We start from the raw sequence: 123,365 nt of genomic DNA on the forward strand, positions 1-123,365 counted from the left end.
ACCTACCTTCACCGTGTCTCTGTAGATTCAAGCCTCCTCTCTTACCAATATGTTTGATTTAACATTTATTTATGGAAAGAATTTTTTAAATGAAACAGAGCTACTGGGGATATGCTTATAATGATAACTCCCACATACACTAAATTTGTGCCTGGCACATATTTCATTTGATCATGATAACATCCTTATAAGGCTAACTTAATTTCCCCAAGGTCAAACAGTTGGGATTTCCAGTCTAGTCTGTGAACTCAAGCCCTCCACATAACCACATCTTGGTGTGCTCAAGCTCTTTTTGGTTTGATATGCATGAATGTATCAACTTGAGGAAGCTGGATGTGGTAGTGCATACCTATAATTCCAGCATGGGAGGCTGAGGCAGGAGGATCACTGCAACTTTGAGGCCAGCCTGGGCTACATGGTGCGTTCAAGCCCAGCCTGAACTACACAGTGAGACCTTGTCTCAAAAACCAACCAAGAAAACAACAATAAAACAAAGATAATGAGGAAGAGAATTCTCATTGCTTTTCATGATCTCCTGGGTTTTTTCCCACCTGCATTAAAAACTAATTTCTCATTCTTTTCTTTCTTTTTTTAAATTTTTTTTATTGGTACATTTTAGGTATACAACACATTTACATTTCTCATTTCTCTTGTACCTTTACCTGATGCATCTTGGTTCTCATTTTATCCCCATTCCTAGCTCTCCCTTCACCCCTTCCACCCTTCCCTATTTACAAAGACTTTGTTTCCATTTTTCCCATTTCTCATCATTTTTCCTCCCCCTTCTTTCCTTTTCCCTTCCCCTCCCACTACACCTACTCCTTTGGACCTTTTCTTCCTATTTTGCATTATCAATTATTCATTCTAATCATTGGTACATTTTATGTTTACAATATAATGACATTCATCATTGGAAAATGGCACCTTTACATAATCTTTCTTGGTTCTTTTTCCCCCTTTCCTTGCCCTCACTTCAACCCCTCCAACGCTCCCTATTTACAAAGACTTTGTTTCCATTTTTCCATTTTCTCATATTAACTCCATTCCCTTCTTTCCTTTCATCTACCCCTCCCACTTCCCTTTCCCCATTGCCCCTTTTCTTCCTATTTCACATTATCTACTATACATTTTAGTCCTTATTTACACTTTCAGTTTCTCACACCACAGAAACTATTCATTATTTATACATGTGTGTCCTATTTATTTCACTTAAGAGTATTGCCTCAATGTGCATCCACTTAGCTATAAAAGTCTCTAATTTCTCATTTTATATGGCTGAGTAGTACTCCATATTATTATTTTTTTTAAACCACATTTTCTTTATCCAGTCTCCAGTTGATGGGCATTTGAGCAGTTTCCAAGTTTTACCTATTACAAATTGTGATGCTATGAACATGGGTGCACATATATCACTGTGGTATGATTCTTTTAATTCTTTGGGGAAGATACCCAGTAGGGGAGTAGCTGAATCAAAGGGGACTTCCAGTCCTAGTTCTTTGAGGTATCCCCATACTGATTTCCACAATGGTTGCACCAGTCTACACTCCCACCAGCAGTGGAGCAGGGTTCCTCTTTCCCCACAGCTCCACCAGCATTTCTTATTGGTTGAGTTCATGATAGCAGCCATTCTTTCTGGAGAGAGGTGGAATCTCAGTGTTGTTTTCATTTGCATCTCTTGAATGAGCAGTGATGTTGAACATTTTTTCATGTATATATTTGCTGTTTCTAATTCTTTGACTGAGAAATGTCTGTTCATTTCAGATGCTCATTTTCAGATTGGGTCTTTAAATTTGGGAGGTCTGATCTTTTTAAGTTCTTTATAGATTTGAGATAGTAGACATTTGTCTGAGGAAGAGCAGGTGAAGATTTTTTCCCACATTGTGGGTTGTCTCTTCACACTGCTGGTGGTTTCTCTTGCTGTGCAGAAGCTTTTTAATAAGAAGAGATCCCACTTGTTGATTGTTTGTGCTAGTTCACAGGCAACTGAGGTTTTGTTCCTACACTTTTCCTACACTAATGTCTTCAAGGGTTCTACCTACCCTCTGTTCCAGTCGGTTCAATCTTTCTATTTTAATATTTAGATCTTTAATCCATTTCAATTTTAGTTTAGTGCATGGTGAGAAATACAGGTCTAGTTTTAATCTTTGGCAAGTTGAAACTCAATTTTTCAGCACCATTTATTAAGAGGCTATCTTTCCTCCAGTGAGGGTGTTTGGCTCCTTTATCGAAGATGAGATGGCTGAGTGTGTCTGGTGTTGTTTCTGCACCTTCTAATCTGTTCCACTGGTCCTTGGGTCTGTTTCTTTGCCAGTACCATGCTGTTTTTATCACAGTAGCTTTGTAGTAGAGTTGCAGGTTGGGGATTGTGATACCCCCTGCCATGTCTCTGTTACCTAGAATTGCTTTTGCTATTCTAGGTCTCTTCTTGTTTCAAATGAATTTTTGGATTGTTTTCTCGAGGTCTATGAAGTATCCTGCTGGGATCTCAATTGGAATTGTAATGAATCTATATAGCAGTTTTGGAATTATGACCATTTTCACTATATTAATCCTTCCTACCCAGGAACAGGAGATGTCTGTCCATTTTCTGATATCATCTTCAATCTCTCTTTTCAGAGTGCCATAGTTTTCAGAGAAGAGGTCTTTGATTTCTTTCATTAGGTTGATTCCTAGGTATTTCAGTTTTTTGAATGTGATTGTGAAAGGAATTATTTGCCCTATTTCTCTCTCAGTGAGTCTGTTGTTCATGTAGAGGAAAGCTATTTATTTTTGTGTGTTGACCTTGTAACCAGCTACTTGACTGAATTTGGTTATTAAGTCTAGAAGACTTTTGGTGGAGTTCTTGGGGTCTTCTATATAGAGTATCATGTCATCTCCAAATAATGACAATTTGACTTCTTCATTTCCTATCTTTATTCTTTTTATCTCTTTCTCTTGTCTAATTGCCATGGCTAATGTTTCCAAAACTATATTGAACAGGAGTGGTGATAGTGTACATCCTTGTCTTGTTCCTGATTTTAGTGTGAAGGATTTCAATTTTTGACGATTTAGTATGATACTGGCTGTTGGTTTTTCATAGATGGCTTTTATCAGTTTGAGATAGAGACTGTTATTACAATTTTTTGTAGGGTTTTTAATCACAAATACATGTTGGATTTTGTTAAATGCTTTTTCTGCATCTATGGAGATAATCATATGGTTTTTGTCCTTGGCTCTATTGATAAAGTGTATTACATTGATTGATTTGCATATGTTGAACCATCCCTGCATCCCTGGGATGAATCCCACTTGATCAGGGTGTATGATCTTCTTGATGATTTTCTACATACTATTTGCCAGTATCTTATTAAGGATTTTTGCATCTATGTTCATTAGTGAGATAGGCTTATAGTTCTCTTTTTCAGTTGGGCCTTTGTCTGCTTTGGGGATCAAGGTGATGCTTGCTTCCAGGAATGAATTTGGGAGTATTTCTTCCCTATCAATTTCATTGAAGAGTTTAAACAGGAGTGGCAGTAGTTCCTCTCTAAATGTCTTGTAAAATTCAGCAGTGAAGCCATCAGGACCTGGGCTTTTCTCAGTTGATAGGGTTTTAATTATGTTTTCAATTTCATTGGTTGATATTGGTTTGTTTAGAATTTTTAGGTCTTCTTCTTTCAACTTCGGTAATTCATATGTATCTAGGAATCTGTCCATTTCTTCTGTGTTTTCCATCTTATTGGCGTTTGGAAGTGGGTATTGATGATCCCCTGGATTTCTGCTGGGTCCATTGTGATTTCACTCTTTTCATTCCTAATTGCATGGATTTGGGCCTTTTCTTTCCTTTTTCTGATAAGGTTGGCTGAGGGTTTGTCAGTTTTGTTTATTCTTTCAAAGAACCAATTCTTGACTTCATTGATTTTTTGTATCATTCTCTTAGTCTCCATTGCATTGATTTCTCCTCTGATCTTTATAATTTCCTCCCTTGTATGAGCTTTGGGGTTGTCCTGCTCTTCTTTTTCTAGAAGCTTGAGGTTCAGCATCAGGTTGTTTAATTGGGCTCGCTCTGTTTCCCTATATGTGCATTCACTGCTATGAATTTCCCTCATAACACTGCTTTCATTGTGTCCCATAGATATTGATATGTTGTATTGTCATTGTCATTTAATTGAAGGAACTGTCTGATTTCTTCTTTAATTTCCTCCGTGACTCATTGGTTATTCAGAAATGTGTTGTTCAATTTCCACGTGTTTATGAAATTTTTCGAGTTTCTTTTGCTATGGATCTCCAATTTCATCGCACTATGGTCTGATAATATACAGGGGATAACTTCAATCCCTTTGCACTTACTTAAACATGTTCTATGCACGAGTATATGGTCTATTTTGGAGAACGACCCATGTGCAGCTGAGAAGAATATGTATTCTCATTTTGTGGGGTGGAACACTCTGTAAACATCTGTTAAGTTCATTTGTTCAAGAGTTTGATTGAGTTCTAGTATTTCATTACTTAGTTTTTGTCTAGTTGATCAATCTATTTGTGACAGTGGGGTGTTGAGGTCCCCCACTACAATTGTATTAGTGCATATATGACTTTTCATGTCCGTTAGTACTTGTTTTATATAGTTGGGTGCACTAAGTGTTTGGTGCATAGATATTTATGATTGTCATCTCTTCCTCTTGGATTTTTCCCTTTACAAAGATGTAGTGCCCTTCTTTGTCTCTCTTAAGCAGTGTTGTTTTGAAATCTACTTGATCTGCAAAGAGGATAGCTACTCTTGCTTTTGGGGGGGGGGGTTCCTGTCACATGGAGTATTGTTTTCCACCCTCTAACTTTCAGTCTATGAGTTTCCTTTTGAATTAAGTGTGGTTCTTGTATGCAGCATATTGTTGGATTTTGCTTCTTGACCCATTCTGCCAGTCTATTTCTTTTGACTGGTGAATTGAGACCATTAACATTGATGGTTATAACTGAAACATATTGACTTGTCATTGCCATGACTTTTTCTTTTTGTTGGGTTCTCCCCCTTTACATTTAATTTCTTGTCATGCCAGATGGGTTCATTCTGCTTTGCTTCCTGGGGTTGTGGTCCTCAAAGTCTGTTCCTAGAATATTGTCTAAAGTATTTTGGAGAGTTGTTTTGGTATTCATGAAATTCCTAAGGTGCTCTTTGTCATGAAAGTATCTTATTTCTCCATCAATTTTGAAAGATAGTTTTGCAGGGTACATCAATCTGGGTTGGAGGCTGTTTTCCTTTAGGGCTTGAAATATATCACTCCAAGCTCTTCTTGCCTTGATGGTTTGTGTTGAGAAGTCTGCTGTGATTCTGATGGGCTTTCCTTTGTATGTGATTTGTTTCTTTTCTCTGCTTGTAGAACATTGTTGTACTGTTGGTTTTAAACAATCATGTGCCTGTGTGTAGATTTTTTTTTAATCAAAGCTATTTGGAGACCTATATGCCTTTTCTGTATGTCAAGTTCTTTTCCCCTGCTCGGGAAGTTTTCTGCTATTCCTTCTGTGAAGAGTTCTTTTTATGTCATCTGCACTCTCTCCTGTTTCTTCTTTGACACCAATCAGTCTTATGTTATTCTTCTTTGCATCATCCAGGAGCTGCTGGATTGATTTCTCATGGTCCCTTACAATTTTAAAGCAATTTTTATTTTCCTGGTCACTAATTGCAGTCTTATCTTCTATAGCTGAAATTCTGTCCTCACACTGGCTCATTCTGCTGTGTAGACTTTCAATGGAGTTTTTGATCTCCTGGAAATCTATTTCCATCTGTTTTATGGATTCCATTTGTTTCCTATGTTGGAATTCCATCATGTTCCTCAGCTCCTCTCTAGATTCATTAATCATGTCTTGCACTATGAGCACAATCTCTGGTGTTATCTGAGAAATTATTTCTGATTTCATTTTTTCCAGATCCCCTTTTGTTGCCTGTTCAGGGGTTCCAGGTGGTTGAGTATCAGAGTGTTCCTTCTCATTTCCATTTTGGGATCCTGTAGGTGATCTGGAAGTCTGGTTTTGAGACTTGTTTACGTGTCTTCTCATTTCGACCCGGGGGGGGGGGTCTTGCTACTAGCACCTGCATGGCTCACCTCCTCTGAGCTGAGAGTGGTGCGACAAGGGCTCAGAAGGCCCTTCCTCTGGGCCTTGAGTGGCAGGATGGATGGTGGCCCGGAAGCCTCTTCCTCTGGGCCAGGAGCAGTGGGACAGCGGCTCAGACACCCCTTCCTCTGGGCCAGGTGTGGCAGGACAGACCTAATTTCTCATTCTTTATGGCTGAGCAGTACTCCATTTTAGAAAAAAAAACACATTTTTTTAATCTAGTCTTAGTTGATGGGCAACTAGGCTCCTTCCAAGTTTTAGCTATTACAAACTGGGCTGCTATGAACATGGGTGCACATATAGCACTGTGGTGTGATTCTTTTCATTCTTTTGGGAAGATACCAAGTAGAGGAATAGCTGGGTTAAATGGGACCTCTAATCCTAGTTCTTTGAGGTATCTCCATACTGATTTCCACAGTGGTTGCACCAGTCTACACTCCCACCAGCAGTGGAGCAGGGTTCCTCTTTCCCCACAGCCCCACCAGCATTTGTTATTGGTTGATTTCATGATAGCAGCCATTTTTTCTGGAAATTAGAGAATAGATGCACATTGAGGTGATATGCTTAAGTGAAAAAAACAGGACAGACATGTCTAAAAACCGAATAGTTTCTCTGGTATGAGAAACTGAAAGTGTAAATAAGGATCAAAATGTATAATAGATAATGTGAAATGAGAAGAAAAGGTCCAAAGGGAAAGGGGGAATAGGAGGGCTTGGGGAAAGGGAAAAAGGGAATGGAATTAATATGTGAAAATGAAAAAATGGAAACGAAGTCTTTATAAATAGGGAGGGGTGGAGAGGTTGGAGGGAGGGCAGGGAGAAGGGGGAAAAAATAAGAACCAAGAGAGATTATGTAAAGGTGCAAATTAAGTATACATTAAAAAAAACAAAACCTATGCTTCTGTCTGCCATCTAGTGGTGATATTCCCAATTTACAAAAAAAGTGATAATAGTTTGTAACATCTCCACAGCCGTTTCTTACCAGAGATTACTCTTTCTCTAGACAAAGACAATTTGTTTCTGCTTTTTAGTTGTGCCTGTTTCAGCCTGTGCCTGCTCCCTTCCTCACCTATGTCAAAACATAATCTTTCCAACACTTCTAAAGACCTTTTCATCTCACATCTGTGCCTCTGGCATCTCTCAATCTTTTAACACTCCAAGTTCTCTTACCACACTTAGAAAGTCTTTTTGTGGGGGAGGGATTGAGACAGACTCTCTCTATGTAGTTTAGGCTGGCCTCAAACTCACTATGTAGCCCAAGCTGGCCTCAAACTCACAGTGATCCTTCTGTCTCAGCCTTTTGAGTGCTGGGATTACAGGTGTGTGCCACCACACCTGACAATGAAGTCTTCTTTTCAGTGTCATATCAATATATAATTTTCCTGAGTCTCTTTCCTTGGCATAATATGAAATAATGCATGTATAAAGTACAGAGCAACCTGAGTTCTGTTAGATACATAATGTGAGTACTTCTCTTATCTCTCACTGTTTTTTGAAGTTTTGAAGGAGGCTACTTCATGAAATGTCACTCACTGTACTTAACAGTGGCTTCCATATAGTAGGTGCACAAAAAAATATATAACTGTATGGAAGGAGCCATGAAATTTACATTTCTACTTTCATTTTTTGCCTTTGACAACTTTTCCTCAATAGATTAGCAAGTGACAGAATCAACTATATATTTGGGGAGGGCAACAAGACTTTAAAGTCTTGTACTACGATCCACATATTTTGCCTATTTTGGTATAGTAAGGCGCTCCCATTAGCTTGCCTGCAGTTTAGCTTTCTCTGTTGCTGAGACTGGAAAACAGACACATTTTCAATGAGAATGAAAGGAAGAAGAAACAAAGTCTTGAGCAACTGATGATATTGGGAAGATCAGCGTGGAAACTTGCAAGATGAAAGACAGGGGCAGAATGTAAATAATGTCCTTCTTGAAATAAAGAGACAGCTAATTAACCTCTCACTATGTATTCAGTATTAGACTATGTTGATTCCAGGGTTTCCACATGTCAACTGACAGCTTTCCTTACCTCCTTCCTGAATTATGTAGCTTTTCCTGCTCTGCCCTGCCCTTGGCCTTCCCCAGGTCCTGACTGTAACCAGTCCTGTGACCAATCCTTGCTGTACTGTAGAAATGAGATGTGCCAGAGTATTCTCACCTCAGCTTCAGGATTGTTGGGCATTGTTATTGTGGGAGGCTGAGAGAATGCAAAATCCTACATCAAAACATCAAAAGGTATATTTCTATGGCCCTCCTATCAACATTGCTACCAAAGAGAAAGCTCCACATCCCTCCATGAACACTATACAATCAACATTCTCTCCCACACAGATTGAAGCACTGCTAGAAATTACTTAGGGACATCCTTCAGTTCATGAGTGTGATGATTGGGTGTTCAAGCTGTATGCATGAGATGTACCTCCCACAAACCTTGTTACAACATCAGCACATTACCCATCTGACATGGAAAAAAAGAAAAAAGCAGTTACTCTGGGAAATTCCAGCCATCTTCCAGAACAAATCAACTAATACATTACTAGGAAGGGGCATATTGGATGTCTAAGCTCTATTTTTCCAGTGAGATCATTAGGAACAGTCACTGTTGTTTCCTCTCTATGTCTACATTAGTAAAGTTAACTGTTATGTTTCTTCCTGAAACTTTTTACTGACCTGCCTTGAATAAGAACCCTAGAGAAGAAGTCTTTGTAAGCAATAATTGATTTTACCAGAAAATATCTTTTCAAGGCAAATGAGGGACATATAGACTCTATACTTATCCACATTCTACAAACCTAGACAGCCTACACTCCTTACTTACCCTGCAATACAAGCATACCTGCACAGAGCTAGGTCATGCTTTCATCCTGAGGAATGTGTAGGTGATTGATGAATAGTCACAGGTTTTTATTGTCATTCCTCTCATTTTAACTTTGAACCTTGCAAATTCCCAAATACAAAAAGATTTTTGAGAGGATGACAAAATAACAGCATTTCTATACTATGTACACATTTACATGTGTATGTACATAAATAGAAGCATAGACAGACCCTTTCCAAATATTCCTTTGAATGTTGTCCTCACATTTCTATTATAAGTGGTCCCAAGGCTCCAATTATTTCCTTTTTCTTTTAACAAGCTCTTTAAATGTCCCTCCGTGGGACCCACATCAGGGTCCTGGCACAGAGTGGAAGATGAGGGACAGGGAGAAGATGTCTGTTTAGTCCCACCTAGGTACAGATACAGGGGTCTTTCTGTTCTACTTGAGCACAGCTCTTTGAAATGAGTACCCTGAAATATTAAAAAGTGTGTTGACCATATGAGAAACATTAGACAAGAATTGGACCGAATATTGGGGCTCAAACAATAATCATTCTTATTTCAGGTAAACAGGCAAAATGCTATCTACTGTCTATATGTGATTCGAATGTAACCAGTATAGTTTCTCTACTCTACCAAACATATGGCATTCATGAAGAGAGGAAATCGCAATGGGTTTACTAGGCTCCTGTGTAGCTTCTTGGCGATGATGTAAGATGGTGGCAATGAAGTAGGGATATGGAAATGTGAGAAAAGGAAAAAGTAACACTTAATAAATTCCTTTCCAAACTCTTATCTCACTTCTGATCCTCAGCATCCCAAGATATGACTTCTATTCTACCCACACACACATACACACACACACACCCTGTCCACAACAGCCTTCCATAAATTCTTCCACTTTATCATTTCCCTCAGCTTAGAATCAGCCCCCTTGCCTTCCTTTTCTCTCTTCATAAATGTCACAGCTAAGAAGGAATGCAGTTGACAGCTATGAAGAGAACAGCAGTGCCTTAGAGGACTCAGACCCAAATTCTCAGTCAATGTTTCTCAGAGGTAAGTACCTCCTATATATTTTTAGAGAGAATAAATGGTCACATAACTAGCACTCTAGAAGCTTCTTTGTGCTCCCTTCTAGACATATACCTCAGTGATTTACAACTTTTGCTTGGTTTTTTTATTTGATTAAAAATATATATCATTCCTAATCTTTTACATTAGCCTCATATTTATTGATGTTATATTTATAAAATCCACCCAAATTGTAGCTGTTAATGATTTATTCTCTGCTATATAATATTTCACAATAGAAACTACTATAATATACTATAAGATATAATTTAAACTACAATGTAGTTTATTTTACCACTAAATATACTACAATTTTTTTATTCTACTATATATTGTCATTTGGAAAGTTTGAGATTTTTAAGTATTAAGAACAGTGTTGCTATGAACTCTGTAATATTGTGCTGTAGCCTATAAACCATGTAGGTATTTAAATCTACATTTAATTAATTAAAACAAAATTTACTTCCTTGGAGTTGCATTAGCCACATTTCAAGTGCTGAATAGCCACATATGATGACTGCATATTACTGGACAATGTAGTTTATAAACCCCTTGATCATTGCATCAATAATTCAATGCCTTGATCATTGCATCAATAATTCAATGCCTTGATCATGGCATTGAATAACACCATTCTCGTGTATGTCCTTTGTTGAATATATATAATTCAATTTTTTACAGATTTTAATTCTGTAGTGAAATTCTTCATTCATCTATCTTGTTATCTATTATTATCTTAGATAACAATCAGTCTTTTGTATAGAATACTGATTTCAATCACCTGTTTCTACTATATGCTTGATCTCATGATTATTAGTAATAACTTATTATTTCTTTGCATGAATCATTGTTTTTGAGTGGTTAATAAATGAACTAGATGATTGAGGTGATTTGATCTTATACTGGAAAGGGTTCTCTGTTCCTTGGTTTTGCACAAGGGTAAAAACCAGCTAATTCTGGGGCCAGGGATTTAGCTCAGTGGCACCACCCCTGCCTTGGAAGCACAAGGTCCTGAGTTCGATCTCCAGTACCAAAAAAAAAAAATGCCAGCTACTGTTAAGAGAAGCCCCGCCACCCCGGCCGCCAGTTTGGCCTTGCTGTCCCAATCTATTTAGGGATTGAGTTGGGTTGCAGCTTCTTGGAATATTCATCTACTTCTGATTTTCCCCTGCTCCTCTGATAAGGCTTCCTTGGCTTTTATTGGAGAACTGGTAGATATTCACCTCTTAAATTCTGCTAGATTCAAAAGAATTTGGCTCTCATCATCAGAAGTTCCCAATCCAACTCTCCTTCCTGCTTGTGCAGTTCAAATCTGGTAAATGTCCAGAAAGGAGGCACACATTTGAGGTAGGCTTCTTCCCATAATATGTCTTTGTTTTCTTATCACCATAAGATTATTGAGATTACACTACATTTTTGAAGGTTTTGGTGATATTTGCCACACTCCTGAATAATTTCTGAGCTTATAAATGCACTTTTGAAAATTAGCCATGTATTTGAAGTCTTTAACTTTTCTGCATGCCATTCTAATTCCACATGACCTTTAAATGTTTTGCTAACTTCTTTTCTTGGCAATGGTTTTTGCCCTTAGGCCTTTCACCATGTGATGACCTGAGTCACCTCAGAACTCTGAAAACAGAAAGGTTATCACCTTGGACCAGAAATATGAGCCATAACAAATGTCTTTATTGATATTTTGCCCATTCTAAGATATTATGTTATTAGCAACAGAAAATCTACTAATATATAACATGCGTGTCAAATGTGAAAGCCACTTTTTGTGGTAGAAGCTACTACAAGTAGAGAACCAGAATCCAGGCCTGTATTGTAGTAATTTATGAGGGCCATTCATACTCAGGAAGATGCTCCCCAGCCAAACTGAAATGTTTAATCTATAAGTATTTGTGTTTCTGCAGACCTGAGGACCTGTGGAAACGATTAGAAGATGCAGAAACAACTCCAGACACACTCAGCCACCTCATCTTCCACAAGGGAGCCAAACACCCTCACTGGAGGAAAGATAGCCTCTTTAATAAATGGTGCTGGAAAAATTGGGTTTCAACTTGCTGAAGATTAAAACTAGACCTATATCTCTCACCATGCACTAAACTGAAATCAAAATGGATTAAAGATCTAAATATTAAAACAGAAATGCTGAACCACCTGGAACAGAGGTTAGGGAGAACCCTTGAAGACACTGGTATAGGAAAAGATTTCTTGAACAAAACCTCAGTTGCCCGTGAACTAGCACAAGCAATCAACAAGTGGGATCTCTTCTTATTAAAAAGCTTTCTGCACAGCAAGAGAAACCACCAACAGTGTGAAGATACAACCCACAATGTGGGAAAAAATTTTCACCTACTGTTCCTTAGACAAAGGTCTACTATCTAGACTCTATAAAGAACTTAAAAAAAAATCAGACCTCCCACATTAAAAGACCCAAGCCAAAAATGGGCATCTGAAATGAACAGACATTTCTCACACAAAAGTAGAAATAGCAAAGAAACATAAAAAAATGTTCAGAAGACCACCCCAGACAGGCCCACTGGCCGCCAGTTTGGCCTTGTGGTCCGACCCAGGTGGCTGCGCCCTGCTCCATGTGGCTTGCCCTGCCCACTTCCATCCAGGAGACCATGAGGACCCCCCTCCCACCGCAGGCCCACCAGCTTCCAGCTAGGTACCTGTAACAACAGCCAACCCCCACCCCCCCACCCCGCACCTCAGTCCTCTTGGCTGTGCAGCTACCTGGTTCCACACTACGGAGGCATAAGGGGACATAAAGGCCATTGTCCTGAGTTGCAGAAGTGAACAACAGAGAAAGGGCCTCTCTGAGGCTCCCTGATGAAAACTGAAGCCCACTGGAAAAGTGAAGAGAATCTCTGCAATATAGGCACACCAGACCACCATACTTGATAAGTTGGAGAAATCATCACCTCCCATTTGAACCTGGACTATTTTCAGGGGAAAGACAGCTGGAACCTGTAATTGAACCTTGCAAAGTTCAACCCTGCAGGAGGACAGGGAGCTCAATTTGGGACTTGCAGCCAGAAATCTGCCTAAATCTCATGGGTCTGTGACTGGCTTGCTGAGACTCATTGACTTATAACTGCACTCTTCTGCCCACGTTGTCTATTGTGACAGCAGAGACATAGCCTGAAGGAGGCCCTTCATTTTTATTTTTTATTTGTTATTTTTAAAATTACCACTATTTTTTGCTCATATTTTTAATTTTTTTCCTTCTTTACCTACTCTTTTAAAATTTTTAATTTTTCTCTTTTTTCTTTTCTGTCTCTGTCTCTCTGTCTCTCTCTCTCTCTCTCTCTCTCTCTCTCTCTCTCTCTCCCTCCCTCACTCTCTTGCTGTCCCACATTTTTCTTCATCTTCCTTTGTGTTCCTATTCTGGCCCTAATTCATATTTCTTCTTTATTCTTCTTTTCTTCTCTTTCCTTCTCTCACCTGTGTACTCTAACCTCACTGGTAACCTTCCCCCCTTCCCCTATCCTTCTACATACCTATCCCTCCCTCCCCATCTCCTTCTAATTCCCCATTCTGAAGGGTAAAGTTGCTGTATTGAAGAGTTTATTCACTATAAACATGTGTTGGTTTGGTTCTTGATTTTGGTTTAATTCACACAGTTAAAGGGGATAGATTAGTAACTACCACAAATTGTCATTTTCTAAGAGGTGCTAGATGCTATTGTGTTCTAATTGTATCACTTGGGCTAAGGTATTGTAATTGATCTAATCAGTTGTCCTTCCTGGTATAATGAAAATGAGATAGCCTCAGCGCCATTAGAGACTCAAAACCTAAAGGCCAGCTATATCTGGAAGACACCTCTGAGAAGCAATCATTCCATAAGGGTTCTAAATAGGTCAACAAAGATACTTACAATAAGCTACTTCAAAGTATTAACCCAGGAACTAAACCAAGGACCGTAACAAAAATCAAAAATGAGAAGACATTTAAGTAAGGTAACTTCCACCCCTCAAAAGGCAAATTCTGGGGGAAATGAGGAGGAAAAGTCTGATAATCAACCACCTGGACACCCTGAATTGATAGCACAGGAAGTAACAAAACATAAATGAGGCTCTAGAAAAATTCAAAACAGAAATAACTTCCCAGATAACTACAGAGATGGGGAGCACAGTGAAAGACATGATTAGGGGCTCTAGAACAGAAACAGATAAAAAAAAATAGATGACCTCAGAAATATGCTGGAAGCCATGAATGCCCAGCATAAGAAAGAAATGGAATCCATGAAACAGATTCAAACACATATTCAGGAGATTAAAAACTATATTGAAAGCATACAGAACAGATTAAGAGAATCTGAAGATAGAATATCAGATATAGAAGACAGCATAGCAGTTAAGGACCACGAAAACAGAGATTTCTTCAAAATAGTAAGGGACCATGAGAAATCAATCAGCAGCTGCTAGATGATGCAAAGAAGAACAACATAAGACTGATAGAAGTCCATGAAAAAACAGGAGAAAGTACAATTGATATAAAAAAACTGTTCACAGAAGTAATAATAGAAAACTTCCCAGACAGAGGTGGAGAATTGGACATACAGATAAGTGAGGCATATAGAACGCCAACTAGCCATGATAAAAAAAAATCTACACCTAGACGTATAATAATCAAGATCCCAGAAACCCAACAGAAGAACAAAATCCTACAGGCAGTTAGAGAAAAGAAACAAATCACCTACAAAAGAAAGCCCATCAGAATCACAGCAGACTTCTCAACACAAACCCTCAAATCAACAAGAGCCTGGAGTGAAGTATTTCAAGCCCTAAAAGAAAATAACTTCCAACCTAGACTGTTGTATCCTGCAAAATTATGTTTCAAAATCAATGGGGAAATTAGATACTTCCATGACAAAGAACACCTGAGAAATTTCATGAACACCAAAGCAGCACTCCAAAAAATTCTAAACAATATCCTAGAAAAAAGACAATGAAGGTCACAACTCCATGAGACCCAACAGAGTGAAGCCACCAGGAAAGGTAAGACACTAAAGGAAAAGGAGGAAAAATACGAAATAAAAGAGCCAACAACAGTGAAACATCATGACAAGGATGAGTCAATATCTATCAAATATAACTATCAATATTAATGACCTCAATTTACCAATCAAAAGAAATTGACTGACAGACTGGATTAAGAAGCAAAATCCAGCAATATGCTGTATACAAGAAACACACATAACTTAAAAGGAAATTTATAGACTGAAAGTAAAAGGATGGAAAATAGTTCTCCACATGGCAGAAACCCAGAAAAAAGCAGGCATAGCAATCTTATTTGTAGACAACATAGATTTCAAATCAAAACTAATTAAGAGAGATAAAGATGGTCACTGCATCCTTGTGAAGGGAACAATCCAAGAGGAAGAGATGACAATCCTAAATATATATGCACCAAATACGAATGCCCCCAACTATACAAAACAAATATTAATGGACATGAAAAACCAAAGAAGCACTAATATAATTGTAGCGAGGGACCTCAATACCCCACTATCACAAATAGACAGATCATCTAGACAAAAAAATTAACAATGAAATTCTAGAACTGAACAAAGCTATTGAAAAAATGGACTTAATAGATGTTTACAGAGTCTTCCACCCCACAAAATCAGCATACACATCCTTTTCGGCTGCAAATGGGTCATTCTCCAAAATAAACCACATGCTAGCTCATAGGACATGTCTAAGTAAAAGTAAAAGAATCGAAGTTATCCCCTGGATATTATCAGACCATAGTGCAATAAAATTGGAGGTCAATAACATAAGAAACCACAAAACTCCCACAAACACATGGAAATTGAATAACACCCTCCTGAACAACCAATGGGTCACAGAGGAAATGAAAGAAGAAATTAGACATTTTCTACAAGTAAATGATAATGCCAGTACAACATACAGGAATCTATGGGACACAAGGAAAGCAGTTCTATGAGGGAAATTCATAGCAATCAATGCCCATATTAGGAAAAGAGAGAGAACTCAGTTAAATAACCTAATGCAGAAACTCAAGCTCCTAGAAAAAGAAGAGCATAACAAATCCAAAGCTCATACCAAGAGAGGAAATTATAAAGATCAGAGCAGAAATCAATGCCACTGAGACTAAGAGAATGATACAAAAAATTAATGAGTCAAAGGGTTATTTTTTGAAAGATTAAATAAAATCTATAAACTCTTAGCCAACCTTATAAAAAAAAGGAAAGAAAAGGCTCAAATCCATGCAATCAAGAATGAAAAAGGTGAAGTCACAACAGATCTAGCAGAAACCCAGAAGGTCATCAATACCTACTTCGATAACCTGTACTCTAATAAAATGGAAAACACAGAAGAAATGGACAGATTCCTAGATACATATGAATTACCAAAGTTAAATGAAGAAGATACAGAAATTCTAAACACACCAATTACAATGAATGAAACTGAAAATGTAATAAAAAATTTACCAACAAAGAAAAGCCCAGGTCCTGATGGCTTCACTGCTGAATTCTACAAGACATTTAAAGAACTATCGCCATTACTCTTTAAACTCATCAAGGAAATTGAAAGGGAAGCAAAGCTTCCAAATTCATTCCTGGAAGCAAGTATTACTTTGATTCCAAAACCAGGGAAAGACCCAACCAAAAAAGAGAACTACAGGCCAGTCTCCCTAATGAATATTGATGCAAAAATCTTCAACAAAATACTGCCAAACAGAATACAGAAGGTCATCAAGAAGATTATACACCCTGACCAAGTCAGATTTATCCCAGTGATGCAAGGATGGTTCAACATTCATAAATCAATAAACATAATACACTATATTAGCAGAGTCAAGGACAAAAAACATATGATCATCTCAATAGATGCAGAAAAGGCATTTGACGAAATCCAACACCCATACATGATAAAAACGCTGCAGAAAATTGTACTAGAGGGTCTTTATCTCAACCTGATTAGGGCTATCTATGAAAAACCAACAGCCAACATCATACTAAATGGTCAAAAACTGAAAACTTTCACTCTAAAATCAGGGATAAGACAAGGATGCCCACTATCATCACTCCTATTTAATATTGTTCTCAAAACATTAGCCACAGCAATTAGAAAAAAAGAAAGAAAGAAAAGGAATAAAAATAGGAAAGGAACAAGTTAAATTTTCATTATTTGCTGATGATATGATACTTTACATAGGAAACCCAAAATACTCTGCCAAAAGACTTCTAGACTTAATTGAGATTCAGTAGAGCAGATGGATACAAAGTCAACACTCCAAAACCAATAGCCTTTATATACACAAATAACAGACTCACTGAGAGAGAAATTAGGGGAACAATTCCTTTTACAGTAGCATCCAAAAAAATGAAATATCTAGGAATCAATCTAACAAACGAAGCAAAAGACGTTGACACTGAAAACTACAGCACTCTGAAAAAGGAGATTGAGGAGGATATAATAAAATGGAAAGATATCCCTTTTTCCCGGGTAGGAAGAACCAGTATAGTGAAAATGGCCATACTTCCAAAACTACTATATAGATTTAATGCAATGGAAATTGAAATTTCAACAATATATTTCACAGAACTAGAGAAAACAATACAAAAATTTATTTGGAACCAGAAGAAACATAGAATAGCAAAAGCAATTTTAGGCAACAGAGACATTGCTGGGGGTATTATAATCCCCGATTTGAAACTATACTACAAAGCTACTGTGATAAAAACAGCATGGTACTGGCAAAGAAACAAACTTGACAATCAGTGGAATAGATTAGAAGATGCAGAAACAACTACAGTTATGCTCAGCCACTTCATCTTTGACAAAGAAGCCAGTCATCTTCATGGGAGGAAAGATAGTCTATTTAATAAATGGTGTTGGAAAAACTGGATTTCAACCTGCCAAAGATTAAAACTAGACCCATACCTATCACCATGCACTAAACTAAGACCAAAGTGGATTAAACATTTAAATATCAAGAAAGAAACACTAAATTTTCTGGAAGATAAGTTAGGTAGAACTCCTGAAGACATTGGTATAGGAAAAGAATTTATGAACAAAACCTCTGTGGCACAAGAACTTGCACAAAAAATCAACAACTGGGATCTCATCTTATTAAAAAGTTTCTGCACTGCAAGAGAAACCACTAACAGAGCTAAGAGACAACCTACAATGTGGCAAAAAATTTTCTGCAACTGTACCTTAAGGACTACTATCTAGAGTATATAAAGAACTGAAAAAGGTCAGACCCCCCAAATTCAAAGACCCAATTCAGAAATGGGCATCTGAAATGAACAGACATTTCTCAAACAAAGAAATAAAAGCAGCAAATAAATATGTGAAAAAATGTTCAACATCACTGGTCATTCAAGAGATGCAGATGAAAACTACACTGAGATTCCACCTCACCCCAGAAAGAATGGCTGCTATCAAGAAATTGTCCAATAACAAATGTTGGCTGGGTTGTGGGGAGAAAGCAACCCTTCTCCATTGTTGGTGGGAGTGCAGACTGGTGCAATCACTGTGGAAATCTGTATGGAGATACCTCAAAGAACTAGGCTTAGAGGTCTCATTCGACCCAGCTATCCCCCTGCTGGGTATCTTCCCAAAAGAATTAAAAGAATCATACCACAGTGATATATGTGCACCCATGTTTATAGCGTCAGAGTTTGTAATAGCTGAAGCTTGGAAACAACCCAAGTGCCCATCAACTGGAAACTGGATAAAGAAGATGTGGTTTTTTTAATAAAATGGACTATTACTCAGCCATAAAGACCAGAAACTTGAGACATTTATAGCTAAATGGATGCATATTGAGGCCATCCTCTTAACTGAAATAAATAGGATACACATGTGTAAATACCGAATAGTTTCTCTAGTGTAAGAAACTGAAAGTGTAATTAAGGATACATATGGATGAAACGGCCTAATAACACATTTCTTGGATTGTGTTTCCATCATGTGTCATATGACTGTATCGAAATTTAAATTAGGGAGAAGCTTGGCTTATGTGGAGTATGCTAGCTAACTGGAGTTTTTTTCCAGACCACTATTTGTTCAGTGTTGGTTTTGGGGATCTTTCTGAAACAAATCACATCCTCTGGTGTCTTGTTGGTACTTGAGATTTTTTTTAAGTTATATGCAAAAATGTTTAAGTGCTTTTCAGTTTTGTTTTGGTTGAGTTCTACTGTATTTTATATTATTGTAGTGTTAATCCCTTGCATTGTTCTTCTCTGAATGGTGTTAATTTCTGTATGTGTGTGTGTGTTTGATAATAAAGTTATTTTTTTAAAAAAATGTTCAACATCACGGGTCATTCAAGAGATGCAAATGAAAACAACACTGATATTCCACCTCACCCCAGAAAGAATGGCTGCTATCATGAAATCAACCAATAACAAATGCTGGTGGAGCAGTGGGAAAAGAGGAACCCTGCTCCACTCCTGGTGGAAGTGTAGACTGGTGCAACCACTGTGGAAATCAGTATGGACATACCTCAAAGAAGTAGGACTGGAAGTCCCATTTGACCCAGCTATTCCCCTGCTGGGGATCTTCCCCAAAGAATTAAAAGAACCATACCACAGTGATATATGTGTGCCCATGTTCACAGCAGCACAATTTGTAATAGTTAAAACTTGGAAACAGCCCAATTGTCCATCAACTGGAGACTGGATAAAGAAAATGTGGTTTTCAAAAATAAAATGGAGTACCACTCAGCCATGAAAAATGAGAAATTAAAGACATTTATAGCTAAATGGATGCACATGGAGGTGATACTCTTAAGTGAAATAAACAGGACACACATGTGTAAATACTGAATAGTTTCTCTAGTGTGAGAACCTGGAAGTGTAAATAAGGACTAAAAGGTATAACAGATAAGGTGAAATAGGAAGAAAAGGGACAAAGGGGAAGGGGAAGTGGGAGGGTAGGGGAAGGGAAAGAAGGGAATGGAATTAATATGAGAAAATGAGAAAATGGAAACAAAATCTTTGTAAATAGGGAGGGATGGAGGGGTTGAAGGGAGGGCAGGGGGAGGGGGAAAAAATAAGAACCGAGAGAGATTATGTAAAGGTGCAAATTTCCAATGATGAATGTCATTATATTGTATACCTAAAATGTACCAATAAAATTAATTTTTGTTTTTGGTGTTTTTTTTTGGTACCAGGGATCAAACTTGGGTCCTTCTGCTTGCAAGCCAGGTAGTGGAACCCTTAAGCTAGAGCCCCAGCCCCAGTAAAATTAATTTAAAAAAAAAAAGAATTGGTGTTTCTGGAGAAGACCTAGAAGTGTCCCAGTAATAATCCAAACAGAGGTTTTAAAATACTGTTTTGCCTTCTCAACCACTTTTAGAGGAGAAGATAGGCATGTTATGCTTCTTCAGGTACAACTAAGATTTCACCAAGCAGAGAATATAATTGGAAGACTCAACTTCCTCATCCTTCCAGCTTTTCTTGAGGATCATGGAAACCTGCTCTAGAGGAGACGCTGGCTCCAACCAACAATGAAGCGAGATGTTTCTAATGGCAGAAAAGGAAGCCCATCGTCCACGGTGAAAAACATTATTGTAGACTTGACACAACTCCTTACCAAACATAGTAGTAGAGAAAATGACCCTGAGAGGAAGAAGTGGACAATTCAGTTGCCCAACTCATTTTAAGAAAAGAATCTCAGAGACTGCAGGTAGATCCTTACGTTTTTAATGTATTCAACAGAAAAGAGATTGACTCCTTGAAGGCTTTGGTACCTACTTTACCCCACTGAATGGTTTATCAATGGGTGGGATCACGTGGCTTCTGTCATATCATATAAAAGAAAAGACAAGAGCTTTCCCAGTTTCTGCTACCAACAGAGCTTAGGATTCTTTATCCACAGCAGAATTTTCTGGGTTGTCTTTTTTTTAAAGAGAAGACTTGTTGCAAGGGTCATTGAATCAATAGATAAATGATTTCCATCAGTGAGGATTAAGGGGTTGTCAAAAGCAAGGAGAATGCTACTTAGGAGACAGATAACAGAGCTGGAGGACACATCCTGTTTTCACCTCTCACCTAAAGATCACTTTCACCCATCCTGGGTAAAATTCTCCCCTCATAGAGTCATAGCTTTCCCAGCAGGGTTGACTGACAACTTTCTGTAGGGGACAGTGCCATTTTCAGGGGATATAGCATTCCTTCTAGGGGCCATTGTTTTCTGGCTAAAGGTCCTAGTCTGAAGATGCACAAGGGTCATAGTCATCCCTCCATGGGTCACAGATTGATGACCCACAGTGGTCACGGTCTTTTCTCCAAGGGTCTCTGTCTGAAGATGCACAAAAGCTACAGTTGTCTCTGCAGTGGTCACAGACCAACTGTCCACTGAGGTCATAGTCTTTGTCCCAAGGACCTCAGTCTTTACACCTAGAGCTACACTACTGAGCTTTCTAGGGGATACTGTTTCCCCTTCAGGGGTCACAATTCCACTTGCAGAAATTGTAGTTATGTTTTCACACTTTTCATGGGTCTCCATGGCCAGAGTTTCTCCTCCTGGGGGCAAAATCTTAATAGTATCCGTGGTCACTGCCTCTGTCACAGCCAGTCTTTCAGAGTCAGATCTTGAAGAATTCGTAGCAGATGAAGGCCAAAATTGTGGTAAAGGAGTTGAGCTGACCTCTAGAGAAAAATCATTAGAAAAGAATGAGAATCCTACCTCGTTCTTCCTGTCTTATTAATTACTGGCAGGACTAGGACCACTCCAGAGTTGAAGTAACTTCTCCAAAAATGCAGAAGTGGAGGATTGAATAATTTACCACTTGAAAGCACAGATAAAATTTCATCACGCCCTTCTCCCTGATGCCATTATGTGACATGTTCCCATGCAGGGGCACTTTGTGGATTTGCTACATTTCTGGTGAATGACTCCAGGGCATAACCTATGAGGTCCTTGTATGTAGGCCCTCTCTTTGACCCCTCTGCACTAACAGCAAAATTTTCCCCCAGCCCTAATTCCTCAGCTGTTGAATCTTCAGAGAGAAACCTCTCATGTCTCCACATTGCAGGAGGCACCAGGAACAAAGATGCAGGCAAAGAGGCTATAGACAGTATGATGTAAATGATTGGGCTGGAGCCCACCCAGACACTTGACAAAGGTGAGCACTGGTCTCGCTATCTCTAAAGTGAGAATTATGAAAAATCTCTAAGGATGTTTCTGCTCTTTCATTCCAGCTTCTACCTCCTAACTGCCTGGGCAACATTCACTATCATTGAGATCTTGAAAGAAATTAAATTTCCTTTCCTAACCCTTGTCCATAAAAGCAAAAGAAACAGAAATATTAACTAACATATATAGAGTATTAACTTTAAGCCAGCTCATTCCATATCTCACTTAGTTCTTACAATGCTAATATCCTGAGCATAAGGATTATTCTCATTTTATAGATAGGGAAAAGGAAGCTCAAAGAGATCAAGTGAGGTCCAAATATCCCAACCAAGATTAGAAAACATTGGCTAACATCAAAGTTTATTCTCTTCCCTCAATATCATGTTGCCTCATCAAAGCATTTAGACTTAGCAGAACAGACCTACCCATTGCCTTGTTCTACAAATGAAGACCCTAGCTCCCAAGTCACAGCTACTTACCAGCCTGCACCAAGAGCTCACTCAGTACATTTACAAGGGGAAAAGGGCCAGTGCCACAGAAAGTGCCCTTGACATCATCCATGTCCAGTGTCCACACCACAGCCCCTCCAAAATGTTCTCTCTTTACAAATGTTGCCTGTAACAGTAACAATCAGTTAACATGCTATACTAGCTACCCTCCAGACTATTACAATATCAAATACCAGAAGATGACCACTCAAGAAGCAATGTAGCAGTACTATGGATAGCCTGTATTTGAATCTAGCCTCTGCTACTTATAGTTATTGGGTCTTGAAATTTTTATATAAATATTATGTGCTTTGGTTGACTCATTTATGAAAAAAAGAATAACATTTTCAACATTTTTAGGATCAAAAGCATTCCTATATACTACAACATGGATGAAATTTGGAAGACATTATGCTAAGTGAAATAAGCCAAACCAAAAAATTACAAATACGTAAGATTCCCTTTATATGAAGTACTCAGAGGAGTCCAATTAATAGAGACAGAAAATGGAATAGTGACTCCCAGGAGAAATGTGACTGCTAAGAGAAATGGGGAGTTAGCATTTAATGAGTACAGAGTTTCATTTTGGAGGATGAAAAATTCTGAAGATGGATGGTGGTGATAGTTACAAAAAATGTGAATGTATTTAATGCCACTGAATGATAGAATCAAAAAGGTTAAAATGCATCTTATGCAGGAGCATAACTAACTTAAAAAGTTTCTACATAAAAAATATTTAGATCAATATCTGGCACAGAGTTAAAAGTTCAGTAAATGTTGGCTACCATCCCTCTGTGTTTCCCAGCCTCATAATTGCCATAATTATTCACTGAACTATAGATAATGCTTTATTATTATTGAAAAAAATCACTCCAACATGGTTATGTCATAGTGGTGCTAAAAAGTACAGGTAAAGCAGATAATACAGGGAAGAAGATAAAGGCTTTCATTCATAATTTTTAAACCTCAGCTACAACAAAAAGGCAGAGTTTACACTCAAATCCAGGTCCTATTGTTTTTGCCAGTGCTCTATAAATGTTGATAGAAAAAACGGACTCAATCATATTCAAATAGATGTGTGACTTAGCCAAGTCATTTTGCTCCTTTCTGGGGTTTGCTTTACCCAAATGTAGAAGAAGAGGAAATAGAATCCAGTTATTAAGTCTGAAATTATGGAAGTTTTGAGAGCTTATGCTTCTTACAAGCTAACACATTGGCCTGCCAACACACACACACACACACACACACACACACACACACACACACACACACACACCGGACCCAGATCAGAGAACAGATGTTAATTATTCATAGAAAAAGAGCAGGAGGAACAGCACCTCGAGTTGGTTCCCACACCCCAGCTTCCCATGGGCAATGTGATGAGGGGCTAACCTGCATGTGCAGCAGGGTTTGCATAGTGAACCTCAAAATCATAAGACTTAGGGCTCCTGTGGTGTGGCAGAATATCTGGCAGCAGGGGGAGGGAGTTTCACTAGAATGTCCCTTCTGCTCTGTTTATATGTGAACACTTTTTGGAGGGGACTTTTACAATTCTCGAATGTGAGCAAATGGTCCTGACAGAAGGGGAAAAGGCAGCTGCCCATCTTTGGTATAGTTTATCTGCTTCCTTTGTTCAGAGAGCCGACACAAACCAGGATCCTGGAGGCATTCAGGGGTAATTATCTACTAGCCATAATCTCCAAGGGTTTTTTAGCTCTAACATTTTGTGATGAAGTCCCTTAATCATCCCCACACTGGGCCCGTGTCCCCATCTAGCTCTGCAAGACACAATAATGATCCTCAAGCAAGTCTATGCTCTACTGCTGGTCCCAAGATCTTCTCTGATGTCTTACAGGTTATATTTTTAAGTCCATCCAATTTGCTATTTCCATGGGATCATCGATCTTTTCTGTCTGTGACTTTCATTCCCAAACCACAGGGCAAGGTCCTAGGGGCTGGAAGCCATGCTTTCCACTTCGTTTCTCCCCAGCAGGCTGCATTAGAGTTATACATAGAGGAGCTACATGTATAACTGCGAGGCAAACTTCATGAGTGCCTCCTTATCTCTTGTGTTTTCCACCTCAAATCTCTCCCTTCCCAAGAACACCCAACACTTGTCACTTCTATGTCACCTACAGTAGGAGAACTATGAATTCTCTCCACTTAAAACCCCTGATATTCAGGCAGTTGCCAAATATTGAGAACTTCTCACCCACAAACTGCCTCTCCTTCCTACTACCCTGGTCCAGACCTTCACTATCTCATACTTAGACCTCTAAGTCCAGTACAGCTTCCAAAATGACAAACTAGTCATAGCAAGATCACATGTGAAGACATACTAAAAAGAGTTTCCAAACTTTTTCTTAAGGTCTATTGAGTGTCCATGGGTGGAACCAAGAATTTCTACATTTATCAAATCTCTCAGATGATTTCAAAACAGAGACGGGCTCAGGATCCACTGGGATGTGAAGCTTCTGTTTTAATTCACTATAAAAACCTACCAGATTCAGCTTTGGAAAACACCACTTATATGGGGATTGGGACACGTGTGTTCTAAAGGCTTCAAACTTGCCAACCATAGACCTGCTCAGAAACCCTCTTTTAAAATCCCTGCAGAGTGAAAGCTAAAGTTCTTTACCAGCATTTATTCCTCTCCATAAAAAGGCTCTGATCCACCCAAATTCTTCTTTGAGATTGTGAGAAACTTTCTACCCCACTGAGCCTTCCTCCATGCCATTATCTTCTATTCCTACTCAGCTCCCTCAGGAAGGTCTCCCTAATTTTCCCACCCCTGCCACATATCAGTAATCTTCTTGGAGAATTTAGGATAATCTTGTATTGGTATTTGTCTGTTATAAAAATGTCTGTTCTAAATAGAAAAGAAAAAATATCTGGTCCAAAAAAGAAGGAAAGAGGGGAAGAGGGATGGAGGGAGAAAGAGAAAGAGGAGCAAACAGGGTTTCACCTTGTAACTGAAGCTGATGGCATCATCATAGCCAACCCACTCCTGCCCCTTGTAGGCATATGGGACATACTGATAATCAATCCAATGATTTCTTGCTCTCTGGACAAAGGAGCAAACCTGTCAGGAGAACCATAGGTGAGTTCTATATAGTGCTATAGAGAGAAACACCGGGAGGCATAGTTGCTCCTTGCCCCCTGATAAAAAATCCTAAAAGCCCTCACCAAGAATGAAAAAGAGGTAGACCAAAGAGGGAGCAGGAAATCACTCAAAAAAGACCTTCCCTCTATCCTGAATAAATTTCTGTGCTTCATTTTCCTTTCTACAGCATCCACGGTGAGAAAAATGAACTGGAGGGTACATGATATACTCAAAAAGCCAAGCCAAGGTTTGGCAAAAATGCCAGCACCATGTACTAGGAGGAAAAAACCTGACCCAAAACTGGACCTACATTTTTTAAGTGTTTTCATGAACAAATCTCTCCTCTGTTCATCAAATCTCAAAACAAACTGCCCCATATATGGGTCGTTACTGAACTAGTGCTAGAACTTCTACTAGATTTAAAGGTTTTGAAGGCAGGCTGTTACAATCTATCAAGCATCCAAATGTCCATTGGGTGCCTAGAATTGTGTTAGAAACTATATGCTGCAAAGAAATAGACGTACCCAAGTTATGCTGTAGAAATTAATCTACATCATTTCTATTTTCTTTGAGAGCTTTACAGTTTCTATTAAACTCTTTTTGACCCATAGTATCCTTCAAAAACGTTATTCCAACTATGCCATCACTCACAACCAGGCTTCATTGGATTAGCAGGAAAATGTCCACCTCAATCCAGCATAGAGCAGAGCCTATGAGACACTCAGCACCTCCACTACTGCCTAAGGTAAGGTTATACCTCTGGTGCCCCCTACACATCTGTGCTTTTTTACTTGCTGTGCTTGACCTGCCCATCGGGATTCTCCTGTGCTTCAGAGTCTACTCAGAGTCCACCTGCTCCATAAGACTTCATGTGCCTCTCACTGTCTCCTCTTATGTCATATAATCCCTTGGGGCCACATCTATTTCCTCTACACCATCCCCTAGTAAGCTTCGTTAAGATGGAGATTAAGGGGTGGAGGCGGAGGAGAGATGAAAGAACCTACAACAGAGAGTGTCTTAGAATTTCTCCAAAATAACCCAGTACTGGGGATACAGAAAGCAACAGAGCAGGACTGCAATAAGACATGGATTGATGATTCAATTTTCAAAATTACAAAACAGCAAACTTGATTTTTATTTAGGCTAAATAGTAAGTCAGGACTTGCCCATATAACATGTAAAGCCTTTTTAAGGAGTGAAACCTCTGTCTCCTTCCATTCCCCTGAGTCTCTCACCCCTCACAAAGGACTCGACTTCCTCCAAAGAAAAAGAAAATCTCCCCAATAGTGAAATTCCTTTGTCCCAGTAAATGACCTCTTTCCCCTGTCCCTAGCTTTCACTCTGCCAATGCCCCTTTCCTTGATCCTTTCCTGAGCTGGGGTAGGGGAGCCCTAGCTGCTAGACACAGGTCCCTAATCCCATCACCTCGTAAGAAGCCAAGAAGCCAGCTTGTTTGCTGTACTTCCCTGGAGATGCTGGTCCAATAGCTGCAGCCTGCAGCCCATTCTTAGAGGCTCTGAAAAGGTGAAAAGTACGTCCATAAGTGGGGAGCCCCATGATGAGCTTCTCTGAGGGTGCTCCCAGACTTCACCAGTAATTCATAGCATATGCTTGCAGAGAGGAAAAGAACACAACCTCTCCCTATTTTCCCTTTCCCTCTCCCTCTCCCCCTCCCCCTCCCCCTCTCCCTCCCCCTTCCCCCCCCCCTCTCCCTCCCCCTCTCCCTCCCCCTCTCCCTCTCTCTCTTCCTCTCCCTCACCCCCTCCCCCTCCCCCTCTCCCTCTCCCTCTCTCTTTCTCTGAGACAGGGACTTGCTATCTAGTTAAGGCTGGCCCTGAACTCATTATGTATCCCAGACTGGCCTCAAATTCATAGTGATCCTCCTGCCTCAGCCTCTGGAGTGCTGAGATTACAGGCATGTGCCACCATGCCCAGCTGCCTGCTGGCTGGCTGGTTTGCTTGCTTTCTCTCACCCCACCCCCACCCCATACTAGTGATTGGACTCACTGAGCTACATCCCCAGGCCTTTTTACTTTGAGTCAGGATCTCATTAAGTCACTAAATTGCCAACAATGGGCTTGAATTTGTGATCCTCCTGCCTAAGCTTCCCAAAGGACTGGGGTTACAGGCATGTGCCACCATGCCTGGTCTCCCTGTTTCCAATGGACAATGGCCTGGGCTCAAGGACCAATGTCTGGGGTGCCTGAGCTCTTTCCTTACTGAACATTTGGGGTCTTCTGGAAGAGAAAACAGGGGGCTATTATGTTCTGTGAACTTTTCCCAGCTTCCATGCAAATCATGAGACAAGATGCTGTTGAAATCCAAGAGTCTTAAGGAAGAGAGGAGGAGGTATGAGGTCAGAGTAGCCAGGTTTTCAAGGGAGAACATCATAGCACTAACTGGCTAAGCAGCCATGCATTGGTCACCTGAGCATCCCTGCTCTTTCTACCTGTGGAACCTGCCCAGGCTATACCACCCACGCTGAGATGGGACAAACTGCTGGCTAGGGATAACAGTGCACCAGTCTGTATGCATGCTGAGAGTTTCTGTGGAAGTGAGCAGGACTCAGATAAGTCTGCATAACTGTTATGAGTCAGAGCAGTGCTATCCTACAGTAATAAAAGAGCTGCTGCCTTTCTACCATTCAAAGAGGCCCTGAAACCCATCACTCCAGAGAGCTTTCATAATGACCAGGTATAATTGAGCATGTGACAGATCAGAGGTAGAAGTAGTTTACATTGATTATCTAATTTCATTTTAATCTGGCCAATACCTTAAGTACTATAACTTTCTCCATTTTGTAGCAGAAAAATTTGAAACTCCGACAAGTAAACTAATTTGCCTAAAGTCATCCAGCTGGATGAAGGCAGAACTCTCGCAATCCTCCCTGGCTACTGGACTAACACTAACAATCTCCATTCTCTACTAGGCTTCTCACGTTTCTTCCACATTGAAATGGCTCTCTTGTGCAATCACATACAGAAACACTACATCCTCCCTTTCCCTACACCTGCCTCAGTTTCCTCATCTGTAAGTACTTGATTGTTGAGGTTCCAGAAAATTAGCCCAGAGCCAGCATGTCCAAAAAGATTTATGTGCAATTCTTGTCCACCTTTTTAACCTTTGCAGTGGAGATCTGCTCTGAAAATTGGGTGTGAATGGGCATTCCTCTCTGGTTTTATAGCAGTGGTTAACTCATCTGTGCTCTCATGCCAACATCTTCTGCATAGTATCTATAGATGTCCTCTGAGTAAGAAGAGGCCAGGCCAGGCTCAGGGCATTCTGTCCTTCTGAGATCCAGCAATAGGCCATGCAGAAAACTCTACCCATGATAACATTTGCCACTACTACAGCATCTCCCTCTAATCTTCTGAAGAAAGGCCCAGGGTATAAAAATGTAGCTGACTCTTGTCCCCATCCACACTACTCAGCCCACTCCTAATCCCCACTGACACCAGGGCAGGCACAAGACAAGTACAGTGGCAGTGTATGGGCTGCTCTGGGGTTCTGTCTTCAAGATGCCTCCATCCCTCCAATATCCTGCCCACCAGGGCCACATCTACTCACCTTCCTAAAAAGGACACATCATAAGATATTTAGATGATGTGTGGGACACCAGAGAATGCAGCAGAGAGGAGAAGTCTTGGGCAATTAGTGAGCAGTGCTTTCTTCTGGAAGGCAGACAGGAGCTCCTAGGAAGAAAGACAGAACCAGAGAAAACAGCTGGGGACAGAAAGTGTCATCCAGGAAACTTTTACAATACCGAGCTCCCTAGGGCAAGTCTGGGGACACAAAGCTGAAGGACACACAGCCCCTTCCCACAGGTTTTGAGAAAAGCAGAAATAGACTAACAAAGTGTAGATTTAACAGAGGTGAGATGAACAGACAGGGAGCACAAAATCCAGACTGCACTGTCCAAGTGAGTTCAGGATGCTGCATAGAGAATGCACCACTTAGGCTGGAGGGCTGGAGCAAGGCCCAGATACAGACAGAAAAAGAGCAACCAAAGGTACCTGCTCAGCAGTTAGTAGGCCTAACACTTCTAGGGATAATGGCAGGAAAGAACATTCTGTTTCCTGTCTCTTGCTCCTGCCCCAGCCTATTCCCTGTTAGCCATGAGACCAGACATGATTAAAAAACAAACAAAAAAGTACAGCCATTGCCAGATTCCAGTGCTCCCAGAGTGGCCTTACTTCAATTAAGAAAAGAAATGTCCACCGGTCATGCGTGGGGCTGCCTCTCAGTCCAGGGTACAAGAAAAAAAGGTCGAGTCCATCGAAGTTATGCGTCCTCAGGAGAGTGATAACTGAATCAATAAACTTTTCACTGTTGGCAAATGTGGACAACATAGTGGTGAATCTGCAGAGAAACCAGGGTGAGGGGCAAAGAATGCTGTTCACAGAATCTAAACCTCTTTCAAGGTCCCTGGCCAGGTTTACTTGCTGGCAAGGCACTCTGCTGGCTCCTCACTGATAACTGTCAGTTCCCTCCACCTGTTCTAGCAGACATCCTTCCCCTGTCTGGAGTGAGGCTTTATGAGCTCATCTGGGCCTGGGCTGAATAAGTTTACATAGGAGGCCAGTGTTCTAAAGAGGAATTTCTGACTCTTTTGTTGATTTTCTTGTTTGATTTTTGTTTGTTTTCTCTTTCAGTGTGAAGGTACTTTTGGAAAAATTCTAACTTATTAGAGCTGAACTTTAAGCAATCCTGGGCTAGTCCTGTGGACAATACTTAGAAAATAACCAGACTCGTAGACAAACAGGCCTGGGTTCCATCGTCTTGCCTGCCACCTCCCAGCTGGGTGATATCTGAGGGATAGCTGGGAGAAATTAATATCTGTGACTCTTGCTTTCTTTTCCTACCAATTAGGAATACAAACAACCACTTTAAATTTTCCATGGCAGTTTCAAGATAACACATGTGCAGCCCCCAGCCTCTGGTTGTGGCAAGTGTTCGGAGTGGGAGAGGTGAAGGCTGGGTTCGGGAAGAAAGGGTTGTCACTTCACTTCCGGAATCTTTCTTCCATCATGTCTGAAGGTCCCTTACAAGAGTCATCCTCACTTATTTCAAGCCACCAAGTCTTCCTCAAAGGGTAGAAGGCAGGCAGGCCTCTGGCCCAGGCCTTGGCCATGATAGAGGGGTAGCATTTCTTCAGAGAATATGCAGGCAGGTTGTCTACTCCACATTGCCTCCTAGAGGGTGCAGTGCTGACAAGAGTATCCGTGAGACCCTGAGTGCATTCACTGTGCCCACGCACTAAGAGACTAGCTTTGTTGCTCCTTTTTCTCCAATACCGCTTTTGAGACTGATATCACTGGCCCCACTTAGGAAGTGAGGAAACCCAGGCCCTGTGTGGTTTGGGGCTCATTCTTGTTCCACACAAGACTCCTCTCTTCAGAGACAAAGCCCCTGACTTTTATGAAGTGTGGAGGGTTCATTGGAATATGTCTCCTTTTGTTTCTTATCCCCTCTTACTCCCTTTCTTGCCACCTGGTAGAACTTCCTTCTTTCCTGTGACCTTCCATGGTGGGGGAAAGGGAGGTTGAATCCAAGGTGAAATCAGGGCTGGGGGAAGCATCTGCCTAGCTTTGCTGCCGTCATGGCCAAGCTGGCTCTCTCACCCCCAACCCTCATTTCTAGCCCTCCTGCCCAACTCTCCTCCCAGAAAAAAGCTGGTGACAAGAGCTCACTTCAATGTGCCAAAGTTCCACCCCTCAATGGACAGCAGTGTTTTCAGCAGTTTGTTCCTAGTATGTGGGGCAGAGGGTGAGTAAGTTGGGTCTTCATACCAGGGCACAGCTGAATTTACCATTCATTTTGCTTTGCAAATTGGAAGAACAATGGGAAATGGGGGAATAGAACACAGAGGAAAGAAAGGAAGGCAAAAGTGGACAGGAGAAGAAAGAAGAACACAGGAAAGAGGAGGAAAGGAAAAGCAGGGAGAGCAATCAGCTCAAGCCTTATCACAGCCCCACAATTCAAAGGCTGAACAAAATCCACCAGGCTTCCCCTTTTCCCCATGTTTCCAGAGATAAAGGAGTAGTCTAACATGTTCCTCTTCACTCATTTGCTTATCCAGCAACACTTGTTGAACAATGACTACGTGCCTTGATTGCTTTAGGTGCTTGAGATACAATATTAAACAGTGGACAAGCTCCCCTCTCTCAGGGACCTTTGATCTGTGGGCAAAGGATTTTCATCCTGCCCACCTATGCAGCAACAAACCTTGCCTTGTGCAAGGAAAGAACCAAGGAGTTCTGGACAGGGGAAAACTTAAGCAAGTACTTACTGAGTGCCAACTGTATGCAAGTACTGACCTAGCTACTAAGTGTCCAAAGACATAGGAAACATTGGCTTGAGGAGCTCACGACTTGGGAGTCACAGGTGACAAAAGATAAAAAAGAACACCAGCATTTGTTGAGCATTTGTGATGTTCAGGACCTCTTTGAAGCACTTTCATGGCATTAATACCTTAAATTCTTTTTTTTTGGCACCGGGGATCGAACTCGGAACCTTGTGCTTTCAGAGGTAGGTGATGGAACCACTGAGCTAAATCCCCAGCCCAATACCTTAAATCCTAACACCTGGGCTCAAAAGGGGACCTGAGGTTTGCCAGGCCAAGAGGAAAGAGATAACATCCAGAGGAAGCAGCAACAACTACCAAGGCAAGGAGGCAAGAAGGAGCTCAAGCACTTTGTCAACAGGGAGTTCTTACATTAGGGATGCTCTGGAGCTGCATGTGAGAGGAGGCTAGGACAGGAGAGATCAGAGGAATATTTTAAAATAACAGGAGAAGTGGGTTTAATTCTCTTACATCAGTAAAATCTGAAAATTCAAGCTCACATCCAACACGAACACATCTCTCCTTGAGTCTGTTGAACTCTGAGTGGAGAATTTTCTCATCCTGAAGATCCTTGGCAACAATCTGATTGTTGCTCATTGAGGCAAAGGCAAATATCAGGTGGGTGCAGAGAAAGGGTTCCAAGTCACAGGGCAAAACAGAGGCAGGGGCTGGTAGACTATGTGCCCAGTTCGAGAAATAACACACCAGTTTGTAGGCAGCACCTGGTGAGGGAGGGCACACATGTCAAGAGATCAAAGGAAGATGTGGAGTTCAGCTTCCAGAGAGAAGTATGAACATCTGGCCCAACAAGATTCCACCATGCCACCACATACAGCCCAGAGACTCAGTGAGGCCCAGACCCTCCCCCTTACTGAGATCCCCAAATAGAGGGGAGAGAAGGTCTTATGAAATCCTGGTCAAAAATGAATCCTTAAATCTGGATCCTGCCACAGAATGACACAAAAAGCAGGTGACCAAGTATCCTCTGCTGCACTGCGTTGGATCAGTAATCCCTGGCAGGGGAGCCAGGGCAGGCAGGAGCTCCAGGGCTCAGGCTATGTGGAGAACTTCCTAGCCAGAGAATCTCCTTGGCTCTGCAGGAAAGAATACAATTTTCTTACCATCGTGGTGTTTCAGCACAAGAGCCAGCACTGCAAGAAACAGAGGAAAGAGTCACATAGACTCATCCACACACCTCGAGTGGCATCCTCCCCACACACCTGATTAGCAAGTGCCCTTACCAACTGGGCACTATATCCAGATACAGATACACAAATGGAGTCACACACTGTTCTCTCAGTTCTACTCCTCTAAAGTTGAACCAATGAAGCTAAATGTATGTAAGTTCCTTTTATCTCTAATAAGTACCACATGTATACACACATGCTTTGCACAGGAATGATGATGGTTAGAAGTTCCAGCAAGAGCTCCAGGCCAGTGGTTCTCAATCCTGGCTGCAAAATTTGAAAGTATTGGTATCCTAGCCCTTCCTTCAGAGATTCTCATTTAATTGGTCCAAGAGGAACCCAGGCAGGAAAATGTCTAATGTTCAATGGAGAACCATGGCTATGATCTTTCCTCCCTGAGTTCTGATGTTCACTATGCCCCAGCCCATCTCTACCTAATCCAGACCCCTGAGTCCTAGGCTACTCTCCTTGGGCTTAAAGAGATGACAAACTTGGAAAGCCTGGCACCTCCTGGACTGAGACACATTGCTAAGAACTTCTACACTTACCGACCCATAACAACAGCCTCCCCCATCTTAGTGGTCTGGCAGCTGTGAGGCCAGAGCTCGAACCCCTTTATAGGGACTGGCTCATATACAGCAGTAGGACAGCCTAGCTGTGTACCCACCACAACACACAACCCAGGCCACACACACAACCCAGGCCAAGATCAGTGATTTATAAGAGTCAGAGTGACTCCAGAACCACCTGTCCTCCCTCTTCAGCATAGCTATAGCTCTCAGAGCCAAAAAAGCCACAACCCTTGTCTGACACTGGCAGAGAGTGAGTGTCCATCATGGGCAGTGAGAAGGGAAGGAGAGCATTCCTGAGCCATGCCTGGTACTCAGTGCTGCTTCCTGGTGTTCAGCCCTATATGGGAGGAACACTGCATGATAGCTGTGAGTCTGCTGTTACAAGATGTTTGATTGTGGAAGAAGTCTAATGTAAAGTTTAAAAGTTTCAGCTTTGGACTTTGGACTCAGGCTTTGGGTCCAACCTTTAAATGCAAGGATTTTTTTTTTTTTTGAGATAAGCTCTCACTATGCAGTTCAGGCTGGCCTTGAACTCATTGTGTAGTCCAGGCTGGCCTCAAACTAACAGTGATCCTCCTACCTCAACCTCCTGAGTGCTGGGATCACAGGTGTGTGCCACCACACCCGGTTTAAATGCAATGCTTAAATCTTAATGTCACCACTTAGAAGTTTTATAATCTTGGACAGTCCCTCTAGCTTCTGTGAGCTTCCGTTTCCATACATAAATGGCTCATACTTCATAAGGCTTTATATGGACTAAAGAGATAAAGTATGGAAAATTGTTAGTTCAGTACTTCATTTGCTATCAGGGCTCAATGAATGGAGGTTGTCGAAAGGATTGCCCAACAGAGAACAGTTCTCAAACTCAAATACTGATACTCAACAGGAGGTCATGTAAAGCAGCGAAGTACACATAATAAAACTATGCATTCAATTATGAGGTGAGTAACAGTTCACGCCCAGTGATACAGATCAAGGGATATGATGCCTCTTGGTCAGGAGACAGCAGAGGTTGGCATGACCAGGAACAGCCCTCTGAGTAGCTGCTAATGGTTGCCCCACAGGAAAATAAGAGCCAGTGTTTGTAAATCCTTTGCTTTCTCAAGAGAAGACAAAAATCTGAATTTGTGTATGTCAGTGATATTTGAGCCAGTATATAAGCTAATAGTGAGAGTGTGTCATAAACCTCAGGTATAGGATAAATACAATTCTGGGCCTCTGACAGCCAATTTTAAAAAATTACAACAGCAGTATGAAAGATAAACAGAATGAGTCTCTAAGGCAGATGCTTTTATGATCTGCCAATTTTCTTTCTCTGCCACAGCAGGTCTCAGGCACATGCCCACCCTTTCAGAGACTCCCGCTGTTCAGCTAATCCATGTACAAATATGAGCTACTAACCAGATCTCAATGTAATATATGACCCAGGGAGTAGCAGAGACTAGTGGTCAAATCCAAATAACATCTATCCTTTGTCTATACTACAAAGTAACCAAGAAAATCATTGTTTTTAAATCAGTAGTTTGATTGGATATCATGGAATAAAAACAAATAGTATAGAATGCAAGGGTCAGGGATATCTCACTGAAGCTCTGGGAAATCCTGATGGAACACCCACCCAACAGAGATCCAGTGGAGACAGTGTCTCCTTTCTTCATCCTTCCTTATCTTCCCCATGTATTCAATAAATATTTCAACAAATATTCATTGAGTATGTGTCAGCCCCTGATGGACACTTACCAGTTTCTACTTTCAAGGACTTTGTGAACAGATCCATTCTATCCTCAGAGGTAGTGTGTGTGCGTGTGTGCGTGAGTGCATGCGTGTGTGTGACCCTTTCTTGGAGAAGTAGCATGATGGGTGCAGTGAGGAAAACATGAGTTTTGTTGTCAAACAGACTTGACATCCTACTCTTGCTGTACCATCATGAGGCCACTTGAGGCCCGTTTCTCCATGCACTCTCTGTTCCTTGGGCTAAGATTAACTGAAATCAGGAGATGATAAAGCCTCCTGAGGGCAATACTGGATCAGGCTTGCCAACAACTTGTACCATTGGTAGATGACTTCTGGTATATTTTCTAACTCTATGAGGGCACACTTACTTGTTTCCCAATTCCTACCTATGTGCCCTAATTCTTGTTACTGGGTCTGTGTTTTGACTTCTTTTTTTGTTTTGTAAACTACTGGCACCACAAATGGTTCCTGGGGCCTTGGGCTTGCCAGGCCCCTCTATGTTTCATCCTGAGGCCTTACTGGCGCTCTTGAGATGTCTTTAATGTGGAACAGGAGCTTGCCTCTCTCTGCTTCTGAGCTTCCCCCCCAGCAACGCCTGCCTTCCAATTTCCCACCTCACTGAAATTTCCCACCAGGTTTGTGCCCTTCCACTCACACTGCTGCCAGGGGCCCTAGTTGTGCATGCTGTATCCACTGCAGAAGCCAAATTTGCCTGTCAATCTGAACCTCACTAATCTGTACTTGCGTCCGTCCTTTGGGCTGTTATCCTGCTGCAGGCCTCATGGCTAGATTTCAGACTGGACCTCTTCAACTGAAAAAGTGACTGATGATGCTGAGAATGCCAAGATACAACAATGGACACCCAAGAACGACCTCTTCTTAATTCAGAACAACCATGCCAAAGAGTTGGCAGTATGACTCTCTATGCCTAGCAGATGATAAATAGTGAAATGCTGAGGAAAGCTATGTTGAAAATCAGTGTGCCATGTCACTTTCTTTGCTCACAACGCTTTTGAGTTCTCGCTGTCAAAACCAAAACAAAACAGGGCAGGCGCGTGCGTGGCGGGCGGTCGTTGGCTGGCGGCGGTTGCGCGGTTGCGGCTCTGTGAGGTCTTCGGGCGCTCAAATCGGGCCCAGGATGTAGAGCGGCTGTGCCGGACGGCGCGTCTGACGCGAGCTCAGGTGGGGTAGAGAGTAGGGGGCGGTAGTCGGGGGTGGTGGGAGAAGGAGGCGGCAAATCACTTATAAATGGCGCCCAAGCAGGACCCGAAGCCCAAGTTCCAGGAGGGTGAACGAGTACTGTGCTTTCATGGGCCTCTTCTTTATGAAGCAAAGTGTGTAAAGGTTGCCATAAAGGACAAACATGTAAAATACTTTATACATTACAGTAGTTGGAATAAAAATTGGGACGACTGGGTTCCAGAAAGCAGAGTACTCAAATATGTGGACACCAATCTACAGAAACAGCGAGAACTTCAAAAAGCCAATCAGGAGCAGTATGCAGAGGGAAAGATGAGAGGGGCTGCTCCAGGAAAGAAGACATCTGGTCTGCAACAGAAGAATGTTGAAGTGAAAACAAAAAAGAACAAACAAAAAAACCCCTGGTAATGGAGATGGTGGCAGTACCAGTGAGACACCTCAGCCTCCTTGGAAGAAGAGGGCCCGGGTAGATCCTACTGTTGAAAATGAAGAAACATTTATGAACAGAATTGAAGTTAAAGATCCCTGAAGAGCTAAAACCGTGGCTTGTTGATGACTGGGACTTAATTACCAGACAGAAACAGCTCTTTTACCTTCCTGCCAAGAAGAATGTGGATTCCATTCTAGAGGACTATGCAAATTATAAGAAATCTCGAGGAAATACGGGTAATAAGGAGTATGCTGTTAATGAGGTTGTAGTAGGGATAAAAGAATACTTCAATGTGATGCTGGGCACTCAGCTCCTCTACAAATTTGAGAGACCACAGTACGCTGAGATCCTTGCCGATCACCCTGATGCACCCATGTCGCAGGTGTACGGAGCACCACATCTACTGAGATTATTTGTACGAATTGGAGGTATGTTGGCCTACACACCTCTGGATGAGAAGAGCCTTGCTTTATTACTGAATTATCTTCATGATTTCCTCAAGTATCTGGCAAAGAATTCAGCAACTTTTAGTGCCAGTGATTATGAAGTGGCCCTTCCTGAGTACCATCGGAAAGCGATGTGAGGCGCTCTCACCCGTGTGTTTGGATGTCGGTCAACATGTTTTGTTCCTAGTCCTTCTCTTGTACAAATGATGTACTTTGAAGATGTTAGTGTACAACAGAGTTGATGTTTGTTTTGATTTTAAACAGAGAAAATAAAAGGGGTTGCAGCTCCTTTTTTCTTTTCATTTCAAAGTTGCTACCAGTGTATTCAATGATGGACAACAAAGAGACATGGTGTAGTGTTTTATTGCCTAGTTGACAAAGCTGCTTTTATGAATGCTGGTGGTTCTATTCCTTTGACACTACGCACTTTTATAATACGTGTTAATGCTATATGACAAAATGCTCTGATTCCTAGTGCCAAAGGTCCAATTCAGTGTATATAACTGAACACATTCATCCATTTGTGCTTTTTTTTTTTTTAAACGGTGCTTAAAGAGCCCATCTTTTGCAAGTCATTCATGTTGTTCCTTAGGCATTTTCTGTTTTGCTCAAATTGTTGAAGAATGGTGAATTGTTTCATGGTTTTTGTATTTGTGTTTAATGCACGTTTTAACATGATAGATGCAATGCATTGTGTAGCTACAGTTTTCTGGAAAAGTCAATCTTTTAGGAATTGTTTTTCAGATCTTCGATAAATTTTTTCTTTAAATTTAAAAAAAAAAAAAAAAAAAAAAAAACCTTATTTTTACACACCCACCTGGGTACTTAGAAAATATACATCCATAGGGCTTAGCCTGTTCTCACGAAGTGGAGCAGACATTTACAGATCTCTTTTACTTGTGTAAGGAATGAAATCCCTAAAGGAAAGTGAACCCTTTCAAATTTAACAAGACTCATCTAGATGAAAGCCATAGATGTGAAGTGCTTTGGTTTCAACAATGCATTTGTCCAAATCTTTCATAATGGTCACGCAGATAAACTGGAAAAGTACAATTGAACAAAATCAGCTGGTGGTTGAATAAGAATTTTAAAGTGTTCACCAAGAGCATGGTAAATTTGAAAGAGCATTTCCTAGTCAATTGTCTCATCTTTAAAGTGAAGGTGATCTCCCAATATTTAGTATAAAAGAGAATTTTTTTTGTTTGTGCATGATTTTATTTTTTTCCAGTTAATTTAAAAAAAGTATTATGTATGTTTGTGATACATAATTACATTCATTCTGGGGAGTGTACAAATACATCTTGATCATTTTTACTCCCCCACCCCCCGCCCTGCCCTTTCTCCCCTCCCTTTTCCTAGCCTGAGCTCATTACTTTGAGCTCATCACTTTAAATGTTTAAAGTGTACTAGAAAAAATATATCACATAAAACTATGTTTTCATATTTTTTTTCTTGTCCTTTATGTTCTAACATAGACTTCAGAGCATACTACTACTTGTCTTTTATAACACTAGATTTAAAAATTAAAGAAAACTTCACTTGTTACAAAGTGAGGTCTCTTGGTGAAGGACTCATGGCTGAACTATCCTTGCAGTCCCAGAACCAACGTTCAATGGCCAGCCGTTGGAATGAGCTGACAAAGGCAATCAAGAAAATGAGCACAGCCAGACTTAGAAACACTTTAAGGCCAGCCAGCATCAGAGGGCTTCTGTGACAGACAAGTTGCAAAGACTGCAGAACCTGAAGCTAAGTTAGCTTGTACATGTAAAATCCATTTTCTAAAACAGTCTTAACTATGTAGCTGAGACTAAATTGAAACTAAAATTCCTAATGCTTATAACCCAGTACCTCCCAATGTGAAATGCTTGACTGGAATTTGGAACTCCAACATCTTAGAGACAATTGAGATATATCTATATTCACTAAAGATACTCAAAACCAATGACACTGACTGGACTTCCACCAGAACATTAAAGAACGTTCTTTGGAGTCTAAACTCTTATTTGAATTTTGATAATCTGTTCCTTACACTGAAGCTGCAGAGCATCATTTGCAAGGAAGGTTTCCACAGTAAATGGAGGACCACACTAAATGTGTGAGACTGTAGGATCATGGCTTGTGCAATGCACCTCCACGACTTAAGAACTGACCCCTCCTTTTTATATGTTCATTCTCTCGGCTCCTCTGGATTGTACTATTCCTGTGATTGTAAATAAAATTGAAAAATTCTGTAACTGCTCCTTTTTTGATGGAGAATTCAACAAGGAAATGTGTTTGGGCCCAAGAGTGATCTACTTAATCTTGTTTACTTTTCCAAAAAAGTATTTCAAAGGCTGTAGGCCAAGTTCGAGAGAAATTTTAGACACTCTCTACAAATGGTGACTGGCTATGAATTCTCTCAGCTTCTTCTAGATTTGTTCTTAGATGCCCTAAAGCTTCTCAGAATGCACAAAAACATTTTGTCCTTACTGAAATGCTTATGATATAAGCAGTTTTGGAACAAGTCTTTTTTTTTTCCTATTGTCACTTAGTTGGTAGACTCAGTTATGCTAAACTGCTGAAATACAACATGTGTGTATGCATCCATATACACACATGTATTTGAAAGACATTACTCATGTCATCCAAAGGCAACAAGAATATCTTTTAAAAATCAGAGCCCTTTATTTTCAGGTCTATCTAGTGGCAAGTACCTTTTGGAGCCCTCTGATGTTGAATCTAATTTTTAAAGTAAAATATAAGGACCCATCTCTATCTCCTGTCCATGGCCCAAAGCAGTTAGAATGTTATTTTTGCTGCTGTGACTATGAACCAGTAATGCCTAGATAGCAATTTATTAATGATCCATATTCCCACTGTTCTCTGGGGCAGGGGAGATACATTGAAAATCACTTGGTGTCTGATTTCACCTCAATCTATGTAAAACTTTTTCAGTGTTCTTTGTGGGTCCAAGGACTACTGAAGACCTTGGTGGACCAGAGATCAGTACTGGAATACAGTGGATCAGGATACTGGACTTCAGAGTAAGAATAATGAAGTTAGGAAATAGATTTACTCCAGTGTTTCCAGACATTTGAACCAGTGAGATTAAATGCAGGATGTGGTTTTTTTAAACAAAATGCTCTCCATTGCTCTGTCATCAGCAAGTCCATGCTCACTGTCCTAGAACTATTCTCAAGTCAAGGACCCAGTGAATCAACCCACATGACACTGCATCCCTCATTACTTTGAACTCACCTTTTTTTAAACTTCTCACCATTACCTGCTCATCCAAAACTGTTCTACTCATTCCTGTGACTCTGATTAGGTTTACACGTCTTGAGGCGGTCATGAATAGATGTGAATCATGCCCTTCAGCATAAATCCATCTAAATCCAAATTTTTTGTTTTTTAATAAAAAATAATGTAGTTCTTCAAAAACTTTGATTTCCTTCTTTGGTATCATTGTAACCATCACAACACATACACACATTACCTTGATATCTTTTCTTTCAGGTTGTTCTCTACTCTTCTTAAACCCGAGAGGAAAAGAGCTACATAAATAAATTTAATACCTATGCATGTCATATCCCTCCTTATTCTAAGTGACCACAAAATTTAAGGTTTTACGTCTGAACAGAACTTAAGTGATTCTACTTACCAATCCTACTTCTTCCTCAGAAGTTAATAGTTAAGAACAATGGAAGACTTTATTCATATCCCACATTAACACCAGGAAATCATGACTTCTCATGTGTTTTTCTCAAGGGTAAGCAAGAGAACAGGGAGTTCATGATTATCAGGATGATGCACAGAAACTCTACTTAGAAATATTTTGTCCACATTCTTTTAAGATGCCCAGTTTCGTGTAATTTTACCTAAATTTGCAAAGTTCAAAAGTATATAACTGATTATATTTACTTTCAACACAATCAGTAACTCATTCATGACTTCTAACTGGCAGTGGCCATTGCAACTGAGAAAATAAAACATTCCAACTAGCTACTCTGGGAACTGGGGAAGCATAGAAAACACTATAGGCTATAAAACTCGATACCCTGGCCAGAAGTGGCGCGCACACCTGTACCCCAGCACTTGGGAGGCTGTGGCTTAAGGCTTGCTGTGAGTTCAAGGCCAATCTGAACTACACAGTGAGACACTATCTCAAAAAGCAAGACAAAACAGACTAAAACCCTGGCCCACATAAGTAAAATACACTATGTCTAACCACACATAACACAGACTTCAAAAAAGACAAACACATAAACTCTTTATTTCACCAACCAGTATTTCATTTTTTTCCTGATGCTGGATTTCAACATCTTAGGAGTCCACAAATACAGCATTCAGACTTCCTATGTCCAGATAAAGAGGGCCAGAAGCAGGTCAGATTCCAGGCTGGTTTTGGGTAGGAAAAGTGACAACGATTTCTCTGTAACAGTCCATGTCAGTTTCTAACTTCACTGAAAAGCCTTTAAGCTCTCCGTCATCCCTAACTTTCTGCTGTGGAATCTATGACAGAAAAGCACTCATCTCTCATATACACAATGCCATGGGGGGCAGAGAAGTAGGCATTACATAAGTACTAGCCAAACTGCAGCCAGAAAATAGATTTCTGATTCAGTTTAATGGCAAGTAGTTGTGCAAAACTTTGGTGAGTGTATCTTGCCTCTCCTTCAAAGTAGCTGGGTTGGGCTCTTGTGCATGGAATTAGTTCCCATAATGTTGAATTAAGCTTTATAAAACAGTAAGTTGCCCCTGTCTCTACAAATAGCAGAAGAGCTCTTTCCAAGAACTCAAGGATGTTCAGATCCCATACTCTGCCCAGACACAGCCAATTCCCCACAGCTACATGGGAAGCATAAAACTGTCAATTTGGAGGCAGGGGGTGTAGGGGGATGTTTGGGAAAACTGAGGATAATTTTCATCCTCCTCCCAAAAACCTATAGATCTACAAATACACTCAGATACATATATACAACTACCCATTTTCAAGAAAGTTTTTCCTTCCTTCAACTATAGGATCCCAGAATCCAGCTTCCTTCAGGCTGAAATACAATGCCTATGAACTTTACAGATCTAGTGTATCGACACACTACACAAATCTCCTGTGTTGTCTCACAAGCTGAGGCAGGAACAAAGGAGTGAATCGCATGGGGGTTTGCCTTTTTCTTAAATACAATCTACTCAGCAGCACTCTCACATCTGAGGTCTGGGAGAGGTTCTGTGGGCACAATATGGTGGATGACTTGATGGTCCCAGCCCACCGTGGTAAGGAGGGAGTTATTGAGTGGGGACCAAGTAGCATCTCTCACAAAGTCTCTGTGGGCTCGGCTTCTAAACCTAGAACAGAAGAAAAAATAAAATTCTAGGGCATGATAAAGACAAGAACAAAAAGATGTAAGAGGAAAGACACCCAACAAATCCACAGCACACTATTTTGATGTGTACACGTTTCATCATCTTATGCCCTCATCGCCAGAAGGGTAGTGTAGTCATTCACGTCATCAGTCATCCAATCCAGTCCTCCATTTTCACAGATGAAGAAATGCTGGCCAGAATAAGGTAGTGATGTGGGCCAGAGCTAGGCAGCAAATTATGGCACAGAAGAAAGTATAAGATCTTCTACTCCATGCCTTTTACCTTATAGCAGGTTGCATTTCATATACATGATTCTCTGTATGACAAATGTAGGCTGCCCTATTGTAGGAGAGGGCTGGAACACTAGACTCAGAAGTTCCACCCACCCCCCAACAGGCCTCCTCTACCAGGGATATAGCTGGTTGTAAATCAGCCCTGGGTACAGGGAGGAGCCTGCCTGCTTCTAGTCCCCAGTCCTCTCAGATACAGATGGAGAATTCTCCCTCTTCTCTCAGAGAAAAAAAAAGAATCTGTTCATCCGCTGCTCCCTCCCTGATTCCTGACCATAGGATTTCACTTCATACTTACACCTCAGAAAGGCTCGAGTCCAGCACAGCCAGGGAGCAGTCTTCACTGAGGGAGGCCAGGAAGGGAACACTAGGACAAGGCAGAGATGATATGAAGAGTAAAGTCCATGGATTCCAGGACAAAAACTGACTGGGGCCACCCCAACCCCACTGCAAACACACCCAGAGGAGACGGCAGTCTGATCCCCACTTTGAGTTACAAGTTCCAAGGAAATATGAAATGGAGCAAAGCCCGCTAGCAACTAATCACCTCATCTGGGCCCTCTCTATTGCTTTAGCAGTAACCCAGGGACACAGGCTCTCCCAACTACACACCCCTAAAGCCCACAATATTAATCATTTTGGGTGCTGAGCAGGAATGAATCATTTCCTCTATCTTCATACTGACCATACAACCCAACCAAAGACTAGTCTCAAGAGAACCCTGATGCTCAGAAACCTCAACTAGGGCAATGCCTGCCTGCCTTAAGGAACAAACTTGATCAACTAATCCTTTGCCAACATATGCATGCCCCTCACTGTGCCCACTCATATCTGCAGGGGCCTGCTGACAAAGAACTACCTGTGTGGGGAGAACACCAGCCTGTTGACACACTGGGTGTGCACAGCTGAACTGAGGGCACAGTTTGCATTCTTCATATCCACAAGGGACACAGCCCCATTCTCATTACCTGTAGAAAAGAAAAAGAGCATGGCCCAGTGGTTAAGATCATGGGCTTTGGTGTTAGCCAAACCTAGATTTGAATCCTAGTTTCCTCAGCTCGGACAAATTAATCACTGAGTAGTTTCCTCTTTTGCAAAGTAGGAACAATAAGTCACTGGGTAGCTATAAAAATGAATGAAGTTGGGCTGGGGATTTAGCTCAGTGGCATTGCGCCTGCCTCGCAAGTGCAAGGTCCTGAGTTTGATTCCCAGTGCCAAAAAAAAAAGGAAGAAAATTAATGAAGTAGTACTGATTTTAACCACAAACTGTTACTATGGGCAAAGCCTCTTTACCACTATGTACCACATCTACCCAAAGTAGACCAGAGTTCTACATGTAACAAACCACTCACTTTGTGGCTGACTTCTAGCTAAGCCATGCTCAGAACAGGGAAGCTGGAACAACCAGGAATCATATACACTGAGAAAAAAAACCATCAAGTTCACCAAAGCTAAACTAAAACTAGCATAATTCATCTAGTGCTCAATTGTGCTGACGAGATTGTGTAGCAAGAACATGTACACCATGGAGTTTGTTCTTTCTCATCCTCCCTCTTCCTAGAGTCAATATGCAACCTAACATATGCTGCCTTACCAAAGACAAAGACTTCACTTTGATGAGGATGCCAAGCCAGGGAGGTAGGAAGGTAGCCAGAGGCACTGCAGCCTACAAAGGAGAAAAGGGAGATTTGAAACAAAAACCAGGAGTAGTTTTTCAAATGATGTCAATCTAAACCCAGGGTACACCTTTACTCAGCTCCCCAAACTCTGTAAAGGCAGTCGTGTCCACATGCTTGAACCTCATAACTACATTTATCCATCAGCCTCTGCCCTTCTAGGCACAAATCATAGGCAAGTTTCAAGCACAGTGCATGAGAACAATTCCAACCCTTTTCCCTGCTTTACAAAACAAAGTGCCAACCCAGGAACCAGCCCTTCCTTTCAGTACTCACTGCACAGAACGGGGTTAGCAGAGCTTCAGGGGGAAAGATTATGTCACTATGTCAGTGACTGGGGATCTGGCCACTCTGCTTTGACTTTGGCCAAAGAAAGCCTCTGCCAGGGGATTCCTAGTACCACCCTCCCTGAAAGCCACTGGCTGTCAGACTCACTCATCTGTGATGCCGGCTTGGGACATCGGGTATCCCACAGCAAAATTCTATTGTCCTAAAAGGAAGAACAGAAAAAGGCAATCCAAAGGAGCCGCTGATGGCAGGTCTCCAAATCAGGAATTCTGGCCTATAGGTTCCAAGTGTGATTGAGGAAGAAGCTGTATCTCACCTCACTACATGAAAGAAATACAGAGTCCTTGTGGGGAGAGGCAGCAACACAGGTAACCTGTCCCGCATGAGCTGTAACGAGAAAGAAATACAATGGAGGGGAGGCTGAGGATATTACAAGGCCAACCTAGATAGAAAATCAAGGACCAGGAGAAAGGGGGTGAGAAGCAGGCCTGGTTCCATGATGCAATTTAATAAATTCTTTGAGGGGCTGTGAATTATGGAAATCTAAGAGGAAAGGTTGACAGAGCCATAAAATCTGAAAAAGCTTGGGAGAAAGGAATTAGTAAAGACAATGAAGGAGAAATTAGAAGGTTGGGAATAGTGAAGGAATTTGCAGTTAAGATATACTAGATGCAGGGCTGGGGATTTAGCTCAGTGGCACCGCACCTGCCTTGCAGGCGCAAAGTCCTGAGTTCAATCCCCAGTACCACACACACACACAAAAAAAAAGATATACTAGACACAAGGGTTACATAATATTCTAGAAGAATAGTTTTCATACTACAGTACACATATCTGCAAGTAGTACACAAAAACTTCTGAGGGACTTCTTGGCACTGAGAGTTTTAAGCAAGTAGATTTCTCTAACATTCTCTTTCCTAAAACTGCTCTGCCTCTCCTTTCATAACCACCCATCTTCTACTTCATACAATAGCCCAAATCTTCCCATGCCACAATGCTCAGGTATATAAGAATCTAAGGGTCCAAACTAAGGGACAAAAGGAGATCATCCCTAAAAGCCAAAGGACAAAGAAACGAGTACCTGGGTAAAATTCAGTGGAGGGGATTGATCTTGTTTGAGTTACATCAAAAACAAAAGCCTAGCTTTATGATTTATGTATTTTTAATAATGAGAAATAAAAATTGATAGAAAGTTGTCATAAGAACACATCTAACAAGTTGACCTGAATTTACAAGTGAATTCAAACTTTTTTCTGACAGAAAGTAAAGTTTAACTTAGCCAACTGCCTTAACAATGCAAATTGCTTTTTGCTATTTGGTAGACATTTTGAATAAATAACACTTATTTTGCTAATCCAAAATTTTGACAAACATATCCTTGTATTAAGTATACAATAAATGACATGCCAGAAATTACCTTTGGGACTATTTAAATTTAAAATCTTTTGGACAGCAATTTAAAAATGAGGGGCCTATAGCTTTCAAATTCTTTTAAAAGGCCTACATGTAAATAAGTTTGAAGATCACTGCTACACATTAAGTACAAGCTGTAAAAACCATCTCTAACCAGACTTTCCAAGATAATTTGAATGTGCTCCTGCCCTGCCCTGAGGACTGAATCACTTTCCATACTTCTTTCTTAGCCCTAGAATCTATGGAAAGCCCAAAGGTCAGTAAGTCAGAGAAGAAAACTTATTGCTCACTTGATATAATAAAGCTCTGAGACAAGCACCATGACAGTATATAAAAGATGAAGAACATACAGTTCCTCCATCCTTAAAGGATTTGGAATTCAGTATAGGGAAGAAGGCACAAACACAAAGAACTAATGAAGAAGGCTGAATGGGGAAATGCTGAAAAAGATAACTAATCTTTAGTTAGAATCGCTTCTCGGCCTTTTGGCTAAGATCAAGTATAGTAATCTTTAGTTAGGAAAGTCAATGTCTAACAAAGAAAAGGCAAGTATAATAGACCTTGGACACTGACATTTTAATATTATTGTTCGACAATTTGCAAGTACCCCTGAAGGTCCAGAATATGTGTATATTTTTATTTTGTTCTGGCACAAACTGAGTCATGCGCTTTGAAATTAGAAACAGTAGGGAAAAGCACTTAGCTATTAAGAAAACCATAATGATCACCCAACATATCAATTGCATAGCTACCCACTCATTAAAGCTCTAGCCAGCCAGGTTTGGTGGTGCATGCCTGTATTCCCAAAACTCTGGGAGGCTGAGGCAGGAGGATCAGGAGTTCCAGCTAGCTTGGACAACTTAGCAAGACCCTATCTCAAAATGAAAGAAATATAAAGGGCTAGGGATATAGCGCAGTGCAAAGGCCCTAGGTTCAACAACAAAACTCTAGTCATTATCCTCATGAAGAGTTGCTACCAAAATAAACTCTTAACACTGTTAATGGAGGCAAACACAAAGAACTTTGAAGAGAATGATGGTACACCGCAGAAAAACAGACCTTTTTCCTTTTTTGTTTTTTTGACACAAGGTTTCACTGTATATATACCACAAGCTGGCCTCTAACTCAAGATCCTCCTGCCTCAGCCTCCTACGCGCTGGGATTACAGGTATGCACCACATCAATCTTGAGAAATACTGTGGTACTTCAGTTCATAAACTTAATTCTTTCTATGATTCTGGTTACAAATCAAATTGGACGAGAACCAAACCAAATTCAAAGGTTAAATTCAATGTTGACCTTATAGGGAAATTTGATTCAGTTCTCATTCAATTCGGTTCACAAACAGAATTGTAGAATTAAATTCATGAACCGAGGTACCACTGTAGACATTTACTTAGTAGAGGTGAACACTCAAAACCTCAAAAGTTTATTGACCATCTCAGGACTTAACTTTGAGAAGGTCAAGGATATACTGAACCTGGGGAAAGCTATTACAGTACAAAATAACAGTAAAATGGCTTGAATGCTGTGACAAGAGAATAGAATTTCAATCTGCAGATCACAAGAAACCAATGAAGGACCAAAAGAGTCAGAAATTATAGGAGAGATGAGTGCCACATATGTGAGAGGTAAAGCCTGAAAAAGTGAGGCCTTAGAAATGGACAAGAAGGTGACTGACAAAATAGAAAACTCAAAAGAAGTTGGTGACCAACTTACAGTGAGGAAGCAGGGGTGGAAGAAGATGGAACGTATAAGTCTTATACAGCCAAGAAGGTAGGAGACCATCAAGAGAAATAAACTGAGACAAGGGGAAGGGGTGGATTTTGGAACCTGACTACAGTTCCCAGAAAAACAAAGACAAAAAACCTCCAGGCAGAACATGGAACTGCTGCTCCTAACCTCCTAAGTTTAAAGAGCCCAAAGAGAATTAAAACAAGATAGCTAAGGCCAGGACTAAAGAGAAAGGAATACTAACCTCGGTATGAGTTCAGTATCACCTGCTGAGCAAGGTCCCAAATCTTGATGCTAAGAAGCAAAAAGAAACAGGAAACAGACTTAATCTTGGCCTACACTAACAACAAAAATGTGTTCATATAAGAACATCCTTTAACCAGCATGTCCCATGTCACTGCCTCCTGGACTGCTGCTATGGTCTATTTACAAGGAATTGCCAAATCTCTAAGGCAATCCAACAGACATGCTATAATTGAGCACTGGGTGCTTATAATAAGCCTTAAATGCCACTTAATGAAGTTAACAGGATAGTAAGAACCAAAGGAAGTCTAGAGACAGAAGTGATGAGAAGAGGGTCCTACCAGAAGTCTTTGCTACCACTGATAGCTTGTGTGCCAGAGCTCAGGACACTGACTGTAGACACAATGTCATCATGCTCATACTTGCAGAACTTGCTGACAATAAGTGTCTCATTCTCATCCAGCTCCCACAATTCAACAGCACCTGTTGAGGATGAAGTGGGCAAGGTGAGGGAATAAGAGAAACATGAGCTTAGATTATACCAAGACAATAATTCACTTCTAAAACTCACGCAACCCTTGTCACTAAACTAACAAAGTAAGTTATTCCTATAAGAGGAAAACACACATCATTAGGGGATTTAGCTAACTTCTAGGCCATTTGGTTTTATGCAGCCTTACTGTATTCCTAATAATACAGCCTAGACAATTATGTGGGGGGAAGCTCCTTTAAGAAGGCAGGGAAAGATGAAACAACCTAGAAAATCAATTTTTCTGCTTCCAACAAGAAAATACTAGAAAATCAGTTCCCAGGCAACAAGGATGAAGTCTCCACAATCATCTGAGTCCACACAATCCAGTGACCCTTTCCAATTATTCAGGCACTAATAAACAATTGTGGAACTACTCGACAATACTCTCAGCTCCTCCAAGCACTGATTGTGAGATATTAAAGACTGAGTCCAGTCCGACCTGTAACCAAGTCTCCATTCTACGGAGGGGGGCGTGGAGGGGAGAGGAAAGTGACTCACCTGAATCAGAGGCCACTAGAATACCTCTGTCCCCCACCCAAGTGAGGTCAGCCACTCCGGCCTCCGTCTGGACTCCAGCGGAGCAGAAGCCTTCATTGGGAGCAGCACATGGGTCCTTGAAAAGCCAGAGGGAGCCGGCCCAGCAGCGGCCACTAAGGCTGGAGGCGCCGAGCAGAAGCGCCCCATCTACGAGAGGGTACAAGCTGTCAGCGCGGGAAGTGGAGGAGCTCGTCTCTATGGTGACCGCACCAAACAGCCCGCGGGCCGGGTCTGGATCTGAGCTCAGGGATAAGGGGCAGGGTTCTGGGAGCTCGGCGACGCGAGGCAGGGGTCAGAAAGGCACGTGGCTCAAGGTGGGCTAGAGGGTCACTCCTGGGGAGGGGCGCCCCGGGGTCAGGCCAGGGAACTACCAGGCAGGGGATCTCGGCTCACCAGACCGGTACCGCGCAGCCTCCAGCTGCCGTTCCATACAGGCGGGTGCATTAGGAGGAAGGTTCCATTCGCGGGCTGCTGGGGGCACTTGGGGAGGCGGAGTTTCCTTCCGCATCTCCACGGTTCCAAATCCCACCTAATCTCAAACTGGAGGCCGGCCCGATTCAGCTCCAGGGGCCGTTCCCACGAGGTACACCTCTGAGCCTCCGCCCCTCTCTGGAGGCAACGGTAACTATTTCTCGCGAGAATTTCTGCTACGCTTCCAACCTGTTTCCGGTCTGCAGGCCACCTTCGACAAGTTTTCGGCGCTCTGTACCTCTTCTCGCGAGAAGAAAAAAAAAAAACTCTCCAGTCTAAAACTGAAGGGAAGGGATAGGACGAAGTTCTCTTTTCGCGAGATTTGCCAACGGCCATCTTGCTCTTACCCCTGACCAGAGTCACCGGTCGGGGTCACAGGGACGCTAGAACTGCCTCCTGGACCTTTGTTGACTATGCTGTCCCGGGTGGTATTTTCTGCTGCCGCTACAGCGGGTGAGTGGTGTAAACCCTGCCCTGCAGGCCATGAAGGTGATTGGAAAGAAGCAAATCTAGGGGGTACGGGGGTTGGGGGGAAGCGGGTGCAGAAAGGCCCAGTGACAATTGACTCTGAGTGTGGGGAATGATCAGTACGTCTGGAGACGTCGTGGGATCTAGGGAGATGGGAAAGAGTGGAGTGTGGCATTAGGGGTCGGCCTCCGCGGCGACAGAGGAAGGGACAGACTAGATTTTACTTTGACTTTGCTGACCTGCCCGTTGTACATCTGCAGCCCCTTCTCTGAAGAACGTAGCCCTCCTAGGACCAGGGTAAGTGTAAGGAGTGCAATACTCCCTTTGGTTTTTCACCTTGTTTCATTCCTTCATTGGCTACTCTTAGCCTTAGGTTAGAAGTTACCTTTCTTCATAATTTTGGTACGTTTAAAGCCTCACTTATTCCTGTAACTGCCTTGAGCGTCCTCATAACCCCGAATGACAAAAATGTAAGGGGATAAGTGAAGTGCACTACTAAACTAGAAACTGTCTTTGATGTCTTCTAAGCCCCACCCCCGCCCCGTGACCTTCAGCTACACATAGCTGCAACAGCCAATTACTAGGTTGTATACTAAAGGTTTTGTTAAATTAAAACAGTAAAGCATGTTGTTCCAATGTCTCATGGATTCCTACTTTTTCCTGCTGAAATCATTTATTGTTTCTGGAAATATTTTTCTTACCACTCTCATAGCCAAGAATATAATGACTAGTAAGGCTGAGTGCCTGCTATCATGGAGCGCAAACTCGATCTAGGCATAGAATCAGCTGTAGAGTAGTGGTTTAGAGTGAGGTTTCCAAACGTGGGACAAGATATACCTGACTCCTTACTAGCTGTGTGACCTCATTTTTCTCATCTGCAAAATAGATGACAGTGATGTAGGAGAAAATACAACTCCCGATCTACTAGATGTCAGATGTGCTGAGTTCGTGTCCCTGAAATGGAAGAATGAGTTCCAAAAGACAAAGAAGGTTAAGAGTAGAAAGGGTTTATTGGGGAATAGGAGTAGTTCCAGAGAGACTGACAGGAAGGGTCCTGAATGGGTTGCCACATGACCTTGCAATCTAGAATTACTTACAGGCAAGTAGGGTACAGGAATTGCATAACTGTTTAGTGGTCACCTATCACAAGTGACTCTGTGGATTGAGAATGATCAATTGGGACTCAGGCTCTCTAGTCCAGCTCTTTCATTCAGCGTTTACTGTAAACTGGGATCTCAGAAGAAACGGGTTAATCTGCCTTATAACTTTCTCAAAATTCAGGATCTTAGTAGGGAATGGCTGCATTCCATGCTGCCTGAAAAAATTCATTCTTTGTCCAAAGTCCTAGTTCACTATCCTTTTTTTTTTGGTACAGGGGATCGAACTCAGGATGTTGTGCTTGCAAGGCAGGCACTGCTGGAACCACTGAGCTAAATCCCCAGCCCTCACTATCCTTAATTTTTATGAGTATGGCTGGTCACTGTCGGTCTATCTCAGGCCCTTCCACTAGCTAGCTGCCTCACTCATGAGCTAACTAAATAAACTATCTCCTACAATAGTATGTTATGGGTTATCAGAATTAAGAAATACAATTCCTGTAGGAAAAAAATAAAAAACAGCACTCGATACATAGTATATGCTTAGTACAGTGTTGGTGACTCTTAGAGACTGAGTGCCCAAACTGCAACCCAAAACTCACTCATTTATTGCAAAGTGCCAGTACTGCAATTAAACCTGAACAGTGAGGTTTTCGTTTAGAAAAAGCCACTCATACATTAACATCTTTCGTCTTAAAAGAAAAACAACATACATGTCATAGGTTCACCACCACTGACTTAGTACATATTAGCAGCTGATAAAATTATTTTATAAAACATGTCATTTTTCTTTGAGATTTCTTTTTTTAATTCCAAATTTAGCCCTAAAACTTAATTACCCTATACCTTGAAAAATAGCTATAATTTATATGTACTTGACTTGTGTATACAGTAAAATGACACTATAATTGGCAGCTTCCAACTTATCAGAGAAAAAAGACTCCATACAAACATTTAAAAATGAGTAAAAAGCCAGGGATGTAGCTCAGTGCGGCCATGCCTGCCTGGCTAGTGCAAGGTCCTGAGTTTGATACCCAATACCAGAAAAAAATGAGTAAGAATAATAAAGGGTCTAACGATATACAGTAGATATAAGGAATGTGCTTGATCTTCTTTATACTCCATCTCCAGGACATCAGGAAGGCTATTTCTACAGATTTTGATTCTAACCATTTCCACTACCACTACTACTGAAATATAAACCATCATCATCTTTCACCTAGGCTGTTTCAGTGGCTTCTTAACTAGTCTTGTATCCCTATTCTTATCACAGCAGAGCACATTTTCACAGTAACCAGAGGAATTAAGTCAGTCTCCACCTCCAACCTTCAGAGCCCCCATTCCTCTTGAAAAAATTCCGAACAGCATAACCCTGACAACCCAACATGAACTGATCCCATCCTACCTCTTGACCATTTCCTTCTATTCTCTTTTTAGCTCATTTTTCTGTTACACTGGCCTTGCTGTACCTCTGCAAACTGCCAAGTTCATTCTTGCCTAAGGATTTTTACACTTGTTCCAAGTCATTGACTCAAATGTCATCTAACCTACCAAGAGGCCTCCTTGTTCCCTTGCTCTTTTGTTATTCATAGCATTTACAGCATCTGAAATTTTGTGTGGACATACACTTCTCACAACCCTCATGAGGTTCCCAGTGCCTAGCATAAGTAAAAAGTCAAGTATTTTGTTCACTTAAGTGAATGCATGTTAGCCCAGAATTGAGGACACCTTTATAAAAGACATGCCTGAGATGTTCTAAAGCTTGATTTGATTTGGCAGTCATTAACTAAAAGGCATACTAGGCAGAACGACCAGCATAAGGCAAGTTTTTGTTTTTGAGAAACAAGCGGTTCTGTATGGGTGAAGGTAGAATGAAAGAAGAGGAGGTCATAAAATGTAATGGGTATTGAGCTAAGTATGCTATGTTAAGTAATTTGTTTTCTGTAGGCAGAAGAGAGCCTATTAAAGAATTATCAAGTCAAATTTACATTTTTAGAAAGATTGATAATAATGCAAAGAGGCTAGGTTTAAGGGGTATTTGACAAGAAGCAGAGAGATCAAGTTTTGGATTGATAGATGAGTAAGAAAGCCACAGTAAAAGTTTCAACCAAGCCAGATGAGGAGAGGATTTGCATCAGTGAATTCTCTAGTGCTATGATTTAAATCATGATTTTTCAACCTGGTCAGTTTTGTCCCTCGGTTAACATTTGTCAGTGTCTAGAAACACTTTTGGTTGTTATCACAGAGAAGCAGGGTGCTGTTGGTATCTACTGTATAAAGGTCACAGGGATACTGCTTAAATGCATAGAACAACCTTCTATAACAAAGAATTGCCAAGTCCAGAATGTCTAGTGCTGAGGCTGAGAAACCTGTAAGTGAAGAAATGTTGAGCATGACTTTCAAATTCTAAAGCTTCAGATAGCTGATATAGTAAAAAGCATTAATAATATTCAAAAGATAAACATGAGGTTGAGGATGTAGCTCACAGCAGTGACCAGAGAGGACATGATAAAGGCATGGGTGAAGATCAGCAGCACATAGCACATAAAAAGGCAGTTGTAGAAATATATTGGGATGTTCAGGCTAAGGACAATGGCCAGTGGTATAAATAGCACCTCAAGTGCAATGTCAATCAGGGCCAGGGAGACAATGAAATAGAAGGTGGTGTGGTCTACAGAGTAAGGTTCAGCTTGATCATCCAGATGATCAGCATGCTGTGCACTACAGCCCAATGAAAGCCTCTGTGCGAGGTGATTTGAACCCACAACAGGGTATTGGTGGTGTTGAGTATCGGGTTGTCCCAGAGGAGCCTCCTGATACCAGGTTAGACAGCAGGATTCCTAGGAGCCACCGGGCCCAGCTCTTGCCAGACATCGTAGTCTGAAACTCACAACTCATCATTGCTTCTCTTCTTTGCTGGGATGATCTCTTCCAGACCAGACCCTTCTCCTTCCCTAGAAAGGGCCCATCCCAGAGCAGTCACTTCCAGCCCCTTTGTGGGCTCCCTGAAACCTGGAAGGACAGTTCAGTGTGGACTGAGTCTGAATAGTGAAAAGAGCCTAAAAGTTCTTGACATAAAAACCTTACAACACAGCAGGCATGCGATAGCTAACTACTTAACATAGAATTTTATATGCCAAGCACTATTCTAAAAGCACTTCACATATATTAACTCAATCCTTACAGCAACCCTACAAAGTAATATGGTGTATTCCCATTTTACATAGAGAAATCTGAGATTATAAAAGTTTAAGTGGCAGGTCTAGGATTTTAACCCAGAGAATCTGGCTGCAAGGTCCATATATTTAAGTGCTATTAATAAACAAAATGCTAGATAGATCATCTATAAGATTTATAGACGAGAGTGGGTAGATTATATATGGCTTTGAGAGTGATTAAGTCATTGCCCTTGTCACATCTAACCTTCCACTTCCTAGTCCATTTTTTTCCCATTATGACATGGGAAACTGCCTGAATCCTCATCCCCATTCATTGCTTTTGCTATTTGTTCATACATTGTCTTTTATTTGAAAAAAAGGTCTTAAATTTCTACAATTGCTACCTGTAGGGTCTTGCAGGCAACAAGGATCTTTCACACAGGGCAGCCAAGACTTGCTCCTCTACCACCTCTTCCTGAATATGGCGGAAAAGTTCGCCTTGGGTTGATTCCTGAGGAATTCTTCCAGTTCCTTTATCCTAAAACTGGTGTAACAGGTGAGTGTTGCCTGGTCTCTATTTAATAGTACATTTGGATAGTGCCACTAAAATCAGGTCAGCTGTTTTGTAAAAGAAATTGTGGAAGTGATTCAATATAACAGTTGACTTGGTTGTTCTTGTCTTTTGGGATTTTAACTTAATTTTATAGCATTGTTTACATCTTCTGATATACCAAATTTTTGTATACCTGCTTAGTGCCACGTACTGTTTCAGGTATTATGTGGTGGGGTTATCTGTCTTAGGAAGTACAAAGGAAAATTCTAAAGAAATGTTTGTGTTCTAAATCCTAAATCATGCTTTGTGTCTTCAGGACTCATGACCTATTACAGAAAAAGAGTATATAAGTGTATTTGAAGCATTATAATTAAGGCCTATAGAAGTTGAGAATTCTGATATTTAATCCTTCCCTTTTACATATGTATTACTTTATAGTTGTTTCTTCATTGTTTCTTGCATCAGCTTGCTATTTAGTAAAAGTAGGTGAGGAGTAGAGAAATTTTGTCCCATCCAGTGTTTCCAATTAATAAGTAGTATATTTTGCAGGACAGGTTACTTCAGAAAGTTAACTGGCATCTTTGTAGAGTAGTTCTGTTTGTTGAGCTATTGTAAGTACTTTATAAACATTATTTCTCAGTTTCATCAACTATGTGAAGAAGATACTGTTACCATTTGAGAAAACTAATTTCAAAGATTATTTTGATTGCTATTTCTTACAAGTTGTAGAGTTAGGATCTAGTTTCCTTGAATATGGATGTTAGTTCTTTCAACTCTACCATATTGCTTATCAGTCTGATATTTTGTCTTTGAATCTGGTTATTTTAAATTATTATTTAACTTTGTCTTCAAATAGATGTACAAATGTCTTTATATATTCCACCTTTTAGGCATTGCAGATCCATTCATAAGATAACTCTTTCTTCTTTTAGGACCCTACATGCTTGGAACTGGGCTTATCTTATATTTTCTGTCCAAAGAAATTTATGTGATTACCCCAGAGACCATCTCTTCCATATCTGTAATAGGACTGATTGTCTATGCAATTAAAAAATATGGTGCCTCTTTTGCAGAATTTGTTGATAAACTCAATGAGGTAAGAATCATAAAGTTAGTTTCCCATTTTAGACGGTAGCAGAAATAGCAAAGCCATAGTGACAGTTTTGATATGAATGTTAGAGAATGAACATACAGGAATCTAATTACAAGTTTATAACTGAGTGTCTGTGTTAGTTACTAATTTGAGATAAGTCTTTGTAAGGCAACTAGACTTTAGTTTTTCCATAGTTTTATTGAAGATATTATGTATTTCTATGGACAGTTCTTTGTAAGTATTCATATAGTCCTTTCAAATGTGTGTGTTTCTTTGCAGGTATTTCACAAATAAGAAATATAACTTAGAGGAAGTATAAATGAATCTATTTTTGCTATTCTTGGTGTTTTCCCTGGCCTTTATTGTTAATATAATTACAGGAAAAAATTGCCCAACTAGAAGAGTCAAAGCAAGCTTCCATTAAACAAATCCAGGATGCAATTGATTTGGAGAAATCACAGCAGACACTTGCTCAGAAGCGCCACTACCTTTTTGATGTCCAGAGGGTAAGTTTTAGTAGTTTCTACTCATTTTGTGTTTTTTCAAAAGAAAAAATCAGGGGCTGAGGGTGTAGGTAAATGGTAGAGGTCCAAGGCCCTGGGCTCACTAGTTTCCTGCACTGCAAAAAGAAAAATAGAGAAGCAAAACAAAGAAATATCAGAATCTTTATGAGGAAGGATTAAATTTGGTTGGGTATATTTTATTCAGAAAAAAAGCAGATGTGAGAATAGACTGGCAATTAAAGCTATTTAGACATTTAAACATTTTAGACATTTTCAAGTAGAAAAAGAATATTCTCTTTTTTGGGGGGTACTGGCGATCAAACTCCGGACCTTTCACTTGCAAGGCAGGCAGCGGAACCACTGAGCTAAATCCCCGGCCCAGAAAAAGAATATTCTAAAATTCGAAATATTAGAAGTTGTAAAAAGTATTTTGGATCCATATAAAAGTAAGTCATTAAGTTATAACTGATTTTATAATGGCCTGTACTCAGAAAATCCAAAGGTGAAATATAAACTCTGTATTTTTTTGTTTTTTGAGGCAAGGTCTCACTATGTAGTCCAGGCTCCTTGAACTCATATAGCCCAGGCCTCCTACCTCAACCTCCCAAGTGCTGGGATTACAGGCGTGGGCCACCACACCCAGCTGTACTTTGTATTTCATACACACTTGGCATAAAAAAATCTTGCTTAGCATATTTATTTACAAAATGAGATATCTTACATTCACAAAGCAAATTCAGATAGCAGTAGAACTTCTTATGTTCAAAGCATAGATTCTAAAACAGGAATATGTACAAGTATTTCATTATTTCAGTCCAGTATTTTGTGCTTAATATTTAAAAGATGTTATCACGTTGAGATTTTATACTATAGAAGTGCCTATGAAATGAGAAATGTGATGCTTAGAGTTAAGTACTATTTGAAATATTAAGGATTCAGGCCAGGCCATTATTCTCAGTGTGATCTGAGAACCTCATGCATCAGCGTTGGTGTAGGTTTTTAGACTCATTCCATGATGTATGGAATCAGAAACTCTACTGGGGCTACCTAAAAATCTGCATTCTTTTAAACAGGATTCATAAAGAACATGTGTAAATGTTTAAAAATCTCAGAAAATGTTGAAAGTTTCTGTGTATATTCAGGTTACAGTTGGACAGTACTTCCTGCATACTGCACACGCATGCACCCAAGCATAGACAAGTATGTAAATTCTGGCTTTTTGAAAACTAAATTAAAACATGTAGCTTTTTTGTAAGTCAGATGATAAGTCACTTATGTTTTTATCATTTAATAGGTATTTGTTGAATTCTTCCTTTACGGATACTTGGTCAAGGCTGGGTGCTAAGAATACATAGCAGAGAAAGAAACAAAATTTCCGCCCTCATGGAGTTTACTTTCTAACCAGTCATTGGGCAAAGGACAGAAAATGAATAGTTGAGATGTGAATGTCAGTGGGTAGGCAGTAAGTGCTAGGAAAGACAAGTGGTTAAAGCAAAAGACTGTAGGATGAGGGAGTTGCTGTTTTATAGGGCAGTCAAAAAAGGCTGGTCATGTGATATCTGAGCAGAGCCTTGAAAGAAGTGATGATAGAAACTGGATTTCTGGGGAAATAATATTCCAGGCAGAAGAAAAAAATGTGTTTAATTGGTATAATTAAGGAAAAGTCAAGAGGCCAACAGCTAAAGTGTAATGTGTGAGGAAGAAAATAAAAGGAAGTACATAGTGAGACCTGGTCTCAAAAAAGAAAGAGAGGGAGGGAAGGAGAGAAGGAAGGAAAGAAGATAAGTAGGAAGGAAAGCCTTAGAGCAGTGATGGCGAGAACTGTAACATCTTTTGAGCTGGGCATGTTGACACATGCCTAAAATCTCAGCACTTGGGAGGCTGAAGCAAGAGGATCACCACGAGTTCAAGGCCAGCCTGAACTGCATAGAGTAACCTTATCTCAAAAAAACAAAAAAGAAAAATCTTTGTCTTAAAAAACACAATAGCCTGCATGCTGTAGTTCACTATCACTATCTTAGAGGTATCTGTAAACAGGAGTAATATAATCTCACTTAGGTTTTGAAGGTTCACTTGGAATACTTTGTTGCTGTAACCTTCAGTTTTGTCTGCATTGGTGTGAAATGCCTTTCAGTCAGCCAAGTGGAGATCCTTAAGAGCATGGCCTTTGTAGCTCAGCTCCCAGTATTCAGATCTTCACTTCATGGTTTATTATTAGCTGGGTAGACCTGAACAAGTTCCTTAACTTCTGCCTCAGTTTCCTCTCTGTAAAATGAATATAATAGTGTCTCGTGTATAAATACCAAATAGTTTCTCTGGTGTGAGAAACTGAAAGTGTAAATAAGGACTAAAATGTGTAATAGGTAATGTGAAATAGGAAGAAAAGGGGCAAAGGGGAAGGAAGTGGGAGGGCTAGGGGAAAGGATAGAAGGGAATGGGATTAATATGAGAAAATGGAAAAATAGGAACAAAATCTTTGTAAATAGGGAGGAATGGAGGGGTTGAAGGGAGGGCTGGGCAAGGGTGAGAAATAAGAACCAAGAGAGACTATGTAAAGGTGCAAATTTCCAATGATGAATGTCATTATATTGTATGCCTAAAATGTACCAATGATTAGAATGAATAATCGATAATGCAAAATAGGAAGAAAAGTCCAAAGGGGTAGGGGTAGTGGGAGGGGCAGGGGAAAGGAAAGAAGGGAAAGGAAAAATGATGAGAAAAAAAAAAAAAAGATTTAATTGAATTGATAACACATACAAGAATTTTTTTTTTTTTTTTGATACCTGGGATTGAACTCGGGTCCTTGTGCTTGCACAGCAGGCGGCCAAACCACTGAGCTAAATCCCTGGCAAGAATGTTATTATTTGAGCAAATATTTGCACACAAATGCAAAAATAAATATACAATATATAGACCATTGTTTGTAGTAGAAAAATTGGAAGCAACCAAATCTATTACTAGAACTTGGATAAATGAATTATAGAACACCAATTTAGTGAAATTCAATAGAACTTAAAATTGAGGTGGGCTTGCATATCATAATAGAGATATATGTATGCATGTACTTGTTATGTTTATTACACATCTCTGGCAGAGAATACAAGAAATCCAGGAAAATGATAGCCTATAGTGGTGCTAGGGAAGATATTTCTTAATACCTATACTTGTACATTTTTTTACCACATGGTGTTACAGTTTTTTATTATGTGCCTGTTATTTCTGAAATAAAAGAATTTCACATAAAATACAAGAGAAAAGTAGGACATTCTGAGAAAGTTCTCAGAACAAAAAGTATTCCTTTAAAAGTGCAAGCAGTATTCATCATTTCTTGTTTTGTCCCAGAATAATATTGCTATGGCCTTGGAGGTTACTTACCGGGAACGGCTACATAGAGTATACAAGGAGGTAAAGAATCGCCTGGACTATCATATCTCTGTGCAGAATGTGATGCATCGAAAGGAACAAGAGCACATGATAAACTGGGTGGAGAAGCAAGTGGTGCAGAGCATCTCTGCACAGCAGGTACACAATGTTTTATAGCTTTTAGAGTTGTACTGGTATGTCTGACAAGCATCTGTTAATGCTTTTAAAGGAGGAATAGCTAAGGGTCTTTAGCTTAGAAGTAGGGTGACCCTGGTTTGTTTATTTTTGGATGTTGGTAATCTTAGACACTACATAAATGCTCTGAAAGCTTTCCCTTTTCTTTTTTTCTTTTTTTTTGGTACCAGGGATCAAACTCTGGACCTTGCGCTTGCAAGGCAGGTGCTGGAACCACTGACCTAAATCCCCGGCTGCTTTCCCTTTTCTTTTCTTCAGAGTCCATTTAACAAAAAATTTCTCATCACATTTGTCAAAACAGTGGAAAAATCATTGGCCTGTGTTCATGTTTCATCATTTGGGTAGTGCTAACCCAGCTATTTCTATATAAAACATAAAGTAAGCCTCTTCATTTCCTAATCCCATGATCTGCATTCTGTGTCCTCTTTCCAACTTCTTTAATTTGTCTTAAACAGGAATGTTTTCTCTTATTTGCTTAAACTATCTTTCTGTTCTTCATTTATTTATGACTTAGTTTCTTCTGTCCCAGGTACATAGCCTATTCAGACATTTCTTAGCATTTTCTATATAATCTATTCAGAATTAGAAAAATAGGGTTTATCACAACTGGATGTATTGTTTTTATTTAATAAAATAAACTGTTTACATAAAAGTAATATATATGTATTTAGGTAACTTAGAAAATTCCACAAATTATGGAAAAGAAACTAACAATTATGTTCATTCTTAATATTTCTATATTACTAATCTTTGTTGGATTAATCTTTTTTCAAGGATCTATTAGCTAAATAAGCCAACAGCAAGAACAGATGGTTATAGAAGTACTGGCTTCAAATTCTTTATAGATTTCACCCACAAAAGCTATGAGCCAGGGAATTTTAACTCCCTGGATTTGCTTTTAAAGTAATTCCATCTCTCTCTATTAAACAATTAATTTTTCTTCCAAAGGTATCTAGTAGTCTTACATATTAAGCCATGTTAAGCCAGTAATCATCTTGAGGTTCTGGCCTGGTAGGAGGTAGCCTTTAGAATTATGGTGTATATATATCCTTCAGTATTATATAAAAGTCTAACCAGATTTCTTTCCTTATCGCAGGAAAAGGAGACAATTGCCAAGTGCATTGCAGATCTAAAGCTGCTTGCAAAGAAGGCTCAAGCACAGCCCATTATGTAAATGTATCTATCCCAATTGAGACAGGCAGAAACAGTTGACTAAATGGAAGCTAGTCTATGTGACAAAAACTTCCCATATTGCTGTCTACTGAAATTACAGTTTACTTTTACTAAAAAAGAAAAGCTTGGGGTTTCATTTAGTGAGAATTAAATCTATTGGCCAGTCCGATGTTTCTCATCATTACTCTGCATCTTGAGTTGTTCTGTGATCACTTTTGAATAAGCAATTTGTTTTTAATAAAACTTATTACCTGACTAAATACTACCAAGTTATAGGTTAAGTTTGTAATTAGTTCTATGATCTTGCAATAAAGGACAATTGAAACAAGGTTTTTCAAGTTCCATAATTCTCTGAAATAACATTTCAACATTTCTCCTGAGTAAAACTAAAAAATGTCATGTCATTGAGTTCTTATGTTTATGAGACCATTTTGTGGTGAGCTATTTCTACCTAACTGATAGGTTATGGAAAATTCAAAGCTTTTGAGTACCCATGGTTTAAAATAACCAGAGGAAATATTGTATATCAAATCATCATTGACTTATAATTTTAGTAGTATGCCTGTAGAAAATATTAGACTCAGTATGATATAAAAATCACTTGAGAATCCAATTTATAACGACTGAAAACACAGAAAAGGGCTGAATATGTAGCTTAGTGGAAGAGCACTTACAAGAGGCCCTGGATTTAGTCCAGCACCATAAAAATAAATTGGGGGAAACCCCACAGTTACACTTTTGGGGTTTATTTCAGACAAAACCAAAAAAATGTGTTAGGATATGGAAGAATTGAAATCCCTGTGTACTATTTGGAAATATAAAGTAATAAAGTCAATGTAAAAGTATGACCATTCCTCAAAAAGATAAACACAATTAACAGTATAATCCAGCAACTTCATTTCTGGGTATATACTCAAAAGAATTGAAAGCAAATCCAGATGTGGTAGTATACAACTTCAGTTCTAGATCTTGGAAGGCAGAGACTGGAAGATTCCTTGAGCCCAGTTTGAGGCCAACCTGGACAACACAGCAAGAATCTGTCTCAAAAAAAATTGAAAGTTGTGAAGAGATTCTTATACACCATGTTCATAGCAGCATTAGTCACACTACAGTTAAACCTTGGATTGCAAGTAACGTTTCATGAGTGTTCTACAAGATGAGCAAACATTTCTAATACATTTTAACTTGATAATCAAGTGATGTAACACAAGTAGGACATGGCACCAAACATCACATGATCACAACTAAGCCAGTGGTCTTCTCGCTGTGGAATTTGTGGGTGATTGTTTCCTAATAGCAAGAGGTTATGGAGATCTCGTCTGTGCAGGAGGAGAAGAAAAAGGCCAAGGAATCTCACTTCAAATGAGATTGGGGAGGTGTGTAAAATGTGGGAAACTGCAAAATTTTGTAGAAAAGTACCACCAAGTAAAGATAGCAGTGTGAGCAATGAATCTATTTAAGGACAATGCAATGTCACATTTCCACAAAATCCTCAAAAGGAGGCAAAATCAAGAGTCATCGGATAGGTTCCTTGTTAAAGTTGCACAAAAAGAAGATTCCATTGAACCAATAGATGGCAGTGATTCCATTAGTGATAGTGAAAATTACCCTACACAATAACCCTCCTCTCTTCTCCCTCACACCAGCCACAAAGGTTTTCAAACATGTCTGGGTTAATTTATTTTGTATTACAGTATTTTCTTTATTATTTTGTAATCAGTTTTTATTTTTGTAATTTTTATATGAATATTTTTGGGTTGTGGAACAAATCCATTATTTTTTATGGGGAAATTTGCTTTGATATACAAGTGCTTTGTATTACAAGCATGTTTTACTTCAAAACATGGGAACAGCCCAAGGGTCCAAGCAATATTGAATAAGCAAAAAGTATTAACCATACAATGGGGTATTTGGCCTTCTAAATGAAGTTTTGACAACACATCAATGAACCTTGACATTCTGCAGAGTAAACATTACAAAAAAGATAAATACTGTATGAAGTACTTACAGTAAAAATCAGAAAATGATATGGTAGTCACCAGGGAATAGGGAGTTGCTGTTTAAATGGGTCTAGAGTTTCAGTTTTACAAGATCAGTTATAGTGATGGTTACGTGTTATGAATGTATTCAAGAACCACTGAAATGAACAATTTAAAATGTTAAATGTTAGGTGTATTTTACCACAATAAAAATTGTAAAAAGAATCCAGCAAGTAAGTCAGGAATTCCCTACATAGACTTACCTACATTGAATTCTCTCATACTTAAGAAGGATTTACTTGTACTTTAATGGCTCCTTACTTAATGGAAAATATTTGAAAATATGCATTATGTGGACAATTGCTATTTTCATTGGCTTTTTTTTTCATTGGCTTTTTAAGATTTTAATGTATGTAAGAATCATTTGGGTCAATATTGATGGCTTACGTGAAACCCACATGGCTTACATGAAAATCAGTTTGATGTCTTTGTTACTTAAGAGATTTTGATTGGGTCAGAAGAGATGTTCCAAATTATTTGTTTAACAGATAATTATGAAGCACCTAGTTTGTGCTCAGCATCATACTGTATCCTGATCATACAGAGATAACAAAAATCCCTTCCTCAAAGAGTTAAAAATCTAAGAATACATAACAATATGTGATCCAGTATAGATTTTACTAAAGAGTGCTTTAAGGCTATGGTAAGCAAACATTTTAGGTAATCTCAACAGCCTCATCGTTTCCCTTGTATATAACTGTCAAGCCAGGGTGCAGAGAAGCAGAACTACTAGTACACATGATCACAATTATGTGTAGGAACTTTATTGTAGGAACTACTAAGTAGTCTCTCAATGCTGTTTATCTTTCTAATGCTGAAGTTTGAAGTCCACCAGAACAGCAATAAGGGAAGATGGATGTAAAGTGGGAGACAGTAGGAGCAAGTGGGGATAACAGCACAGATGAAACTCATTTTGGTTTCTTTTACTATCTCTGAACTTGATGGTGTGATTGTTCTGTACAACCCTGAGTCCTTCACAAACACCTGGTCCAGAGTTAGAGGTTGAAGCATGAGTGGGGAAGATCAGGAAGTTGCCCAGCTGGAACTTACAAGCCAAGGGACAACAGCATCTCAGCTACAGAAGAGCTACTGTTTCACATTTACTCTCCAGATCTCAGCTCAGGAATCTTGTGGTTCACCCTAATAACATTCAGGAAAGTGAGTTTTTAAAAATGTAGTTCAATATAAACAACTTGACCTATAACAAACCATCACAATAACTCTCCTACCTCTATAAATGTTATCCTGAATGAATAATATTTTAGAATTCCAGTCCCGATATCACCAGGAACCTGAGTCCTGATACTGCAAAGGACCAGCGACACTTCCTGCTCAGTTCTTTGTTTCTTTAATGAGAGATTTCAGACAAGATACATACGTAGTCATACAGAATACAGAGTTTATTGCAAAATAATTGCTTTTTCAGAGTAATAGGATACACTTTCAAGCATGAAGGTGGGCAAGCACCAAGAAAGCAGTTGTGCCAAATGAGGTCTCAGGTTACATGTATATGATTAAATGGATATTTCAAGAAATATCATTTCCTTCCTTTAAAGTCATTGTTCTTTTACAAGGAAAATGGGTTGTTTTGTCTACCCACTGGGAGACGTTTCTATTCTTTAGGTGGGATGTTTTCATTTAGTTTGTCTTGAGACCTTGAGGTTTTTCTAACCCTTCAACCTTAGGACTTTGTATAGCCGTGAACCATACCAGCATCCTCTGAGGAGGTCACATACTCTTGGCCAATGTTTGAAACCATAAGCTTGTTTGGGTCTTATTTATAGCTAATGATTAAGAAAATGAAGGAAAAAAAAAAACCCACACACGTGTCTTCTTTGCTTTTCATCTAGTCCCCAGCTGCCTGTTTTTAGGCCTACTAATGTGTAACTTTCGCCTAACATTAGGAAGTCAATGAAAATATCCAATTAAAACATGGAGCGGGTAGACAGGAGATGCTCAGAAAGGAAATGTACCTGAGCTGACATTTGGAGGAGGAAGTTAGCAGTGTCTTGGGGGTGGAGTAAGAGTTCAAGAAGATAGGGTGGCCTTTGTGATTATAGAGACATGAGAGATTGTAGGGGTTTTTTTTAAAACTCTCAAGAAGTTAAGAATGAAATAAATAGTAAGGAGTTATACTTAAATCCCATACTTAGAAGTTGGATTTTGTTCTAAGAATAGAGGGCAATCACCAAATGACTTTGAGCAGAGGGGGAATGATGACTAGATTATTTTCCTTTTTTCCCCCTTCCTCTCCACGTCCTCTCTTTTTGTTTTTTTGTTTTTTGGAGGTTTTTTTGGTACCGGGGATCGAACTCGGGTCCTTGCGCTTGTGAAGCAGGCGGCGAAACCACTGAGTTAAATCCCTGACCCCCTCTCTCTTTTTGCCACATCAGATTCATTTATTTATAAGTCCCTATAAAGTTAATTATAATTCATATAGATTAATGGCCAGACTAAGAGGCAAAGAAACCCCATAAAACACATGAGACAATTATACTAAATCAAAATACACTTTTAGATGCATCATCCATGCTGGATTACAATGACTAGATTTTTGTTTTTAAAAATCACTAGTGAATACAGAGGACAGTTTGGAAAGCAGCAAGACTTAGTTAACGCTGTACTGTCATCCTAGCTAAGTGATATTGAAGACCTTAACCAAAGACCTTGGGAGTATAAATGGAAAGGAAGGAATTGATGAGAAACACTAAAGGCAACATTAGTAGAAGAGGTGCCAGGAGACAATATGAAAGAGGTGAAGCATAAAGTTGAGTCAGGTTTCTTTCTTGAGAGAGCAGAAAAGGGAGGTACTATTCACTATGATTTGGACTACAAAAGGAATTATGTTTTGGAAAAAAGAATAAAGCTAAATATAGAACCATGAAAGAACATCAGTGTTTGAGAAGTGGCAGAGTAAAAAAATTCTGCAAAAGAGGGAATGGTCAGTCATTGGAAAACCAGGAGAATAAAACCACAATTCTGGAAGTGAAGAACTTCATGGAGGAAGAATCAACAGTATTCAATTTCTCAGGGAGATTTAAGAGAAGGATTGAAAGTGCTAATTCATATTAATAGCTTAGAGCTCTTTGCCCTTCTTCAAGTGGTTTTTTTGAATGGTATTGAGGGAAAATAGTGGGTTAATCTCTTGTAAAGGAAGCTTTTCAATGGCGGAACAGGAAGCTCATTGAACAGTCATTTAGAAAAGGTACACTATGGGTCAAGCATTGCCAGAAACTAGGGTAAAAGAATATGGTGTCCACAGAGCTTACATGACACGACCTTGAATATAAATCAATCATGACATTGAATATAAATTCCAGCAATTATGACATTGAATATAAATTCCTAATGTTAAGAGTGTGGAGTAATTGGCACATGTGAGAAGTGAACTCAGTCTAGTACAGGAGCTAATGAAAAGCCTTCTAGAACAAATTATATTTAAATTGGTATCTGAAAGATAGGTGATCTTCAAACAAAAAGAACAGCTTATGAAAAGACCCTGAGGTTCCTACCACTACCACACAACAAGAAGCTTTAGCAAAAAGGATTATATCTTAACTCCAAATCCAAATCCGGGCTGCTCTTTCTGTAAGCATTTGGCACTTTTGGCCACAGCTTCCTTTCCTCTCCTGGCTGCTAATGGAATATGTTCATGCTTTCTGCTGTCACTGTTTATTCTTAGTTTCCTTAGCTGACCTCACTTTCCCTGCCTCTTTCTTAAGTATTGATACTAGAGTTCTATCCTAGGAATTTTATTCTCATTCCATATGATGATCCTATCCGTGTCCAGGCCTTTTCCTATTATGTGTACACTGATGACTTCCTAATCTGTATCCTGAATAGGGAAGAATAGGGTAGATTGAATGAGATAAGAAACTATTTTCAAATCTCAGTAGTTTAATGTGGAAATGTTTATGTGTGTTTGTGTGTTGTGTGTGTGTGTGTGTGTGTGTGTGCAATGCTTTGTTTGCTCATAGTCTTGTTTTTTGTTTTGTTTTGTTTTGTTTTGGTACCAGGGATCAAACTCGGGACCTTGGACTTGTGAGGCAGGCAGCAGAACCACTGAGCTAAATTCCTGGTTGTAAAGAGTCTTCTGCAAGTCTAAGTGACTCTCCGGAGAAATTGTCCTCAGTATGGTGACTCAGTGACTCAGTGACTCAGTGACTCAATTTTAGAGCTTATCACAAATTCTCCACAATTGTCCTGTGAAAGGAGAGATCAGAGGAGGTCTTGTATCAGCAATTAAATGTTTCAACTGAAAGGGACATACATAGCTTTTGCTCACTGACCATCGTCAAGAATTTGTCACGTGGCATTACCCAACCACAAGGATGCTCAGTCCCAAAAGGAGAAAAGGAGGGGTTATGGGTGAGAGTTCTGTATGCCACACAAATCTAGATCTCTTTCATGAATTTCAGGTCTTGCATCTAACTGCCCTCCACATCTGTGCCTGAATGTTCCACATACACCTCAAATTCAACATGTCCAAAATTACTCATTATTTATATCCAATTCTACACCCTTATTCTATATCCTCAATATTAGTCAATGGATACAATATAGTAAAATTGGTAGTTATTCAAAGCTCGTCTCTCTCCCTTGCCTTCCTTTCAGTTGGGTACCTCTCATATCTGATAAATGACTGGATTCATCATCTGTCTGCCCTACTTCTTTCCTATGGCTATGGCCTCAGTCTGGATCATCCTTGTTTCTTACCTGGAAATCTGCAATACTCCATTGTCTGTCACCTTACTAGTCCCCCTGTGCCCTGTTTTTAAATCCAAATGTGATTTGGTTACTGCTCTCAGCAGTCTTTCCATTGCTTATAATGTAAAGTGGGTTTAGGGTCCACTATTTATAGGGATAGGGGTCTGTAGATGAAAAAATAAAATAGGAGTCTCCTTAGGTCTTCTAGCTAATCCTGACTAGAAGGGGTTAAAACAAACTTTACTAGAGAATTTCCCCCTGGGAAGTAAGTCAAAGACAGGGATTAAGAGAGAGAGAGAGAGAGAGAGAGAGAGAGGGAGAGAGAAACCAGATAAAGAAAGGCACCAGATGGTCTTGGGACTTGCTCCAAGAGACCAGAAAAAAGAGCTGACAGGTAGGACACAGAGAAAAAGCCAAGTCCACAAATGACAATCACCCCAACCTCCAATAAAATATATGGAAACAAAGGGAGGACTGACTAACTTTAAGGCAGTGTGTACTCACACCTATGCACTAATATACACACATATATACATGTATATTCACTCTAGAGTCACTATATTATTCATTCTAGGGTCATTATGGAGTATAATAGATATCCACACAGCCCCTTACTAACTCTAAGCTAACTAAGAATAAGGCATTCGCTTGTTAACTAGCCACCCACTCCAAAGATAAGGCCTTAAAAGATAGGTCAAAGACAACTAAACAAACAGACAGAAAAAAAGCTACACAGAGACCACTGGAAAAAATGACATTAGGCAGAGTTGCCCAGAAACCAATCCAGTTATGGCAAGTTCTGGGTGGAGGGGAAAGAGTTACCCCTCCCTCTAAAAGCAGCTGAGAACAGAGGGCTCATGAGTCCTCCTTCTTTCTGGAGCCCCGTACCCTGATTCTTTCTTCTCAGGGTAGCTATCTATCTTCTTTCTCACCCTTTCTTTCCGTCTTTGCAAATAAAGGGCCTTTGTTTTGTTAAACTTTGTCCCTCTAATTAATTATGGGGGCTGAGTTATGATCCCGGTGGGCTGCTTGGACAACAGAGCAGTGGTGCTCATCCCCCAGATACAACATCTTCATCTCGTTCCATACTTCCTCTCCACCCATCCCTCTTCCAGTCTCCACCTGCGCCCCACCCTCATTCTCCGTAGTTCTACCTACTGTGTAGGTAAATACTTGAATTTCCCTAAACATGACCCGCAGGACAAAGCAAGCATTTGCCCATGCTGCCCTTCTGTGTGGAGCATGTTTCCTTTTGTCTGCCTTAGAAAAATGTGATTTATCTTTCAAGACACAACTCAAACACTCTCTCCTCAAAGAAGTTTTTCTTGATACTCAGCCTCCTTCCTCATTGTGAAGGCTGACCCCTTTCTTCTTTGGGTCCCACTCCTCCAATACAGATTCTAACATAGGATCTATATCATTTCCTTATGCTTATATATGTATATAGTCTGGAACATGGTTTTATAGATGAATGGAGTTATCTGTCTCTATAAGATTATAAAATCCCTTAAGTCAAGGCTTATGTTTTACCATTATTTCTCCAGTCTTGCTCATAGTAGGTGCTCAATAAATGTCTGATTAACTCCTTAAGTTTTTTTTCTTTTTTGATTTTTTGAGACAGGGCCTTACTATACAGTTCAGGCTGGTTTTGAACTCACTATGTCGCCCAAGATGGCTTCAAATTCACAGAAATCCTCCTGACTCAGGCTCCTGAATGCTCAGATTACAGCTGTGTGCCATCACACCCAGCTCACCCTAAATCTTGGACTACCATTGTTTCCTTCTCTGGCTCCTCTTTCTTCTTTTTGTCCTTTGCCGATTTTTTGATAAAAATCTTTGACTTTTTATCTTCCCTATTTTTAATACCACTTTCCTAAAAATCTCTCAAATTCATGCACATCTGTCTACAACTACCATCCTAGTTCATGTTAATATTACTCCTCAACTGGATCATAGTAGTGGTCACTCAACTGGTCTACTGATATCTCTCCTGGCTGCCATGCAATCTGTTCTCACTACCCCGTTTTTCATGATTTTTCCAGAATCCAAATCCGATTATGACACACTTGTTTAAATATCTTCAGTACAAGGAAACCACTTCTCTTATAATGACAGAAGTTCTGAGGGACCGCCCTGCTCCTCCCTTTTCAGCCTCATTTTAACTATGTTCCGCATCTCCCCACCCTGATCCCAGGGTTTCCTCACATGCTTCCTTGCTTGTCACACTATGTTGGGGGGATTGTTTGTTTGTCTTTGGTCTTATTCTTTTCCTTTCTGGCACAGGGTCTTCATGGATCACAGCACAAGGGTCACTAATCTGTTGTTTACTTGTTTTTCTTTCCTCTTCTCAATTAGACGGTAGGCTCTGTGAGGCTAAGAACACTTCTGCCCTGGTCCCTGAAATACACTCAGTACCTAGCTCACTGTATGGCATATAGCATCCATCCAATGAGTATATTTATGTCTTTAGGTTTTATACGTTTTAAAATAAGTGAGGGCCGGAGATTTAGCCCAGTGGTTCTGCCACCTGCCTCACAAGTGCAAGGACCCGAGTTCGATCCCTGGTACCAAAAAAATAAAATAAAATAAAATGAGTCACCATCCTTGTGAAGGAATCTCAACACTAAACACACTTAGTGTCTGCACTGCTATTATAAGTAACCGGCAACACTACTGCTCTTCACTTTTCTTTATCAGCCTCTCTCAGTCTCCTTTTTTTCTTTTTTCTTTTTTGCTTTTTTTGTTGTTGTTGTGGTACCAGGGATCGAACTCAAGACCTTGCACTTGTGAGGCTTGGTGCCACTGAGCTAAATCCCCGGCCCTCTCTCAGTCTCCTTGGTGACACTGGTAATGTCATACTGTTGTGACCACTGTTGTGACCTTCACGACATCTGGCAAGGTGGTTAAAGAAAATAATAAACACTGAATTAGAAACAAACTTGTCCTGTCCCCTTTAACTGGTGTTCATATGTCAAAGATACAAAAGTTCTCATTCCTTGTAGGATTTTTTTTTTTAAATATAAGGTTGACCTCAAAGAGGAAGTCCACCCGCGAGTTTAAACAGCATCTTTGCAACACATGGCTTGATGGTGGCAGTGACTGTGCTAGTAACCTTTATTTCATCATTTCTAGAAAACAAGACTGGTAACGGAAGTGAACAATTCAGTCTTAGACAACTACAGCTTATGACCGGAGATACTCTTGAAAGGTAAATACATTTACACATACTTTTAATCTTTTTTTTTTTTCCATACCGGGGATCGAACTCAGGACCTTGAGCTTGTGAGGCAGGCGCCAGATCCATTGAGCTAAATCCCCAGCCCCATACTTTTAATCTTGATGTAATCACCCACTAAAAGACAAAAATCACTTAATTGTTAGTGTTTTCTATCATTTTCTTCTTTTTGTTTGGTGGGGGAAAGGAAAGGATTGTTTGAATGACTGCATTTAGTTGATTTTATGGTAATGAATTATGTTCTCCAGAGCTGGACAAAACAGTATATATAGCACTGTTTCTTTTCTAATTTTTCGCTCTGTCAAATATTTGGATTGTTGTTTTCACAGAAAAATACTGTATGCTTCCTGTTTTCTTGACCTGGATTTGTAAGTAGCTATTTCCCTGTGGTATTGTGTGATTGCTTTGTCCTTCAGGGTGGGATAGCCTAATATTTTTAGGTGACAGTATTTCTTTGGGGTGGTTGTACATTCAGAACCACAGAGGTGAAGGTAAGGATTTTACAAAATCCTACCTCTCCTTTTCCACCTCCCCAATGTTAAAGTCTAGTGTGAGTTTATACTCTCAATAGAAATGTGGATCTCTATATTTAAAAATTCTTATATTCTATATAATATATAAATATATAACATATAATATATTCTACATATATTATACCAATACTTTATGAATGTTCTCTGCAACTCATGACTCATGGCTCAGACTTTTCACCAAATTTTTCTGTTGTCACCTTTCTTATATATCGCAAGATCTAAGATGCTTGGTAAATTGTAAGATACTTGGTAATGTCACTGTTACAACTGTCATAAATGGTACATGGCAGTGAAGTATCCTTCTCCTAGCCCTCTACTCTGTTCAAAGACTTGAAAATAACTTTTGTGAGCTGGACAATTAAAACACAGCTGATGGTAGTTGTTGTCTAAATAAATTACATCAAAATCCAACAGAAATACTGAGTCAAAAATGTTTATCACAGACATCCAGGTGTGGTGGCACATGCCTGTAATCCCAGCACTAGGGAGGCCGGCTATGGTGGTAGGAAGATTGTCATGTGTTTGAGGCCAGCCTGGCCTACATAGTGAGTTCAAGGCCAGCCTGAACTATACTGTAAGACCCTGTCTCAAAAAACCAAAAAAAAAAAAAAAAGAAGTTTATCATGGGTTTACCTAAATATTAAGTAAAACTGTGGCCACCTAAAAAATAATCAAGGATATGTGCAGAGTTTTATGCACCAAAAAATCTGTTTCATTGTTACCTACTGAAAAGTAGAAAAATTTTATATCCAAAAGCAGGGAACTGGTTAAGCAAGTTAGAGTGCTCATATATACAGTCATCCTGCCTAATCTATGATTTCTCTTCCCAGTTTCAGTTACTTATGGTCAACTATGATCTGAAAATATTAAATGGAATATTCAAGCCATAAATAACCATATTTAATATAAGTTTTATTACAGCAAATTGATATAATTGTTCTAGTTCATTGTCAGTTGTTGTTAATCTCTTACTGTGCTTAATTTATAGTTGAATTTTATTGTAGACATGTATGTGTAGGAAAAACTTGTATGCTGCAGGGGGTATCCATCGTCTCAGGCATCTGCAGAACACCTTGGAACATATCCCCTGCAGCTGTGGAGGGACTATTCTTACAGAAAGGCCTATTTTCCTAAAAAGATTACATTAAGTTTTTAAAGGCATGGGAGAATACATATGGCAACGTACAAAGTAAAAAAAGAAGACATAACCCTTTATATGAAAAGGTAACTCAAGGGCCAGAGATTTAGCTCAGCGGTTTCTCCGCCTGCCTCCCAAGCGCAAGGACCCGAGTTCGATCCCCAGTACAAAAAAAAAAAAGAAAAGAAAAGGTAACTCAAGGAGCTTTAATAAAATGCATGCAGTATGACTAAAAGGAAAGATACTAAAATATTAACCATAAGTAGTAGGAGATGATTTTACTTTTCTATCTTATTAAATAAATTAAAATTAAAAATAATTTAAATTAAAAAAATAAAATAGGACCAATATAGAGCTTTAATATAACAAATAGAACCACAATTTAGACCAGGATGTTGGCATACTTGAAAAGATGATATGTGAACAGAGTGTCTGATGGAGACTAAAGAAAAGACCTCCAAGATCAAGCTTGTCAATGTTTACCCAACACTGCCAGGGAAAGGTAAGGTGGATGCATCAGACTTGGATGACACTCAATATTATAATTATCCATTCATCTTCTCTCATATTTACTTCAGTTCAGTGTTTACCAAGTAAAATTATACTTTTGATATTCTTGCATATATTGTTACTGCTCTTATATGACTACCAGTCTTAGAGTTGACCCCTCAACTGCCTCTCCCTTTCTGAGTTTTTTAAGAGGAACCTTTTTTTATTCTTAGGAGAAGACAGCATGGGAGACGTTTCCTCCACACATAAACCCAAAATTGGTGAGTTCAGAACATACCTGCCTTCCTGCTAAGTTAAAATAAGCTGCAAGAAAAATAAACTGGGCTGAAGGGCTATAATGGGGATGGTACCAGCCAAGGGCATTTCTGAAGTTGAAAGAATTGGATTTTGCCATAATACAGAGTCTAATGCCACAAGTAATGAAAAGAGGAACTGGAAAAGAACTGCCTGGCTCTCCGAATTTGAGTAGACCAGCTGAGGTGTTTAGGAGAAACCGTTTTGCTTCTCTTCTTGCTCCCCTTCAGGCAGTATAGGCATTAGGAGAAGCACCATGGCTGCTTTTTGTCAGTCACTGTTAGTAGTCACTCTGCAGACAAAACAAGCAAAAAGAAGAGGTGATTTTCAAAGTCAAAGTGCTGGTCTCACTGTGGGTTCTGACTTCCTGGCCTGGAGAGTTCCCATGGGTCAGAAGGAGCACATCTCTCAGAGCTTCATGCTAGAGTTTTTCAGAAGGAGACACAGGAGATGTTTTCTTTATCTATGAGATACACCAGTCTGTGGAACACTGGGTATTTGATTGTGTATCTGATTAAGATTCAGTACAAGCCGGGCATGGTGGCACATGCCTGTAATCCCAGCACTTGGGAGGCTGAGGCAGGAGGACTGCTGTGAGTTTAAGGCCAGCCTGAGCTACACAGTGAATTCAAAGCCAGCTTGAACTACATAGCAGAACCCTGTCTCAAAAAACAAAAAGATTCAGTAGGAATCCTCATTTTAAAGGACCCCTGTTGTCTCACCAGGTAGAGTTGCAGCCCTGTCACTGATCTTCATTGGTTACTTGGGTGGGGGAGGCGCCTAGGACCCTTTGCTGGAAGGGTAGCAGGAGAAGTGGCAGATTCACTGATCTCTTCCATGTTCTTTTGCAGATGCCTCCACAGCAGCCCCAGTGACCACAAGTTACCCCAAGTAAATGAGGATTTACTGTCTCTCATCCTGGGCCACATGGCATTAGATTTCGTGTTGACAGCTTTGACTTTGGAACTTGGGGAGGGAATTCTGCCGAGAAGGGCCCAGAAAGAGTAGAAAAACTAAACCAGTGTTTGCCCCTCGGAGGGTAGTTCTCATTCCCAAGCTTCAGGACATCTATGAATCCCCTAAGCTTGTAAAATGTATGTTGGGGATGGCAGAGAGTCCACAGCTTCCACTGAGGGTTCAAATGGATCTAGAACTCAAAAGCAAACAGTTGGCAACCAATTCGTGGGAATGAAAGTCCACTAACCAATGTGAGCACTATCTCAATGGCTTAGCCACAGATAGGAAATGCTATGCTACATTTGGCTTCTAGGAAAGGTCTTCAAAAGTCCCAGCAGCTCATCTGCTCCCTCTCTCTGCCCAACCAGCAAGGGACACTTGATCTTGGCTTTTTTTGCTGGGGTTTTACTGACATTGCTGCTGACAGCCCTTGTCTTCTTCATCATAAAGTGCTGCAGAAAATGTAAGTGGTTTCTGATGAATGGGACAGCCTTCCCTCTCTGCCATTGAGGTCAGAGATAACCAGGAGGGAGTAACAGGAGGAAAGGAGGAGAAGCCTTCTTGGCCCACATGCTGTGTAGACTGGAATCCAAATCCCTTCCCTTCCTTTACTCCCTGGCCCCCATCCCCATCCCACCACCCCCAAGCCCAACCCAAGGGGCCCTTCTCTCTTAGGACCCATTGGTGAGAGTTATTACTCTTCTCTCTGGCACTTGTTTCAGGTCATTCCAGTCCCCAGGCCCTGGATCCTCACTCAGATCCTCCTGCCAGGGTAAGATCATCATATTGTTTCCAAGTACTAGAGGGCCACTACCATGGGCATTTCCTTCTTTATTCTGCATTACTGACTGGAATAATAATATTGCTTTCTGCACTCTGGGCAAGCATTTTTTTTTTTTTTAAGATTTCTCCTGGTCTCTTTGGGTCAGTCTCCTCGTACCAAAGCTTTCAAGTTGCTTCTAGAAACATTTTTTCTCCAAATTGAATTCATTCATTCCTCCTTTCTCTCCCTTGGAAGCATTCACCCGTATTGAAGGAGTCACTTATCTATGCCAGCATGACTTTTGAACCCTCAGAAGAAAAGAGCAATCACTTGACTGCAAACCATTCTGCACACACAGACCCCGTTGTGTATGGACAGATAAAATGATGATCACACACCCAATCAGGTATGAGGCCAGTTTCTCTCATGTCCATCTACACATTATTCCTTTTAAAAAAAAAATCAGGGCTAAAGTCCATGTGAAACTATGGTCACACCTGGCAATGTTATCCAACAGTTTTGAAAACCTGTGATCAGTCATCATCCCAGGTGGAGAAGACAGCTTGCCCTCCCAACCCAAAATGACAGTTGACAGTGCCTGAGGGCTTCCTTGTACCCTTCCAAAATGTGTGAGACAGAGCTCCGTGTTTGAGATGTACACCCCAGCAGCACTGATCCACTAAGGAGGAGTCATCCAAAAGAACAATTTACCAAGAATTGTAAATAAAGGCAAACAAGTGTTGGATCCTTCTTCATCATTGGTAGTCTATCCCTGTCACTTTTTCCAGAAGTCAGGATAATTCTTTAACTCAAATACAAAATTCACATTTTATACAGCACTCCTCAAATATGGGTTTCTTTTTTTAAAAAATTTATTTTATTGGTTCAATTTAGGTATACAATAGAATGACATTCATCATTGGAAATTTGCACCTTCACATAATCTCTCTTTGTTCTTATTTTTCCCCCTTCCCCTGCCCTCCCTTCAACCCCTCCATCCCTCCCTATTTGCAAAGACTTTGTTTCCCTTTTCTCATATTAGTTCCATTCCCTTCTTTCCTTTCTCCTACCTCTCCCACTTCCCCTTCCCCTTTGCCCCTTTTCTTCCTATTTCACATTATCTATTATACCATTTAGTCCTTATTTACACTTTCAGTTTCTCACACTAGAGAAACTATGCACATGTGTGTCCTGTTTATTTCACTTACGAGTATTGCCTCAACGTGCATCCACTTAGCTATAAATGTCTCTAATTTCTCATTTTTATGGCTGAGTAGTACTCCATTTTATTAAAAAACTACATTTTCTTTATCCAGTCTCCAGTTGATGGGCATTTGGGCTATTTCCAAGTCTTAGCTATTACAAACTGTGCTGCTATGAACATGGGTGCACATATATCACTGTGGTATGATTCTTTTAATTCTTTGGGGAAGATCCCCAGCAGTGGAATAGCGGGGTCAAATGGGACTTCTGGTCCTAGTTCTTTGAGGTATCTCCATACTGATTTCCACAGTGGTTGCACCAGTCTACACTCCCACCAGTAGTGGAGAAGGGTTCCTCTTTCCCCACAGCCCCGCCAGCATTTGTTATTGGTTGATTTCATGATAGCAGCCATTCTTTCTGGAGTGAGGTGGAATCTCAGCGTTGTTTTCATTTGCATCTCTCAAATGACCAGTTATGTTGAACACTTTTTCATATGTTTATTTGCTATTTCTACTTCTTTGTCTGAGAAATGTCTGTTCATTTCAGATGCCCATTTTTAGATTGGGTCTTTAAATTTGGGAGGTCTGATTTTTTTAAGTTCTTTATAGATTTGAGATAGTAGACATTTGTCTGAGGAACAGCAGGTGAAGATTTTTTCCCACATTGTGAATTGTCTCTTCACACTGCTGGTGGTTTCCCTTGCTGTGCAGAAGCTTTTTAATAAGAAGAGATCCCACTTGTTGATTGTTTGTGTTACTTCATGGGCAACTGAGGTTTTGTTCATAAACTCTTTTCCTACACCAATGTCATCAAGAGTCCTACCTAACCTCTGTTCCAGGCAATTCAGTGTTTCTATTTTAATATTTAGATCCTTAATCCATTTCAAGTTTAGTTTAGTGCATGGTGAGAGATATAGGTCTAGTTTAAATCTTTGGCAAGTTGAAACCCAATTTTTCCAGCACCATTTATTAAAGAGGCTATCTTTCCTCCAGTGAGGGTGTTTGACTACTTTATCAAAGATGAGATGGCTGAATGTGTCTGGCGTTGTTTCTGCATCTTCTAATATGTTCCACTGGTCCTTGGGTCTGTTTCTTTGCTAGTACCATGCTGTTTTTATCACAGTAGCTTTGTAGTATAGTTTCAAGTTGGGGATTGTGATACCCCTGCCATGTCTCTGTTACCTAGAATTGTTTTTGCTATTCTGGGTCTCTTCTTGTTCCAAATGAATTTTTGGATTGTTTTCTCAAGGTCCATGAAGTATGCTACTGTGATTTCAGTTGGGATTGCATTGAATCTATATAGGAGTTTTGGAAATATGGCCATTTTCACTATGTTGATCCCTCCTACCCAGGAGCAGGGGATGTCTTTCCGTTTTCTGATATCACCTTCAATTTCTCTTTTCAGAGTGCTAAAGTTTTCAGAGAAGCAGTCTTTGATTTCTTTCATTAGGTTGATTCCTAGGTATTTCAGTTTTTTGGATGCTATTGTGAAAGGAATTCTTTGCCCTATTTCTGTCTCAGTGAGTCTATTGTTCATGTAGAGGAAAGCTATTGATTTTTGTGTGTTGACCTTGTATCCAGCTACTCTACTGAATTTGGTTATTAAGTCTAGAAGACTTTTGGTGGAGTTCTTGGGGTCTTCTAGATAGAGTATCATGTCATCTGCAAATAATGACAGTTTGACTTCTTCATTTCCTATCTTTATTCCTTTTATTTCTTTCTCTTGTCTAATTGCCATAGCTAATGTTTCCAAAACTATATTGAACAAGAGTGGTGATAGTGGATATCCTTCTCTTGTTCCTGATTTTAGTGTGAAGGATTTCAGTTTTTGACCATTTAGTATGATATTGGCTGTTGGTTTTCCAACTTTTTTTAGGGTTTTTAATCATAAATGTGTGTTGGATTTTGTCAAATGATTTTTCTGCATCTATGGAGATAATCATATGGTTTTTGTCCTTGGCTGTATTGATATAGTGCATTACATTGATTGATTTCCGTATGTTGAACGATCCCTGCATCCCTGGGATGAACTCCACTTGGTGAGGGTGTATGATCTTCTTGATGATCTTCTGCATTCTATTTGCCAATATCTAAGTAAGGATTTTTGCATCTATGTTCATTGGTGACATTGGCCTATAGTTCTCTTTTTCGGTTGGATCTTTCTCTGCTTTGGGGATCAAGGTGATGCTTGCTTCCAAGAATGAATTTGGGAGTATTGCTTCCCTTTCAATTTCACTGAAGAGTTTAAACAGCAGTGGCAGTAGTTCCTCTCTAAATGTCTTGTAGAATTCAGCAGTGAAGCCATCAGGACCTGGGCTTTTCTTAGTTGATAAGTTTTTAATTACATTTTCAATTTCATTGGTTGATATTGGGTTGTTCAGAATTTTTAGGTCTTCTTCATTCAACTTTGGTAATTCATATATATCTAGGAATCTGTCCATTTCTTCTGTGTTTTCCATCTTATTGGCATATAGGTTCTGGAAGTAGGTATTGATGATCCTCTGCATTTCTGCTGGGTCCATTGTAATTTCACCCTTTTCATTCCTAATTGCATGGATTTGGGCCTTTTCTTTCCTTTTTCTGATAAGTTTGGCTAACGGTTTGTGAATTTTGTTTATTCTTTCAAAGAACCGACTCTTGGCTTCATTAATTTTTTGTATCATTCTCTTAGTCTCCATTGAATTGATTTCTGCTCTGATCTTTATAATTTCCTCCATTGTATGAGCTTTGGGTTTGTCCTGCTCTTCTTTTTCTAGAAGCTTGAGGTTCAGCATCAGGCTGTTTAATTGGGCTTGCTCTGTTTTCCTAGTATGTGTATTCATTGCTATGAATTTCTCTTGTAAGACTGCTTTCACTGTGTCCCATAGATTCTGATTTTTTTGTGGGGGGGTACTGGGGATTGAACTCATAGATTCTGATATGTTGTGTTGTCACTGTCATTTAATTGTAGGAACTGTCAGATTTCTTCTTTAATTACCTCTGTGACCCATTGGTTATTCAGAAGTTCATTGTTCAATATCCATGTGTTTATGTAATTTTTGCAGTTTCTTTTGCTATTGATCTCCAATTTCATTGCACTATGGTCTGATACCATATAGGAGATAACTTCAATTCCTTTGCACTTACTTTAACACGTTTTATGAGTGAGTATGTGGTCTACTTTGGAGAACAACTTGTGTGCAGCTGAAAAGAATGTGTATTCTGACTTTGTGGGGTGTAACACTCTGTAAACATTTGTGAAGTTCATTTGTTCAAGAGTTTGATTGAGTTCTATTATTTCATTACTTTTTTTGCCTAGTTGATCTATCTAATTGTGACAGTGGGGTATTGAGTTCCCCCACTACTATTGTATTAGTGCATATATGACTTTTCATGTCCGTATTTGTTTTATATATTTAGGCGCACCAGTGTTTGGTGCATATATGTTTATGATTGTCATCTCTTCCTGTTGCATTGTTCCCTTTACAAGGATGTAGTGTCCTTCTTTGTCTCTATTAAACAGTGTTGGTTTGAAATCCACTTGATCTGCAAAGAGGATAGCTACTCCTGCTTTTTGGGGGATTCCTGGAGTATTGTTTATTTGGGAGGTTGCATGGAGTATTGCTTTCCACCCTTCTACAGTCAATCTATGAGTTTCTTTTTGAATTAAGTATGTTTCTTGTATGCAGCATATTGTTGGATCTTTCTTCTTGACCCATTCTGCCAGTCTATTTCTTTTGTTTGGTGAATTGAGACCATTAACATTGATGGTTATAACTGATACATATTGACTTATCATTGTCATGACTATTTCTTTTTGTTGGATTCTCCCCCTTTACATTTAATTTCTTGTTGCACCCAATGGATTCATTCTGCAGGGCTTCCTGGGGTTGTGATCCTCGTTGTCTGTTCCTAGGATATTATTTAAAATTTTTTGGAGTGCTTGTTTGGTATTCGTGAAGTTCCTAAGGTGCTCTTTGTCATGAAAGTATCTTATTTCACCATCAATTTTGAAAGATAGTTTTGCAGGGTACATCAATCTGGGTTGGAGGCTGTTTTCCTTTCGGGCTTGGAATATGTCACTCCTGTGATTCTGATGGGCTCTGCTTTGTATGTGATTTGTTTCTTTTCTCTAACTGCTTGTAGAACTTTGTTCTTCTGTTGGATTTCTGGAATCTTAACAATTATATGCCTATGTGTAGAGTATTTTTTTTTTGATCAAGGCTATTTGGAGTCCTATATGCCTCACTTATCTGTATGTCAAGTTCTTGTCCCCTGCTTGGGAAGTTTTCTGCCATCACTCCTGTGAACAGTTTTTTTATGTCACCTGCACTCTCTCCTGTTTCTTCGTTGACTTCAGTCAGTCTTATGTTATTCTTCTTTGCATTGTCTAGCAGCTGCTGGGTTGACTTCTCATGGTCCCTTACAATTTTGAAGCAGTTTTTCTTTTCCTGGTCACTAATTGCAATCTTATCTTCTATATCTGAAATTCTGCCCTCACATTGGCTCATTCTGCTGCATAGACTTTCAGTGGAGTTTTTAATCTCCTGGAAATCTGTTTGTATCTGTTTTATGGATTCCATTTGTTTCCTGTGTTGGGATTCCATCATGCTCCTTAGCTTCCCTATTTTTTTTAATCTATGTCCTGTCTAGATTTATTAATCATGTCTCACACTATGGGCACAATCTCTGCTGTTATCTGAGAAATTATTTCTGACTTCATTTTTTCCTGATCCTCTTTTGTTTTGCCAGTTCAGGGAGTCCAGGTGGTTGAGTATCAGAGTGTTCCATCTCGTTTCCCTTTGAGGTTGCTGTAGGTGATCTGGAAGTCTGGTTTTGAGACTTGTTTATGTGTCTTCTCATTTCAATGGTGGGGGGGTGCTGTTGGCACCCATACGGCTCACTTCCGCTGTGCTGGGAGTGGTGGAATGGCAGCCCAGAAGCTGCTTCCTCTGGGCTGGGAGTAATGGAATGGCAGCCCGGTAGCCCCTTCCTCTGGATGGGAGCGGTGGAACAGTGGCCCAAATATGGGTTTCTATCTCCTTCTTGTAGCACAATGCATAACAAACTTATATGAGAAGCAAGATTAATTTAAACATTAACTTAACCAAAATTCAATGGATAACCATACTGACAACAAGTTTAAAATATCAGTAAGATTACTTTTCTAGGCAAGCTTAGTATAAAGTTCTTATGTAAATAATAAAAAATCTAAGTAAAGTCATAAAAATAAATTCATAATAAATAAAATATGGAGAGACTAGTCCTAACAGCTAACTAAGAATACCTGTTTTAGGCCCGGGGATTTAGCTCAGTGGTTTCGCCACCTGCTGCACAAGCACAAGGACCCAAGTTTGATCCCCGGTACCAAAAAAAAGAATACCTGTTTTATAAAGTAAAGCAATATGCTAATGGAACATGAATAAATAATCAGTGAAAGGGAATAAAAGGACCAGTAATAGACCAAAATACTTAAGGAAATTTCGAATATAATGAAGATCATCTTAGTGATTGTTCTGGAGGAGAACTCAGAATCTGAGAGCTGCAGACCAGAGGTAGAAAGGAAGTACAGTAGTTTCCCTAAAAAAACTTTTTTGTAACTTTTGAAGTTCTTCATTTACAATCATGTTGTCGATCTTCAAGGGCCCCTACCTAATCCTCCCATTCCCAACCTAAATCCTGAACAATTTAAGAAATAAGAAAAAGGATTCAGTAGATGGAATGGAAAATAACACCTTTATTTTGAACATGGTTGATATTGGAGAACATGGCTTATACTGTAGCTGCAGAGAAGTGGGCTTCAGAACTGTGAGGTCCCTAATTGTTACAGCTAGACCTGGGCAAGTCCCCTTCCTTCCTCCCAGTCCAGTGGCTCACCCTGTCTCTAAGGACTTAGAGAGTAGATGATTTGCTCTCTGAGAGCTGCACCCAAGAAACTAAAAAAGGAAGAAGAAGGGAAAAGTATGTACATCCTGTTTCTACTCCCAGTCCCATATGTCAGACAGAACACTCCATTTCCCAGGGGGAGTCAATAAGGGAAAATTACCCTAATGGAGCTCTATCTATAAGGAAGGGAGCAGGAGAAAGGGAGAGAAACATCTACCACAAACTTCTACAAAAAAAACCAAAACAGTAAAGCTAGAGTATTGCTCAGTGGTAGAGCACATGCCTAGCATGAACAAGTTCTAGGGTTTAATCCTCAGCACCAGAAAAAAAAAACACCAAATATATTAAACATTTTTAAAAATCCACATAAGGAAATTAAAGTTCAAGGAAATTAAATAATTCACCAAATGTTACCTACTACTAAGAGGCAAAGCTAAAAATTTGGATCATGTTCTCTGGCTTCAAGTTCTTTGTATCTTGCCTCCATGCCAAGCTGCCCCTTGACATTAACAGTGGCAGGGAGACCAGAAAGGCAAAGTCAGGAGATGTTATAGACAAAACATATTCCTTCTTAAATAGAGTAGCAGCTTCTGGGCCTGAATTTGAAGGAGAAGTCATTGAAAAAGGGTTTGATAAAGGAGCAGGCTCTCTGTAGGAGTGAACAGGTCCAGGAGAAAGACCTGTTTAGAGAAATGGTCCTCTGAAGGCCATAGCACAAACTGAGCAACCAGCTCCAGGAGGGCAGCAGAGCCCCAGGAATGGTCCTTACCAATGGACTGACTATAGGAAGCACACACAGGGATGCCACTCGGCTGCTCCAGGCTCTGAGCCAACATCAAACAATTCTGACAACCTAGAAGCTAGAAGCTACATCATCTTTCCAGTTCAAAGTCAGCATCTTATAACCATAGCTACACAAGCAGAAGTGTACATTGTCCTAAGGCAATAAATATTTTATGTAATATTAATTGCTCTTCCCTCGGTTTCCTTGAAGCTTTCTTTTCTTAACAGTAGAGCTCTAAACAAAAGCTTGTATTTTGTTTCCCCATCATGAGAACTGGTGTGCAGTCAGTGTTAGTTAAGAGTAAAATAAGTAATTAAATAACTGACCACAGATTCAAAAGGTCTTTGCTGGGCAAGGGAAGAAAAAAATGCTCTTGAACCCTGGATCATGGAATCACAAAAAAACTGAATGCTTCTTAGGGGAAATAATTTTCCAGCATGTCAATCAATACATCTGAAGATATCTTCATCTGTCATGCAAGTCCTATGTCTGCCATCTCATCTTGTATAACAGGATATCTGAACGGAGCCCAAACTAGATTGCTATTTAATACATGTCCACATGGAAGGAGGTTGAGGTTGTTTTTTGGTAGAAAGGAAAAAGAGTACTTTTGATATTTGAGACTCTGGAAGGGAGGTAAGCCATATAGAAACATGCAGATATGCTATCCATACCTCAGGCTTTCCTATCAGTCTGCTTTGGGTTCCCTATCTATGGAGAAAGAACTCAGAGAGGAGGCTGAAGAAACTGTGTTCCTGTGAGAGTCTGGCTCTGGTCACACAAGGCATGTGGAGAAGCATATCAAAGGCAAATCTACCTCAACCCTGCTCAGACAAGAGGATGACTTGAGTATTCTGAGGACTGAGCTGGTTTATTACTGCATTAGAAGGGACCATGGCACCTTGAAGTGCAGAGTTCTGTGGAGGCAGTGATCCAGAAGCCCGAGAATTCCCAGGAATAGCAGGAAGAGCAGGATATGGGAAGAGAGGGTATGATGTGCAGGTGAGTTTAGAATACTGGTAATTCTGGCACTTATAACAAAATAACTTCACACACACCCATGGCTATGAAATCTTGGTCTTGATTTGTGTTTCTGACTTGAATCAGCATCTCATTTGTCACCCCTTGGTTTCTCATTGATCAGGAGCAGCATCTACTCACTCAGCAGTTTCCCATAAAGGATGTGATTAATAAATGACCTACAGTTTTATCACCAAGAGAATCTAAGAACTCCAGATTTACTCTCTCTTCTTTTGGGTAACATTAATACCAATTCCGAAATAAGTTGAGAAAAATTAAGGAACTTTCCAAGAAATACGTTTCCAATGATACTTGAGGAGAAGTTAGTCAGACTGGGAGTTCATTTGACACTGGTCAAGAATTTATTGGATGAGGACCTCAGCCATGTGAATCAGGGCTCCATCCAGCCCGTGCCCCGCCCAGCCCGTGCCCCGCCCCTCCCCCAGGTACCAGCAGCACCCCACCCCCCACTCCACCCTCACTGGCCTCCTGGCTGCGCCAGTACCTGGTTCCACACTACAGAGGCACAGGGGGTGGTAAAGGTCATTGTCCTGAGCTCCAGAAGATAGACCAGAAGTGAACAACCGAAAGAGGGCCTCTCTCAGGCTCCTTGATGAAAATTGAAGCCCACTGGAAAAGTGAAGAGAATCTCTGCAAAAAAAGGCACACTAGACCACCGTACTTGGTAAGTTGGAGAGATCATCACCTCCCATCAGAACCTGAACTATCTTCAGGGGAAGGGAAGCTGGAACCTGCAGTAGAACCTTGCAGAGTTCAACCCTGAAGGAGGACAGGGAGCTCAACTTGGGACTTGCAGTCAGAAATCTGCCTGAATCTCAGGGGTCTGCTACTGGCTTGCTGAGACTCATTGATATATTTCTGCACACTGCTGCCCACGTTGTCTGTTGTGACAGCAGAGACACACCCTGAAGGAGAGCCTTCATTTTTATTTTTTATTTTCAACATTTTTTTCTCTTATTTTAATTTTTTTTCTACTCTTTTCAAATTTTTATTCTTCTTTTTTTCTTTTTATCTTTTCTTTCTCTCTCTCACTCTCTCATTCTCTCACTGTCCCACATTGTACTTCATCTCCCTTTTTGTTCCTGTTCTGGCCCTAATTCAGATTTCTTCTTTATTTTTATTTTCTTCTCTTTTTCCTTCTCTTGATTGTCATTAGTTTGTTTGGGTTTTTTTTGTACAGGGGATCAAACTTGGATCCTTGTGCTTGTGAGGCAGGTGGCAGAACCACTGAGCTAAATTCCCGGCCCAATAGTCATTAGTTTTAATCTCCTGGAAATCTGTTTGCATCTGTTTTATGGATTCCATTTGTTTCTTATGTTGGGATTCCATCATGTTCCTCAGATCCTCTATTTTTTTGTCTGTGTCTCTCTAGATTTATTAATCATGTCTTGCACCATGAGCAAAATCTTTGCTGTTATCTGAGTAATTATTTCTGATTTCATTTTTCCCAAATCCTCTTTTGTTGCCAGTTCAGAGAGTCCAGGTGGTTGAGTATCAGATTGTTCTATCTCGTTTCCCTTTGGGGTTGCTGTAGGTGATGCAGAAGTTTGTTTTTGAGGCTTATTTATGTGTCTTCTCATTTCTACGAGGGGTGGGGGTGGGTGCTTCTGGCACCCGCTCGGCTCAGCTTCTCTGCCCTAGGAGCTTGGGGTGACGGTGGGGGAGCTCCTTTCGGCTGATTCAGTGTTTTCAGTGCGACTCTGTCATTAGTTTTAAAGGAAAGTAAATACAGTTTCTAGCCTCCCTATTGCTGTTAGGTTGTTTTATTTTCGTCTTTGTTCTTTCATTCTGTCTTTTCCTCTTCTCTTCAACAATTTCTTAGAGTTTGCGTGATCTTCATGTGTCCTCTGGCCTCACTGCTAACCTTTCCCTATCCTTCTACCTATCTATCCCTCACTCCCCAACTCCTTCTAACTCCCCATCCCAAAGGGTAAAGTTGCTATATTGAAGAGTTTATTCACTTTAAACATATGTTGGGCTGGTCCTTGATTTTGGTTTAATTCACACAGTTAAAGGTGATAGATTAATAACTACCATAAATTGTCATTTTCTAAGCTATGCTTTATGCTCTGGTGTTGCTGATGGTATCACTTGGGCCACAGTGTTGTGATTGATCTAATCAGTTGTACTTCTGGTATAATGAAAATGAGATAGCCTCAGAGTAATTAAAAACTCAAAACCTAAAGACCAGCTATATCTGGAAGACACCTCTGAGAAGCAATCATTCCATAAGGGTCCTAATTACAAGCAAAAAAAATACTTATAATAAGCAATTTCAAAGTATCAACCCAAGAATTAAACCAAGGACAGTACCAAAAACAAAAATGAGAAGACATTTAAGCAAGGCCCAAACTCAGACTTCCACCCCACCAAGGGTAAGCTCTGGGCGAAACGAGGTGGAAAAGTCTGATAATCAACCACCTAGATACCCTGAACTGATAGCACAGGAAGTAACCAAACAGATGAATGAGGGTCTAGAAAAATTCAGAGCAGAAATAATCTCCCAGATAACAACAGAGATGGTGAGCAGAGTGAAAGACATGATTAGAGGCTCTAGAACAGAAACAGACAAAAAAAAAATAGATAAGCTCAGAACCATGCTGGATGCCATAAATGCCCAGCATAAGAAAGAAATGGAAACCATAATCCCCCAACATAGGAAAGAAATGGAATCCATGAAACAGATTCGAACAGATATCCAGGAGATTAAAAACTCCATTGAAAGTATTCACAGCAGATTGAGAGAATGTGAAGATAGAATATCGGATATAGAAGGCAGGATTGTGGTTAGTGAGGATGAAAACAGATTTCTTCAAAATAGTGAAGGACCACGAGAAAGCAATCCAGCAGCTGCTAGATGATGCAAAGAAGAATAGCATAAGACTGATAGGAGTCCACAGATAAGTAGGAGAAAGTAAAAACGACATTTACAAAACTATTTACTGAAGTAATAATAGAAAACTTCTCAGACTGAGGTGGAGAATTGGACATACAGATAAGTGAGGCATATAGAACTCCAACTAACCACGATAAAAAAAAATCTACACCTAGACATATAATAGTCAAGATCCCAGAAACCCAACAGAAGAACAAAATCCTACAGGCAGTTAGAAAGAAGAAACAAATCACCTACAAAGGAAAGCGACTTCTTAACACAAACCTTAAAGTCAAGGAGAGCCTGGAGTAAAGTATTTCAACCATTAAAAGAAAATAATTTCTAACCTAGATTGTTGTATCCTGAAAAATTATCTTTCAAAATCAACGGGGAAATTAAATACTTCCACAAGAAAGAACACCTGAGAAATTTCATGAAAACCAAACCAGCACTCCAAACAATTCTAAACAATATCCTAGAAAAAGACGATGAAGGCCAGGGATTTAGCTCAGTGGTTTCCCCACCTGCTGCGCAAGTGCAAGGACCCGAGTTTGATCCCCGGTACCAAAAAAAGAAAAAGACAATGAAGATCACAACTCCTTGAGGCCCAACAGACTAAAGCCACCAGGCAAGGCAAAAAACTAAAGGGAAAGGGGGGAAAATAAAAAATAAAGGAGCCAACAACAGTAGAACATCATGACAAGGATGAGTCAATATCTATCAATTATAACCATCAATGTTAATGGCCTCAATTCGCCAATCAAAAGAAACAGACTGGCAGAATGGATTAAGAAACAAAATCCAACAATATGCTGTATACAAGAAACACACCTAACTCAAAAAGAAATTCATACTCTGAAAGTAAAAGGATGAAAAACAGTTCTCCATGCCACAGGAACCCAGAAAAAAGCAGGGGTAGCAATTTTATTTGCAGCCAAAGTAGATTTCAAACCAAAATGAATTAAGGGAGACAAAGATGGTCCCTACATCCTTGTCAAGGGAACAATCCCAGAGGAAGAGATGACAACCATAAATATATATGCACCAAATACGAATGCCCTCAGCTATACAAAACAAATATTGATGGACATGAAAAACCAAATAAGCACTAATACAATTGCAGTGGGGGACCTCAGTACCCCACTATCACAAATAGATCATCTAGACAAAAAATCAACAAGAAAATTCTAGAACCGAACCAAGCTTTTGAACAAATGGACTTAATAGATGTTTACAGAGTGTTCCACCCCACAAAATCAGAATACAAATCCTTTTGGCCACACACAGGTCATTCTCCAAAATAGACCACATACTAGCTCATAGGACATGTTTAAGTAAAAGTAAAAGAATTGAAGTTACCCCCTGGATATTATCAGACCATAGTGCAATAAAACTGGAGATCAATAACATAAGAACCTGCAAAACCCCCAAAAACACATGGAAATTGAATAACACCCTCCTGAACAACCAATGGGTCACAGAGGAAATTAAAGAAGAAATTAGTTTCTACAAGTAAATGATAATGCCAGTACAACATATAGGAATCTATGGGACAGAATGAAAGCAGTTAGAGCAGGGAAATTCATAGCAGTGAATGCCCATATTAGGAAAACAGAGAGAGCTCAAATAACCTAATGCTGAACCTCAAGCTCCTAGAAAAAGAAGAGCATGACAGACCCAAAGTTCTTACAAGAGAGGAAATTATAAAGATCAGAGTGGAAATCAATGCCATGGAGACTAAGAGAATGATACAAAAAATAAATTAAGCAAAGTGTTGATTTTTCAAAAGAATAAATAAAATTGATAAACCTTTAGCCAACCTTATCAAAAAAAGGAAGGAAAAGTCTCAAATCCATGCAATTAAGAATGAAAAAGGTGAAGTGACAACAGATCCAGCAGAAATCCGAGGATCATCAGTACCTACTTCAAGAACCTGTACTCTAATAAAATGGAAAACACAGAAGAAATGGACAGATTCCTAGATGCATATGAATTGCCAAAGTTAAATGAAGAAGATACAAAAATTCTAAACACACCAATTACAATGAGTGAAATTGAAAACGTAATTAAAAATTTACCAACAAAGAAAAGCCCAGGTCCTAATGGCTTCATTGAAGAATTCTACAAGACATTTAGAGAAGAACTATCAACATTACTCTTTAAACTCATCAAGGAAATTGAAAGGGAAAGAAGGCTTCCAAATTCTTCCTGGAAGCAAGTGTTACTTTGATTCCAAAACCAGGGAAAGACTCAATTCAAAAAGAGAACTACAGGCCAATCTGCTTAATGAACATAGATGCAAAAATCCTCAACAAGACACTGGCAAACAGAATACAGAGGGTCATCAAGAAGATCACACACACTGACCAAGTCGGATTTATCCTAAGGATGCAAGAATGGTTCAACATATGTAAATCAATAAATGTAATACACTATATTAGCAGAGCCAAGGACAAAAACCATATGATCAGCTCAATCAATGCAGAAAAAGCATTTTAAAAAATCCAGCACCCATTCATGATAAAACCCTACAGAAAACTGGAATAGAAAGTCTCTATCTCAACCTGATTAAGGCTATCTATGAAAAACCAACAGCCAACATCATACTAAATGGTCAAAAACTGAAATCTTTCATGCTAAAATCAGAAAACAAGACAAGAATGTCCACTATCTCCACTCCTGTTCAATATAGTTCTGGAAATATTAGCCACAGCAATTAGAAAAGAGAAAGAAATAAAAGGAATAAAGATAGGAAAGGAAGAAGTTAAACAGTCATTATTTGCTCATGATATGATACTTTACATAGAAGACCCAAAAAACTCCACCAAAAGACTTCTAGACTTAATTGACAGATTCGGTAGAGTAGCTGGAAACAAGGTCAACACTCAAAAAACAATAGCTTTCTTGTACACAAATAACAGACTCACTGAGAGAGAAATGAGGGAAACAATTCCTTTCACAATAGCATCCAAAAAAATGAAATATCTGGGAATTAATCTAACAAAGGAAGCAAAAGACCTCTATGCTGAAAACTACAGCACTCTGAAAAACAGAGATTGAAGAGGATATAAGAACATGGAAAGACATCCCTTGCTCCTGGGTAGGAAAAACCAATATAGTGAAAATGGCCATACTTCCAAAGCTGCTATATAGATTTAATGCAATGCCAATTGAAATTCCAACAATATATTCCACAGAACTAGAGAAAACAATCCAAAATTTCATTTGGAACCAGAAGAGACCTAGAATAGCAAAAGCAATTCTAGGCAACAGAGACATGGCAGGGGGTATCACAATCCGCAACTTGAAACTATACTACAAAGCCATTGTGATAAAAACAGCATGGTACTGGCAAAGAAACAGACCTGAGGGTCAGTGAAATAGATTAGAAGATACAAAAACAATTCCAGACATACTCAGCCACCTCATCTTTGACAAAGGAGCCAACCACCTTCACTGAAGGAAAGATAGCCTATTTAGTAAATGGTGTTGGAAAAACTGGATTTTAACCTGCCAAAGATTAAAACTAGGCCCATACCTATCACCATGCACTAAACTAAGATCAAAGTGGATTAAAGATTTAAATACTAAAACAGAAACACTAAACTTTCTGGAAGATAAGTGACGTAGAACTCTTGAAGACATTGGCAAAGGAAAAGACTTAATGAACAAAACCTCAGTAGCACAGGAACTAGCACAAAGAATCAACAACTGGGATCTCATCCTATTAAACAGCCTCAGTTTTGCATTTTAGCTTCAAGCTGTGAACCTTTGTGTTTCACTAATAGGTATTTCTAAGGTGTTCTCCCCGCCTCCAAAATTTTGTTTATCTACATTTCTATACCCAGAAGAGATTGGAATCTATTTTGTAATTATGCCTGCAGTCTCTTCATTGCCTAACATGATTCTGTGGTCTCTGAGCACAAAAAGAAAAGAAAAAAAACAACTAGTGACCAAACAGTGGCCCTTGTGTCTGATCTTGTTACTGCTGTGTGTACACTTCAGAGCTCAGCAGAGCTGCCACATGGTGGCATGGAGGATTTTCCAGATGGTAAGACTGGCCCTCACGTCTCTGATGCTGCCTCAAAAGGAAAGGTATACAAGCCTTTTTAGGAAGGGGGAGAGCTGAAGATCAAGTTGCTGTGGGGTACAGGGCTCAGGATGGAAGAATCAAGGAGGAAATGTACCAAGGCTATGGGGATCACAGGAAAAATGTGAATGGTTTGGAGTCTTCTCACTAGGCCTTTACCTATATCCGTTCAAGGGGAAAAGGAGGCACAAAGCTGAAGGGCCTCTTTCCTGCCTCAAGATTAGGGCAGAGACCCTTGGCTCTGTCTTCTCCCACTCTGCCCACCTCAAGGAGAGCTCAATATGCCTGCTTACCCAGGCATCACAGAAACTCTTTGGCCCCAGTCCCTCATAGTAAATAAAAGTTTCCATCAAGGACTAAGACTGCCTCCCAAAGTTTGCATGGAACCTGTCGTGTTGTTGGCTCTGGTCTCCCCTCCTCCCTGTCTGCACATACCTCTACTTCAGAAGGGGACAGTGCTCTCTGTCCCCTCATGATGCCTTTGTCACCATGAAGTGGGTATGATTTCTAGCCATGGGCTGGCTGCCTTCTCCACATTACCAGACAATAAGAGGAGAGTCAGATTTGCTTATTTTAAAGCTGTTCCTTGACCTCTTTCATATTCTCTAATTCCTGACTACCCCTCCCCACAAACAGCCACTTACCCCTTCTATTCCTTGACTTCGCCTTCTTCTGGACAAATGAATGTTTGTAAAGATGATCCCCAAACCAGTCATCAGTATGCAAATGATCAGAATGGACATCCTGGAAGGAGGGATAATTGATGTCATATTCCTTGAAAGGAACTGACTTGACTGCCTTTTGGTCCTCTACTCCAGATCTCCTGCTCTGAGATCTGCACACCACTACTCAAAAGCAGGTTGCATTAGCTCCTAACCACTGTATTCTTTTACAGTGACCCTGTCCTGAGTGTCAATGAACCTCCCATCAATGAGCCTTTTCCTCAGAGGATGGGAATAGGAAAGTACAGTCTGACTGGCCAGTCCTTTGAATAGAGAACAAATAAACTCAGGAAATATGAATGTTCTTTGGGGAGAGTGAGAAGAGAGAGAGAGAGAGAGAGAGAGAGGAATAGAAGAAAAAATAAAAAGAAAACTATAAAAGGGAAGGGCAGACAGAAGGAAACAAACACATATAATAGAGAAAGTAGAAGATTAGAAAAGATTTTTTTTTTAAAAAAAGAAAAGGATATAAAGTCCTAATAATGCTCCTGGTGATTTCTGAGATGGCAAGATCCCTACCTGTGTATTTGAGCATTTCTCTCTCCTTATAATAAATGCTCCCTTTTAATTAAAGTAGCTAAAGGCTATTTCTGCTACTTGGAAACAAAGTCCTAAACTGTATTCTTTTGAAAGATACCAGATAGTCACAATAAAGATATGTAGTTCCGGTGAAAAAATAACAGGCAGCTGACAACAGATGAAATTAATCATAGTGTTGTATTGTTGAGGCCCCACTCACCATTCTTCTAACCCTCCCCTCCCAGACTGATCTGTCTTCTATGATTATACTGACCTGGCACAATCCACCATTTGGAAGACTTTGGAAGCCCTGTAGCTTACGTTCTTGTTGACTGATGAATCTGCATCAGAAAGGATTTGTTGAGAGTAAGGCCCACATCTGCTCCCTCCTTTGCCTTCCTACTGCCTTGCCAAGCCATGCACCCTGGGAGCCTGAGGCCACTGGGTTCCATTCACCTGTAGGAAGGGCCCTCTTTTCCAAATTTGCACAAAGACCCATACAGACTAGAAGTAGGCCATAGTGAAGAGTCTCAGGCTGTGGGCCATTCCCATAGGAAGGAATGACTCATACACCAGATGGTTAGTCCTATGAATGTATCTATGAATGTATCATAGATGACAAGACTGCTACACTGTGCTTCTGACAACCATTTACACCCAATGGCTTCCTGTATTGTCTCCTTTGATAAGACTTGGGAAAGATGTGTGTTTCATTTAAACCAAGGAGCACAAGTTTCAGTCAAGGAGTTTAGGTGGGATTGCTCTTATCCTGAGCCAAAAATTCAGGCAGACTATAAAAAACAGAAACATACAAAGTGGAAACATCACAGTATGCATGATGTTACACACTGAATCAATTACCAGCTGGTCAGATGTGAATAAGACTCTCCCCCTAGCACAGGGAGTGGGGTAAGTGGGACAGAGGCTTCCCATAGCTCCCCCTTGAGTCCTTGTGGTTTGCTTTCCTATTGGCATTGTGCTCCAGATTGTGACAGTAAAACATATCCTTTCTAGAAATGGAAACAATGAAAAGCTGCAAGAGAAGAACAGAGAAAGGTGGTGCCTTCCATAAACTCTTGGCCTGAAAGACAGGCTTTCTGGCATAAAAGGAGGTTTCCAACATTCAGCAGAAGGAACTTATGAACATCTGGAGATGCATGTCTTATCTCTGGTAGGAAGTTGTAATTGACACATGTTGCCTTCATTCTATGGGTTCCAGTGCCCCAAAACCCACTGTGGTCTTCTGGTGTTGAGTGCATTCCTACAAGTAAAAGTTGATGCTGGCCAATTTGACCACAATATTTGTCCATGTAAATTATTAAATTATTTATGTTGATAAGTATCTTGAGTCATTTTTTGTAGCCTTGGTCAATTTCAAGAACCTAATCTTCAAGATTCTGGACCTGGAGGATTTAGCTCAGTGGTTTCGCTGCCTGCCTTGCAAGCACAGGGTCCTGAGTTCGATTCCTGGTACCAAAAAATTAAATTAAATTTAAAAATGGAGAATCATTAAAAAAAAAGATTCTAGACCTGCAGGTTTGAGATTTCATAATATAAAGCCTTTTCCAAAGTCAAATATCACTGGCATCTTCCAATGCCAATGAACAAATGGTGGTGAGGAAAGGAAAGTCCCAAGAGTGCCCCAAAGCCCAAACACCCCTCTTTACCTGCAAAGTCCCAGGTAATCCCCAGTCAGCATCATCAATATCCACTCCACCTTGGAGGGAGTATGAGACCAGTAGCCCCAAAGAACCTGGAGGAAGGCTGAGTTGGTGCTTGTGCTGTTTAAGCTTCATTGTGTCAACTTGATTAGCTTGGGAATAACATAGGGGATTTGTAAAGCACTTTTCTGAGTGTGTCTGGCTGGATCATTGAGGCAGGATCTTGGATACTATATCTGGTCCCTTGTCCCTTCTTCTCCACCACTATTTCCCTGCTCTGTTTCCAGGCCATCATGAATTGAGCAGTTTTTCTCTACCATGCCCTTCCACCCATGCCATTTCTGCCTTGGAGACAACCACCTGTGGACTAGATCCTCTGAAATGAGCCAACATAAGCCTATCTTCCTCTAAATGTAAGTGTTAGGTATTTTGTTCCAGCAACAGGAAAGTGACTAATACAGAAAACTGGTAGCAGAAATGGGGCTGTTTCTGTGGCTATGCTTGATAATGTGGTTCAGAAACCTTTGAAACTGGTTTGTAGGAAGAGTTTGAAAAGGTTTGAAGATTCAGCTAGAGAAGCCCCAGAATGCTATAAAAATAGCCTGACTGGTGATTCTGGTCAGAACTCAGAAGATCAGAATGCTGATAGGAATGTGGACAGTAAAGGCAGACTCTGGAAGTTTTTAGTTAGAAACAAGGACTTCACTGGCAATTAAAATAGCAGCCACCTGCATTATCCTCCAGCAAAAAAAGTTGACATTTTGCCCATGTCCTGAGACTCTGAGAGGCTGAGATTAGGGGGCATGAATTAATTAGTCTGGCAGAGGAAATTTCAATTTAGCTCAACATTCAAACTGTGGCATGGGTACTGCTGTACTTTTAGCCTGATTTTATTTAGCTGAGATTAAGAGCAGTGAATTAATTGTTCTGGCAGAGGAAATTTCAATACAGCTCAACGTTCAAGCTGTGGCATGGGTACTGCTGGCTACTTTTAGCCCAATTTATTTTGAGAACTGGGGACAAGGACTAGAAGAGAAAAATTTGAAAAATTTAAATGTTGGTCCAAAATGAAATGTGTAAAGTTGGGGCCAAAGGAAGTGTGGTTGCTGAAGAGATTAGTGCCATTAAAAAGAAAACAAGGACTTCGTATAGGAGCACAAATAAAAATACCTTGAGGGCATTTCAGAAATCAGAAATACCCCAATCATCACGGGCTTAAGGGTGCAAACATTACACCTTTCATTGAGAAAAGAGTCCCTGGACCCTCTGCTAAGAATGCCCTTGTAAGGAATTGTTTCTCAGGGATTCATTTCACCATGCTCAGCTGCACAGGCATTCAAAGGGTACTGCAGCCATGCTCAAAGAGCACCTGGCTAATGCTCCCATTGACAGTAGACTTTGGAATCATCCATATGATGCTTGTTTAACCATCATACAGAATAAGAGTTGTGTGGTGAAAAAGGCTTCCACCCAGATTTCAAAGGAAGGCCTTGGAGGCCAGGTAAGTACCCATGACAAGGGAGTGTATGAAGCTGTTAAATGAAGCCAAAGGTGCAATAGAGATCCAGGGAAGTCAGAGACACCAAGAATGTGGAACATCTGCTGAGGAAAGCCACGAGCAGAGAGTGGAACCAGCCCAAGAAAGGTGAGATGCAACTAGCAAGGCCATAGGAGTGGGGTCCCTTCCAGTCCTCTGGAACTCACATTTTGTCATTATATGCCCCAGATACCTGCTATGGAGCTAAAGAACTAGTGTTTGGCCTGCTAGGTTTTGGTCTTGCTTTGACCCAGTTCTCTTCTATAACCCTATTCTTACCATTTGAAATGGAAATGTTTATAAACATTCCCATTATAAACATATGTGCCACTGTACCTTGGGATTATGTAACTTGTTTTTGGTTTTCACAGAGATTCACAGCTAAGAATTTCCCTTGAGTCCCAGAAGAGACTTTGACCTGAAGGTTTGAAAAATGCTAGAACTGTTGAGACTTTAGAGAAGGGATTATTGTGTTCTCAGTTGTACACAGGACAGCTGTAACATTTTAGGCAGACTTTTAACTTGTTACATTTATTTGAGGTTTGAGTATGGTTTAATGAGATAGGTTTGGGCATCAAGTTGACAAAATGGGTAGAATGTGTGGTTAAGGTTAATTGTGTCAATTTGATTGGTTTGGGATTAGTAAATCTCAAAGGGATTAGTAAAGTGCATTCTGAATATGTCTGGCTGAATCATGGAGGCATGCTTTCAGGTACTATATCTGGTCCTTTGCCCCTTCCTCTCTGAAGCTGTTCTTCTGCTGTTTCCTAACCACTATGAACTGAGCAGATTTACTCCATCATGCTTTTCCACCATGTTATTTCTGCCATGGAGCTAGCCAACTGTGGACTGTGTCCTCTGAAACCATGAGCCAAAATAAAGCTATCCTTCCTTAAGTGTGAGTGTCAGATATTTTTGTCTGTATTATGGAAAAGTTACTAATATAGTGCTCATTTGGCTTCAGTGAATTTTTATGACCCTGACAAGCACCCACTACCATGGGTTACCCAAATGGATCCCTGACAATCTCTTTACCTTTCTCAGGCCAAAAACCATTGGCCAGGGCTTCTCTGTGGTCAGTAACAATCAACTCTGTAAAATCCATGTCATCTCTGGCAAAGTTCCACTGAATGCCACACCAGTACCAGCCTGAATCTTCCTTGGTCAGGCAGGAAACAATGACAAGGAGTCGGTGTCCTGTGTCCCTCAAGACTACACGGTCAGTGCCGTTGGGAGTGAAGGCAGTGATGTTGCAGTAGTTCCGGAAATAACCCCGGCACCAATACTTGGTATGATTCTTATAATGGGCATCATAGCTGCAGGTGGCAGAAGCTGTATCCAGCACAAAGCTTTCCTTGACCTTTTTGTCCATGACCATGGCATCTGTGAAAACATACACACACAATTATTCTTTCAAACAAACTATAGTTCCTGTCCTCCTGACAGAATTGGAGGTTGTTTTTTGCTGTTTTGGAGTTAGCAGCTGTTATGAGCTGAACTGTGTCCTCCAAAAAATTCATGTTAAATTCTTAACCCCAAATACCTCAGAATGTAACTATATTTGGACACAAATCTCTTAAAGAGGTAATAAAATTAGACCACTGGAGTGGTCCTTAATCCAATATGACTGGTGACCTTATTTTTTTTAAAAAAAAGATTAAAATATAGGCAACATGGACAGAAGGATGATTGTGTGAGGACACAGCAAGAAGGCAGCCATCTGCAAGCCAAAAAAAGATCTCAGAATGAGCCAAACTTGCAAACACTTTGATGTTGGTCTTTTAACCTCTACAACTACGGAAGAAGTAAATTTCCATTATTTAAGCTACTCAGACTGATATTTTGTTGTAGCAGCATTAGAAAACCACAGCATCTCTGGGGAAGTCTTTCTCCCTGGCTTGAGGGTGTGTGAAATATAGGAGACTCTCATCAGTGCTTGACATGGAGGCTTGAAAAGCCTGAGGCTTACTGCTTTAGAAACGCTTTTCCCTTCTCCCAGTCCACAGCTCAAAAAGAAAGTGAAAAAGAAAGAGAAAGGTTTGGATGTTTCTGCTGGCTGCATAGGGCTGAAGGCAAAAAGATTCCAGTTCTGTCTTCAGGAGCTAAGAACTTGGTATTTCTTCCACAAGAGCCCAGCATACGTACATGCCTCTGTCATGTCTGGATACTGCATAGTGAGGAAGTCTTGCACACTATGTCCTGCTTGACTATGCTGGGGAAATGGCCAAGAAGAAGAGATAAGACAGCAGACCCCTTCTCAATCTGGAGACTGAACCCATCACTGCTGTTGCCCAACATCCTCGCCCAGGTAACCCCCTAAATGCTGCCTCCAATGAAGGAGCCATCCCATAAAGGAGGCTCACATCCTACATGTAATTGTCCATCTCACAACTCCACAAGAAAGAATTGTTATCCTCAGGGTACAGGCACAGATGTGACTGGGAGAGAGGAGCAGTAACCAAGGGTGACAGAGCCGATGGGTGACAGAGCTTGGGCAAGGCTGGTCTTTCAATCTCATCTTTGGTGTTGGGCATGGGCAAAAAAGGGAAAGTAGTGTATTCACATATCTGCACAAACATACTCAAGGAAAGAAAGGAAAGAGGAAGGGAAATTTGGGTAAACTTAAAGAGAAAATACAGAGCCCTCATTTTACCCAAGGGTTTCAAGTTTCTCACAAGCCTCTTATAAAGGTGAGAATAAGATTTCACGGGGACCTCCTTCTATTTTCCCATCCAACTGCTTAGAAGGTTGGAGCTAATAAGCAGGTGTTCCAGGTAGGAGAGGAAAAGAAAATGTCAGGTGTCTGGGAAGGCCATGGCTTGAAGGGCAGAGAAGATCTTTCTCTACATCTTACCTGAGAAGAGAACCAGAGAGAGCAGAATGAAGAGCCTCATGACTGGAAGGAAGTAAGCCTTCACCTGTAATGATTTTTTTTTAAATCCAGGGACCACAGGAATCCTGGATCTGTGTGATAGAAACAGATATGTTTGAGCTGAAGATAGCTTTATTCTGTTTGGAGAGAACAGTGCAAATAGGGAACAAATGATAATAATACCAAGCAGTTCCATAGTGTACAGCTATCCAGGTTGCACATTGCACAATGGTACCTCATCAGAAGGATGTCCTTCATGAACATAAATTTATTTATGGGGCTACTGATTTATGGGGATTCCAGCAGATCATCTCAACAGTGTAGACTGCCCCCTTCCAGAGAAACCCTTTCTGGCACACAAGGCTTTGTAGACACTCAGCAAAACACACACACGTCACCATCATCATCATCATCATCACTGACATACATTCATTGTGCAACAGTGCACTCTTACCTAAGAGGCCTTAGTATTACTGGAGGTCAGTTTTCTCATGTCTCCACTACTCCTGGCAGTCCAATTCTTATTTAGGTAGGAGGAATTCCAACAAATATACTAAGCAACCTCACTCCCAAGTGGATGCTGCTGACTCACCTTGGGAGTGTGGTGGGGTGGTGGTGCCTGCTAGCTTTCAGTGGCATATGTGCCTGGAATCTGGAGCACATGAGCCAGTCCAAGTGAAGGAGCTTGGGTGTCACCAGCCAGGGCTGCAGAGTCCAGACTTCTTGAAAGCTTTCCTGGGTAGAGTTTGGACAAGTTAAGGACATCTATCCATGTGGCAGCAGTGGTGGCAGCAGCTTCTGATTCCTAATAGGACTCATGCTCTCACCATTATTATTAAAATTTTGATTTTTTTTTTTTTTGCAGTACTGGGGCTCTAACTCAGGACCTTGTGCTTGTGAGACAGGCGCAGTGCCACTGAGCTAAATCCCCAGCCCTAAGTTTGAATTATTGAATCACTTTAATTTTTAAAATTTAAACTGGGTGCCACTTATCACAACCCAGAGCTAGCACTTCTATCAAGGGCCAGATATGGATGGTTTTCTAGAGTGTACAATATTATCCTCTCTCCTCTCTCTCTCCCTCTCTCTCTCAACAGGGTCTTGCTATGTCATCATCCAGGCTGGCCTTGAATTTATGGTGATCCTCCTGTCTCAGCCTCCCAAGTGCCAAGATTACAGGTGTGTGCCATCTCACATAGTCTGATCCTCTCTTGAGAAAGGTAAGGCTTCCTCAGCTCACATAAATTCACCACATGGACCAGCAGCAAGTTTGCATCCTGTACATGCTGCTATGGCTTGAATCTAGATGTCCCCCCAAATCCTCATGTGGTCATAGGTGGGGATTTTCAAAGGTGGCTGGATTAGGGCATGATGTTGGGATTAAGGGTGCCCCACTGTGGGTGTGGGTGGCACCACCAAAAAGGTGGGTAGCCTAGATGGAGTATAAAGGGGCAGAAAGAAGCTGCTTCACTGCTTCGCTGCTTTGCTGCCTTCTGGCCGCCCTGCTCTTCCATGAAGAGTTTCTTCTCTGCGATGCCCCTCTGCCAGGCCACCCTGCCTCAGAGTCAGCCAACTAGGACCTGAAACCTCTACAAACTGTGAGCTAAATAAACCTTTCCTCCTTTAACTTTGGAGGTTGGGTATTTTGTCTCAGCAATGAGAAAAGTAGCTAAGATACATACACTATTTCATTTACTCATCGAAAACCCGTAGGGGTTCACAAATAAATTCCATGGAAAAAAAGAGAAGAAGAAAGGAAAGAAGAATTTAAAGATTTAAAGTGACTTAAGAGAGATAATATAATGACAAATTGACTAACCAGACACTAATCAAAGGAAACAATTCAGAACATTTGAACAATGATCAGATAATTGATAATACTGAAAAATAATTGTCAGGCAGGTACAATGGCACACACCTATAATCCCAGCACTCTGGGAAGCTGATGCAGGAGGATCATAATTTTGAGGCCAGTGTAGGCACTTTAGCAAATTAGTGCAAACCTGACTAAAATGAAAAATGTAGCTGAATACAAAGGCTTTGGGTTCAATCTTAAGTAGTGGAAAATAAAAAGGAGGAGGAGGAGGAGGAGAGAAAAAGGAAAAGGGGGAAGAGGGGTTTTAGATGTGGTATTGGTATTGTAAGAGCCAGCCTTCAAGATGGCTGCTATTGTATATGCCTTACTTAGTCCTCTCTGAAGCTGAATCAGAGCTGGCCTGTGTGGTCAACAAAATATGGCAGAAATGATGGTGTGTCTCTTCAGAGGTTAGGTCATAAAAGGTGACCTCCTTCATCTCTTGTACTTCTTCCTCTTGGAAAAGTCAGCCACCATGTTGTGAGGACTCTGAAACAGACTATGGAGAGGCGCAGTGGGAAGGCACCAACTTGCCAATATAAACTTTCCAGACATGTGAGAGTCTGGAGTTGATCTTCTGGCCACAATCAAGCCTTCAGATGTCTGCAAACCTGGTAACCTCACGCGAGACCATGAGCATTAAACCAGGAAGCCCCTGAATTCTTGACCTATAGAAACCCCGGAGTTGTTAAAGGATTATTGTCTTAACATATTTTTTTTTGTTAGAAGCAGTTCTTATCTTTGTCAATGCTGCATGCAAAACAAACACTCAGCATTGCTTAGAGATGGCACCACAAGGCCAAAGAAGATACTGTTGTGCCCAGATCACAAAGTCCCCGAAGACCACCAAGGAGCCGTTTCCGAAGTAAACACATGAGGGTCGTTTATTCAAGCTCGAGCCGGGGCACTCAACCGTCACCGACGCAGCGGATCAGGATTGAGAGCCCTGAATTCCAAATCAGCAGGGTTTTTATTGTGGCTACCGCAAGGTTTGGGGATGTTCCATTTAGCAGTTACATGATTGGTTGATATTTAGCAAGCATGGGGGGTTGAGGGGTGGCTACATGTAGAGTTTATGGGAAAAAGGAACAATCAGCACATTGACAGAATGTTCTATAGATAATGGGCCCAGGAGCATCTGTTTTCTGGGCAGACAGAGGATTGAGTTAGGAGCTGTGTCTCTTTTTTTATCTGTTGTCCCACAGCAAGGACATTTTATCATTAGTTTATGGGCACAAAGGAGACTAGGGGAATAGTTGACTTCAGTGAAGTGTAATTTATGTCAAGGCCATTTTACTGTCTTATATTTAAGATGGAGTCAAACTTTAAAATGGAGTTAGTTAGGTCTCACAATACCATCAGAACCAGAAATGGACTATTCACAGATAGGCATTAGCAAAATGCCCAAAACATGGAAAAGCAACCCTCTACTGGATGTGGGAGGGTCAGTGTTACAGAGAATGAATGATATATCTACTAGCATCCTTAGTATTACTTGGTAATATTATTTACATTGCTCCCTCTTAAGGGTAGAATTAATTTTCATTCTACTTAGATATGTAAATAAGGGTACTAAGAATAAACCAAATAATAATGTTTAAAATATTATTTATAAATACAACCAAAATGTTTATAGATGAAATCACTTAAGGTCCAGAATCTCAAGATAACCAGGGTAGAGCAAGTGGGGGAGGGGGCATAAATGAAACAAGCTTGACCATAAATTAATAATTATTAAAGCAGGATAATAGATATATGAGGGCTCCTTGTCCTGTCACTTTACTTCCTATGTTTGAAAGTTCCATAAAAAAGCAAAAAACAAAAACAACTTTTACAAGAGTCCCATTAGTCTCATTCTACAAATAAAACTGAGGCTCAGAAGTTTAAGTAGCCCACATTTACACAGCTATTAAAGCCACTGTACTCCATTTTACTTAAAAAAAAAAAAAACCACATCTTTATCCATTCACCAGTTGATGAACAATTGGGCTGTTTCCAAGCTTTAGCTATTACAAACTGTGCTGCTATGAACATGGGTGCACATATATCACTGTGGTATGATTCTTTTAATTCTTTGGGAAAGATACCCAGCAGGGGAATAGCGGGGTCAAATGGGACTTCCAGTCCTAGTTTTTTGAGAAATCTCCACACTGATTTCCACAGTGGTTGCACCAGTCTACACTCCCACCAGCAGTGGAGCAGGGTTCCTCTTTCCCCACAGCCCCGCCAGCATTTGTTATTGATTGATTTCTTGATAGCAGCAAAAATGTACCAATAAATTTAATGAATGAAAAAAAAGGAATTCTCATGCAGCACTTAAAAAACATGCAAAAAAATGCAAGAATTCTCATGCAGCACTGTAATCTGATGCTAAACTGGGGAGGTGTGAATAGGGGTGGCTTAGAAGAACAACTGAAAAAAAATGTTTCCATTGCTTGTTTGTTCAGTTATAATAATGCTGTGAAACTGCTGTACTTCAGAGTTTACAATGAGACATACACCATGTCATCTGAGTGTCTGGGACAAAGTTCAGCACAAGTTTCCTCCTGCCATCCTTCTCTATAGTATCTAAAGGCAGAGTTTCTCTAGAAAATATGCAGTTAGTTCTTAAGAAACTCAATATGCACAGGGACAATTGCCAGACTATTTATAAAAACAGAATTCTGACTTTCAATCTTCAGCAACCTGATCAGGAAACCAACCACTAATCTATGATAAACAGTAGACCAGCCTGTGGTAGGTTGGATTTGTAGTCAGATTGTTATCTCCAGTAGAAATCAGGAAGCCAAACAATAATCTTTGTGTCAAGACTTGGTTAATAAATGACGGTTTTTCTAATTTTTGTTCCCACTTCCGACTGAGGACCATCTAAATATAGACCCTCAACAAATCACATACACCTTACCTACAACATCTCCATACCAACAGCCTCCAGTCAGGATGTATCAGAAACTGTGAGACCAAAAGAGACTCCATTTTGCTAATGTGAGACCAGAATGACTCCATTTTGTCCAAAATGGAGCAGTCTCCTTTATTCCTTCAAATTAATGATTAAATGTGCTTAATCTGGGACAAAAGACATGATCTGTAACTAAAGATTCCTAAGCTCATTACTCAGCCATCTGTTTGCCCTAGAAACAAGTGTCCCAGGCCCACTATCTATAGGACAATCTGTTAACGTGCTGACTGTCCACACAAGGTGGTCATGACCATGAGTCAAGATGTCTGCTGACCATCAGTACGTGACAGTAGACCACTAACCTTTGTCCCCATTTTCTTGTAAAAACCTATACGTAATCCCCTTCAACCCCCAATGAGCCTAGCCAATCAAAATTCTACACTTCATACTTGCTAAATGTTAACCAATCATATGGCTGCTAATGACCGAAGCTTGCTGTAATCTCAATAAAAACCCTGCTAATTTAGAACTCGGGGCTCTCAATCTTGATCCGCTGTGTCGGTGACAATTGAGAGTCCCTGCTTAAGCTTGAATAAATGACCCTCGTGTGCTTACATCGGAAACGGCCTCCTGGTGGTCTTTGGGACTTCATAATCTGGGCACAACAAAACCTTCCCCCTTTTTCCTCTGTTAAAAAATAATTAATTGGAGCTGGCTGTAATCCAGCACTCTGGAAGGCTGAGGCAGGAGGTTTGCAAAATTGGAGCCGACCTTAGGCAATTTAGTGACTTAATGAGACCTTACCTCAAAATTAATTTTTTTTTTTTCCTTTTTAAAGGCATGGGGATGTAACTCAACATGCAGGTCCTGCGTTAAAAAGAAAAAGGATTAATTGGAGGCCATTAGGCTGAAATGGCTCCAGCATCCTGAGTTCTTACATAGTCAAATTGAAAACTGACCCATTATAAAGAGTAAAACAACACTTGAGCTTAACCAATCAGAAACCACCAAATTAACCTCTAATTAGGAATTTTACAATCAAATGTATTTTCTTTGTCTTGCTTTCACGAATACTTTATGAAAATTCCCCACCACTTTGCCCTCTCAGTGTAGCGTTCAACATTTAATGTCTGGTGCTGCCCAATTCAGGAATCCTTGAATGGTCATATAAACTTGTTAAAATTTTAATGTGGCTACGTGCATCTACTAAAACCACTGTCAAGCATTCTCACTTTTCTGCCAGCCTGTGAGTCCACCAAATGGCAAAGATGGTAGCTGAGTCTCTTGGTACAGCAAGCTCAGAATAAATAGCCTTCACTTGTTTTCAGTAGGTTGGTCTTTGCTTATTTCCACAGTTGACTTAATTTTTTTAAAAAGGAAAATAAACCCAGTTACTCAACATCCACCTTTGCTCCAACTTCTTCACAGGGAGGAGGAAAAAGCAAACCTCGGTTTTATCTGGGTGGTCTTTTTAACCTATTCCATTAGAATAAAAGCTCACAGCTACCCTTTTGCCATTTGGCTGAGAGGGAGCTAGCCAGACGAAGGGTTCATGGGAGATTCGAGGGACACTCATCTCTAAGCCTGAAACCAGGGTGGATCTCATTACTTCAAGCCAATCTCTTCACTGATGACATATGATTCATCTTTTTTGAATTCACTTTCAAGAAGACATTTCCACTCTGGGCCAGTTCTGGGCTCCAGTATCTCAGCAAATTACAATTTGACAAAAACAAAACAAAAATACAACTCCCTGCAAGCCATCAGTGACAGAGGAAAAAAGGAAGAGAAAGTTGAGGAGGAGGAATTAAAAGCAATTCTGAAACTCAAGAACTACAGCTTCGCTAATGACACCAAAAGGCGGCTGTTCTGCTTGACGGAAGTGATCGCTTTAAGTTTCCAAATTTAAAGAAACAGGATAGGCACTAAGTGTTGCTACAGCAACTGGGTTAGAGATTGTAAATTAAGAGTCATGGTGTGCAAATTACTAGAAAACTACGCATTGTAAAGCCCTGGAACAAACTCGGGGCCTCTTACTGGAAATAAATATTTGCATGCTAATCAAAACCAAAAATTAAATGAAAAGGGGAAAGCTCAAACTCTTGATTTTTTTTCCCGGGCTGACAAAAGAAGGACCCTTTGCTGACATGAAATGTAATGAGATAAATTTGGTTATCAGGCTCTGGCATAAGATTAGGTTTAGGATAAACTTTCAGAAATAGCTAAGAATTAAATTCATTTTAGATACCCTTATTCTCTGTGTTTAATTGAAGTACACATCTTGCTGCTTTCATCAAGTTAATGCGTTGTTTTAGGAATGGGAATCCACATGCTCCACATACAGCTGGATAGGCCAATCCAGAGACAACTTGAATATCCGGAGCCACTCAATCCTCAAACATTGCGACAATTTAGTCTCTCCAGTATCCTGATTAGAGATCAGCAATAGTATTTACAGCAAACTCCCAGCAATTTTGAAGTATACACAATGTAGCTTCAACCCTCTATTAATTATGAGCTTGAGAGTTTGGACTTTGAAGTAGCAAGTCTCTCCTTCCTGTCTAAGAATAGGTGATGAGAAGCTTGGATTTTCCCATGTGGCAGAGCTAAGCCTAAACCTACTTTTTAATGGTGTGAACTATGGACAAGTTACTCAACTTGTCTATGCATCAGATCTTTCTTCTGTGAACTGGAGATAAAAATAATCATAGTACTTTTTCCTTTCTTCTAGTTAAAATGATGACTTTTGGGGGTGGATCTTCCAATGCTGAACCAACACTGCCATCCCTATAACAAAACCACTTTCTACATACTGCCAGATCTGACTTCTAATAGTTTGTTCTGTTAAACAAATTTCTATCTATGTTCATACTTTTTTCTTCTATTATCTTTATCCAGTTTTAGGATTAGCACAATGTTGATTTCCTAAAATGAGGGGAGAAGTATTCCTTCTTTTTTCTACTTTAATTGTTTGGTATAATTTATCAGTTAAAATATTTATGAGCCTTCTATTGTCATATAGGTAGGTTTTCAAGCTAAGAATATACTTTCTTTAATAGGTGCTATTCAAATTTTACATTTCCTCCAGAGTTAGTTTCATTAATTTGTCTTCCAAGGTACTTCTTAGAAGTTGTCAAATTTATTTCAAAAACGATTTTTGTAATATGCTTTCTATATCCTTTTAAATTCTGTAAAATCTGTGGTAATGTCTCCTAGATCTTGATATTGTAATTCTAAAAATGTATAATTGATATTGTGTAATAGGAAGAAAAGGTCTAAAGGAGCAGGGGAACTAGGAGGGGTAAGGGGAAGGAAAAAAGGGAAAAGGAAAAATATGAGAAAAGGGAAAAAAAGGAAACAAAGTCTTTGCAAATAGGGAAGGGTGGGCAAGGGAAGGGGGAAAAAAAAGAACCAAGACACTCATGTAAAGGTACAGGATCCCAATGATGAATGTAACTGTATTTTATACCTAAAATGTACCAATAAACTTAATGGGGGAAAAATAATCATGGTAACCTATCTCATAGATTGTCGAGAAGACAGTGCATACAAAATGGTTAGTGCATAGAAAGCACTCAACAAATAATAACTGTCCATTGTCCCCAACCTCACATTGAGCTACATCCCCAGCCCCTTTCATGTTTTACTTTGAGGCAGGTTCTCACTATGTCACTAAGTTGCCCAGGCTAGACTCAGCTTTTACTGAGATTATAGGTGTGTGCCACCACACTCAGCTCCATTGTCTTTTTTTGCCTTCCACCCACTAGTGGTACTTCTATTAGAATGAAGCACCAGGGGAAATTGTAACTAACAAAAGATGAGTGGTTCATAAAAGTGACAAATGCTTTGATCAGCCCAGGAATGAGAGGCAGGGTGTTCAGGAGCAAGGGGTAAGAAGGTGAGCATCCCATCTGGTTCTGGATAATAAACAGGTTGAATGCCAAGAGCACCAAGCTGAGTCTTTAAACCCCAAGTGATCTCAGCAAAGAGCCACACAAGAGTTAGCTATCATCTTTTATTTACTCTAATACATGCACAGGTGAATTCAGCAGTTTAAGTCCCACTTAGACTCAGTTTGCTGCTTCTGTTTTCATCGTCTTCTAGGAATCCCCTGTGAGTAGGTTCTTTGCTGGAACTGTCACCATCACAGTTCAATTAGAGGCCTTTTTTTGCTAAGTCAATGAGACACCCTTCAGAATCCAGACTTCTCCTTCCGTTTGGGAAGGAAGAACACATTCAATAATATCAATAATACATTGTACTCAAGTCAGGCCTCCAGAAAATTGAATTAGTGGAGAACAGAAAGAAATTGAAGTGGAGGTAGAGGGTATTAGCGAAGGTGTAATTGTAGGCAAACAGCCAAATGCTCCCACCTCAATGGAAGGAATCAAAAGTTTGTAATAGGATACAGAGGGACCGGTCCATAGTGTCCACCGATGCCGAATCTGAAGGTCAGTGAGATGATGAATCTTCTCTCATGGATAATTACTCAGAAATTTGCTCAATGCTTGGGTCCAAGGAATCAGAGAGCTGGCAGATTCTACAGTCCTTGAGGATCAAAAAATAGGTTTCCTTGAACTTCTTCATTTTGCAAGCATAAATAATAGGGTTCATCACGGAGTTAGCATGGGACAGGAGGATGCCCAGAAACAGCACATCATCTGATACGTTGACTTTAAAGTAGAAAGCACAGTTGATGATGGACAGAGGCAGCCAGCACAGAGCGAACAAGAAGAGAACCAGAAAGAGGGACTTAGCTGCCTTGAACTCCCGTCCATAAAATGCACTTGTCTCTTTGGAGGCAGAGAAGTTCTGACTGAGTTTGTTCCGGATGACATAGAAGATGTCCAGATAGATGGCACACATGACAAGCAGGGGGATGAAGATCCAGGTGAGAAAGCTGAAGAAGACCATGTACTCCATACTCATAATATGACGGAACGAACATGGACAAGAGGTGACATTTTGGAGTTCCTTTGAGATCAGTTTCCTATTCCAGCCAAACATGGGGGTCAATCCCACCAGTAAGGACACCAGCCAGCAGAAGCCCAAGCCCAGCCATACTCGTCTTTGAGTAGTGACCCTCTTGTATCTGTTTGAATGGAAAAGAGCCAGTGAGTTCACAGAATTGCTAAATGTCAGGAGATGGAAATGACTGGGGGGATGTGATAAAGCATAGATTTGCAATTCTCCAGTCTTCTGTTAGGAGAAAACGGGGCCGGGGATTTAGCTCAGCTGCATGCCGCCTGCCTTGCAAGCATAAGGTCCTGAGTTTGATCCCTGGTACCGAAAAAAAAGAGAGCGAGAGAGAGAGGAGAAAACTGAATAGTCCATGGTGATTCTGGTTAAACTCTACTGGACATGAAGACAAGATGAGCTCACAATGATGAGAGAAAAATCCAGAAACTTCCCTGGGGACTTTCCTAAAGAATAACAGTCTAGAATGGATCAGGAATATGTTGCCAAGAGTTAGGTGCTTTCATGCTCTGTTTCTGGGTCCATTTCCAGCCCAAGACTTTTTTGATTCCTATGATGTAAGATTTAACTAAGTTCCCTGGGATCACCTGCCTGATGAGAAATAATCTCCTAAAAGCCTGCTTGCCTGCCGTGTTCTCCATTGTTTGATTTGGCTATTGTGCAGATACTAATACATTTTACTATACCTTTCCCAAAATTCTCTGCTATCTGTGCCTGCTCCTATGTCTCTGTATGCATGGGTGTCCATACTTGGGATTTGAGTTAAGTGAATCAACTGATTTGCAAAGCTGGATTGAACTGCTTCAGAGCCCTTAAAAGGCTCGTCCAGGGAAAGTCACCATTTCTCCTTAAAGCATACTTCCTAACAACAACCCAAACAGACTGTAAGAAGGAAACTAATATTGCTAAATACTATTAGACTAGATCTCAATTAAATCTCACAATGAGATATTTTATGATGATATCCATTTTATTGATGGCAATGGTGAAAATAATTGTAATTATAGGTATTGGGCATAGACTGCGTAGAAGGCATGTTTTCTAAGAACTTTATAAATATTAACTCATTTAATCTCATGAGGAAAGTACAATTATTATCCTCATTTTATAAGAAAAAATGAGACATAGACAAGTAACATATACAAACTAGAAGTTGTGTAGCTACAATTGAAAGAAGGTAAGTCTGGTTCAGATCATCTTAACCACTATGATACAGATGAGGACCTGCAATAGAGAAAGTTAAATAACTTGCCCAAGTTCAGGTTGCACAATCAGGGATCTGAACCCCGATCTGTCTGCACCTAAAGCTTGTGTGTAGCTCCTCACCATGCTTTCCTCAAGAGGAGAGAGAAGAAACATGAGACCAGTGCAACTTAGGACACTTTGGGAATTTGATTCCTCCATTTCACAGTCTGTTCTCTTCACGTGGTCATATGAAAGGTCAGCACTACTTTGTACAAAAGAGAACTTTTTGGGGAAAAACTCTTACATCTTATAAGAAGAAGAAAAAGAAAAGATACATTCTAAGAATCTTTCTGTGCCGTGGGGCTAGCACAGAAGAGGAAGCAAAATAATAACCTACATGTGAAAAGCAACACAGCCATCTGTTTGTGTCCTCTTATTCTTATCTTCCTGCTTCTTGTGAAATAATATATCTCATATATTTTATCTAATAGGTTTCTATCATTTTTAAACTCAAGAGTATTTTTTTAACTAACAGTGCATGAAGATTTCATCATCTTTAGCTATACTGTACTGTGGGACTGAACATATGCTCATGGTCAGTGGAGGATAGAGTGGACCATTTCTCTGTTTCTCATTCCCAAGTCTCAACTCACCATTTCTAAGCCCCTCACAGATCATACGTGAAAAAATATTTATTGTCCTCTTTCAACTTCAGGGCCCTATTTGGATTCACTTGCACTGAAAAAGTCTGAGACAGGAACTTGTTTGGGAGGAAGGATTCCCATTTCCTAGGCTCCTCTATCACTGCTGCCTCCCCTCCCTCTTCAAGCAGGTTACCTGATGGTGAGCTTGACCCGCAGGAATCTGTCCACAGCAATGGCCAGCAAAGACATGATAGAGGCATGTGTGAAGATCAGCAGCACACAGCACATTAAGAGGCAGCTGTAGAAGTCCATTGAGATGTTCAGGCTGATAGTAACGGCCACAGGTATGACCAGTACCCCAACTGCAATGTCGGCCAGGGCCAGGGAGACAATGAAATAGAAGGTGGTGGTCTGAAGACTAGGGTTCAACTTGATCACCCAGATGACCAGCACATTGCCCACCACAGCAAAGAGACCAATGAGAGCCTCCATGGTGAAATAGGTGATTTTAACCCACAACGGGGTAGCCGTGTTGTTGAATAACATGCTGTTCCAGAGAAGCCTTCCAGGTGACAAGTTAGTGAGCAGGATTCGTAGGGACCACTGGTCCTAGCTCTTCCCAGATATCTTCCCAGAGGTCCAGGTATAGCAACAGTCTGAAACTCCCAATTCACTCATTCCTTTTCCTTATTTCTGGGGTGATCTCTTGGAGACGCCTCTCCTTAGGAAGGGCCCATCCCAGGGCAATCACTTCTAGTCCCTTTGTGGGCCACACACCCCTGGCCTTTCAGAAACCTGAAGGATAGTTCAGTGTGGGCTGAGTCTGAAAATGCTGCTGCTCTTAGTTCCCAAAACAGACACATTCAAGGCCTCTCCCTTCCCCTACCCCCAGAGGCCTTTTTGCACTTCATCAAGATAAGCAACACTTCAGGGTTTTTCAGGAAGTGAGAGAAGTCAAGAGGAAGTAGACAGGCAGGAACTCAGGGCCAAAAGATGAAAAGAACAGAGGAGGGAGACATAATTGGCAAAGAGAAGGTTCAAAATAAGACCGGCTATGAGAATTAACTCATTCAGGGACCATGTAAGGGTGCAGGGTTGAGTAGGAAGAGCAGCTACAAGGAATGACTACACAGTGTTTCTGCTTTCACCGGACGCAGTGATACACATCTATAATCCCAGCACTTGGGAGGCTAAGGCAGGAGATGGCCAGGAGTTTGAAGCCAGCCTGGGCAACATAGTGAGTTCAAGGCCAGTCTAGATTGCACAGTGAGACCTTGTCTCAAAATAAAATAAACAAATGCCTGCTTTCTGCTTGCTTAGCAGAAAGATCCTCTGATAAGAAGACAAACAGGAGAAGCAGAGGAACAAGAATTAGACTTTGGTAGCAGTCCCTAACCTTAGTGAGAATTTACTCCTTCTTAGTGCATAATAGCAAGTACTCAGAGTTCAGCAAGAGCTGCAGACTCCTTGCTGAACATAGCTGGTACCTAGCCTTTGAGTCAAAGATCCTTTGTCAAAGGGACAAGCAAAGATTCTTTGCTTGGAGAGCAAAACTCAGCACCACGTCCAAGAGCCTCCCTCTCTCCTTCTCAGCCCACACCCCCTGCAAAGTCTCACAGGCCCTCACTCTGGCAACTATCTGTTTTGTCAAACCTATTTGAGAAAGAGGAGGACAACAGGATGATCAGCCATGCAGAAAGGAGAAGAAAGACAATGTGCATACATAATGGTACAGCATATCCTGGCCCTCTTGCTCCTCAAGCCCATTTCACAAGAACACATATCTGTCTGGGGATCAGACCCCTCATTGAAGCTGCTTTTGGGTCACTAGCTTCTGGAAGCCAAACACTTAAATGAAATTATCTGGTTCAGGTGCTTCTCAGTGCCACCCCCAGAAGTCACTTTAACAAGGGCATGTTAGAGACACCAAGAAGGAACGCTTGGACTAAGCGCATAAAGACTGAAGGCTTTATAACTTTAACCTTAAACATCTATCTACGTACTGACAAAAATAAAATTCAGTAATAACAACAGTGTTGTTCTGGAATTTTTGAGTTGACAATTTCAGTGGGACATTAAGAGAGATGCCCGGGCAAATGATGCTGTCAGAATCCTCTTAGTTCTGCTTCCACATAACCTGCTGATCCTCTGCTGTTCCCCAAGTTGGCCCCAGTCTGATCAGTCTCGCACTCATATGTCCCCCACGCATGTCACTTCTCCTGAGCAAACTCCTCAGACATTAAGGGGCAGCCCTCAGCCCAGTGTGGTAGTGCATACCTGTGATCTCAGCTCTCTGGAAGGCTGAGGCAAGACTATCACATGTTCAAGCAGAGCTTGGGCAATTTAGCAACTTAGTGAATGGGGTCTCAAAAATTACACAAAAATTTAAAGGAGGCTAGTTTAGTGTGAAGGCCTTGGGTTCAACCTCTAGTACAAGTAAAAGTGTATGGAAGGAAACCCTTTCTAACTGTATTTCCATTGTTCTAGCATTCTGTAGTGGCTGCTATGTACACTGGGACTTGAAAAGCTCTGTCCACCTTCTCTGTGGCCTCTTATACATGTTTCTTCCACAACTGTTTTCTTCAACTCTGCTTCAGAAGAGGAAGCTACTAAGAGAAATTTCTATCAAGCTGCATGAAAAAATAAAAAAACTGTCTTATCATACAGCAATCTGAAACATAATGTAAGACTGCATAACTCTGTAATCATAAAACTCCCCTAGCCCCACCTGTGATTGAATGTGAGTAAATAGATAAAGATGCTTCTTAGTTCCCGGACACTAGATAAGATCCCTATCAGTCATAATTATCCAACCCTTTGTTCGGACACCACTATCTATAGACCAATCTACAAAGCATCTGCTGACTAACAGTACATGTCAGGCTAATTAACATACAAATGTAAGACCACTAAACCTTTGTTCCTTCTTCTGTAAATTTGCCTGTTAACTCCCCTGCAAGCCCCTATAAAAAGAGCCTGGACTCTGGACTAGCCTCTCTAAGCTACTTTGCTTTGGGAGTGCCTCTGGCCAGACTAAGGTCTGTTTCACTTTCCAACTTGTCCGGTGTGTTCCTTCACGGGTGTTCTTCACTGCAGTCAGCTCCTTGGAGCATTTGGTAAGGCCTTGGTCTTACATTCTGGAGTCACCGCTGGGATCACCGGGTGTGCTCCACTCCAGCTCCTTGAAGCATTTGGTAAGGCCCTTGGCCTTACATTCTGGACGCACCGCTGGGATCCCTGGGTGTGCTTCACTATAGTCAGCTCCTCGGAGTGTTTGGTAAGGACAGCGGTCTTACAATAGTTAATCATCATAAAAATTCTCTATTCTTCTCCAAAACATCAAATAGCACCTAAAAACCTTATGTGAGACAAAGACCTTCCCTAGTAGGGGTGAGCCATGCTGCTTGGATGTTGCACTTGTTCAATTAAAGGACAGCTTCCTGGAGGGATCCGGCATCTCCAGACCTGGCTTACAGCCCAAACTGTGGGGTCCAGCAAGGATGGAGTGGCCCGGTGATGAGGCAGGAGTGTTAGTCTGGCAATGGGTAACCCTTACATTGAGAAGGAAAAAGACAGTGGCCCATACGTGGTCATGGCCAAGAAAGTGAGGTGAGGGAAAGAATAGCAGAAGCACAAGGGAATAAAACCTGAGTGGTGGCTCCAGCCCCACCAGAAATGGGCCGGCCTCATTAGGAATTTACCTGATACATGGATACAGAAACCTGGCAGTTTGTACTTTCAGAGTCTTTTCCTGTTGATTGTCCATTAATGTTCAGGTGAGTTCTCTGGGAACCCATCACCTTGGCTGGGTTACAGAAACCAAATGTAGAACTCTGTTTCCAACCCTACATAATGCATTCCCCCGAGATAACAACCCACTGGAGAGAGGAGGAGCAGGGGATGCTCTAGGGCCACCAACAGAGCCACCTCTTCCCACCTGGGAATCAAACTTTCAGAAGTGTCTGCACATATCTGGCGACTTTATTTTCTGCGAACAAGGGAAGCTTTTCCTTCAGATTTTCTGAATAGATAGAGCCCAGCACTGCTCCAAGGGTGGTTTGAGGGGTAAAGGGAAAGGTTTTCTTAGTCATTTTCCTTTTGGGCCTACTGAGGCAGGAGATTAGGGCATGGCAAACTGGCTGGGCGAGTGGGCACGACTTGGCATAGAAATCCAGGACACACACAGAAAAACAATTCTCAAAGCTCTGCACCTGGAACCAACTAGAGAGTGCTATCTTCAGTTCTTCTCATGAGAAGTCAAGCCCAGGTGAGAGAAAGTGGGGTCTGGCCCAGTGCTGAAGGATCTGGCAGGACTCATCAGCCTGAATCACAGGAAAGTGACTGGAATCCGGAGGATAGGCCTTGCCTATCTCAAACCTGCCTATAACTCCTTGAGTCTGATGTAACTGGGTATACCCAGCACAAGGCAGCAACCTTGCCATTAGTGCTGTGGTTAACATCCTGAAAGGCTAGCCAGAGAGACAATTCATTGGATCTTTTGCAACTTCTCAGAAAAGGCTAGAAAACTTCAGCTGCCAGCCTCCAATAACAGCAAGGTGCAGTGTTAGCAGGAGCCGAGGGAAAGGACCTCTGGAGCCCAGAACTGGCCCCAGCAGCTGTTGAGACAGAATGTCAGGCAGGCTGAAGGTGTTGGTTACTGCCCAGGGCTCACTCTCTGACTTGATGGCTGCTTGAAGACTCATAGAAAATCAGTTTGCTCACTTCTTCTTGGCCCTATTCCCACTTCCCCAAACCTTTATATATTTAAAGAGCTCTATGTTTGCTAGCCAACAGCAGAGGCTTAGAAAAGATCAGTGTTCAGAATCACCCTTGAAGGAGCTGGCTCTTACCCGCTCTCCCTTGCCAACTTCCTGTCTCTGCCTCTCTGTCAGGCCAGGGGGAAGAGGTTAGAGGCCCCCCAGACAACTTCCTCCAAGGGCTGATCTGGAACCACTGGCCCCAGGGTCTTCTTTCCCTGAGTCCAGCCACTTACACACTCCTACTGTGACTCAGAAGCCTTCAAGTCTGAGTACATGGAAGCTCGGGAGGGTGGGAGAAGCAAGGCCTGTGTGACCAGGTCAATGTTCCTTCACTGTGTACAGTAAATCTTGCCCGAGGAAGGGGAACTGCTCCAGGTACGAGCACCCTACCCACCCCACCCCCAGCCACACCCACGCTGAGCGTCAGAGGCCTCCAGGCCCAAGTGGAGACCTAGAGGATGGTTCAGTTAATTCTAATTAGTTGTTCAGGGTTCTAGCAAGAGGGCTCAATCTTGGGAAGTAGCATCAGCTTCAAGTGTGAAAGGCTTATGCTTGTGTCTATATTAAGGCATTATGCTTAGCAGTGGCCACCAGATGGCAGCACATTTCCACTGTCTCTTGGGACCCAGGCTGGTCCTAAGAAAAATGAGAGGTGAGAACTTGAACTTGGAACACTGCTTAGCCAGCGACCTGAGATGGTGCAGACAGTTAAACATGTTGAAAACTAAGGGAGAACAAAGAAGACAAGGATAGAGAGCCAACTGCCTACATTCAATCCAATCCCATAGCAAATTCCTGGGCAAGGATGGTGATACAATCCTGTAATCCCAGCTCCTCAGGAAGGTGAGGAAGAATAGAGTTCACCTAAGCAATTAGCAAGACTGTAAAAAAAAAAAAAAAAAAAAAAGCCTCAGGAGGTGAGTCAGGAGAACGGCTACAATTTCAAGGCCAACCTGGGCTACATAATTCAAGGCCAGCCTGAATTACAAAGGGAGAACCTATCTCACAAAATCAAAATAAAAATTAAAAAAAGAATATTCCTGGGCAGTACCAAATCCAGTCTTCTTGACTTAAACATGTTGAAATGCAGCTTCATCTTTCAAAGCTATGAGTGTTCCATTGAATGTTTTATTTTGGGGCCAGGGATGTAGCTCAGTGGTTCTGCCACCTGCCTCGCAAGCACAAGGACCCAAGTTTGATCCCCGGTACCAAAAAAAAAACAACAAAAAACCCCCAGTCTAAATGTTTTATTTTGCTTTATAGTGCATGAAGCTTACACATCCATCTCATTAAATCAAGGTAACAGCCCCGCAAAGCAGGCATTACTAATCGCAGCTCAGAGAGGAGGAAACTGGGGCAGAGAGTGGGTGATCTGCTCAGGATTATACAGCTGGTAAGAGGCGCCCCAGAGAGGGGGAGCCCAGACCTGCTCTCCTGGTTTAAAATGAAGACAGAGAAGATGCAGGAGGAGTTTGCCAGTAGGAAATCTCATTGAGATTTTTAGCTGCCTGCCATATGTACATTAGTGGTCCTTCCCTTGGCATCTGCTACCTCTGACCTAGCCTCCTGCTCTGATGGGACAGGGCCCACTGTTCACTTTCTAGGCCTTTTCTGAACGGTTTCCTGTCTTTTGGAGTCCATCATTCCTCTAAATCCCCTTGAGTTTCTTTATAACCCAGCCTCCTCCTCCTCACAGCCCCAGGCTTCCAGTCATCCATCTGAGTCTCTCCTGCCCCCGTTCAGTGCTCCCCATAGTGACGAACCCTCAACCCAGGAGTTCGTTCATTCATGTCAACTGTGTATCCTGATGTCATTTCCCAGGTCCTTAACACTGGCAGGTGTAGGAGCAAATTCTGGATAGAACAAATGCCAACCTGAATGTTTACAGCAGTGCCATATCCTGGCCCCTTTCCTTTTAACTTTATGCCTAAAAATGTAACAAACGCCTTAATAAACTAAGTGCAAACCCTCCTCCATAGCGGAGGTCAGTAATCTTACTGCTTTGATAACATTTTTTCCCCTCCTCCACAGGGTCCTTCTATAATTATTATCCTAACACCTGCCATTGACAGAATGCCAAAGAAAATGCGCTGGATACTTTGCCAGGTATTCTACACATCTCATTTGTAATTCTCTACCGGGCCGGGGATTTAGCTCAGTGGTTCCACCACCTGCCCCGCAAGCACAAGGACCCAAGTTCAATCCCCAGTACCAAAAAAAAAAAAAAGAAAGAATTCTCTACCAACCCTGTACAGAGTGTGTTTAGATTCATTTCACAGACAGGAAAACTAAGGCTTGATGAGAACTGGGACTCAGTCTGAACAACACAGCCAGCAAATGGCAGACTGTCTTGGCTTCAAGCCCTGGCTCTTTTCAATGATCAACACAGAAACAGTCTAATACCAACTATACCAAACCCAAACTGCCATTTGGAATAGAAGCTCTTCAGTATCCTAAAGGGGAATGAACACGAGCCTTATAGGTTGGGCTGGCCTTTGGGAGAAGCACACTTTGCATCAATCAGGTGCACTCTAGCCCCTGCAAGTGCTCAGCTAGGATTGTTCTGCCTGGCAGGGGAAGGCAGCCAGCAAGCCCTTCCCTGTGCTCTGTACTCACTACTCCTGCATCTGGTCTATGACAGACAACATTGTGAAACACATTGCTTTAGTTCCCTGATAATGCCTTCCCAGGTAACCTTATTCCTTCTGCTTTTTATCAAAGGTCAATATAGAAAACTGTCATAGGAAGTACGTCTCAGCATTTCATCATAACTGAAGATACTGTTACTATGCCCTTTATGTATAGTTTCATAAGATCAATTTCTCTGAGAAGTTTAGTGTAGGAAAAGAAGCTGCTTTTCTTAATAAACTAGCTCGCTTTGTTCATCCGGTTAGTAGGACAGCTCTGTGTAAGTCACTTCTGCATGGGCACCTGAGAGGCTAAGAGGGGGGTTCAGTCTCAGTAATTATGTTTTACTTGGGATTTCTAAGAAATTCACAGGTTTTCATCTCCTCCCTTGGCTCCTGGTGTTTTATTGATTTTTTTCATGCTGTTTTTCTTTTTTTGAGGTCTTTTATTTTTTGTTATTATTCTTGTGAATTGAGGCCAGGGCCTTCACACTGAGCTTCATCCCCAGCCCTTTTTTATTTTTTATTTTGAGCCACAGTCTCACTAAGTTGTCCAGGCTGGGCTCACATTTACAATCCTCCTGCCTTAGCCTCCCAGAGTGCTGGAATTACACACATGTGCCACCAAGCCTCGCTATGTTTTATTCAATTGAGTACCTCCATATCCTTTTTTGAAATACGCAAGGTATAAATAATGAATACTTAGAACTAACATTAAAAGAAGCATCACTGTTTATTTCAAGCTTGTGCTGGCTGATCAGTTAGCTTGTCAGTCTCTCCACAATTTGGAAGTGAGGACTTTTTTCCCCACAAGTGGTCCAAACACGCATTTTTTTTTTTTCTTTTGGTACTGGAGATTGAACTCAGGTCCTTGCGCTTGCAAGGCAGGTAGGGGAACCACTGAGCTAAATCCCCGGCCCTAAACACACATTTTAGATTATTAGTTTGGACAAAAGAAAAAAAAAAGATGAGATTGGAAATACTCTCTTTTGGAGAAAGCTCTCAATCCAGCACTTGGGACATCTGTGTTCAGCAATAGCTGGGAAACACCCCTTAGGAATGGTGGCTATCTTGGAGTCATTTATTTACATGACTGCTTCTCCCACTGGATAGTAAACTCCCGGGATAAAAAATTAGGCCTTGCTCACCTTTGTATCTCCCTCCCACTCTCCTTATCCCAAGGGCACCAAAAGCCTTAAAGTAATACCTGGCACCTAGGAGACCTGCAATAAGCTCTAGTGGAAAATATATCATGTATTACTCTCAGCTCTTTCTCCTCCCTGCCTGCAAGAGCACTGGCCATATTCAATGAGGAACCAGGAGAGACACAGGAAGACCTCTTCCTCAACAACAACATAAAAGGTTTTGTGTCTTTTAATCTCAATCCCAAGCCAGTACAGATAGAAAACATCATGTGAGAAGCCAGATGTGGGCCCATAATTCCAACACCCTGGAGGCTGAGGTAGGAGGATCACAAGTTCAAGCCCAGCCTGGGCAACTTATGGACTTAGCAAGACTCTGTCTCATTCGGGTTTAGTTGGAGGACGCTGAGAGACAGTATCTGACATTCACATACCAGTTTGTGATTTCCACATTTTACTTACCACACCCATTTCATTGTCTCATCTCTGTGGCCTACCTAAAATGATGCCCCCCACACATGCAGTCACACATGCATTTGTCATGACTTCACTCTATTTATCATCATCATCATCATCATCATCATCATCATCATCATCATCATTATTTGCAATGATGGGCATAAAACCTAGGGCAAAGACAAGCACTCTACCACTGAGCTACATTCCAGTTCGCCATTTATTTCTTGTGTTACAGCTTTCACAATCAGAGCTTCTTTACTCATTGTCTTTGCTCTATTCCCCTTCTTGTCATTTATTTTTGTTGGTTGATTGATTTCATTGACTTTTTGAAACAGAGTCTTAAAATTGTTATGTAGCCCAGGTTGGTCTCAAACTCACCATCCTCCTGCCTAAGATTCCTGAGTGCTGGGATTACAAGTGTGTGTCACCATACCCAGCCCCTTGCTTATCCTACTCATACTCTGTCTGTAGGACCTAGAACCACCCTGACCCTAGTTGGCCACTGAGCCTGGGAATTGCCCCTGATCTCTCATCACTGATCTTGCCCCAGATCAGTGTTAGGATGCAGTATTTAGGGCACAATGAATTTGAGGTAGGATGGGTGCCAGAGGAAACTGATGCCTAGAGTGGCTGGTTCAAGGTCAGAACTGGAACAGAGAGCCAAAGTTCTTGGTTAGCCAGTCCCTTGACTGGCTCTTTTCTTACTCTGGTCCCGGCTCTCTGAATTCCCACCTGAACATCCTGGCTCCTCCTTCTTCACCAAGCACACAGTTTTCCCTTCCTTCTGCATCAGTGCACTTGCCCCTTCGCCAGTTGGCCTGTCAGTCCACACCCGTGGGTCCAGTAGTAGGTGCTAATTGGTTGTATTACCACTATCAGCAGTGCTGTTCCAGACCTGCAGCATGGCTAAGGGATGTCCAGCAGCTGTGAGATGCTTGGAGCCATTCATGCATCCTGCACAGCATGCATACCTGTGCCTCTTTCTCTGGGTGCCAGACCTGCCCCATTCTGCTCTCAGCCTGACTTGCTGCAGAGAGGAAATCACTCACTATCAGCGTGTGTCTCAGGACATGCTGCATCTTTCTTGTTTTAGACTGTTTCTAAATGGATGACCTGGCACCTTAGGCAATTAAAAGGAATGTGGGGCCACATTTCACCATCAGGGCCTCTCTAGTGCTCAGCTAGTTCTGTACTTACAAGGTGCTTGGCAGATGCTGAACTATAGGAAAATCCTTCTGCACATTCCAGATGGATCGTGGGGAGGCAGTGACATCTTCCTCTCCCCTCTTCACACTTGGCAGAAGGCAAGGAGCTTGACAGCACCATGAGGCCTGCTGGGTGGGCTCCACAACAGCCCCACACCCCAGTCCTTTATGAGCCCGAAGAAGGGCAGTCTCAGGTCTGACACTGCAGTCTTCAGGCAGCCAGACTGCTAGGTCACTGGCCCTAAGCGCTGTGTGGGCACCTTCATCTCAGCAAGTGAAGCTCTCTGTGGGATGGATCTCAAGAGCCACATCATTCAGAGCAATAATCAGAGTTTCCACCTCTCACATGTCACTCATTCTGGAGGGGTTGGCAGATCTTTCAGCACTAGTCGCTGCTATAAAAGGGCCACCTCCTGTGCAGGGCATGAAGCTTGCTGAAAAATAGCAAGGGGGACTATTACAGCCAACTCCTGCCAAAACAGCTGCATGACAGGCATGGGACACAAGTGTCCCACACATTAATTTGCATTGTATTTATTTGTATTTGCTCTTGACCCTAAATACCAAACATCTTCTAATCTCTCCTTAACCCTGCAATCATTCCTGATTTATAAGGGCCAAATAAATAGAACTTGCTCTAGGTTGAAAGTTTAGCCTCAGGGCCGGGCCACAGAGCCAGGCTCTCCAATTACTCCCAGGCCTCCCAGATAGCTTCTCATTCTAACTTTGTCCTTCCAAGATGAGTCAACTGGCCTGCTCTCACTCCCAAAGGAAAATGAGACCGACGCTGCTTCTGTGACCATGACTTCTGTGGGGTCAACAGAACTCTAGATCACTGCAGATGGTCCAGCCTGTTCCCTCCCCACCCCCACCCCACCCAGTGCCCATGACTAGGGCTTTTTGTGCTATCCTGGAGTTGGCACTGTCTCCATTTCCTGCCAATAATGCTGGCTGTTGTTTCTGAGCAAATGGAACAAGTGACCAACATGAACTCTATGCGATCTTCAAACTGGAAACATCTGCAGGGAGAGAAGGGTAGCTGCTGGATAGGGTGGGGCTGCAGGGGAAGTGTTTGGAGGGGCTGCAGGAGGAAGGCCCAAGAACCTCAGGGAGAGGGCCACAGGGTGAAGCCAAAGCTGTAACCTGCAAACATCCAAAAGGCCCAGGTATATGTCTCTAGACCACCGTAGACCCCACAGCATCCCCCTCTTTTTACTTGCCAAAGGTTATGTTTTTTTTTTTCTTTTTGTTTGGTTTTTTGAGACAGGGGCTCAATATGTAGTTCACAGCAATCCTCCTGCCTTAGCCTCCTAACAGCTGGGATTACAGGTATGTGCTACAATGCCCAGCCTTTTCTGTGTCTTGACCAAAGCAAAGGACTTACACAATTCTTTTTATAAATATACTTTTTTCTTTGGTACTAGAGATTGAACCCAGGGCCTCACACATGCTACATAAGCATTCTATAATTGAACCACACCCCCAGCTAAATATCATTTTTTATGTTAAAAACTGTGTATAAGCAAAGTGTGGTGGCATACAACTATAATCCCAGCTACTCGGGAGGCTGACAAAGAAAATCACAAGTTTGGCACAGGTCTGGGACAGTTTAGTGAGAGGCTGCCTCAAAATAAGAAATAAAAAGGGCTGGGGATACAGCTCATATAGAATGCCCTGGTTTCAATGCCTAGTACTGAAAAGAAAAGAAAACCAAACCAAACAAAATCTGGGTAGTAAAGCTGAAATGGATCTTAGAAAATATGAAGTCCAACTCCCCATTTCACAATAACAAAGGGCCAAAGAAGTAGATTTGGTACCGTAGAAGCAAAGCGTGACCCGGTGCTCAGCCCCCACCCATCCCACTGCAGGAGTGTGAGTGCATGCCAGATGGGTGCACATGCTCACGCCTTATACCCTGCTGCCTGCCTTAAGGTCATGCTAAAACAAGTCACGCCTCCTGAAACTCAGGAGCCACACTAGGGAAGTTTCTATGTAGAAATACAGTATTACGATATAGTAACCAGCTCAAGCCTGGCACTATACATCGTCTGATCTTTCATCAACTCTGGAAAGTTCTGTCATTGGCTCTCCCCTGATGCTTAGTGCAGCCCTGTAATGTAGTCCACCATTTTCATCACATCTGCTTTCTGCAGGTAAGGAAATGGACATTGAGCAAGTTTGAGTAAATGTCCAAGTTCTACTGCTAGCACAGGGTAGCGCCAGCCTTGGCATCAGAAAGTCACAAGATTGATTGTGTCACACTGCCTGAAGCAGCTGGTTTTATCCAACTGAAACCTTGAAAGCTAGGTTTTGCTCATGTCCACAGGCAAGTAACAGAGTTGAGAGAATAGAATTCTGAATTCCAGAGAAAAACAGCCTGGAGTCAGCTCTTCCCCTACAGAGGGAATCTCTAGATGAAATCTACTTCTTGATGTAGATACTAAACTGGAAAGAATTTTCTGAGCATCACATGGATGGTTACTGCGGAGGGATATCAGACTGGCTCTTCCTGCCTAGTCTCGCAGGGG

General features: G+C 40.8%; 6 protein-coding genes, 1 non-coding gene and 1 pseudogene across 13 annotated transcripts; 4 read left to right on the plus strand and 4 right to left on the minus strand.

Annotated features, from left to right (window-relative positions):
• Positions 1-8,449: 8,449 nt before the first annotated feature.
• On the plus strand, positions 8,450-8,551 carry LOC147827726 (small nucleolar RNA U13). Its single transcript, XR_015452120.1, has one exon. It is a non-coding gene; the product is annotated as a small nucleolar RNA U13 (small nucleolar RNA).
• Positions 8,552-20,675: 12,124 nt separating this feature from the next.
• Ovgp1 (oviductal glycoprotein 1) lies at positions 20,676-30,060 on the minus strand. The gene is given in 9 exon segments (XM_021265981.2): positions 20,676-20,877; positions 20,880-20,992; positions 21,041-21,623; positions 22,590-22,725; positions 25,564-25,680; positions 27,127-27,311; positions 27,927-28,030; positions 29,269-29,393; positions 29,895-30,060. Coding segments are annotated over 9 exon segments (1,566 nt in total). The 5' UTR covers positions 30,051-30,060; the 3' UTR covers positions 20,676-20,830.
• A 6,613-nt stretch (positions 30,061-36,673) lies between these two features.
• LOC101726652 (mortality factor 4-like protein 1 pseudogene) lies at positions 36,674-37,901 on the plus strand (annotated as a pseudogene).
• A 3,935-nt stretch (positions 37,902-41,836) lies between these two features.
• Wdr77 (WD repeat domain 77) lies at positions 41,837-50,261 on the minus strand. Of its 2 annotated transcripts, XM_004853717.3 has the most exons (10): positions 50,060-50,261; positions 49,628-49,813; positions 48,939-49,080; positions 48,599-48,648; positions 45,524-45,594; positions 45,355-45,409; positions 44,838-44,909; positions 44,103-44,211; positions 43,542-43,610; positions 41,837-42,935 (listed from the first exon to the last, which is right to left on the minus strand). In XM_004853717.3, the coding sequence occupies exons 1-10, from the start codon at positions 50,172-50,174 to the stop codon at positions 42,776-42,778; spliced, it is 1,029 nt and encodes a 342-aa protein (XP_004853774.1). In that variant the 5' UTR covers positions 50,175-50,261; the 3' UTR covers positions 41,837-42,775. The 2 variants fall into 2 exon arrangements, with proteins under 2 accessions (XP_004853774.1, XP_021121320.1); XM_021265661.2 differs by lacking the exons at positions 48,599-48,648; positions 48,939-49,080.
• A 140-nt stretch (positions 50,262-50,401) lies between these two features.
• On the plus strand, positions 50,402-62,070 carry Atp5pb (ATP synthase peripheral stalk-membrane subunit b). Of its 2 annotated transcripts, none has more exons than XM_004853716.4 (7): positions 50,402-50,590; positions 50,866-50,902; positions 55,271-55,416; positions 56,346-56,509; positions 56,887-57,012; positions 60,352-60,531; positions 61,664-62,070. In XM_004853716.4, the coding sequence occupies exons 1-7, from the start codon at positions 50,551-50,553 to the stop codon at positions 61,739-61,741; spliced, it is 771 nt and encodes a 256-aa protein (XP_004853773.1). In that variant the 5' UTR covers positions 50,402-50,550; the 3' UTR covers positions 61,742-62,070. The 2 variants fall into 2 exon arrangements, with proteins under 2 accessions (XP_004853773.1, XP_021121321.1); XM_021265662.2 differs by having other exon boundaries at positions 50,443-50,626.
• A 176-nt stretch (positions 62,071-62,246) lies between these two features.
• Positions 62,247-97,281, plus strand: CUNH1orf162 (chromosome unknown C1orf162 homolog). Of its 5 annotated transcripts, XR_015452038.1 has the most exons (8): positions 62,247-71,694; positions 72,051-72,089; positions 74,115-74,162; positions 75,048-75,616; positions 75,876-75,925; positions 76,172-76,322; positions 94,029-94,185; positions 94,963-97,281. XR_015452038.1 is itself a non-coding variant. In XM_087213273.1 (7 exons), the coding sequence occupies exons 4-6, from the start codon at positions 75,442-75,444 to the stop codon at positions 76,301-76,303; spliced, it is 357 nt and encodes a 118-aa protein (XP_087069399.1). In that variant the 5' UTR covers positions 62,247-71,694; positions 72,051-72,089; positions 74,115-74,162; positions 75,048-75,441; the 3' UTR covers positions 76,304-76,322; positions 94,029-94,309. The 5 variants fall into 5 exon arrangements, 4 of the variants coding, with proteins under 4 accessions (XP_087069399.1, XP_004853778.1, XP_087069400.1 ...); XM_087213273.1 differs by lacking the exon at positions 94,963-97,281 and having other exon boundaries at positions 94,029-94,309; XM_004853721.3 differs by lacking the exons at positions 94,029-94,185; positions 94,963-97,281 and adding an exon at positions 76,434-76,671.
• Positions 90,576-102,371, minus strand: Tmigd3 (transmembrane and immunoglobulin domain containing 3). The gene is given in 7 exon segments (XM_087213272.1): positions 90,576-92,432; positions 92,435-92,517; positions 93,289-93,355; positions 97,248-97,595; positions 99,067-99,176; positions 99,677-99,819; positions 101,269-102,371. Coding segments are annotated over 6 exon segments (765 nt in total). The 5' UTR covers positions 99,748-99,819; positions 101,269-102,371; the 3' UTR covers positions 90,576-92,346.
• A 5,344-nt stretch (positions 102,372-107,715) lies between these two features.
• On the minus strand, positions 107,716-111,252 carry Adora3 (adenosine A3 receptor). The gene is made up of 2 exons (XM_004853719.3): positions 110,838-111,252; positions 107,716-108,930 (listed from the first exon to the last, which is right to left on the minus strand). Exons 1-2 carry the CDS (start codon positions 111,188-111,190, stop codon positions 108,324-108,326), a joined length of 960 nt encoding a protein of 319 aa, XP_004853776.1. The 5' UTR covers positions 111,191-111,252; the 3' UTR covers positions 107,716-108,323.
• Positions 111,253-123,365: the final 12,113 nt, after the last annotated feature.

Source organism: Heterocephalus glaber, unplaced genomic scaffold (genome assembly GCF_053883595.1).
Source record: "Heterocephalus glaber isolate CG9 unplaced genomic scaffold, H.glaber_assembly_v1.0 deba00001442, whole genome shotgun sequence".
NCBI lineage: Eukaryota > Metazoa > Chordata > Mammalia > Rodentia > Bathyergidae > Heterocephalus > Heterocephalus glaber.

Excerpts from the sequence above, each read along its gene's own strand:
- Wdr77 (XM_004853717.3), bottom strand. The coding sequence starts at position 50,174 with ATGCGGAAGGAAACTCCGCCTCCCCAAGTGCCCCCAGCAGCCCGCGAA. Across the intron at positions 45,410-45,523 it reads TATTTCTTTCATGTAGTGAG|GACAATAGAATTTTGCTGTG; the intron begins GTGAGATACAGC and ends TCTTCCTTTTAG. Across the intron at positions 44,910-45,354 it reads CAAGCCGGCATCACAGATGA|GCTGCAGTGCCTCTGGCTAC; the intron begins GTGAGTCTGACA and ends TCTCCTTTGTAG.
- CUNH1orf162 (XM_087213273.1), top strand. The coding sequence starts at position 75,442 with ATGCTATGCTACATTTGGCTTCTAGGAAAGGTCTTCAAAAGTCCCAGC. Across the intron at positions 75,617-75,875 it reads CATAAAGTGCTGCAGAAAAT|GTCATTCCAGTCCCCAGGCC; the intron begins GTAAGTGGTTTC and ends CACTTGTTTCAG. Across the intron at positions 75,926-76,171 it reads ACTCAGATCCTCCTGCCAGG|CATTCACCCGTATTGAAGGA; the intron begins GTAAGATCATCA and ends CTCCCTTGGAAG.
- Atp5pb (XM_021265662.2), top strand. The coding sequence starts at position 50,551 with ATGCTGTCCCGGGTGGTATTTTCTGCTGCCGCTACAGCGGGTGAGTGG. Across the intron at positions 50,627-50,865 it reads CTGCCCTGCAGGCCATGAAG|CCCCTTCTCTGAAGAACGTA; the intron begins GTGATTGGAAAG and ends GTACATCTGCAG. Across the intron at positions 50,903-55,270 it reads GTAGCCCTCCTAGGACCAGG|GGTCTTGCAGGCAACAAGGA; the intron begins GTAAGTGTAAGG and ends TGCTACCTGTAG.
- Adora3 (XM_004853719.3), bottom strand. The coding sequence starts at position 111,190 with ATGTTATTCAACAACACGGCTACCCCGTTGTGGGTTAAAATCACCTAT. Across the intron at positions 108,931-110,837 it reads CGGGTCAAGCTCACCATCAG|ATACAAGAGGGTCACTACTC; the intron begins GTAACCTGCTTG and ends CCATTCAAACAG.